Raw genomic sequence first — 144,179 nt, forward strand, 5'->3', positions numbered from 1 at the left:
CTCTCTGATATGTAACACATGCTGGAGTGCTTACAAGCTCGGGCTCTGGAATGTGAAACTGCTGTGAAGGCCCTCCCTCATCATGGACAATCTCAGGAGATGGCTGCGGCACCATGAAGAAGTCGCGAGAAATGAAATCCTCCCAAGCAATACCCTGTTGTGCCAACTGATGCATCACTATGATCTCGATCAGTGCATAATGATATATACTTTTGTGTTGCTGTGCGGGGTTCTTCCTTTGCACTACGGGCACCATCTTCTCTATATTTCGGCACATGAAAAATGGAATGTTCATCATTCGTACCCAGGTGAAATGCATCAACAAACGGATATGGTACGAATATAAACGTGAAAATCTGCCCTCACAAGTGAAATAGCGCATAATGAGCCTCATCAAGGTGGCATACTCATCCCTTAGGAATCTGAAAGGAAAAACAGAAGTTAGGTGTCTCATGCATCCAGGTTTGATGTATGGTTGATAATGAAATCTGTCTAGCTGCTTGCGCTTGGTCCACTCCTCCCCAACATTTGGTATCCCGGTGGCTTGAGCAACAATTTCAGGTGATAGAGTGAAATCCACTCCTGCAAGGTTCACATGACCATTGTGCAAATGCAGGACAAACAAGCAGACTATTTCTCTGTGATGTTGAATTTGTGAAATTCGCTCACAATATCCAAGGCATGATTGATACTGAAAACATGTCATTGCAAGTGGACAAGCTTGCAAATGAGCAAGAGAAGTGGGCTCCTCCCTGACATGCCGACCACCCTTACCACCCTTGTGATGCCTCCTTGGCACTTCTACCTCTGGTGTTGAATCACTGTCATAACTTTGTTGATAATCTGATTCGGTTTCTGACATGGTTTTGAAGGCAAGATAGCTGAAATGTAATGCTGACTTTGCACCCAATTAACTGTTGTTTGACTTTTTCAAATGCTGTCACCAAGGGGACATAAATACAAGGGGATTGTTAGGGAAAGGGGAACATGAGGGAATTAGGGACAATAAACAAAAATAAGGAATTTTAGGGAAAGCAACATGGGAAATTATAATATTGTGGGACTTTAAGGTGGAAATGGGGTTTGGGAATGTAGTAAGTTTAGGGATTTTAGAGTATGAAATTTTATGGGAAACTTTGAAGGAGAATGTTAATGGAAATAAGGGAAAAGAGGGATTACAAATGGGAAACCTTGGACAGCAAAAGAAATTTGAAACCCTAGCACCATAAAGACTTCAAATCTTCCACATCAAAGTAGGGTTTTGACTTTCTCAATTTCATGGCATTTAATCATATTAATTTGTCATTCATCTTGCAAAACCAAATTTAGCCATGGAGGAGAGGCCTACCTGCAACTTGCTTGAGAGAAAAGTCGATTTGAAAGCTTGCTGGCAGTTTGTTGAGCAGAAAACCCAACGCGTAGCGCGCCTCGCCCAACGCGTAGCGCGCCTCTGACGCGTAGCGCACGTGCAAAATAACACTGAGAAAGGCAGCCTGATGCGTAGCACGCCCCTGACGCGTAGCGCGCCCTCCCTGATACGTAGCGCGCCTCTGAAACTGCCCAATTTGCTCAAACACTCTTGAAATCGCCTTTGCAAGGATTCACTTAGCTTGTGAGAGGCAAATGAGTTGCTAATGAAGAGTGATGTGCTTTTATAGGCTTCCTTTAGATTTTCATTTGCCCAAAACCCACTTTATAATGTTTGAGTGTTGACACTTTCTTTGAATTAATTAGCTCTGACTTTTGGTTTCTTTTCTTTGAAAAATTGGTTGAAATGATGATTTCTTCTGAAAATTTTTGCAGGGATAGCTTCTAAGATGCTTTGGCAAAGGAGACCAAGGCTGCACTTCGACATTTGAAGAATTTGAAATTTTGAGAATTTTTTACAAAAACGAGATAGTGACCTTTGTTTTTCAAAAACAGAGTTTTGAAAACAAGGTGAAAATTTAGCTGTACAATAGTGAGAATTATTGAAATGATGTTTTATGAAGGACATCCCTCTAGCCTGCTGGTCCTTTATGACCTCTCAAGACAAAAATTGACTCAACCCTAGACCTAAGACCTCGAAACTTAAAGCAAGATGAATGACCCTTTGAAGATTTTATTAACTTAAACAAACTTGAACCAGCAGTGCCAAACAGGAGGGGAATAAAAGACACAAACTCCCTCCACCAGGATTATGGCATGCCTAACGGAATGCAACATGATCACACTGATGGGACACCTAATCATGAAATGCAAAGAGCTTTGATCTCTGGTGGAGGGCTACTAGACCGACTCTAACAGGTATAACACTTCAAAATATTTATCCTTAAGCCTTGGACAGGTATTATTAAATGTGTATGGGGAAATGTCAACGGTAGTAGAGCAGACAATGTAATCTCAATAGAAAAAAAATGAATCTAAATAGATCTAAGTGGAGATATATAATCTCTACAGAGTGTGCATCCATTTTCAGGATTTACCCTATCCTTGTGATAAATGTAGTGTTTACAGAATCTAGCTCTAAAGTTGTTCTTGACAATGGTATTATGCTCGTGGCAACTTGGTGCTTTGAGTCTTATCCTTTTACTACCACCTAGAACCAAATGTTGTTTACCTTGATATCGTAGCTATGTCCCTAACACCAGATCTTGTTCGTAGCAATCTTGAATCTAAGCTAGCTACCGCTAGGGTGAATCGAGAGTCTACTCAATTGGATGCTATGATTCAAGCTTTTGTATGAGGAGAGAAGGGAATACCAAGCAGCCTAACCTAGCTCAACACTATGTTATCGCTGTGAAAAACAAGCCATTGGTATGAGCAAAGCATCGAACACTAAAAAAAGGGAACCATTGAATAGAATACCATCCTAGACTGGCATTAACAGAATATTTTTTCCTTTATCACTTACTTTCACATCCGACCACAAACAACAGAGAAAGCAAATCTCATTCGTGTTTTCTCTACTCCCCCTTCATTGAAACAAATTTTATAGTTTGCCCAGTTCAATCCTTTTCCCTTTTGTCCAACTATCGTAAAAGCCCTAGACTTAGTGAGCCCAAAACCGAAAATAAAATAAAAATACATAATCACTATCGACCAAATGGAATACTAAGATACAAAACCTTAATATGCATTCAATAATCAAACCCCACAATAAACAAATACAACGAAGTATGTATTTTAACAGGATTGAGTTTCATAAATTACGATATATTGAAGGATTTCCCTCACAAAAATCCTTGTTAAAGGGCTCTTAATCGATCTCCAAATGATCCAACATCAGAATGGGCTAGGCCTTCTTCTGATCAAGAATAACACTGCAGGGCTTCGGCCGCCAGGGTTAACACTACATCCTTGTGGGACTTGAGAAATCTCTCCATGGGATCGTCTTTGTCATCCCCAAAATTTTCCATCTTGGCTTTTCTAAATTCAAAAGCGCATATGAATCTGGAACCACATTGCCCCTCGTATGGTTTCAATCGCGTGAAAAGAGGCCATCAAAACCTTTTTGTTTCCTTTGCCGCCATTTACAATCTCTCTTTCACATATTGAAATCTTACAAGAACAATTAAGTCAATTTATCGTACATTGGTTGTTTTTCATAGTCTTCATTTAAAATTATAATAATAGAAAAATGACTTGTTTTCATATTCTTGTTATACATTGGCCAACCTTAGGAAAGATTCAACATTTAAAAAATATCAAAACCACCTGTGTGAATTTTCCTGCTTAATCACCTATTTAAGTTGGATTTTTCATATTAGTGATCATATAGTATAATTATTATAATTGTGGGTTCATTGTTTTTTCTAATAAATGCTAGTGATTTTATAGTATAATCGTTGTGTTTCTCTATTACCATAAAGATAAATAGGTGTGCTTCTTTGTTACTATATAGATAAATAATTTGATGATGTTTAATTATTGAATTAATTTTAGGTGTGTATGGATTAATGGTGATGAATATGCATGTTGGTTATTAATTATATATGAGTTGTAGAATGAATATTGATGATAACAATCATATTGATTAAGCCTCATATGATCTCAAGTCTTGCAAAGTGCTTTGGGTGAGACTTTCCTCTTCTTAAGGGTTGAAGATGTTATTGCATGGACTAAAATAGACTATATTATACAAACATTGATTTGAAATTGAGATGCAAACTAATTGTGCTATTGGGACTCTTTTTGCCAAAATACATGACAACTTGATATTGCGATTAATAAGTTGATTGAGAGCTATGTTTAGAATTGGTGCTTCAAATACAAATCTATTTTGAAATGAGAATCATACTAATCAATAGTATTATTTATTGCATGATAGACATGACTCCTATGAGGTATTCCATGTAGGGTTCCTCATGGATTTATTTGAACAGTTGAGTTGATTAGGAGAGAAATCACAACTTACAAGGAACAAAATAAGAGAGATCTGGAATGCCTATGATTTGGTTTTGTTGTAGTAGCTAAATCACAAAGTCTCAAGAGCAATAGATTTTTGGGTTAATTACCATACAAAGTTAGAATATTGAGTTTGTAGTAGAGTTTAACTAGTTCTTTAAAATCAAGAGAAGATGAGTAGTTCAAGAAAGGAGCTCATGAAAGGTTGGTTAAGGAGATTGTGACATGGATAAAGAATTTTGTTTTGGAATAGGATTGCATGCCTTTTAGTTCTTTGGCCATGGAAGTGTAAGCACCAATTCTTGGGGGTGACCTAGAATGGATTGACTAATATTGAATAACTAAGGGAATAAGGTGTCATCGAGGAAGCACATGCTCTAAAGAGGGGAAATAGGATTTGAAACAAAATGCAATAATTAAGAAGTGGTGGATGAATAGAATGAAGGATATTCATCATAATACTATGGCAATGAAGAGGAGTATTAGTGAGGATGGAAGCATAGAGGCATGAGTAAAAGAATTCAAAAGGTTTCAAAGGTGTCGAGAGAATACCAAACATTTATTTAGAGTGAGGAATTTAATCATTATAAGGAGTCGGTAGAGAAGAATAGGTGGGGAGGATATGTCTACAAAGTTGGAAGAGAAAAGAGAAGTGATGGCACAAGGAGATGAGCATGTTCTATTAGATGGGTCATGATTGTCCAAAAGGAAGCCTTTGTTTGTAAGGTATTGATTAGCCTATGAAGAGATATATCATCACAAAGGTAGAAGAGGAAGAAACACTTGGTAATGTGTTCTAATTGTTTGAACTAGAGGAAGGTAAAGTAGTAGATATGCCACACCCTAAGAAAAGCATATCCAATCCAAACCAATCCCCCTGTGAATCTTAAAATCCTAGAGGTAATCCCAACTTTTTCTTCTACTTTTGACTTTAAAGCACCTTTTCTTAGTAGTTTGGGGTATAGTAGTAGTGAAAAACAAAATGAAGGTGGCAATACAAGTAGAAGAAGTGGTATATGTTATCTTTGAATTTTAGTTCAAGTGGGGGAGTAGGCCTGATTATTCAAACAAGTCCAGAAGGTTTTATCTTGGTGAACAATCCAACCAACGATATGGTTATGGTAGTTCCAAGATATTTATGAAGGGTGATGGTGATGAAAAACCACATTGGTTATTATGTGGATTCATCTTGCAAGTAAAAAGGATTGCAATGCTATAATCTATGTCGATAAAGTTCCTAACCACATTTTGGGGGAAGCTTCTCTAATGGTGCATTAATTTCATACAAGTTGATCCATGGGGTGTATCTAAGCATGAGAATGTAGCAATGGGAATAGTTAGAAAATAAATTTGTAGTTCAATTGAATGGTCGCATCTCCTAGCTCGTGTTCCTAAAAATTATTGTGTGATTGCATGTGAATTGAGTTTTACTAAATGATTATCTATATCTATTGAGTTATATTATGGATTGGCAAGATCCTTTTGATGTATTATATTTACTAGAGTTTTGTTGTCTAACTCTAGTTCTCAAACTCTTTTAGTGTCATAGTTAATAGTTGATGAATTGATAGTTAATAATTGATGTACAAATTGTTAATTTCATGGTGATTGGTGATTGATTGTGAGTAATTTGGTTTTAGATATGCCTTGAATGTTGAACAAGGTCAACATATATAGACAATGCATGGTGAAAACATGGGATTAGAATGCTTGGAGCTTGTAGCATTCTAAGAAAACGAAATCACATTAAGACTTAAGATGAATGGATATCACCAAAGCATTGTAGCATGTAACCATCCAAGAAAATATTTGTTGATACCCTATTATGTGTTTTGCCAACACTGGAATTAAGATTATGGTAGAACATGAAGAAAAGGTAGAGAATTGGGGATCATAGCCTTGCATTCACAATCTAATCTAAAATCAAATATTAGATAAAGGATGTGTCCAACCTGAGAACAGAGGATCGATTAGAGTGTTTGTTTATGAGGTTTTTGAATACGTTCATCATATTCAATATTCATTGACAGTAGTTGTCCAAAAGATGTAGTTTTTAAATTATTTTAATTGTTTTTGCACAAATATCAAAAGCATTGAAGAACCTTTCATATAGAAACACATCCATGTTTTCATGTTTCATTGCCCTCATTGTATAGGTTAATGCTTATGATTGAAATTTTTGGTGAAAATACATTATTTTTATTATTGGATAAAATATAATTTTTGTAAGGGGTGGAAGGAGCGGGAGGGGTGATACATTGCCCCAACAAACATGGAGAAACTAGATAAGCTTGGAATTTAGACACAACCACAAACAAAAAATTCAAATTCCTAGTGTCGTGGAAAGGATTAGACATCACCAAGAATAAAGGCATAAGAAAGCTCAATATTATCGGGGACTTTATGATACCCATTAGAATGATTGCAAAGTCTCAATCAAAAAATGACTCTTTCTTCCTCCCTGTTGTGAGAAGAATTATTTTTTCATTTGGAAAAGTTTAATGAAATCTCCCTTTACCATGTGATAAGGCATTTAAATGGGGAAGCATATGGTCTAGTTAATCGAGGAGTGGAGCTAGGCTTTGGAATCTTATAAATAAATGGAATTGTCCAAGGTTTTGTCCTCGTGCCATAAGCATGTGCAATCAATCCTGGAACAAATATCCATCAAGGATGGTGGCAGATGGGAATCCTAATCCTAGGTATTAACCCCTCGCATGCATGAGCAAGTGGGGGTGACGTTGTTTGAGAGTCCATCGGGAGTCTCAATACTTGTACATGGTCTTTCCATGCATGATTTGGCTAGGATGAGGGATAGATGGAAGGCACCAATCCTAGCACCGTGGACTTACAGTGAGATGAATCAATGACACAGGGTCACCAACATTCCTTCCCTCGCGTCTCCATTAATTCTCTAAAGGAAATGTTGGTTGGGTTTCTTGGGAAGGACAAGCCTGCTTTAAATATGGAGATCAACAAGGATCCCTATGTAATGGTGACAAAAGAGCGTAATGGTAGGCATCCGAATGGAGAGGCTCTTTATATGTTGGTCCCATAGGACATTTGGGCATCCCTATTTCATTTGTCTTGGTGTTATTCTCACAATATTTTGTTTCGATTAATGATGGTGTTGAATGGTGACCAATGTTTAGAGTCTAATATGGAGCAGTGGAAGAAGGCAGTTGAGTTTCTCTTCAAGTTGTTAATGGGAAAAATCGACCTCCTGACTCACGAGATAGATTTGTTGGAGAATGATAGGGAGGTGAAGGTTGCCCTATTAGATACAAAATTCAAAATTATGGAGGCGAGAGTGGAAAGGAAGATTATCAATTTTGAGGCATATTGGATGGCCAACAATGCAAAACTTGCTAATGATGGTCTATTCACAGAATTCCATGAATTCTTGAGTGAAAATTTTTAATCTTAGTCTCAAGGAGCAGCTTCCTGGTGATGGTGCAGTAGATGCAGGAGAGGGAAAAGACAAAGCAATCTTCATGGCAGACAAGGATAATCTCGGGCCCTCAAAGCCTGCTTAATTTCAATTAATATATGTATTGCAAAAACAATTTTTTGTTGGGCCAATTTTTTTGAGTATATGGTAGGAATCAATGTAGGATTATAAGTAAAAGGGTTTGTAGAGGAAAAAAGCCTATGCTCTGGATATATTGGAACATGAAGGAAACATATATCACTGAATCTAGTTCCACTTATTTGTCATCCATTATAATATTGTCTTCCCACTAAAACGACAGCCATGGGCACTACCCACCAATGCAAACTTAGACATTTGAATGAATTTGTTCATCTCAATCATGTCACCAAGAATGAAGGAGAGTTGGCCCCTTTTTTCTTTGACAAAGGGGTTTCTTTCATTTCATAGTAGCAAAATGGGGGTCAAGCTCGGGGGAATGAGAGGGCTCCTGTGAGGGGTGGGGGGATTGTGGTCAAGGGAGGAGGTGTTAATGAGATCATTGTGGGGGGGTTGTGGGAGAAGAAAAAGGAATGGAGGCAATACTATTGGGTGGAGGAGAAATTTCTAGAGAACTAGAAGGAAGAAATCCTTCAAAACTGATAGGTGGGATAGAGAAAGCGAGAGGTGAGGAGGAGGAAGACATCCCATGGGCAGAAAGGGTAGTTAGGTCTATCAATGGTGGTGAAAGATTGTTGCAAAGGTAGGGCCACATAATGAAAATCATTAATACATGAGGAGCAGTACATAGGGCAGATAACCCCAAGGAGAAAACCCTGGTTGGCGACCCATAAGCAAGTGGAACATCAAAAGTAGACAAGACGTGGGGAGAAAAGGTGTGTTATAGACATTTTTGTGCCTTACAGCATGGAGCATGAAATGTCAATAATCTGAGGGATCCAAAGTCCCTAAACATGTTGTTCCTACCCCTAGAGGAACAAGGTCAGCAAACCATAGCACTACAGATCAGTTCTCCACTGAAAAACACTCAAAAACAGGTTAATTTTGGATCAAAGCAGCTGCTCCACTAAGCATCTGCACTGAATGTCAAAAGCTCTATGGTGTACCTGCGCTGCATAGCAAGTGCAACAAAGGCTACCTGTGCTGGGCGTACTTTGACATGTGGAGGAATCTTTTCTCAATGTGCCAGTGCCCAGGAAGCTTCCAAAATGACACTTGGATCAGAAGATTCGCCTAATGATGAGTAAAGAGGTTCTAAAACTCCAAGTGGAAGGTAGAAACTCCGAGTGGACTCAAGGACTGAAGAACAACTGGAGTTGAAGAAGACAACAAGTCACACATCAAGTTGACTTATCTTCACTCCAAAACTCTATATAAGGATCTCATCCCATGGGATCTAGAGGCCGGAATTTTGTGCAAAGAATTGCTGTTGGTTTACAGTTGTGAGTATTGGGTGATTGCTTGAGGGAGGTGAAGAGGAGATTTCTTTCCGTCGGGAAGGTGATGCTGGATTGGACCTCTCACGGTTGTATCACCACCTGAACCTTACTTCCTTATATTAATAAAGCATTTGAGGTTCTTCTATTCGCATGTGTTTCAATGGTGTATTGTCTTACTTGCGTATTTGATTTATGCTAATCCTTGAATCAGTTATGAATGCATGCTTCTCGTAGTTTCCCTTTCTTGTCTTGCTCACAGGATCTCGTGTAGCTGGGCCCGTGAGAAGACTTGGAGCTGAGAGCGAGCGGCAAATAGAGGAGATTGGATCGACCATTTGCGCAAGACATCGGTAAGTGGATCTCTTCCTTTCATCTCTTGCATGTCATAAAGAAGTAACTTTAGATAGCTTTGCTTCAGCTGTTGCTAAGGAACTATCACCCTTAGAGTGGGATAGGGTCATTCCGTGTTGGATACTTTTCCCCACAACAGACTGGCGACTCCGCTAGGGATTGTGTCTTGTTGGTAGCTTGTGTTTCTTGCTATTCATTTCCTAAACAAAGGGAGTACCGAATCGAACTGCATTCGAATCCTTCGAATGCAAAGTAGAGGGCAGCTACTCTAGCTCAGTGCTGGGCATGTTTATGATTTGAAGAGCTGATCCACAAGGACTCTTTTTAGCTCTTTGTGATAGTGTTCATCTTCCTTAATCATCCTCTAGTGTATACTTGGCTGATAGCCTCTGATTTGGCCAAAAACCATTGATTTTTGAGCAAACTGTGACCCGGAATCTGAGAGAGACGAGAGTTGTCTCTTCAGTGTAGCTGCAACAAAGGCTACCTGCGCTGCAACGCAGGTCCCGAAGGGGCTACCTGCACTGCATGTCAAATTGACAGTGCAGTACCTGCGCTGATCCAGTTTTGCCTTGTGCAACTGGGGTTCCCTACTGTCTGTTGCCCAGTTTTCAATATTGTTTTTGCAGCCTGTTGTCAACCTGTATACCCAGCTGAAACTACCTTTCTTTGCCTTCATTCCGCCTCAGTTGTATGAAGAAACCGTGATTGTTCTTATTGTATTTCTTGCTTTCATTCACAGTTTCCCGTAGCGAAAGTGAACTAGTCTTGCTGTGACCTCTTGGATCTAGGCCTGTAAGAAAGTGTCGTTGTGATTCTAAGAGCTAGTTTATTACTGTTCATAGCTGCTTGAACATTTGCTTTCGTTATATGGTTCGAATTTCAGTATTTCTTGTGTTGAAACGAGTGAATCTTAAGGTGTTCTTTTGATTATTGGACAAAAACTTGTTTTCTTTCACTTGAAATTGAATTCAAAATTGTACAACAGCTTTCTTTTTGTAATACATCAACATTAAGGAAGAAGAAAAGAAATACTTGCATTGTGCATGTGCATTTTGACAGTTTGCATGTCGATTTAGGAAAAGTGCATGAGTGTGTGCTCTATGATCTGTTTGAAAAGATGATGTCTTTCTTTTCCCTCAGTAGTTAAGATTTTCATAAGTTGAAAGAATTGAAAAAGCTTGCTTATCATTCTTAGACTGCATTTAGGAGTTGTATCATACATCACGTGGTGATCCATAAAGGCAAACTGCTAAGCAAGATCAACCTAAAACAAACTGAATTTACATAACAACGCTTTGAAAAATAACGAAACACAGTAGAGGTCTAGGTAGAGATGTGTTCCGGCGTCGTTAAACATAGTGACTGTCGATCTCTACGAAGGTGGGTGATTCCTCCTGAGGGACGATAGCACTAATACGGATTTGTGCCCCCGCGTACCGTCGCGTATATTGGGGGACCCCTATAGGAACAAAGCCTTTATCCATAGGAAGCCGTGTCGGCCGCCCTACTGATCGCGATGCAGTGAACACAGCATTCACGAAGATCGACCACTCGTACCGTAAAACGTATTATGTGGTTTTGCGAAAGGTTTGGCACACCCTCTGCCTAGAACTCCAGAGTAGTTTCTTTTGGCCTTTTTCAAACTCTATAACTGAAAAAGTCCATCCGAGCATTTGTCACTTCGGGCTCGTTAATACATCGAAGGAGACTAGAGTCATCTTTAGCTTTTTCTCGACTCTTAAAAAGTGAAAAAGCAAGTTGTGTCTAAAGCGTCGTCATATAAAATTCATTTTAAACGGAACATAATTACCCCTTATTCCTGCGTTGATCTTGAGGTTGAGAACATGGAACACGCCAACCAAGGGATTCCACATGATGGGAACCCTAGCCCTTTCTCCTCTTGGGGAGAAGTTGGCGCGCCCCACATGGCCACGTTGTCGCTTCCAGGACTGACAATTGGCCTGCCAGTTTGGCTATTCTCAACCACTGTAGTTCAGAACGCCACGGTTCCTGAACAGTTGAGTCAACAGTTAGACCAGTCTAGAGTTACGCTCCAGCCTTCCACTTCTTATAAGCCTTCCTCTGATCCTTCTTCTTCGAAAGGTCAAGCCGCCGAAAGCGGAGCTCCCATAGAAAAGAAGAAGGAAAAGAAGAAGAAAGAAAAGAAGCAGAAGGAGCCAAAGGCGCCTGGGGGCAAGCAAAAGGCATCTAACAAAAATCCACACACAGCACGGACCGGGCCAAAATCGCCATGTGTCATATGTAGAGGAGACCACTTCCACCATGATTGTCCCAGTATTCCCCGAATACTAAGGGACTGGTCCCCTCGTTTGCACAGTTCGGAAGCATCAACCTCTGACAGCCAGGTTGAATGCTTACCATCGACCAGCGAAAGTGGAGGTTCTAGACGACGAAGGGGGATGAGATTCCCCTGCGAACTGTGTGAAGGCAATCACACCCTCCGCCGTTGTCCCTTTTTAGACGAAGCAAAGAGAGTTTTGGAAGATCAACCGGTTGCACCGTTGCTACTTCCTCCTGGATACCAAAAACTCGCGCCAAGTCCTTCGTTGGTCGAAAATACGGCTGCCCCGCTCATAGGGCCAGCTGAAGTGTCAGTCACTGAAAATGAACCTACTGAATCCGGACCGGATGAAAGTCCAAAGGTCGAAACGGCAGTTGACCCAGTTCTCCCGTCAGAAGCTTCATCTTCAAATACCACAGTCACTGAGGATTCATCTTCAGCTGACACCCCTACCGAAGAGAGTAAGGATGACACTGTCCAGATTCTTTTCATCAACACCGATTCTGATGAACATCAGGGCAATGTGCCCACTCCTTTATCGCAGGAAGGAGCATCGTCAGGATCATACCCGGCCGTGTATTTGGTCCCACCACCAAGCAACCTGGTTGTGTCCTTTGATTGGAACCAACTAGGTAGACCCTGGTTACCAGCCAGTATACCATTTAGAATTATAGTCCAAATATACAAAATGGTGATGGCTGGGACTATCATTGATGAAGGGGCATCTGTGAGTATCCTGTCCTCTATTGCTTGGAAAGCATTGGGTTGCCCAGCGCTTTTGCCTGAGATAAGGAATCTCTCGGGTTTTGACAAAGGAACCAGTCGACCATTAGGGATTCTACCTAATGTGCCTATTACATTGAAAGGGAAGGCTGTCAAGATGAATTTGATGGTCGTCCAAGGACCCTTGGATTATAACCTACTCCTTGGACGAGACTACATATATTGCATGGAAGCAATAGTCTCCTCACTCTTTCGAATAATGTGTTTTCCATACGAAAGAAGAATGGTCAAGCTCGTAGACCAACTTTCATTTCCGGGATCACGCATCGCAAATAGTCACATACCTATCCTGAATGGTCTCTTCGATCAAGAAAGGTCTCTACCTCCGGTTCTTCTTCCTGATGAGCGCGAGTGATTTGGGAAAGTAGGGCCGGAACCCAGGGGGCATGCATCCTGGTCTGCTGGGGTCAGAAAAAACCTTGGGTGTAAAGTAGAATTTCCGCGGGAGAATATGACTAGTCCGTACCCCGTCCCCTCCTTCATCTTCGTAAAACAGAAGAGCCGGCAAGAGCTCTCATGCAGAAGAAGGGGCAGTTAGGAATGGGGTTGTTCTGGAAAAGGATTCTTTTGTCAAGGTTACTTGTTTGACAAAGGTCATTCACCTTTGTCTAAAAAAGTAGGCTCTGCCAAAGAAGGGGATCCGTTTGCGGCAGCAAGTAGTAACCATCTTTGGATAAAAGGCAAGCCTCACCCATTAAAACAAATGATTTAAAGGATAAGTAGGGGCAGCCTCCAAAGAAATAGATTCTATTGCTGCAACAAATTGTAACCATCTTTGTGTAAGCTAATGATAGACATCGCCGAAGAAAGAGTTTCATTTGCGGCAGCAAACAAAACCATTCTTTGGGTAACCAGAAAGAGGTAAGCCTCACCCGTTGAAAACAAGGGTTTTTGACGGACAAGTAGGGGCGACCTTGAAATTAGACTTACACCTGGGGGCATGCAAACCTCTTGGAATGCAAGCACGGGCGGCTATTTTGTTTTTTTAGTTTTTTAGGTCCCCCCTTTAAAGCTGTAGGTCTAACCCGTTAAACTCGTAGGATTAGCCGATACCCAGCTTGCATAAAGAGAGGATATGGAGCAAAGCATAGCGAGATGAAGCTCCTTAAAAAATAGCGAGCAACCTACCAGGAGACCTTCCTACTTTATGACTGGTAAAAACGAGCAGTTTTAGCAAAGTTCATGCTCGTTAAAAAATAAACGCAAAACCGAGCAGTTTTAGCAAGAGTTCATGCTCACTAAAAAATAAATGCACATGTGAGCAAGCTTCCCCCCAGAGTTCAAGCTCATCAAGAAAAAATGAACCGGTAAATAACCATTTGAGACCGTAAATTCATCAGCCATAAAAGCCTTGGTCGTGTTTGGGCACCGTCACCTCCACTTTTCATTTGGCCGATCATTCACATCCACTTGATTGTTTACCTATTTTGAGGAACAGCTGCGAAGAGTGATTTCACCTAGCCATCCTTTTGACACTGCCGTGATTGGAAAATTCCAACCTGTACCTGGAATCTGCTGCTATCCCTGTTTATCACTCGTTCCTCAAAATACGAGTCTTCTTTGAGCTCTTTTCACTGACTCGTAAAATATGAAAAGTTTGCCGAGTTTTGGCCTTCCAGCTCGTTAAAAGGACTGGAAGAGCTATCCCTCCTCTATATTTTAATCTTTTTGGACCTGAGGGATTATTGCACAAAAAGATCGAGCGCTTGTCTAGTTCGGCTCGATAAAGATATCGAACATTCATCCCTTCTGTATTGTTTTATACTTTTTCGGACTTAAGGGATTAGATGACGAAAAAGGACCCCTGGAGTCCACTTTATGTACCCTTTTCAGACTCTCTAAAGATGAAAAGGACCGAGTTGTCTTTATCGCTGGGCTCGTTAAAAATATTGGATAGCGACAAACTTGTCTTTAGACGAGAACGAGTTTCCCTATCGTTAAGCTCGTTAAAACATAGCGATGGGCTTGCCCGAAGGGCAGGTTATAGAACAAGCATATGTTATCCTCCTCAAGCTTGACAAAAATAAAGAGGTACTGATCAAAAATGACTGGGGAAAAATTGGGAAGAACCTCAAAGCTTAATGGTAGCAGGTCGCTCTTGAACATGACACTTTTGCCTCCGTAAATATCGGGTTGGGTTATTATCATTCACCGGTCCCTTCACCATGGTCTCGCCATACCATCCATACATGGGGTAATGCTACCGATCCATCACATCAGTGTCGTTATATGTTCAAGAGATGTCATTCAGAAAGTGTCAACCGGGTCCCATCCACTACCATACATCATCTTTCATCCTTCCATGACCGCCACCCTGAATCATATTTCACAGATCGTTTTCACCATCATCACTAGCTCCGTTCTGTGTCACTGATGTGGGATTCATTAAGGCCCTCCTTTGACGGATCACTTCTTGTCGACATCAGCTCACTATCCAAGAAGTTGATCTAGGAACACCCCCTCAGTACTTTGAAGCTTGCATGCCTCAATGGCATGTTTCTCACTTCCGACGATAGGTATACATTAATGACCTTCGACCGGGAGACTTTGCGTGGTATTCGACGTCAGATCCTATATTCACGCCACGTGAATTGTGCTGCAGTACCTTGAGGGTCATCATCATTATCGGGATTCCTCTCGCGCTTGTTAACAGTTTACATTATTGACTGGTAATCAAGCGATTTCTTTCCATGTTCGACTTCGAGAAATTCTCACATGGATCGACTTGTACTAGAGTGAAGATCGGACAAGTTTGAAGACCCCGGATCTAGTTTCATCCATCCGGGCTGCGATATATATTCAGGAGATAAAAACATAGACATGTGCAGCAGATGATCATCCTACTAAAAGGATGATAATTAAAAGTAGAGAATTATCAGTCTATTATCTGTTTATGTACAACAAATGTATTTAAAAAGCTGAGCATGGGAAATGCCCGCATCAGCTAGATCATGAAAAGAAAGTATGAAAAGATAATGTATTGTATTGTATTTTGTTACAGGTCACCTCCCGACGATTGAATGAACTTCGGATCCTCCTAATAAAGCATTTCACCCGATAAACGACCTCATACTTTAGGGGGCAACTGTTATAGACATTTTTGTGCCTTACAGCATGGAGCATGAAATGTCAATAATCTGAGGGATCCAAAGTCCCTAAACATGTTGTTCCTACCCCTAGAGGAACAAGGTCAGCAAACCACAGCACTACAGATCAGTTCTCCACTAAAAAACACTCAAAAACAGGTCAATTTTGGATCAAAGCAGCTGCTCCACTAAGCATCTGCGCCGAATGTCAAAAGATCTATGGTGTACCTGCGCTGCATAGCAAGTGCAGCAAAGGCTACCTGTGCTGGGCGTACTTTGACATGTGGAGGAATATTTTCTCAATGTGCCAGTGCCCAGGAAGCTTCCAAAATGACACTTGGATCAGAAGATTCGCCTAATGATGAGTAAAGAGGTTCTAAAACTCCAAGTGGAAGGTAGAAACTCCGAGTGGACTCAAGGACTGAAGAACAACTGGAGTTGAAGAAGACAACAAGTCACACATCAAGCTGACTTATCTTCACTCCAAAACTCTATATAAGGATCTCATCCCATGGGATCTGGAGGCCGGAATTTTGTGCAAAGAATTGCTGTTGGTTTATAGTTGTGAGTATTGGGTGATTGCTTGAGGGAGGTGAAGAGGAGATTTCTTTCCGTCGGGAAGGTGATGCTGGATTGGACCTCTCACGGTTGTATCACCGCCTGAACCTTACTTCCTTATATTAATAAAGCATTTGAGGTTCTTCTATTCGCATGTGTTTCAATGGTGTATTGTCTTACTTGCGTATTTGATTTATGCTAATCCTTGAATCAGTTATGAATGCATGCTTCTCGTAGTTTCCCTTTCTTGTCTTGTTCACAGGATCTCGTGTAGCTGGGCCCATGAGAAGACTTGGAGCTGAGAGCGAGCGGCAAATAGAGGAGATTGGATCGACCATTTGCGCAAGACATCGGTAAGTGGATCTCTTCCTTTCATCTCTTGCATGTCATAAAGAAGTAACTTTAGATAGCTTTGCTTCAGCTGTTGCTAAGGAACTATCACCCTTAGAGTGGGATAGGGTCATTCCGTGTTGGATACTTTTCCCCACAACAAGGTGGAAACAAGAAACCCTCTGAGGAATGTAAATCGCAACTGGTGGAAGAGTCCAGAAAATTAGTGACACTAGTGTGAGGACCCAATTCTCCAGTTGTACCCATGTCGCTGCTTTGAATAGATAACCACTAATGAAAACCCTCAGTAAGCGAATCTCCAGAAAGAGACAAGACCCCGTCAACAAGCGGAGCAATAAAATCTTGTACCATTCATCTTTCAAGCCCTGGTCTTCCAAGTGGAGCCACAAAACCCTGTGCCATGCTTCCTTCAAGTTGTGATCTACCAACTGGCATCGCAAAAATGTTGCCTTCTAGCAGTAGGTCCTCCCAATAATCAGCCACCTAGATCTCTTCCATGATAGTGACCCAAACCCAAGGAAAACACAATTAAAAAACTAGAAACGAGTTGCAGCCAAAGGGAAAATACGACTGATGGAGGATTGTAAAAGAGGGAAAATGTTATGGGTTGCAACCAAAGGGGCGTCATTTGAACCACAAGCTTATAGAGCGCCTGGAGAGATGTGTGACCTCGATGTGGGATCCTTTTGGTGTGCACAGAGACAAAGGTACCAACCCAAACGTAAGGAAAATACAATTAAAATACAGGAAAAGATTGGCAACCAAAGGGAAAAAACTACTAATGACAAACTGTAAAAGGAGGAAAAATGCTAAAAGTTGCAGCCAAAGGAGGTTAATTCGAACCACGAGCTTATAGAGCGCCTAGAGGGATGTGCGACCTCCATGTGGGAGCCTTGTTGATGCACACAGAGACAAATATGCCCTAGTTGCGTAATTTGAAAGGTCGTAGCTTCCTATATTGAGTCATGACTCTCATGGCTTTCAATATTTAATAAAGTATAAAACTGTTTCATGACTTCCAATATGGTTCTCACAGCTTCCATTGAGGGATGTTAAAGATGTAAGGAAAGAAAAAGAGGTACTTGAAGGAAGAATTAAAGAGAAAGAAAATGTTTTATATTTATTTTCTAAACAAAAGAAGACCAAAGGAAACAATTTGAAGCCATCATTGTAGAGAAAGAAAGTACTTTCACTGCAACTGAAAAAACTATCAAAGAATACAAAAAAATAATTGTTTCCCTCGAGAAAAATCTCAAGGAGAAGGAATTATCCTTTAAGTTGTCTATCAAAGGTAAGGAAGACGAATTGCAACATAAGTATCTCTTGTAGGCAAAGGTGCAGAAGTTGAAGATGGTTGTCAAGAGCATGCAAATGTACACACAAACAATTGAAAAGAAAAATAAAATAGAGGTTGTTGAGTCTGTTAAAAGATGCATGGATGCATCATTGGAGTTGGAACACAAGGTGATGAAGAAAATGAAAGAGAATGTGTCAAGGTGCTGAATGAAATCCCAAAAAGGGTATACTCAAAATTGAAATCCCATTGATGTAACATGGAAGATGTGACATGGCCTTCAAAGTTTGACAATGTTCAAAACGCCCAATAAAACTAATGTAGGAGAAAATGCTACAACAACTAGACAAACAACATTCTACCACATCATCCATTACAAGGTGTTGAGTATTATGAGTATCAATTGAAGGCATAGGTTCATCTTCAGATTCCAGATCTCTTTTGCTAGTTGATCTAATGCATAAATATTGCGCTCATGCTACATATTTGTTTTGATTACAATTGAAATAGAGATTTCCCTTTCCATATTCTTCACACTTGTGACTCATGTATATGATGCTTTCGATTTGTAGTTTGATGAATACAATAGGAAACTACAGGGACTTATTGGAACATTAATCTAAGACCTTACAAAAGTCACCCACTTCTCCTTGATTATGGCATGTTGAGGTTTGTTTTAGATCTATTTTGACATAAAAATAAGGGTTTCTTTGTCATAAATTTGTGGCCATATCTTTTATAAGGGATTTAAAATAAATAAATAAATAAATCCATGCCATGATATATGTCTTTGCATGATATATGGATTTTTTTTTAAATAATGAAGATGATTAAAAATATTTGAAAAGGAAGTAAGAAAATGTAGTAGAAATTGCTAGGTATATTCTCATTGATAAGATGATGTATTTTTTCTCCAAACAGGGTATCATCTATTCATCTATGGCTCCCAACCCAAAAAATGTGATGATGACCAAAACAAATTGCAAACAATTTACTTGGAAAACAATGATGCTCGACATTTGTGTGCTCTTTGTTGGAGTTTTGGGCACATTCAACACTCAATTTTTAACACTTGGTTGCTTCTTTCTTGGCATGGCATTCATATGGGTGCTAAGTGTGCTTCTCCTTTGTTTCAGTTTCATCATTTGCAGGGTATCATGTGATTAACACAGTATGTTTTCATGTTGGCATTTTTCATTTGAACTTAATGTTTCTTCCGCTTGTTGGCACTCACCATACAAACCTTGTTGCATATCATGGAATTTCATATTAGCACTTGACTTGACAGTTGGTTACTCTCGTGGATACTAGTGTTTTTTCTAGATGACAGGTGGCAAATGCGCATGGCTTCAAGGGCAAGCTAGGAAAAGAGCTCTTTGTTGTGCACTTAGCTCCAATATTTTCCACGTACCCTTGCACACATCCCGATAAAACTCTCTCAGGCATATCATTCACCAAATATTGTTGACTCAGCAAGGGTCTAGATGTGCCTAAATTCTTTCCATTGATTTCCTTTGATGCATAAGATGTTGACACATCATACATTGTTGATGTTTATCTGATCACTTGGGCATTTACACTTTAGGCTTAATAAGATCTATTTCAAACTAGCTTTCAAGATCTAGTCCTCATGTTTATGGTGTCAAGGCCTTGTTTAATAGACAACAAAATTTAAAATTTTCCAATCTCAACAGTTTTCCTTTCAATGTTTTTGATCTACACATATCTCCTTACTTATTAACATCATGTATATCAATTTGGGTGCATCAAGAGGTTGTTTAATTTTCTTGTGCATTGGTAATAATACCACATGCACAAAAAATAATCCCAGGGCATCTCAATGCATACCATGCGTGCCAAGACTTGTCAACTTCCAACATGTGCCAACTTGTGCTAATGTGTGTTAGGGATTGCTAAGGCATGTTATGGACTAGCATAGGTTATGTTAAGGAGTGCCAAGGTATTGTCAGGGAGTGTCAAGGAAACACAAGGGAGAACCCAATCAAAATACCTGGAAATTATCAAATAAGAGGGTGTGTCAAGGAGTTCCAGTGAGTGCCAAGTGTGCCAAGGAGGGAGTGACAAGGAATATTTCTAGGCAATTCCAAGGCATGCTAGGAAGTGCCAAGGTGTGTTAGGGAGCGCCAAGGGGTGCTAATATATGCTAGATAGCACCAAGGAATGCTAATGCATGTCAAGATGTGTCAGGTGCTAAGGCATGCCAAGACATGATAGGTGTTAAGGCATGCCAAGATGTGTCAGGTGCAAGGGTGTGCCAATATGTTTCAGGGAGTGTCAAGAAAACAAAAGGGAGAACAAAGTTTATAAAATGCAAGGAAATGAACACATAAGAGGGTTAATAAGTTAGGAATTTACCTTTTTCAAGAGGGACATGGTTATGGAATGCTATAGAGTGGTAGGGTGTGTTGAGGAGTGCCAAGGTGTGTTAGAGAGTGCTAATGCATGCAAGGAGTGTTAGGGAGTGCCAAGGAAACATAAGGGAGCACCAAGTCAAAATGCATGGAAATGAATGAATAAGAGGGTGTGTCAGGGAGTGTCATTAATGAGTGTCATGCATGCCAAGGAGGGAGTGACAAGGCATGCTAGGAAGTGCTAGGGTGTGTTATGGAATGTTAAGGCATGCTAACATGTGCCATATAGTGTCAAGAAATTCCAAGTTGTGTCAGTTCCTAAGGGATACCAATATGCGCTAGGTGTCAAGGTGTACCAATGCATGTTAGGGAGTGTCAAGGAAACAAAAGGGAGCACCAACTTAAAATGAAAGGAAATGAACACATAAGAGGGTTAATAATCCAATATTTTACCTTTTTAAATAGGGGTGTGCTATGCGAACCAACACTAGGTGCCAATACGTGCCAAGTGCCAGTGCCTGTCAAGTGTCAATGTGTGTCAATGCATGCCAAGGAGTACCAAGGCATGCTAGCTGGGAGTATCAGGGTGTGCCAACACATGCTAGGGAGTGCTAGGGCATGCCAATATGTGTTTGGACACACTGGGCATGCTAAGATGTTCCAAGGCATATTGCTAGGTGCCAAGGCATGTTAGTGTGTGTCATTGCATGCCAAGTTAAAAGTCATGACAGGGAGTGTAGAGGAGTGTTAGCTCTCGCTTATTATCAAAATTAACCAAGACTGATTCATTCCAATAGGGACATGTTAGGCATACCCACACTAGGTGCCAATACGTGCCAAGTACCAAGTGTTAGTGCATTCTAAGAGTCAAATATTCCTTTGTTACTTCTCTCCTACTCTCCAATAATTGATATCAAATAAATTTAATCTTAAACCATGAAAAACCATGTGAACATATCCCAAAGCATACCAAGGCATCTCAATGCATGTCAGGCATGATAATACTTGCCAAGTGCCAACACGTGCCAAGTGTGAATGTGCATCAGGGAGTGTTGCACATGCAACGGAGTGGCAAGACATGTCAAAGAATGCTAAGGTGTGCCAGAGAGTGTCAATGCATGCCAAAAGTATTAGGGAGTACTAGGGAACACAAGGGAGCACTAGGTCAAAATGCATGGAAACGAATGAATATGAGGTTGTTCCATAGAGTTTCAACAAGTGCTAGGTGTGCCAACGAGGGAGTGACAAGGTATGCTAGGCAACGGTAAGGTATGTTAGGGAGTACCAGGGCATGTCAAGAAGTGTTAGAGTGAGCTAGGGAGTTCCATGGTGTGCTAACATGTGCCAAATAGTGTCAAGGCATGCCAACACATGTCAGGTTCTAGTGCATGCTAGGATGTGCAGGGTGTTAGGGTGTGCCAACAAGTGTCAAGGAGTGTCAAGGCAACAAAAGGGAGAAATCGGTTAAAATGCAAAGAAATGAACACATAAGAGGGTTAATAAGTGAGGACTTTACCTTTTTCAAAATGGGGCATGTTAGGCACACTAACAATAGGTTCTAATACATGCCAAGTGCCAATGCATGCAAAGTGCTAATGTATGTCAATATATGCGAAGGTGTTCCAAGGCATGCTAGGGACTATAGGGCATGACAACACATGTTAGGGGAGTGCTATGTTGTGCTAGAGCATGCCAACATGTGCTTGGGCGTCCTAGTCATGGAAAGATGTTATAGGTACAAATATGTTCCAAGATATGCAAGGTGCCAAGGAATATTAGTGTCTACCAAAGCATGTAAAGGTGTGCTAGTAGTATTGAGGAGTGTTAGGTCTCTCTCATTAATATAATTAACAGAGCTTGATAAATATATATTAAATAATATGGTTCCTATAAACACTAGTGGAACTTCATCTAAAGGGAATTTTCTAGATAATAAACCTAATAGAGATGAATCATGTGTTCACTCATAGGAAAACTATATTCTCATTACTTGAGGGAAATGATACACACTAATTACTTCTTAACAAATTGATTGACTCTAAGCACTATGTCCTTGGACATATAATGAAAAAGACTCCATAACAGTGGTATTAAACCATTATCTTTTGACAAAAATATAGCTACAGTCACATAACGCCATAAAAAACTCATTGCCATGATCAATGATGATGAAGATTTTCTTACCATCGCCAAAAGTAACCAAAAATAGCATTGCTGAGGGCCAATAAAAGATCGTCACTAGAAGTGTCACCAATGAGAGAATTAGTGATTGGCCTTTAACAACCCTCACCAAAAGTGTCATTAAAAATGGCTTTGGTGAAAAAACTTAAAGGACCGTCACTATATGCACTTACAACAACACTTTTTTAAGGACCGTCACCATATGCAACATTGGTGACGAACATTAAAGGTCTGGCATATGCATGACCCTCGCCAATGACCTTTTTTGTTGTAGTGCCTTAATCTAGTACACACTTGTGGAAGGAGAATAAAAGGGAGGCAAAGTGAATTAGAGGAGAAAGACGGAAGGTGGGGCCAACCAGTATAAGTATGAGGAGAGAACCTTCATTTGGGGATTTTTTATCATCTGACATGAGAACTCTCTTGTATGCTTGAGCTGTTGAGCCAAGTATAAACAATGTTGTTCATCACAAGATATTTCTGAGGGGATATCTCACCTCCATCTTTGGTGGACCATGAGTGCCACCCTAAGGGAGATATTATTACACTTGAGAGTTGATCCAGGAGAATTCTACAAGTGATTTCGAGTTTTTCTTGGAGAAAACTGAGCACAAAAGAGAATACACACTCTTGAGGAGAGGGAACTTCATAGTAGTGTTTTCTATGGGCCTTTAGGGGCACACTACATTTTCATTGTGCAAGAGTTTTGAGGGCTGATTTGGTGGCCATTCCTCAGGTTGAAATTCTTCCTCCAGGGCATGCAGAGAGGTGGCTTCACTAGATCTACGCAATTCCTTGTGGAGTGATCTTGTTGTGGGAAGACTTACCAGGATTTTGAGGCTGAGATTTTCCAGGAAGCATAAGGGGAAATTTTAGGGAAATTTCTCTCCATTTGGGGGCTCATTGGGTGCATAGACACATGTGGTGTGAATACCCAACCAAAGGAGGAGATCACACTATTTAGGGGAAATTTCGGGAGGTTGGAATGAGGCCTATTCCTTTCTAGGTATTTGTGGGTTTGGTGAGGAGATCCCACGGTTAATTTTATATAATTTTTTGAAAACTCTAGAGGGATAAAACACTAGTCTCTTCTTAGCCAAAAGAAACAGAATTCCAGGGCCAGCACAGGGGTTGAAGGAGAAGTACCTCCTAGCATCTGGCCATCATATTTTCTCACCTGAGAGTTTAATAGCTTTCTTTTGCAATCCCAGGTGCACCTAATACATGCTATTGTTGTACTCCTTGATTTATAATAAAATGGCTCATCTTGGCGCAGTTTTGGTGAATTTATGGGTGTCTAATTGCATGTGTAAATTTATGTGTTGCACGTGATGTTTTTGCTTATTTATCACTATTAATTTCCTCTTAGGAATATGACAGTTGTATCAGAGTAATAATCTTGGCTCAGCTTATGGGAAACCATTCATTCTATGACACCAAAGGATAGGAAAAATATCACATACAAGAGACAAAGGTACAAAAGCAAGGAAAGAGAACTACAAATTACCCCAGACCTAGAAACCCTTGAGCAGGAGGTTGAGAAATCAAACATGGGGGATAATTATAATGACAAAGAGAAGAGAGAGGAGGAATTTTCCCAAAGCCTCTTGAAGGTTATCAACATTTTTACAAGGGTATCGATGAGTTGAGTGTGAAAATTCCAAACTGGAACTCTATTGCAGCAGCTGGAAATTATTCTCCTAATTGTTAATTTAATTCAACAATTTATTTAATGTTTGCTACAGCAAATGTTGAATAAATCACACTGCAAACTACACAAATAAAACTGTGGAAGAATAAACGTTGGAAGAAATGGTAGCACACACACATAAAATAACACAGTTATTTTTGGACAAAAGTCCTCAGAAAACCCAACTTGGGAAAATTGGTGCAGTAGCTAAGGGTTTTAATATTAAGCAACAGTGAAATAATCTAAGTACAACTGGATGCTGAAACTGGCAATCCAACAGAGAAATACTAGAAAAAAAAATCTAGTGAGGAAATTTCCTCACTCCATAGGCAAATCCAGGCTCTGACCTCAGCCCCAGGTGAGCCGTCCAAACTAGCCATATGCAACTACTGCGTCACACTAGTGCATTCTCTTTTGCACTTAGTTCAAACCAGCTTCTCCTCAAGCCATCTGGTCTAATTCTGTCTAAGAAAATTTCTCTCCTTTCCTCCGGAAACTCATCTTTCCCCACCAAAATCGTATCTACCTCTAGAGGCTACTGTGCTACACCAGCATCAGGCTCTTTGTGGCTCTTCTACCTCTCTGCAAATGCACTCACCAGATTTGGAAAAATTCCTCCAACTTCACTGTATCTGCCCCTCTCTCACTGCTTCGATCTCACTAGATCTCTCTTTGGAAACTAACTACTGCTACTCTGGAAATCGATTTTCTCATGAAATCAAACCTCTCAAGGGTCTTCTCCAAGTTCCCATCGACTTCTTCTTGTAATCCTCTGTTGGGACTCAAACAACCAAGATTAAACCTTAGTCGACGGCTAGGATCATCTTTAAGTCGATCTGTGTGAGTTTCTAGATTATTCACACCTTGACTTAATTAAATTCTGATTAATTAACCATATTCCCTAAGTTTATACTTAGGAAATATTTAAAAACTGGTTAATAATATAATTAAGTCATTTCTAAGCGGAATTTCTAGAAACAATTTCTGGGTTTTGGAGATCTCATGTATTTTAGCTTCTCTACAAAATTCCAAGGCTAGAACACATCTGCTTCTACAAAAACTAACAATCCCTCTTAGCAAGGAATGTGTTCTAGTGCTACTGCACACCATGTAACAACACCCTGTCTCTGCATCATCTCCTGTCATGTTGTTGATGTTTGCCTGTTGCTACCCATCAACCACTATGAAAATATGATATATGATGCATTTGTGCTAATGTTGACCCTACTGAACTACTTCCAACACTGCATCTTCACTGTAACTCCCTCTCATATGTTGTTGTTGCAACTGCAACAACTCTAACTTAGAAGCATCCTAAATACTGAATCAAATGTGATCAGTATAATGTATCTCTCACCTAAGTCTCTAACTACTGCTAGTATCTATACTATCATTGAGGAATCTGCGTTGTTGTTGAATCTGCACTATGCTCCCCAGCATTTGACTGCTACTAGTCTTTGCATCTGTCACTCTGGCATTTGATTGCATCTACCATCATTGATCCATCCTACTACTGAATATTATGGGCCCTTATAGCAAGGTATTGATCGATGAGGTGGAATCCTCAAGGATCCTACCCATCTATAGCACTATGGGGCTACAAAACCAAGTCACTCCACCTCACTCCTAGAGGTATATCAACAAACATGGTGAAGTCTTCTTCTAGCCTGGAGGAAATCCTATCGATCTCTGTTGAGGTTGCCTATTGGTCCTACTTCTTCGCCTTTTCCTTCTTCCTAAGAGGACATTGGGTATTGCAATGACCAATCTCACCACATATGAAGCACTTGACCTTCGACAGGTCCTTCTTCCTCTTTTTATGCTCCTCTTGTCCTTCACTAGGACCCTTCGATGCGAGGGCCACATTCTTCTCCTCCTTCACTTGCTTCGATCCACTAATACTGCCACTGATGGAGCTCTTTAATAAAGATCGTCCCAACTCCTCTTTCTGCAAATCGTCCCACATATTGTCCCACCTTAGCAAGGTATCTCTTCCCAAAATAATTTGGATGAATACCTACCACTCCTCAAAGACATTGTTTAGTGCCAATCACACTAGCTCTATGATTTCAAGTGATGCCCCAATAGCTGACAAATGGTCTCAGACCTCCTGAATCCTAGTGAGGAAGGGATCTATGCCTTCCCCCTTATGCATCCTGATGCATCTCAACTTATCATCTAAGTACATATTTTGTTTCTCAGAAGTACCCTGGTATAACGTGGAGAGGGTATCACACGTCTCTTTGGAGGTATCTTTTCCAACAACCTCTTCGGCCATGCCATCTCCTTTCTGTACTCCTTAAGCTGATTTGTGTCCTAGGGAACTCCTACCACTGCATCAAAATACGTCTTTAGGCCAAATTCATCTAGAAGGAAGGACATCCTTGCCTTCCATATGACATAGTTGGAAGCTCCCTCCAACCTGTCCTAATCATGAAGCCCGGCAGTGGCCATCTCAACAAATGTCGAAAATCTCCTTTTTTCCTTCTACTCAGTTGTTGCTCAGCTATTCGCACTACCTTATGAAATGAGAAAATATGCTCAGAATGACTGTTGATCTGCAAGGAAAAATCAAACTTCTTGGGACTAGAAGTTCCATGAGGAAATTTTTCCCTTAGTGTGTTCTCTTCTTCCTTCCACTTGACGCTAGATCTGCTCTAGTAAACCGTTGTAAAAGAACTGCATCCAACTAGAGATATGCTCCATGGAAATATTGAGTTGCTATCTCTGCCTCTGGAATCACTTGATCTGGAGAGATCGAATTTTTGTTGCCCCACTCAGAAAAATCGAATCTCCTCAAGTAACTCAGCCTCTTGGAAAAGTGATTGTGCTACCCTGGGAATTTCGATTTGATGCCCACACTGAACAACGAAAATACTTCTCTCTTCACCTATGAGCTCTCCAACTGATCAACTGTGCTCTAATACCATGTGAAAATTCCAAACTTAAAACCTATTGCAGCAACTAGAAATGATTCTCCTAATTGTTAATTTAATTCAACAATTTATTTATTGTTTGCTACAACAAATACTGAATAAATGACATTGCAACCTACACAAATAAAATTGTGGAAGAATAAATGTTGGAAGAAATGCTAGCACACAAACATAAAATAACACAAATATTTTTAGACAAAAGTCCTCAGAAAAACCCAACTTGGGAAAACCAGTGCAGCAACTAAGGGTTTTAATATTAAGCAGCAATGAAATAATATGAGTACAACTAGATGCCGAAAATAGTAATCCTATAGAGAAATACTGGCAAAAAATCTAGGGAGGAAATTTCCTCACTCCACAGGAAAATCTGGGCTCTAACCTCAGCTCTAGGTGAGCTATCCAAGCTGGCTCTACACAGCTACTGTGCAGTCCCTTCTACACTTAGTTCGAACCAACTTCTCCTCGAGTCGTTTGGTCTACTGTTCTCTAGGAAAATGTATCTCCTAGCCTCTGAAACTTCAGTCCAGCTTCTGGCACTGAAACTCGTCTTTCCCCAGAAGAATCTAAACTGCCTCTAGAGGCTAATGCGTTGCCACAACGTCATCCTCTCTATGGCTCTTCTGCCTCTCTGCAAATGAACTCACTGGATTTGGAAACCTTCCTTCAGCTTCACTGTCTCTGACCCTCTCTCACTGCTTCGATCTCACTAGCTCTATCTCGAGAAACTGACTATTGTTACTCTGGAAATCGATCTGCTCATGAAATTGAACCTCTCAGTGTCTTCTACAAGTGCCCATCGACTTCTTCTTATAATCCTCTGTTGGGGCTCCAATGACCAAGATTAAACCTTAATCGATGGCCAGGATCATCTTGAATTCGATCGTGTGAGTTTCTAGATGATTCACTCCTTGCCTTAATTAATTCTGATTAATTAACCATATTCCCTAAGTTAAGACATAGGAAATATTTAAAAACTTGTCAATAATCCAATTAAGTCATTTATAGGCGGAATTTCTAGAAATGATTTCTAGGTTTTGGAGATCTCATGTATTCCATCCTCTCCACAAAATTTCAAGGCTATAAAACATTTGATGCTACAAAAACTAACATTGAAACAACAAAACATCGATAATAATAAGGGCAAGAGCAACCAGGGAGACATCCATTTGGGAGTGGGTTCAGGTATTTCACACCACCAAGCCACAAACCCAAACAACACGCCTCATATCTATAACGCACCACCAAAGTTGATGATCCCTACATTTCTAGCATATGTTGTTGGAGGGTAGCAGTGATAGGAGGATATTCCCATGGGAGGCTACTTTTTGGAGTACCAATCATATGGGGCTGATTTTAGAGATGCCATCACCTTCAAAGATTTTTTCCAACTCAAGAATAACAACAAGAACAAGGGGTTGAGTGGGGGATCTTATACGCATGGCACTGATTAACAGTGTACAGTGGGAAGGTTGTTCCTTCCATATTTTGATGGCTCTCCTAAAAGCTCAACCAGGGCGTGGGTTGAGAAGTTGGACATCTATTTTCAGCTTAAATAGATGACAGAGATGGAGGCAATCAAGATTGTCACTTTGTACTTGGAGGGAGAGGCTCATGATTGGTGGTTTCACGGACTTGTTACTTTGGGTCATGTAGGTATTACTACCTATGATGAGTTCAAGCAGAGGGTGTTGGAGCACTTTGAGAGGAGAGACCCTAAGGATCACTTCAGAGAGATGAAACAACTCAAGCATACTAGTTGTGTCGAGACATATATGTATGATTTTATGAGGTTATTAGTGATGGTGTAAGATTTATTATAGGACAAGATACTTTTTTGTTTATGGAGGGGTTAGCAGAGCCACTAAGCGGCATGGTTAGATCCAACAGGCCCACCACTTTGCATGATGTAGTAGGTAGAGCTCGATATTTGTAGGATGCGCTTCCCAGAACCAAAGTGCATGTACCCACCAGACCCACTAAGCCTCCACCACAATGAGATATTTAGGGGCGTGGGTAGTTAAATGATCAAACCCAAAGAGACCTCTATAGGATGAAGTTATGCTTAAATTGCTAAGAGCCATGGGCACCAGGGCACATGTGTACCAAGGGCAAGTCACACTTCATCGAGAAGATTTCTGATAGTAATATGGAGGATGACATAGAGCAGGAGATAGGTGTTACTGATGATGAGCCACAGGTGACAAGAGGAGGAGGAGGAGGCCCACTACCACTACCCCCACCAAGAAAAGTTCATTTCTTTCCTGCAACAGGAGTTATTGCTTCACTTTGGGGAGTGTCGAAGTACCTTACTATGAGGATCGGGGGCACAGTGTAGGGACAACGTGTTTCACTGCTAGTAGACAATGGAAAAACCCACAATTTTGTGGATGCCCATATGGTGGAGAGATAGGGGTATAGGTAGTCATCAAAACCCCATACAGACATCCCAGGGCCTATCAAGATGAGATTGAGTGAGCTATTCAGGAGTTGTTGGCATTGGGGTACATTAGTACCAGCTCTAGTTCCTTTGCTTCATCATTTGTTCTCGTGAAGAAGAAGAATGATACGTTACAGATGTGCATTGACTACAGAACTCTTAATAAGAAGAATCTGAAGGATGGATACCCCATTCCCCACATAGATGAGTTTATAGATGAGATTAACAAAGCCAAGTACTTCTCTAAGATAGACTTATATTCGGGATACCTTTAGATTCGGGTGAGAGATCAGGATATCCCTAAGATAGCTTTCAGGTGTCACTATGAACAATTTGAGTTTTTGGTTATTCCCTTTAGGTTAACCAACACACCTGCTACTTTCTAGTATTGCATGAACCACGTGTTCCACAAGTTTTTGCATGGGTTCATGTTGGTGTTCTTTGATGACATATTGATTTACAGCAAGACATGGGAGGAGAACCTACAACATATAGAGGAGGTGCTTCATATTTTAGAGGAGTAATAGTTTTAGGCAAAGTTGTCCAACTGTGAGTTTGGGTTGACTGAGATGCTCTACCTAGGGCACATTATTGGAGAGGATGGAGTGTTGGTTCATGAGGAGAAGATTAGAGTGATCTGAGACTGGACAGTTCCCATGAATGTGACTAAGCTTAGGGGATTTGTGGGAATTTGCACATATTACAAGAAGTACATAAAGGTATTCTCATAGCTAGCGACACCCCTCATATATTTTACTAAGAAGGGGGCATTGGCATGGATGGATAGGGCATAGGAAACATTTGAGCACCTCAAGAAGGTGATGAGAAATTGTCCAGTGTTGGCTTTGCCTCATTTTACACAGCCATTCAACTTGGAGTGTGATGCATCAGGTGAGGGAATCGGCGCAATGTTGTCACAGGGAGGCCACCTGATCAGTTTTGAGAGTCAGAATCTCTTTAGTCGTGACAAGTTGTTCTCTATTTATGACAAGGATATGTTGGCCAATATGCATGCACTGGCCAAATTCTGACAGTACTTGGTGGGAAACAGGTTCAGAGTGAAGACTAATCATAACAATCTTCACCACTTTTTGGAGCAGAAGGGCTTCAATGAGAGGCAACAGAAGTGGGTCAGCAGGATTTAGGCCTATGATATTGACATAGAGTTGTCAACCGCAAGCAAAACATAGTGGAAAATTCCCTATCTACGAGGTTCGTGACACTTTCACTCATGAGCATTTGCCATGACTGGAAGGCACAACTTTCGGTGGAGTACTCCAAGGATCGACAAGTGTGTGAGATATTGGATAGTACTGAAGGGGATGAACGCTACCAGGTGATGTATGATGTCATTTAGTATAAGGGGTGCATATATCTAGTACCTAGTTCACAGTTAAGGGGGAATATTCTCCATGCAACACATAATTCGCCACTATCGGGACATCAGGGGTTCCTGAAGACTTACAAGGAAGTTAGGGAGCGCTTCACTCAGAGGGGCCTCAAAGGAGATGTATTGAGGCATGTGCAGGAGTGTGAGGTCTACCAAAGCAGCAAAGAGTAGTTAACCCATCACGTTGGGTTATTGTAGTTTCTTCCCATTCCTGAGCGGAAGTGGGAGAGAATTTCGTTGGACTTCATCACAAGACTTCCTATGGTGCAGGGTTGTGACTATATATTTGTAGTGGTGGATTGGTTGACAAAGTATGCCCACTTATTTTCTATCCTCACTAGGTACACTTCTTTGAAAGTTGCAGAGCTATTCTTCAAATATATTTTCAGGTTGCATGGTCTCCCAAGACCATAGTCAATTACAGGGACAACTACTTCATGGGGGAATTTTGGTAGGAGCTCTTCAAGTTAGTGGGAACAGAGCTTACTCCGAGTACAAACTACCACCCTCAAACAGATGGGAGACTGAGATAGTTAATAAGTGGTTGGAGGGATACTCACAGAACTATGTGCATGGTAGCAACGAGCTTGGATGAGATCGTTTCACCTAGGGGAGTATTGCTACAATACTACCTACCATACGTCTATTGGTATGTCACATTTCCATGCTTTATATGGATATGATTCTTTATCTTTTTTTGGCCTTTTTTTTGGAGATATCAGGGCCGTAAGGGCTAAATACTAGATACAGGAGAGCCAAGACATCCTTGAGTCTCTCAAGCACAATCTAAATATCGCCTAAAATCAACAAAAGAATTATGAGAAAGGCATAGGGTTGAGAGATATTTTGAGGTGGGAGACTTGGTTTTCTTATGTCTCCAACCATACAAACAGTCTATGCTGAAGTAGAAGGGGGCCACGAAGCTACAACAACGTTTCTATGGGCCTTACAATGTGATCAAGAGGATCGGTGAGATGGCATATGAGTTGGGGCTTCCACCAAGAAGTAAGGTACATAATGTATTTCATGTTTCATGCCTCAAGAAGGTATTTGGACAACATGTGACAGTAGTTACTGAGCTACCCCCGTTGGATGATGAGGGGCATTTGGTTCTTGAGCATGACGCTATTTTGGAGACCAGGGAGAGGAGATTGAGCAGCAAGACTATTTGAGACTATTTGGTGTGATGGCAGAACTTTCCAGATGAGGATGCCACATAGGAGGGTGAGCATATTCTATAGCACCCTGCATTACAGTTGCTTGGGGATATGCAACATTTGGAAGGGGAGGATTATGACATCCCCTCTTCCTAAATTCACTTACCAGCTACACCAATTTTTCAATTTTGTCTAATTTATGTTAATTTTGGCTCAACTTAGGATAAGTAGGTGATAAAGGGAGAATCAATTCATTTTGTGGGAGAAGCATAGCTAAACATTAGAAAAAGGGAAATATTAAAGTGCTAGTGGGAAGTGGGGACCACCCAAAAGGGGAAATTTGTACCCCTTAAGGTAGTATGAACTTGTGGAAGGAAAATAAAAGGCAGGCAAAGAAAATTGGAGGAGAGAGAAGGAAGGTGGGGCCAACAAGTATAAGTATGAGAATAGAATCTTCATTTGGGGCTTTTTGATGATTTGACATTAGAACTCTCTTGTACGCTTGAGTTGTTGAGCCAAGTCTACATAGTGTTGTTCAAAACAAGAGATTTCCAAGGGGAGATCTCACCTCCAACTTTGGTGGACCATGAGTGCTACTCTAGGGGAGATATTGCTACACTTGGGAGTTGATCTGGGAGAATTTGACAGTTGATTTCAAGTTGTTCTTGGAGCAGACTCGGCGCAAAAAGGATTACACACTCTTAAGGAGAGGGAGATTCAGAGCAGTGTTGGCTCTAGGCCTTTGGGGGCACACTACATTGGCATTTTGCTACGATTTTGCAGGAGTTTGGAGGAATGACTTGGTTGCAATTACTAAGGCCGAAATTCTTCCTCTCGGGCATACGCAGAGATAGCTTCACTGGTTCTGTGTAGTTCCTTGTGGAGTGATCTTGTTGTGGGAGGAATGACTGAGAATTTGGGGTTGATATTTTCTAGGAGGCATAAGGGGAAATTTCTCAGCATTTGGGGGCTCATTTGGCAACATAGACATAGGTGGGTCAATACCCAGCTACGGGAGGAACCGCACTATTTGGGGGAAATTTCGGGAGCTTGGAATGAGGTCTATTCCTTTATGGGTCTTTGTGGCTTTTATGAGGAGAGCCCAAAATTAATTTTATAGAATTTTCTAAGCACTATAGAGGGGTAAAACACCAGTCTCTTCTCAGCCAACAACAAAATTACAGGGCCAACGCAAGGGTTGAAGGAGAAGTACTTGCTAGCATCTGGGCATCATCTTTTCTCACCTGGGACTTGTATAGCTTTCTTTTGTAAGCCCATGTGCACCTACTCCATGCTTATATTGTACTCTCCTTTATTTATAATAAAATGGCTCAACTTTGCGCATTTTTGTTGAATTTCTGGGTGTCTAATTGCATGTGTAAATTATTGTGTTGCTTTGATGTTTTTTCTTGTTTATCACTGTTAATTTCCTCTTAGGAATATTACACAGTGTGCTTTTACATGTTTCACCCTTCCATACTTTTCTATTTTTCTAGCTTTGAAACCTACCCTCATGGCTAGGAAGAGTGCACTACACACTTGTAAGGCCTACCAGTGACCCCCTTGTTAGCTAGAATTGTGCCCTACACCAGCCTAAGCCTTCCTTCTCTCTCCTATGAATTAAGAGATTCTAGTTAGCAAGGACCCTCTCTTATGAATCAAGCAATTCTAATTAGTAAGGACTCTCTCCTTGTTGCTTATCCTTCGTCCTTGCACTAATCCTGCCTCTGCCTCCCATTGTAGCACACTACACGCACACTACACACTTCTAGTGGATAGTGATGCTCCTCCTTGTGCCTTAGAACCATGACCTGTGCCATCCTTGTGGCCCTGACCTTCCTCCCTAGAACATGGAATAGTTTCAGGGAATAGTCTCGAAGCCTTGCCTCTTGCAACTGCGACCTACCCCCACCTTAGCTTCCTCCCCCTTTAGATATGTGCATGGCGTAGTCTGACTGAGTAATGATTCGCTTCTTTGCCTCTTGCAAGTGCATTCTGCACCCAAAAGGCCCCCTCTCTCTCTCCCTTGCGCATTGCTTACCCTCAATCAAAAAAATTGCATGAATCATGTTAGACTAGGAGAATTTTGGGCTAATGTTTTCTTTCCATGAGTGGTATATATCTGCAAGTGTTCAATAAAGCATGGAAAAGATTTGTGAGGGTATATGTGAAGAAAAGTTGTTCGAGGAATCATCCTGAAGGCAAAGGCACAAAAGGCACATGTTTCTACAATTGAAGGAATGTTGGATCCTGATGATAAAAGTGACCCATGAAGACTCCATTACATCTCTAGACCCTTTGGAGGGTAGAAAACAATCATAATGCAAGATTTGATACAAGTGTTGAAGACATAGTGGTAGTGTCATCACTTCTCAAAGAACTCTATGTTACAAGTCGCCATGGATCCAACTCATCAATTTTAATGACTTGTCATGTTGTCATCACATGATGATGTAGAAATAATGATGTAATTTTGAAAAATATTGTAAATGTAAATATGTGGAAGTCCAAGATTCATATATGGAAAAAAGATTCATTAGGAAAAGTCCAAAAGTCTTGTGGAAGTCAAAAGGTCACATTATAAGTCCAAAAGTCATGAGGGTAGTTCAAGAGTCATGGGGATATGAAAGGTCATTCCTCTTGTTATAAAAGAAGCCTCATTACTCAAGAAAATGACTTTTCACCTTGGATTCTCCAACTAGGCATTAGAGAGAAAGATTGTTCTTTTGGAGAGCAAGTAGTGGCTTAATGCTCCACTATTGGAGCTAGTGGTGTCTCATTGTATCAATGTATCTTGGAACTTTCGCTTAATATTTGAAGCTCATTGAGTCAACACACTTTCATGCATATATCATGAATGTTGTAAGAATATTCTTTATATGTTTGTGGTATGTGTTTTGTTATCATGTACTAAAGAAATTGAACTATTTCATTGGATTTGGTGCTCATCTTGTTGAATGTGTGTTGTAATTGTTTTAATGATCATTATGTCTATGTGAAATATTTCACTAGATGGTTAACGATTCTTTCATATGTATGTGTGGGTGTCTTAATTAGAGTAGTAATATTACTTTTCTTCTAAAGACTCACTTTATCTCCCCTTTTGGTCAAAGAACCTTGATACATATTACAATTGAAAATTTCGCAAGGAATACTTACTTGTTCATTCAAAACTGAATACATTTTTCTCTCTTATGCGAACTATTGCAGGCAAAGAAAATCTTTAAGAACATGGCAGTCGAGCCACATTTCCAGATAGGGATCCTATACTAAATGGTGTGAGGTCTAATTGGGACTTCATATCTAGGAGATCCCTTGTATGTTGGCGGGATCCAACACCGTAAAAATTCTAGTGCTAGAAGGAGGGAAACCTTTATATGGCTAACAGTTCACCACATCCTAAGAAAGAAACTTTCATGCAAGGTAGTAATAGCTTGAGTTAAACTCCAACTCATATTCTTGAGATAGGGTAGTCCTCTCATCTAAGTTTGGAACAAGATTTTAAAGTCACTTACGATCAACTCAAGAGAGTTCATCCAATTACTTGTTAGTTTTCAAGAGCTCTTGGCTTGCTTCTTGTCACTGGTATTCTTCATCATAAGCTAATAAAGAAAGAAACAACTCGTCACGACGTATTGGTTTCTTTGGTGGAATATTTGGTTATTGCAAGCCTTGAAGAGTTAGTTGATCCTACTGAAATAACACATCAACAAGGGGACCTTCCACTTATTGAGGAGGATTCGAACGGTGATAGGGAGGATTTTGCATTTTCTGATGAAGAACAACCCAGAGAAAAAGAACAACCTGATTATAACGAATATTTGAATGACAAAGGAGAAGAATTTTCAAAATCAGAGGGCGAAGAGGAGGAGAAAGAATACATGGATGATGAACAATTGTATTGGATGGCCCAAGGGTCGCTTTCGCTTTTGGGAAATCTTCATCACATGCCTAAGCACCTAAAAAATATACTGTCAAAGTTTGATCTTGATAATAATAATAAATTTGAATACCATATTGGTGACTTCTACATGCATTTGCAAATGCTAGAGGTACATTTTGATGATGTTGCTTGTAGACTTTTTCCGTACACAATAGTTTTAAAAATATGTAACTGCGATCAAATTCCACTTTGTACAACTCCCTTGATAAATATAATTATTTCATTGAATTCCTCTTTTTGAGAGAACCAAAATCCACATAAGATCACTCAAATAGGATAAGGGAAAACAATACTTATGAATAAAATCCCACATGTGCACATTTGATAAGGTCGGCGCTGAAGCAAAGTGGACCACCTTGAAAGGCTATCAATAAGAGTGACCTCTACCTAATTTGGAAACAATGATGAGACACTCTTCTATCTTGGTTTTTTGCTCGCAAAGCTCTCAGGTTCGTCCACGGAGGATCAGTTTTGCTTTGAGGTGAAATTGTAGGGTTTGTGGCTCACATCTTTGATTTGGGGTCTTCAGCCCTAGTCGCAAGCACAAAACAAGAGGATATCAACCACATTCACTCCCATAAAAGTTAATGTGTGTGAATGGAACCTTCTAGTCACACGAAAATCTCATTGTACCTGTGACCAAGATATTAGGGTTTCCGCAGTTCAATTATGACCTCGATCACTCACTTTCCAGGCTTAAGGGTGCGACTGGGAAGCCATAGTCGCACACATAGCTCCTCCTCCATGTGAGCTACATACAAAAGATGAAATATCAGTCTTATGAATATTTCTCTCAGTGACTGCAAGGTTTGGCAGTTGACTGCAGAAAGTGACAGTTCATTACAGTCTTCAGAATCAGAGTTTTTAGAATATACATTGTTGGGTTCATTTCATGGATGTTGTAGTTGTTTTGTTGGTTAGTTGCATAGATAAAGATATGGATCATTGTAATCTCTTTCACTGAATTATTTGATGAAAATCTAAGAAGAATAATTTGCAAGGGTTTTCCCCATAGTGGGTTTTCCCTAGTCTCTGACCAACCCTGGTGTCTCTATGTGTGAATGCTTTTTATTCTATTATTCCTTTATATTCCACTGGATTGATGACTATGATATTTTTCTTTCTACATCGTTGTGCATGATGATGAATAATGATGTAGATCTGAATAATTTTATGATGTTTTGGGGTGAACTTAATGTGTTAGTGAATAAATACAATTATCAAAGCAAAGAATAATATCGCCCTAAGAAAAATTAACATGGTATCGGAGGTGGGCTGAAGTAAAGTCATGGATATTACCCCCATGAAGACACATTTAATGGAAGCAAGATAATATGGAGGAGACCTAAAATAATTCTAGGGTTTAGAGATAACCTTGGGCAATTTGTGTATTAGGGTTTGATGGATATTATGAGGTTAGGGTTTGAGAGAAACCCTGGTTTATGAAAAGGATATGAGATATGAAACCTTTCATGGTCAATGTGAAGATGCTCAAGCACTTGTGACAAATTTGATGAAGCACTAGAGGGGATAGTCTCTAGTAGGCCTAATTGTTGATAAAGTTGATTGAAGGAAACATTGTTATATGGACAATGGACAATGATGGCTCTTGAAGGTTGGTTCAAGAGGGAGAGGATCACATATCATTGAAGATAAGTATTTCTTGACTTATGATGCTCCTTTACATCTTTACATTTGTTTAGACTTATAGATCTGATTATTTTTTTGACTATTACTCATGCTTCTTGCATATATATTTGAGTATTTGGATACTTCTAACTCCTTGATGAGATGTGTTAAGAGGATACTTCTTGAGGATAATTTGAGATGAAGGAAATAAAAGTTAGAGCTGGAAAAGGTAAGGAGGCACATGATGAAAATATGACTAAGTGGTACATGCTGCCTATGTCAAATAAAATGGGGCACATGATGAAAATATGACTAAGTGCTACATGTTGCGATGTCAAATAAAAGGAGGCATGGGTATTTGAATACTACAAGGTATGCATGGTATATTGTTTCAATGTTATGTCAAGGTAAGCCCTAAGGTATGATGAGAATGTCTCCTTTTCAAATGGTTAATGCATGCATATGAAAGTGATTTGAATTCATATGATGAAATGGTGCACTTGGTATTGAACAAGCATCTTACTTCTTGATCATAATGAACTTCTTGATTCTATAAGGCTATTTAATGTTGATATTTGATATATTGGTATACTTCATGTTTGTCTAACATCTATCTTTTGGATATCTTGATTCCATAAAAGGTTAGCACCTTGATTCTAGTAGATGGCAACTTGGTACTATTGATATTGTTTTTGAAATGCAAGGCAGCCATGATGATAGAAGTGTAACAACGAGATTGATATTCATGATCTTTTGATTGTGTTTTGATGTGATTAGTAATTATGGCATATGTTAAAATTGAATGCCCTGTCTTGATGGATTGAGTTATGTGACAAAGAAGTAATGTGGTGATAACGATTCTTGAAGTATGCTCCTATTAGTTGTTTGACATTAACCCTTGATGAAAGATTGATGTCATGATGTCATATATGATCATGATGAATATGTCGATATAGTATACTTTATGATCTAATAGATATGTTGATGTGTGATAGTATTATAGAGAGGTTGATGGCATGAATGAAGATGATGTTGAAAAGTGTAACTAGGTTAGGTCTTCATAATGACATGTAAATATGATTTTATGTAATGAGATGTAAATAAGAAAAATGAAATTATTATATTGACTTGCTTCATGGGTTTCATGAGCAAGGGATTTTGTTTTTGAGTCAAGACTCCCATTGAGTGTTTAGGATTTATTTGTCATCTATTCATAAAATGTAAGAGTCATTGTCATGTAACTGAAGTCATGTTACACTTTGTAAAAGGTCAATATTGTCTATTTAAAGTATCCTCTAAGAACTTGTCACATAACCTCTTCAACTCATCCTACAAATGATGAATAAGCTTCTAGATAAATTTGGCCTAACTCCAATTACCAAGTTAGCCTAAAGGTCAAGTAAAGAAGTGTATAAATAGCCCAACTTAGCCTCATTTGGAAACATACAATTCAGACAAGCAATTTGATTTAGTCTCAACTAGAAAAGTGTGAAGAGAAGGCAGAAGAAAGGTACGAACAGAGGGACGAAAAGGAGTAAAAAGAAGGAGCAGTAAAGAGAAGTGTAAATATTCTTCCAGAGACTTTCTTCTGGGTATAGCAAAATTTCTTCTGGACAGTGTGAAGTTAGGGCAGCAAAGTTTCTTTTGAGGCGACGAAGTTTCTTATGGACCAACAAAAAGTCTTTCTTTTGGAACAATACGAAGAAGGGTTTTCTAGGGCAACAAGAAAGGATTATTCTGGGAAGGTCAAAGTAAAAACATAGAGACCTAGAATCTCTAGGGGAAGTTAAGAAGGAGCAGTGAGAAGGATAGAGACTGAGTTTCTCTAGAAGGAGCCAAGGAGAGAAGTTCAAGATCGAAGGTATGGGAAGGAAGAGGTAGAGAATCAAGGTCGGTGACAAGATTATTGAGAGGATACTAGGGTCAAGGGTCTGTGTCAAGGTCTTGGTACTTATCAATTGAAGATCTAGAAGAAGAATTTTGATCGAGTTTTCCTCTCAAGAAGTGAGAGGTTTTTGCCCTTGATGGAGAAACCTACATATTGTGTCACTTGTATTTTATTATTCATTTTGGTAATTGTCTTGATGAAAGAAAAAATTAATAAACTAACGAAGAAAATACTATAAGATAAGAAGTAAAAGTGCATCACAAAAAATTATCAAGCAAAGAAATTGCTAGCTTTAAATGACCTAGATTTCTCAACAAGTGATTGAAGTGGATTCCCATTTAGAGGGAGAATACCTCCATAAGATCCCTTGTCCTATTATCATTTTCATTAAATGTATATTATTTACTATTGAAGTATGATTTATGGGCATGAATAGACAAATAAATGACATTGTTGATCTACAACAAAGTTCTGATCTAAGGAGAGATAGTTTTCCCTTGATCTAAGCCTCAATTGCACAGAAGCAGGATAATAGGTGCGACTATAGCCTATCAGCCGCATGGAGTAAGGTAAAGGGTGCGACTGGATTCACCCAACTGCTTGTAGAGAAGGCATATGGGTGTTACTATGCCTGCTAAAAACAAAAATTAAGTTTTGTGAATGAAATCAGATGTTCACCTGAACGATGTCAGTCCTACAGATGTGGAGCAGACATCATAAAGATCTATGAGATTTGGAGAAAACATCATAAAGATATATGAGCTGGAAATTTTGAATTTTTGCTACAATATGAATATATATATTGAACTTGTATTTGCAGGTGACCGGGACATGCACACGAATATGCCATCATGTTTAGAGTTTGTGATACAAAAGTTTGACATAATTTGGCTTACTCATATAGATGTGCAGTGTTTGGGGTCTTGACATGATGCTTGATAATGACTTAGAACTTTGACTTGATGTTGAGATATGCTTTGGAATATAGATCTCTCTATGATAGCAAATTTAGGATTTTGGCTTGATGACTAATATTGGAATTAGATAATGGTTTTGTATTGGCCTCCTCGTTCTCAACACATTAGTTGAAGTATTGATAGTTGTGATTTAGAATGAAGTTATCTCCATGAATAATTGGAACCCACATGACTTATCCTTGGTGTAGTCATTTTCATCTTATGACCTATATTATGATCATGAGGATGACTTGATGAAATTTGGATTGATATTTCTTATGACAACTTGTTGGCATGATAATAGATGAAGTCATGACTTGATGAGAGCTATACATGTCACTTGGTCTAAAAATTGAATGATGTGATATTGTGATGATTTTGATATTGGTTTCGATCTAACATGTAAAGTTTGATAATATGAATTAGTTGATACGATTATGCAATACTGAGCATATTGGCTTGGAAAATTATTCTGGTTGCAGAGATAGTTGTATGAAGCAAGCTCCCTGATCCAGACATGTCCGCATTGAAAATTATCTGGTGAAGATAAGAAGAAGATGTGTTGATTCAAACCTATACTTTAAAAGTGTTCCAAGATATGACTTTGGTTTTATATATTGATGGTCTACTCTTGAAAGGAAATGAGCCTCTGATGATCTAAGTAAGATGGATATGGCTTCTAAAGCTCAAAATATTGAATCATAGAATGATGAATCGATTTCTGAAGTTGGGAAAATAAAATATATATTATAAACTATTGAAGAAGTGTTGGAAAGTGGAAATGAAAATCCTTGGAAACTCTGACTGAATTTCAAGAAGTTGTGAAGAGATATTGTTAAACTTGAGTAGGCAATCGACAGTTGATTGAAGCATTAATGTTATGTTTCAAACATCCATTCGTATATATACATGATGTGCATAGAACCTAAATCGATTCATTATTGAGCCACTTCATTCACATCGAGTTGCTACCAAGCATCCTTAAAATTACTCGCATGAGATGATCCTCCTATGATATGTGACTACTTGGGTGTACTGACGATGATTAGGACCGTTATTGATGAGATGAGCACATTTGGATGCTGCCTTAGTATGAGATCTATCATGGTATCTTGGATGAGAGGTCCATAGCACGATCTAGGTTGAGTGCGATGTTGCATCATGGCTAGCTATGAGGCGGGATGAAGAAGCTCCTTAGAGAGTCCTCTGAGCATGATTTGGATATGACATGGATAGATTACGAGGACAAAGAGTGGGATATGATTGGAAGAGAATCACATATATAGTTGGGACTGAGATACTCTCATATATTGAGACAGTGCAGATGTATGAGACAAGCTTATGCTTGTGGTTCGCACCTCCTTGCGAGGGAGGATGAATATGGCATCCTCTTGTGATTTATATGATTATTTATGTTATAACATGATATTTGATTTGATGCCATCTATAAATAGTGACAACTGCTATTGAGACATGATGATTTCCATATAAGAATACAATGATATGTTTATGATTTATAGAGAGCATTGCTAATTGAGGACACTGAGCCAACTCTTCCTCCCCTAACTGGACTCCCAGGGTGCGGAATTGAGATAGAGGGCTCTTGGGATTGAGGGAACTATAGACAATAGGGTATCACCCCTATCTGTTACTAATAGGGTTGGATTAGTAGCTCACCCTATCTTGGTTTTTACAGAGTATACCCATTTGGCATCATACCCACAAGCAGGGCTTGTTGGGATTGTCCCTACCCGTCTGGCCAATGGGTTGAGGAGGCTTGGAGGCATGTGATCCTTACCTCTTGGTAATTTGGGTATCTCTTCCAAGCTCAGATTATGATGAAAGTGTTCTACCACATGACTATTGAGGTTCATTGTTGGGAAGATCAATAAGCAATAGGATGGGTTGAGTAGTAGCTCCACTATATCAAATATTGCTCGATATGGGGTCGTAGTAGTAACTGCCCAATTAGATTTTAGGTTGAGTAGTAGTTCCTCGATGTAGTTCCAAGTTGAGATGTGCTCCCTGATGATATTCTCTCTAAAGATTATGTGGGACATAGATCTGACTCCCCGCCGATATTTCGAGTAGTAACCCACTGACTAATATTCTGGGTAGTAACCTGCTGACAGAGATTCTGGGTAGTAGCCCGCTGACAAAGATTCTGGGTAGTAGCCTACTAGTAGAGTTTCCTTGTAGTAGCCCACTGACAAATATTATGGGCAATAGCCCGATGAATAGAGGATGGTAACTTCTTCTAGATTCGAAAATATTCAACATATGAGTAGGGACAATCAAGAAATAAGTAGGAATGAGAAAGAGATGAATTGAGATGATTCAAGATGATGAGATACTTTATATTGGATATGATTTGATGATAGGATACTCATGACATGATGTAGGTGGACTTCTCCCTAGTTGAGAGGGAGTGTAAATATATGCAATTGCGGTCAAATTCCACTTTGGAAATATTCCCTAATGAAGATAATGATTGAATTGAATTCTTGTTTTTGATAGGACCAAAATTGACCTAAATATCACCCAAATCAGATAAGGGAAAGTGTACTTATGAAGAAAATCCCACACGTGCACATTTGATAAGGTCAACCCTAAAGCAAAGTGGACCACCTTGAAAGGCTATAAATACAAGTGCCCTCTACCTCATTTGGAAGACACTCTTCTATATTGGTTTTTGGCTCACACAGGTCTACGGCTCGTCCGTGGAGGATCAGGTTTACTCTGAGGCAAAATTGCAGAGTTTGTGGCTCACATTACTGATTTATGGTTTTGGGCCCCAATTACAAGCACAAAACATGAGGATCTCAACCAAAATCGTTGCTAAAAAGGCTCATGCATTCGACTGCAACCTTCCGGTCATAGAAATATCTCACTGTGCATGCGACTGGGAGATTAGGGTTTTCGCAGTTCAGTTCTGACCTCAGTTGCTCACCTAGCAGGATTAAGGGTGCGACTGGGAAGCCATATTCACTCGCACAACTCCTCCTCCATGCTACCAGGACCCAAAGTATGAAATCTCAATCTTCCGAAGATTTCGCTCAGTAACCGCAGGGTTCAGCAGTTGACTGCAGACAGTGACAATTCATTACAGTCTTCAAAATCAAATGTTTGAGCATATACATTATTGAGTTCATTTCATGGATGTCATAGTTGTTTTGATGGTTAATTTCATAGATAAAGATATGGATCATTGTAATCTCTTTTGTTGAATTATTTGATGACAATCTAAGAAGAAAAATTTGCAAGGGTTTTCCCTTGGTCTTCGACCAACCCTGGCATCTCCATGTGTGAATTCTTTTTCTTCTATTATTCCTTTATGTTTTGCTGCATTAATGATGATGATATTGTTCTTTATACATAGTTTCATATGATGATGAATACTGATGTAAATTTGGATAATGTTATGATGTTTTGGGGTGAACTTAATGTGTTGATGAAGAAATGAAATTATCAGAGCAAAGAACAATATAGACCTAAGAAAAATTAACATGGTATCAAAGGTGGGTTGAAGAAAACTCATGGAGATCACCCCTATGCAAACACCTTTAATGGAAGCAAGAGAAGATGGAGGAGACCTAAAATAATTCTATGGTTTAGATAACCTTATGCAATTTGTGTATTAGGGTTTGATGGATATTATGAGGTTAGGGTTTGAGAGAAACCATGGTTTATGAAAAGGATATGAGATATGAAACCTTTCATGGTCAATGTGAAGATGCTCAAGCACTTGCGACAAATTTGATGAAGCCCTAGATGGGATAGTCTCTAGTACCTCGTTTTGCGTCATTATGCTGGGGGCATGCGAACTTATAACAAGCATAGTTTTTCGTTTCAAGCTCGCGTAAACATGAAACCGAATCTGAGCATAGTTCTTTTCCTGTGTCAAGCTCGTTAAAAAATGAAACAAATCCTCCTCTACTTGAGTCGAGAGTTTGACTAGACCTCATAGATGTTAGGTTGTATGTTTAGGTTAGTTATTTCAGTTTTTACAGTCAACTGACCTTCCTAGAAGTCTAAGACATTCTAATGACAAACAAAACAAACTGGAGCTATCCTTCTCTAAACATACATTATGATATGAGAAATCAAGTGTTTCGTTCTTACCTTTGTCCAAACGTTGTTGTAGAAGTCCAAGCTTTGTTGATCTGGATGAGCTCCTCCCTTTCTCCAAAACCTGCAATCACCAACAGTCAAACAATTAAATAGCACCTGATTATAACATAAAACAAAGCATATTCAACACATAGACCAAGGAGTACATGAAATAACCCATTAACAACAAGTTATTGAGAAGAATGGACCAATTTGCATTAAAGGTAATCAAAAGGAACCATTACAACCTGAGCCTTCGTGTTGTGCAAGCTCCTTCCAAGGTCCACAAGAGTCTTCCTCTACTTTGACAAAGCTCACCCACTTCCAAATAGAACAAGTAAAGATGACAATCTCTCCTCAAAAGCTTCTAAATGGGAGTCCTAATTCCTGCAGCATTTACCCTTAGAAATCTATAGCTTTCAACCTCCTTCCTTCTGGCCCAATGCCTCTTTTTATAGTGCTCAAGAGGAAGTTAATCAGGTCCACCATCAATGGGATAGTCCCCTCTTTGGATGGGATCACTCCCTTATTGATGGGATAAGTTCCTCTTTGATAGGAGTGCATGAACCATCTGGAGGCGCTCAATACACATCAAACAACCTTCTAGAATGCTCTAGAAATGACCACAAGTAAGTTTTTGAAGATAGAACTTGCGCATTTTAACCTTTTCAGAGGGACGCACCTGCCCCTTTAGATACAGAGCGTCCTTGGACGCAGACCTTATGAACAAAAGGTACGTACCCGCAGGCAAGGCTTGAGAGAACCTGCGTACCCAGAGATAAACATTTTTATAAGGACTTTCTCTCTTTCTTGGAGTTTGACATGAATAGTAGAGGCATAAGACTTGCTCAAGAGGGTAGTATGACTGTTGATAGAGCCATACCAACTGTAAATAGCCATGGTGAAATTTTTTAGTGTAACAGATTGCCCCCTAATGTGCGAAGCCTGGAATAGATTAGGGTTTTGTATTATCTAGGAAGGGTGAAGCGCTTTATCATTTCGAGGATTATCTCGTGGAGAACCTGGTCAGAACCTGCAATTTTCAACACAAAATACATGGATAAGATTATATCATCACTGAGGTAGGCATTCCCATACTCAGATAAAAACTTTAACTAACAGACTAACTACTCTGATACAGGAATGATTTTGCAGTACATCATAATCATAGACTTTTGTAGACACAGTATGGACGCAGCCATCTGTTTATGATTAGTCTACTTAGATAATGAATACAAAACTCCTCGCAGCCTGAATGGTAAAGATTTGATCCAGGGTCTTCATTCCTACTTCTCGAATTGGTACGATTCTAGCCATGCGAATAAATGAGTCGATGTCGAACATGGTAGAAACCACTTGATTACCAGTCAATGATGTGAACTGTTAACAAGCATGAGAGAAACCACCAGTAATGTCAATGGTTCTCAAAGTACCCAGTACAATCCATGAGATGTGAATGAATGAGTTGATGTCGAACATTTCACGGAATCCTTCGATCGAAAGTCAATGATGTAAACTGACGTCAAAGGCGAGAAACCTGCCATTGATGCATGCAGACTTCAAGGCACTGACGATTTCTAAGTCATCTCTCTAGATAATGTGCTGATGTCGATAGAAAGTGACCCGTTGCGGGCAAGCCCACAACACGAAATCATTGTTCAAGTTGAAGAAATATTGCTGTAAGGACTGACTCAGGGATGGTCAAATGGATGACAAGTATTTTGCAGATGAAAGTTTTGTTTGCAGACCTCTTGGACACATAACGACACGACAGATGGTTTGGTGCTGAATAACTCAAAGTTAATCCCCGGAACCCGGTTGAAGACTTTCAAAAGTGGTTTGATTGACTGTGAGGTAAAAGATTTCCCAACCCAGGTGAATGAAAAGTGTCGTGTCCAAGAGTGGTAATAAAGTTTCTTCTGAGACAAAAGGTAACAAATAGGCTCATTCTTCTCTCTTTTCCCCCACCATTTCTGGCAAGTACCTCTTTATTTTTTAACAAGCTTGAGGAGGATAACATATGCTTGATTATAAGCTCATCCTTCGGATGAGTCCAACCCAGTTTTGATTCGAACCCTAGGAAGGAGTGGTTCGTTCCTGTTTGTAATTGAACAGGTCCTTTACTGTGAAATGTTTAACGAGCCCAGTATAGGAGAAACTCGGCGTTTTTCAATTTTAGAGAGTCTGAAAAACTTAAGGAAACTCCAAGTTGAACTTTTTCGTAAATTTGTGTCCCTCAAGCCCGAAAAAGTATAAAATAATACCTAGGGGAACCGCTTGATCTTGCGACCAAGGAGTACTTTCATAATTAGTGCCACTGACCTGAAAAGTAAAAAGCGATCAAGGACACGTCATTTTATTTCCAGTATCGAGTTTGAAACGACAAAAACCCGGCAATCTTTTCCTGATTTTACGGTCAGAAAAGGGCTATAAGAGGACCGTCTTTTAATTCCGTTTTAACGAGTGTAAACGAAACGCTCGGCAATCTTTTCATGTTTTAAGAGTCAGAAAAGAGCTTAAAAGATGACTCTGAGGTTTCACTTTTTCGTAAGTTTTAACGAGTTCGAAAAACTGATAAAAATGTACTCATGGTTTTCACTTTTTCGTAAGTTTTAATGAGTTCGAAAAAATGATAAAAATGTACTCATATGGCCGACTTTCAATTTAATTTACGAGCAGGAAAAGACGGAAAGAACTCGGCATTTTCATTTGTTTTACGAGAATGAAAAATGGCAAAATAATCTCGAGATTTTCATGAGTTTAACGAGTCTTGAAAATAACTGAAATTGACTCGAGATAGGTTTTATTTTTACAAAAGCTTGAAACAGAGAAAAACTATGCTTCAGAGTAGTTTCATTTTTTACACAAGCTTGAAACAGAGATAAAACTGTGCTTGATGCCCCCTAAGCATAACTGCTAGAGCGCATGCCCCCCAGCTTCATTTCATTCAACCAGTTGGATGAAATGAGGTTTGAGTTACGAGATCATTTGAAAGACTCGACCTAAAACTGTAAAAACTGAAATAACTAACCTAAACATACAACCTAACATCTATGAGGTCTAGTCAAACTCTCGACTCAAGTAGAGGAGGATTTGTTTCATTTTTTAACGAGCTTGACACAGGAAAAGAACTATGCTCAGATTCGGTTTCATGTTTACGCAAGCTTGAAATGAAAAACTATGCTTGTTATAAGTTCGCATGCCCCCAGCATAATGACGCAAAACGAGGTACGTGCCCCCCAAGCTTCATTGCATTCAATGAGGTGGATGGAATGAAGCTTTACTTTCAAGATCTTGGAAAGACTTGTGGGAGTTGTTTCATTTTTTAGCGAGCTTGACACAAGATAAGGAACTATGCTCGTAACTACTCTCTACAATCTACCTAACAAAAAACTTTACTCTAAAAAAACCTTGATTCATTTTTTAACGAGCTTGACACAAGACAAGGAACTATGCTCTAAAATCCTTGATTCATTTTTTAATGAGCTTGACACAAGACAAGGAACTATGCTCATGACTACATTCTATTCTACCATCTACCTACTTAACCTACCCTTGTTTCATTTTTTAACGAGCTTGACACAAGACAAGGAACTATGCTCAAAAATTTCGCATGCCCCCAGCATAATGATGCAAAGCGAGGTACATGCCCCCCAGGCTTCATTGCATTCAAACGGCTGGATGAAATGAAGGTTTACTTTCAATATTTAACTTGAAAAGGGAGTTGTTTCATTTTTAAGGAGGTTGACACAAGAAAAGAACTATCCTCATACCTGATTCATTTTTAACGAGGTTGACTCAGTAACAGGAACTATCCTCATACCCCTGATTCATTTTTTAGCGAGGTTGACTCAGTAACAGGAACTGTCCTCAAAATCCTACTTTCTACAATCTATCTACATAACCTAAAATCTACCTGATTCATTTTTTAATGAGGTTGAATCAGTAAAAGAACTATCCTCAAACACACTGATTCATTTTTTAACGAGGTTGACACAGTAAAAGGAACTTTCCTCACGCATCCAGTTTCATTTTTTAACGAGGTTGAGACAGGAACAAACTATCCTCGTAACATTGATCATGGCTTCCAACTGGAAGAAAGACATGTCAATGGACACACCTTGATCATGGCTTCCAAAAGGTCTTCATCCGAAGGAAGAATAGTTTTTTGGAAGGAACACACGTCAAGGGACTCAAAAGGGATAAGAACATCGTGTTCAAATAATCAGAGTTTTCCATGTCAATTACCGGATCTAAATCAACAGTGAGAGGCTCACTTACATCGGTAACTGAAAACATGGGACCGGTTGCCACATAATTAACCCGTGGCAGGGTAGATACCACTTTAGAATCAGGAACATTTAGGCGTGTTATATTATTGGTAGTTGAAACAAGACTAGGGAACGAAAGCTGGTCTACAGTCACAATACTGCCATTGTGAGGGAAAGACATCACGCGAAAGAGTGTCGATACGACGGCTTTCATTGCATAAACATAGTCTCGCCCAAGGAGTAAATTGAAATCCAAGGGACCTCGAACTACCATAAGATCAATACAGACAGTTTTACCTTCCAAGGTAATAGAAAACTTAGGAAGGATCCCTAAAGGTTCACTAATGGTTCTGTTAAAAGCTTTCAGATTCTGCGTAATAGGCGCAAGCTGAGGGGAACCCAAAGCTTTCCAAACAGTTGAGGATAAAATACTAACAGAAGCCCCTTCATCTACCTGAGTACGATGTATGTCCCTACCACCAGCCTTGACAATGATTTGGAAAAGGATGGAGGAAGGAAGACGAGGTTCTGTCAGTCTATTCCAATCAAAGGAAAAGACCTCACTACTTGGAGGGGGTTCTGTAGAAACAGGTGAAATGCCCCCCGGCATAGAAGAATCTGATGTAACAAGAAGAACCTGAGCGGTATGAGGTTCACTCTCTAAATGGAAAGTGGGATCGACCGAATGTGAAATTGAATCGACCACTTGATCAACTAATTGAGCATCAACCTGAGTGACATGAGTTTTACTCTCCAATGGGAGAGTGTGATTGAGTATACTTGAATTTAAATCAATCACTCTGTCAGTTGACGGTAGGTTGGGAGAAAGTTTACGGTAACCAGTTGGAAATTCTTGCTGTGGAACAGTAAGTTTTTCCAACAATGTTGAGGCTTCATCCATGTGAGGGCAAATGTGAGTTTGATGACTCCCTTTGCATAACTTACAAGGAAACCTAACTTTACCCTTTTTCCCAGGAACCTGACTATCACTGGTTGATGGATCAACGGAAAGTTGATGAGATTTTTCTAACCATACTTCCAAGACCTTTGGAATACCAGGACAATTGACAAGGAAGTGGTCACCCCTACAAAGCCTGCAAGGGTATTTTGGTTTACGTTGCATGTTGAAGTTTTCCTCAACACCACTAACACTTACAATCGTGGTTGGTTGGTTGACTTCTTTCTTATCTTGCTTCTTCTTCTTCTTCTTCTTCTTCCCTTTCTTCTTCTTCTTAGCCTCCTGGTTACTAGCAACAAGGCTTTTACCAGGCGAAGAGGAAGAAATGGAGGAAGAAAAATTAGGCGAAGAAGGTAAAGGGTCAACAGAAGGTTGGTGATGTTGAGATGGTGAACTCTGTGAAGGAGAAGCATTCGGTTGAGGTTGAACAATTGGAGTATTTTGGGCCAACGAAGTTGAAAATAACCATATCGGTAATCCTATTGTAAATCCAGGTAATGACAAAGTAGCCATATAAGGAGGACCAACATTTCCAAAGTAAGGAAAAGTACTAGGATTCTCATTGGGAGGGGTTCCTAGGTTGATAAATTCCGGAACATTTGCCATTATATTCAACTTCAGTGAATTTTATTAACAATTTAAAACTAAAATTAACAATTCACAATGCACACCTAACAATTAAAATTCACAATTCACACCTATGGTCTCTAAAAGTAAAAACAAACAAATGAACACGCGCTATCAAATCTAGGAGTCAAACCACACACAAACAGTAAGCTCTCCGGACCGAAAACACTAGTTGGTGATGAAGCCCAACCTCGCAGAATCCAGTACAGAAATAGTGGGTGGAACAGTTACCCCGGCAACCTGCTTAATGAATAGACTGGACCAAGTTCCTCCACTTTAACCGTCTCGAGTGAAGTGAACCCCCCAGAAAATCCAAGTGAGTATAACCGACGTCTGCTCCAGGTACAGTGGGATCTTCCCTCCACCGTCACCTTGGGTAGAATCCTAAGATAATGGTCACTAAGGTTACCAACAGCAACAAATGCACCTGGGGGAACAGTCTACACTCCGACAGCACGCAAGGGCAGAGTATCAAGCTCAATCCCCTTGCCGGCTCCTTGATAATAATCCAAGGTTTACCGACAAGTGACCCCTGGCTCCTCGATAATGGTTAATCCGAGGTTTACCGTTTGTAATACGTGCGTGTCTGGCGTCGTTCCCAACGAGGGAGGATTGATCCCCTCACTGGTTCGGACACGAGCTCGTGCTTCTCCTTTAAGAGGAGCTTTCCCAGAGTACAAATGAAACAGTTGGATTTATCCTACCACAAGATGAGCTACTTGTTTGGTTTTGTTGTCTTGGAGAGTTAATTACTCTCCTACTCCAAGACACTAGCCTAAGCTATGTTGGTGTTTCAGAGCCCTAGAAATGTAAAAATTACTAGATGAATTTTAATTAAGCGCTGTGTTATTAAGGCTGTTATTACTCAAGAGGTAAATGGATATGAAACCAATGGTGTTATGACCCGACTCAACTGAATGCAATCGAATATGATAATGTGATCTTTTCAATTCAATGAATCCTAATTAAAGTAAGGAGAGAGTTTCTATTCACTTCCAACAATGCAAAAAATTGATCACTAAGAGAAAATATGACAAATTCTCTAATGCACTAATTTTATCAAGAAAAACTAATGCAAATCAATTCCAAACCATTTTTTTTATTTTTATTTTTGTGTAAATTCAAATCAAAGAAAGCTGATCTAAATCTACAATTGATTTTTCAGAATGTAAACTATGCAATTGTAATCTATGCACAATTCACTTGAAAAGTATGCAAATGTAATCTATGCACATTTTTCATTCATATTCTGAAAATGAGAATTCTAATTATGCAAATGTGATCTATGCAAGAGAATTCTCAGACACAAGACGATTCTAATGTGATCTAAGAACCAATCAAGTGCAAGTCGAGAAAATTGGGTGAGAGTTCCAAAGATCATAAAATAAAAACACTCAAAGGCGATTAACACTCATACACAAAAGACTGAGACAAACCTCCAAGTAATGACCAAAGGAAGTCAAATTAAGAATTTCTCAAAAAAGAGACTCAAAACACCCAATTGATGAAAGCTTAAAGTAGGAATGCCAATGGAACAAGCCTAGGTGAAGATTTATGGCAGGTAACCAGTGGATCTGGGCAGTAAAAACAAATTAAAAACAAAATCTAAGGAGCAAAAAAGCAAAAAATGGAATTTTCTTAAATTTTGGCAGGGGACGCAGGCAACCCGTTAGAACAGGTGCGGGCCCGCACTGTGCACACAGCAACAGTGCGTCCAGGGACGCACTGTGCGGCACTCAGAGGGTGCGTCCTACTGAAAAACTCAAGAAAAACCAAAATAAAACTAATCCTAAGCTAACCCACCCAGAGACAAGGTCACAGAGCCAAAACCAGAAAAATAAACCAATTTTCTCAAAGCAAAGTTCACACAAAAGAAAAGACTCTTCTCATCAATGGAATCTTCCCCAGTGGAGTCGCCAATTTGTCACACGGAATCAGTCAAGGGTGCGGACACAACTGACCTTCCTAGAAGTCTTAGACTTCTAGGAAGGTCAGTTGTGTCCGCACCCTTGACTGATTCCGTGTGACAGGCCTAATTGTTGATAAAGTTGATTAAAGGAAACATTGTTATATGGACAATGGACAATGATGGCTCTTGAAGGTTGGTTCAAGAGGGAGAGGACCATCTCTCATTAAAGATATGTATTTCTTGACTTATGATGCTCCTTTATGTCTTTACTTTTTTTATGCATATAGATCTGATTATTGTTTTGACTATTACTCATGATTCCTGCATATATATTTGAGCATTTGGATGCTTCTAACTACTTGATGAGATATCTTAAGAGGATCCTTCTTGAGAATCATTTGAGATGAAGGAAAGAAAAGCTAGAGCTGGAAAAGGTAAGGAGGCACCTGATGAAAAGATGACTAAGTGCTACATGCTGCCTGTGTCAAATAAAAGGATGCACATGTACTTGAATAGTACAAGGTTTGCATGGTATACTGTTTCAATGTTATGGCAAGGTAAGCCCTAAGGCTTGATGAGAATGTATCCTTTTAAAATGGTTCATGAATGCATATGAAAGTGATTTAAATTCATGTGATGAAATGGTGCACTTGGTATTGAACAAGTATATTACTTCTTGATCATGATGAACTTCTTGATTCTATAAGGTTACTTAATGTTGATCTGTGATATATTGGTATACATGATGTTTGGCTAATATCTATCTTTTGGATATCTTGATTCCATAAAAGGCTAGCACCTTGATTCTAGTAGATGCCAAATCAGTACTATTGATATTGTTTGTGAAATGCATGGTAGCCACGATGATAGAAGTGTAACAATGAGATTGATATTCATGATATTTTAATTATGTTTTGATGTGCTTAGTAATTATGGAATATGGTAAAACTGAATGCCCTACCTTGAAGGGTTGAGTTATGTGACAAAGAAGTAATGTGGTTATCATGATTCTTGAAGTATGCTCCTACTAGTTATTTGACACTAACCCTTGATGAAATATTGATGTCATGATGTCATATATGATCGTGATGAATATGTGGATATAGTCTAACTTTATGATCTAACAGATCTATTGATGTATGAAATTATTATAGAGATGTTGATGGCATGAATGAAGATAACCAAAGTGGATTCCCATTCAGAGAGGCAATCTCTCCATAAGATCCCTTATCCTATTATAATTTGCATTATATGTAGATCCTTTACTGTTGAAGTATGATTTATAGGCATGAATAGACAAATATTTGACATTGTTGATCTGCAACAAATTTCCGACCTAAGGAGAGAGAGTTTTCCCTTGAGTTAAGCCTCAGTCGCACGGAAGCAAGCTCACAGGTGCGATTGTAGCCTCTCATTCACATGGAAGTAAGGTCAAGGGTGCGATTGGACTCACCCAACTGCTCATAGACAAGGCCTATGGGTGCGACTATGCTTGCTAGACACAAAAATCAAGTTTTGTGTATGAAATAATATGTTCACTTGAAGGATGTCAGTCCTATAGATATGGAACAAACATCATAAATATCGGTGAGCTGGAAAGTTTGAATGTTTGCTATAATATGGATATATATATTGAACATGTGCTTACAGGTGACCGGGACATGCATACAGATATGTCATTATGTTTAAAGTTTGTGCTACAAGACTTTGACATGATTTGGCTGATTGATATAGATGTGCATTGTTTGGAGTCTTGACATGATGCTTGATAATGACGTAGAACTTTGACTTTATGCTGAGATATGTTCTGGACTATAGATCTCTCTATGATAGTGAATTTGGGATTTTGACCTGATGACTAATATTGACATTCAATAATGATTTTGTATTGGCCTCCTCATTCTTAGCACATTAGTTGAAGTATTGATAGTTGCGATTCAACATGAAGATTTCCTCCATGAATGGTTGGAACCTTCATGACATATCCTTGGTGTATGTATTTGAATCTAGTGACCTATATTATGATCACGAGGATGACTTCATGAAATTTGGATTGATATTTCTTATGACAAGTTGTTTGCATGATAATAGATGAAGCCATAACTTGATGATAGTTATACTTGTCACTTGGTCTAAAGAATTGATAATATGATATTGTGATGATTTTGACATTGGTTCCAATCTGACACTGTTATAGACATATTTGGGCATTGCAACCCCAATCTTATATGTCGATAAACCAAGGGCTCTTTAACCCCTAAAAGTCTTGTTTCATACCCTAAATGATCATGGTCAACTGATTACATCATTCCCCAAAAGTTCCACCTGAAAAACCACTCAGAACTGGCCAAAACTAGACCATACTGACTACTCCACAGTCAGGGTGCGATGCATACTGACTTCTACACTATCCAGGTGCGATGCATACTGACTTCTACACTATCCAGGTGCGATGCATACTGAAGAGGCCTTCTGTAGCGTGCGATGAGCGAGGATGGACAAATGTCCGAGACAGTTTGCTAAGTGGATGCTCATGGAATCTTCCAGAAACTTCTCCTATGACACTTGCCTCTCTGAATTCGCCCAGGGATCGGTAAGAGATCCAAAAAAGCTCCAAGTGGAACCAAGAACAACAAGTGGAATGACACTAATCTAAAACCCAGAGATGACTCACACCCTTGCAGACATCTATAAATGGATCCCTCATCTAAGAGATCTAGAGGCTGGAATTTGGTAATTTGTAAGAAAGTGCTGATAGTTTGTCTTTGATAAAAGGCATTGTATTGTTGGGTGATCTTGCTTTTCATGAGGTGAAGAGGGCTTTGATGTTGGGAGGATGATGCTGGATAAGACAGCTAGGTTGTAATTCTCCCTTCTATTATTAATAAAGTTCTTTGAGTTTTCCTCCATACAATCGTGTATTTGTGAATGCCATTGTATGTTCAATGTATTTCTAATTCTGCATTGCTTATGATATAATAGATCAAGATGCTTTGATGGTGTTTTGTTACCTTGTCTCTACAGGTATTCGTTGAACGGGATAAGTAGGAGAAGAGGCACAAGCTCTATCAAGGGAGAGAGAAATCAAGCAAGGAGTCAAGCAGAAGATCCAGGTTGTTCCCTTTGCTTCTCTCTTATCTATCATACATTAAAGGAAATCACAAATTGCTTTGATTGTTTGTTTCTAGGATAGCTACCAATCCTAGTGGGACTAGCAGACCGAAAGGACACTAGTTTTCCCGGAAACAAAATGGCGACTCCACTGGGGATTGAATAGTTTGTTTGTTTGTTTTTGATTTTTTGTTTTATAAACTATAGACGGAGCCTGAAGTTAGCTAGATAGCCTTCGAACTGATCTTGCTCTGCAATTGCAAAGTATATGAATGTTGCTTCAGTCAATCTCTGGTTTAGTTTATGATTTGAAAATCTGACTTACAAGAATTCTAGATGCCCTGTTGATAGCTCAATAACCTTCCAAGATCATACCCCTATACTTTTCTCTCTACTGTCCATAATAGCTCAGCTTAACTCACTGAATTCAACTACAAATTTGAGCAAAAAACCACCTCAGTTGCACTCCCTGGCCCATCGCACTGTCTGTCACTGGAAGCCAGTATGCATCGCACTTCCTGAGTGTAGCAAGTGAGATGCATCCCTGTTTCTATGAAGCACAGGTGTGATGACTGAGTAGTCCTATTTCTCTCCTTGAAATTTGTGTTTTTTGGTCCTTGTTTTCAGCTCTGTTTAATTGTTTTGCTGCTTATGAACAGTATCTCATTGCTAAAGCCTCCTTGCTTTACATAGTTCAACCTCCATTGATTAGGATTATCAAATTTTTTTATGTATTTTTCCATCATTTTCAATCCTTTGTCGAAAAGTTGCTTAAATTGAATTGTCGTTTTGGTGCAAAAAAGCATCGTAATTGTCGTTTTGTATCAAAAAAGAGAAGTGTCATTGAGTCTTCCTTCCTTGGATAGTCGATTGAAATTTTTGTCATGTATTTGATTCGATTTATTGATATTTTGAAGTGTCAAAATCATTCTCTATTCGAAATCAAAAAGTGTCGTTTAATCTTCCTTTCATTTTGAAAAGAAATTGTCGAAGTGTCGCTTTGAAGAAAATATTTCAGATCTTTACTTAGTTTTCCTTTTGGCGTTCTTTACATTAAGGGGAACGAAAAAAAAAAAATACATGCATTTGCATTTTCATTTAGACTATGTGCGAAAAATGATTTAGGAAAAGTGCATTGAGTGTGTGCTCTTTTCTCTTTGTTTGAAAGAATCGTAATCTTCTTTCCTTAGTAGCTAGGATTTTCATTGCTAAAAATAAACAACGATTGTTTATCATTTTAGATTGCTTATTTAGGAATTTTACATCTACATCACGCAGTGAACCTTGAAAGGCAAAATTCTAAACAAGATCAACTCTAAAATAAATTTCAATGAACTAAACAACGCTTTGGAACCTAACACAACACATCTAGAGGTCTAGGCTGGAGACTATTCTGGCGTCGTAAAATCCAGTAACTATCATTTTCATCGAAGGTTGGGTGATTCCTCCTCTTTGATACGACAAGTGCTAGCACAGACTTGTGCTCCCCGTACCGTCGAGTATATATTGGGAGACCAAAATAGGCTTATATCCTTTATCCATAGGAAGCCGTGTCTGCCACCCTATTGATCGCAATGCACTGAACATTCGGGAAGATTGACTGCCGTACATAAGTCCTTGGTAATTTCTCTTTAATTTATCACAAAGGTGTATTTTGCAGTTTTGCAATTGGTTTGGTAATCCCTCTGTCTATATCTCCAGAGTAGTCACTTTCGTTCCTTTTCAACTCCTTAAAAGACAAGGTCCATCTGAGCACTTGTCACTTCAAGCTCATTAAAAATTGAAGGGGACTAGAGTCATCTTTAGCTTTTTCTCAACTCTTAAAAATTGAAAAAGCAAAAGTGTCAAAGCATCATTAAAATTTATTAATTTCAGAATAACATTTTTCCCCTTGATTTTGAGTTGATCGAGTAATCTGCAATCGTGGAAGAAAGTCAATCAAAACCCTGTCGTTCGTGGAGACTAGCGAGTCAACTGTCTTTGACTCTGGAAATGAAACCATTACGGGCAAAACGGTCTCGTTTAACTGAGTCCAATTCACCTGATTTATTTGAAACTTTTGTTTCAACATCATCAGAGACTACAGTTACTCCGATCATTTATGGTACATCTGCCTTTAGAGAAGAAGTTCCACAGTTGCAAGAGGACATTAGAATTGATCCTAGTGTAATGGTAGACACTTCTATACCTAAAACAGCTCCAGATAGAGCTAATCCAGAGACTGAAGTTCGCATACTTGAACATCTAGAAGTTGAGTTTCAGAATTCAGAAGGTGTCACCCCTCCGATATCTGTCACTGCAGAAGCAATACCTTCTTCGGCTCCAGAAGTATTTTACGAACCTGACGGTCTACCTCTTCCACCTGGACTGATTGCAATAGAAGAGATAGTAGAGGATCTTCCATCCAGTACCCCATTACATTTTGGAACTGGGATTCACTTATATCCTTCTACTCCTGAAGTTAGTTCTTTTAATCATCCTTCATCGCAAGTTCCTGTCGAATCGCTAGAAAATCTTTTGGATAGACTAAATATGTCTGAACAACCATCAACATCTAGGACTATATCATCTTATATAGTTACGGCAGAGCCTCCTATTGCCATTCCTACAATGTTTGTTGGTATACCATCTATCCCGGCTAGTTACCAATCACTAGCTGGAGTCCATTCAAGGACTATTTCGATGACATGGTATGTTCCTATTTATTCATCTGGAATCCCATCTAGTATTTCTTATGTTGAAACTCAGCAAATTGATCATGCATGCCAATATCAATTTGGGCAGTCCAATCTTCAAAGACCAATATATCCTTTGAACACTAGACTGTCGCCATATGGAGGGCAGTATGCTTTGTTCCCTGCTGGAGAACAACCATATGAGAGTTTACAACAATATTTAGGTCAAACTAGAATTACATCCAGTGGTTGGGACCAATACTGCCTCAACAACCAAGGGTTGTATATTCAATGCAACCGACCCAACCTGTGTCGAATATTCCCACTACAGCTACTATTGTCACTGTGTCGCAAGTACAAGCACTACCTATTGTGTGTCAACCTCAAGTCTCTCAGGTTGCAATACAATAGACTTTTGTCTCTACTGCTCAATCACAACCTCAGGTTAGTGCTTCCTTACATGGAACAACTCGGGCTCAAACGGGTATGATTACTCCACATCTTGGTCAACCTTCCAGTATTGGGCAACAGCAAATGTTCCAACAACCATGGCTGGTACAATACCAACAACCGCAATTCCAGCAAACCTACCGAGGACCTGAGCAACAAGGCTTTGTAGGTAATGGACAACCGCATTTTCAAAGTTACCAACATCATATACATTATGCTGGTATGCAAAGACCTATTGCTCAGGCGATTCCATCTTATCTTGGGTATGCTTCACCTAACTTGAATCAGCAGTTTCCTTTTGTAGCAACTCTGGAATTACCAGATTTGAGTCGGCTGACGAAAGATCTAATTGCTTATGCCCCTTGGTGGCCAGGAATTCCTCATAAACTTCCTTCCGATATTCCTACATTCAATGGAAATCCAAGTGAAGATCAATCAAATCATGTAATGACCTTTCATTTTTGGTTCTCATCTAACACCCTAAATGATGATTCGATTAGGCTTCGCCTTTTTCAGAGAACGCTCACTGGTCCAGCAGCAAAATGGTATATTGAATTGCCTAGAGCTTCGTTCGATAACTTCAGTACCCTTGCCACTACCTTTTTAACCCATTTTCAGTTACCCATAAGGTACGAAACAGGAACGAAACTCCTTACCAATTTTAAACAGACCACGGCCACTCACATATCCGATCATATTCATGAGTGGCGACATCGTCGTCGAATGGTAAAGATGTATGTTCCTGATCAGCTTTTAGCTGAATGGTTTATTAAGTCCTTATTACCTTCTATAACAGAAGACGTGGAAAAAGGAGGAGTTGTCATTGAAGAGCAAGTCATTACTCGTGCCCAATATTTAGACTTGATCTATACTCAGTCTGGCACACTCTATGACAAAATTCCTAATGCTCCTAGACCAGAATTTTTTGTTCCTCCCCCTCCTAAATCAAACACGGACTCTCACGTCGGTGATGGTGTGATTGGTGTTAGTGTCGGTCTTGAGCCCTCCATCAGTGATCAATAGCTATTTGCATATGCATAGTTAGGTGTCTCATCAGTGTCAAATTTTGCATCCCACTAGGCATGCCATAACACTGAATGGAGGAGCTGGTCTTTGTTCCCTTCTCGGCTTCGCTGGATCAGGTCATACCACAATGTAATTGAGTCATACTTGTTTTTTTTTTTTTTTTTTTTTTTTGTCTTGAGGTTCCATGGTCTTAGGTCTAGGGTTTTGAGTCAAAATCACTGCAAGCTCATGAGTCAAGGTCAGTAAGTGCCCAGCAAGCCAGAAGGAGGTATGTACATATGTTTCATTATTATTTTTTATCATCTACAGTTCATTTTATGCCTTGGTTTTAAAAACCCTGTTTTTAAAATCCAAGGTCATGAGAAATTTGTAAAAATAAAGAAATTTTCAAAAGTTTGCAAAAGTGCCGGCAACAACCCTGGTTCCTTTCCCACAGTCCATCAGATGGTCAACCTGCAAAAAGAACGGAGTCAAAAGCATCAAAAAGTTAATTTCAGGACAAAAGACTCCAAAACAGTGTTAAAAGAGAATGCAAAATGAAAACATTATAAAGTGGGTTTCTAAAGTCAAATTTTTTTTTAAAATGATACTATAAAGGTAAATTCCCTCCTTGCAAAGTTTCATTGTGCATTTGGAGCAAAAATTTACGAGCTAGAGCGATTAGAGGGCGAATCTGGGCAAATTGCAGAAATTCCAGTCTCTTGGAGGGTGCGCGACCACTCCACAGGGGTGCGCGACCACCTGGGTGGTGCGCGACCACTCCAGCGCTCATTTCCTTTGCAAAAATACACGTGCGCGACCACTCCAAGGGTGCGCGACCACTCCATCGAGGGGCGCGACCACTCGTCCTGTGGTAACCAAAACTCACCCAAACTTCGCCAATTCTTCGAATTTGCTCGTGGATCTTTCAAGGTATGCCTCCCTCACATATTTATGATTGTGTCATGGATGAATAAGGAGGGTTATGGTCATAAATATCATGCAAGAAATTAATGAAAAATAGGTTAAGTGATTGATGTTTTTGCAAGCTTATGCTTTGATGGTTTGTTTGTTTTTCAAGGTAATTTTTCCTTATTTCCCTCCATTTATTTTCCCAATATAAAATCACATGTGTTAGAGTGTCATTTTCATTAATCTCATTTGCAAAGAAAATACTCAAACCCTACCCCAAATTCCATGAAACCCTAACCCCTCCTAAACCCTATTTCAAACCCTAGTTTTCTACCATGCATCATGCTCAAACCCTACACTATTACACACAGCAAAATATATATGTAAATTGCACAGCAAAAGAATGAAAACAAATATAGCAAAAAGAAAAGAAAATGATGACAAGGCATGCTTATAATCACACAAAAACAGAGTAAAAAATATAACTTGCATAGCCTTATAAAAACAAAAGAAAAATGTCATCTTGTTGTAAATATCAAAGGTTAGAAGCTGTGTGAAAATCATGACAAAGTTTATCAAATGTACCAGCTGCTAGCTATTAAAAAGGAGCAGTTCTGCTGTGCTAGGGTTTGTGCATTAACATGGTATCATCTCCCTTTCCCTAGACTCTGTTTTCCTACCTATTCCCCTCATGAAAAACCTAATTCAATTGCCTATCCCTTCTTCAAACTCCCTATGCAATTGAATCTCCTTCCCTATTGTCAAAACATGCAATGAAACCCTAATTCACTCATGACAAATGCAATTATGAAGCTGCCAGCACTATTGAAAGACTGTTGTTGTGAAAATTGGTTGGCAGACTTTGATTAATAGGTTTCATTACTCCCTAACCCTAATTCCCTATATCCCCTCATTCCCCTAATTCCCTTGATACAATCCCTCTCCCTTCCATTGCAAAATAATCACAGCAACCCCTCCCTTCCCCTTGTAATCAAATACCCAAGACCCCTGTTTTCCATTAGCATCAAATGGCCATTTTTACGTGTGAAAAAACAGAGTATGCTTATGAAAGGCATTAAAAGACAAAATAAGCAAAGGAGCAGCCTGTTACTTGTACATCATTGATGCTACCCTATTCCCCTATGCCCATGCCATTATTTCCTCCATGATGAAGATTTTTATTGTCCTTTCCCTTGGTGCTCAAAATACAAATTTTCCCTAATAAAGTATTAATTTGCAAATGATGAGAGATAGAATGACATGTTTAACATTGTGTGATTGTTTCCTTCAAAATTCCCTGTTGTTTATATATATTTTTTCCCTTTCCTTATGTAAATTCCCTCCCCTAACATGTCCCTCATGATTTTTCCCCTTGAAAACAGCATACTTCACAGCATTTTGCAGGCAGGGCAGCAGTCATCTTGACTTATTTATTCCACCTTGCTCAATCACACCATGTCAACCACTGAGACTAATGAGCAAGGTGATGACCGATCTTCATCCACTGAGATTGAGACACAGCGGAGGCCTCGCAAAGGAGGTAAGGGTGGTCATCACAAGAGGCAAGAGCCCACATCATTGGCAGAGTTGCAGGCTTGCCCATTGGCAGTGACTTGCTTTCAATACATGTCATGCTATCAGTTTTGCGAGAGGCTTGCACAGATTCAGCATCATAGAGAGCTGGCCCGGCTATTTGTCCTACACCTTCATGACGGGCAGGTCACCCTTGCAGGGGTGAATTTTGTGTTTTCTCCAGAGGCTATTTCACAGGCTACCGGGATACCAAATGTGGGTGAGGTGTGGCCAAAGCGCAAGTGGTTGGATTTTGTTTACTTTGAGCCATATGTGAGGCCAACATACATACACAACTTGTCAGGGAACTTTCCTATCAGGTTCCTCCGAGAGGAATATGCAGCTATCATGAGACTCATTATGCACTATTTCACATGTGAGGGGAGGTTCTCACGGGTATTTGCTTGTCACATCCGCATGCTGATGCACTTCACCAGGGTGAGAATGATGAACATCCCGGCTTATCTCTTTCATGACATTCAGAGGATGGTCTCTATCTTCCAGAAGCAGACCCCAGCTCAGCAGTTCAGGAGCTTGTGTCATCATGGTCTCATCCAGCTGGTTGTTTCCCATCAGTTGAGCCAGCAGGGCATTCCTTGGGCAGATTTTATCTCCCGTGAGTTCTTCACACAGCCACAGCCAGAGCCAGAGGCAGTTCACGAGGAGGGAGGGCCATCACATCAGCCCGAGGCTAGTATTCCGAGACATATGGCTTCTTCTCCTCGGGTCACTTATCAGAAAGGTCATAGGACCTTATTTGCAGCAGCTCGACGAGTACTTTCTCCACAGCAGGTGGAAGGGGTCTCGTCATCCTCTTCAGATCAGCGAGTGTTATCTCCACACCAGGTGGAAGGGGCCTCGCATCCTTCAGCAGCAGAGGCAGTACGAGAGGGCAAGCAGCCCATGGTTGAGGATGAGGCAGTTGGCGAGGCACATCCTGATTTCACTGATCTTGATGCTCATTCTCCTTCCTCTTCAGATTTCTATGAGCTCATTAGGCAGAGAGAGGAGGAGAACCTTGTGTTGCAGCGGAAGCTTGAGATGGCTCAGTGGACTATCACTTATTTAGAGCAGCGGAACAAACAGCTAGAGACGGAGAAAGAGCTGGATGAATTATGGAGAATCCGCGGTAACAGAGGCTTGAACCGCAGGAGGCCCGGGGACCCATTGCCCGCTGATAGGGAGTCATTGCTCATCCAAGCAAATCTTCGCTTGGAGAGATTGTTGGAGAAGGCAAACCATGACAAAGAGCTGCTCCGAAACATGAGGACACATTACTGGGCTAGATTACATGTTTGCAAAGCAAGAATGAAAATTCTCCAACGAAAGCTATCAGAGGCCCGGAAGAAGAAGAAAAGGACAAATCCACTCCGTATCTTGGCTGAGGCATCCCTCACTCACCATGGTACTCATTAGCCTTCATCCAGCATCAAAATCTGAAAATTTTGAGAATTTTGGAGCATTTTGGAAATTTTTTGTAAAATTACAGGTTTTTGCCTGTGGAGTGGTCTCACCCCCCGCGCGACCACTCGTGAGGATTGCTCGGAATTGCAAAAAGTTGACATTTTTGGAAAGGGTATGCAAAGACTAAAATTACCTATACTTGGGAGAAGCCTGATTTTGAGATTTGAGCCTTCAAAAGCTCAAAATACATCAAAAAAATGACTTTCTGCCCACTTTTTGAGTTGCAGAAAGTGACCTTGGGAGAATTGACTTTTGAGGGGTCAAATCAACTCCAAATCCAGAAATTCCACTTGGGATAGAAAGTAGACAGACCAAGCTTTCCAATGAGCCATTTTGCACCTGATTTGGACCAGTGAAACCCACTCAAAAGTTGCTGCAAAGGGGCGCGACCACTCGAGCAAGGGGCGCGACCACTCGAGCTGAATTTGGCAGTTTTGACTTTTCAGGCCAGAAAACACTGTTTTCACCTTGGTTGATGATTTTTACTTGTAGATGATGGATGAATGTATAATTTTCATGGCACATTGATAGATTTTATCTCTCTTTACCCTTCTAGAAGCTTCCTTGATGTAAAAATTGAATAATTAATGCATGGATGAGTTAGCTAAGTAATAGAGGCAAGTTGTTTGACTGCCTATTATCTAGTGCTTAGTTTAGAATTAGTTCAAACTGCTCCTAGGAAGCTGAGCTAGACCCCTAGAGGTGGGGAAAGAAGTTAGATGGTCTATATTATGCTCTCTCTTTCTCATTTTCATGGTTGGACTCTTGTGGAAGAAAGCTTTCATTGTATATTGTACATCTATCTCTGCAATTTAAGGAAAAGGAAGGCCAGGGTTTTGCAGACATCATTGTGGATTCTTGTGGATTCTTGTGTTGATGGTGTGTTCTCTACATGTTCTTGTAAGTTTGTTTATGTATTCCACATCTCTCTTTTGCTTCTAATTGGACAGATGAAGTGATAAAGTTTGAATTCATGCTTTGACATGCTCAGCTTTTTAGTTTGTTCAATATTTATGTTTTCTACTGTCTAGAGAGGATTCAAATTGGTTGTTTGCCCTCTTTAGCTCCTCCTCTATCATTCCTGATCATCCACCTCAGATTAAGGCATCAGCACTCACTCCTACCTTGCCCCTAAGATCCCCCTGCAAAAACTGTGCTCATTTCCCGCACCCTGAAATGCACTTCCACCAATTGCCACCAAAAACCCCAAAAATCATTAAATCAACCCCCCTATCAATTTACTAGCCTAAAATCTTTATTCATAATTGGTCAGCCTAATCATATTGAAAGATCTATCAAATCTGACCCGAGAGAGCCTTCTCATACCTCGTAGGGCTAGCTACGAGGTGAAATGGTTTGATGTAGCCTTGAGAGTTTGTCTATCTCAGCCTAGGTGAATTCCAAGCGCTAACAATTGGTACCACAAGCACGAAAACCGTGAAGGCTCCATCTAAAAAAGCCCTTGCATTTTCAAGTCAAAAAGCAAATGAAGAACCTCTTGCCTCGGAGATTAATGCTATGTCATCTGACAAGGGCAAGAATCCAAAGCAACCAGGGGGCAAGAAGAAAGGGAAAAATAATAAGAAGAAACAGGAAAATTCACCTCCTGAAAAATCTTCTCAAAACCCTACCGGGCAAAAGAAACCTCGTTATCCATGTCTCATATGTGACGACGAGCATTTCACGAAAGATTGTCCACATAAAGCTGAGGTTGCGAAATTTTTAAAGACTTCAAGTACCTCAACGGTGTTGACTGATCCGTTTCCAAGCCCAGAAACCAATTTGGTTGCTATCGATCATGCTTCCCCATCCCAAGTGCTTATGTTATCCATCTCAAAACAGAAAAATGATGCGTTGATATCAACAAGGAATAAAGATTATGGGAATCCACCATCGTCGAACAACAAGGCTACAGATCAACCCAGTAGTTCGACAACAACTTCGCCTGAAGTTGTTCCGCCCATCATTCCTGAATTAACAATAAAGCCACCAAAGGGAGTAGTACATAAATCGACATTTAATCCTCGTGCTCAAGCTGCACAGAATTATAATATAGTGGAGGATCTGGCACAATTGCCATCCGCTATGTCGACACTTGAAGTACTGTAAAATTGCCCCTCCCAAAAGCAGGCTTTGTTATCAGCAATAGGTGGGATTGACCCAGCGGATTCCAATCTTGTGGCCTTTAACCATAAAGGATATGAACCTCAGTTACCGGCCCAACTTGCTTTCCTTATACAGGTAAAAACCCTCAATAAAACTATTCATCAAACAATCATTGATGAGGGGGAATCTACCTGTATTATGTCAATGAGTTGCTGGAAAAATTTAGGCTCACCACCCTTGTCTCGATCATCAACGACATTAAAAGTGTTCGATGGAAGAACATACACGCCGTATGGGATATTAAGTAACTTGCAAGTTGAACTGGGGGCAAGACAGTAGAAATTGAAGTCGAGGTCATTGATGGAAACCTTGACTACAATATCTTGCTAGGAAGGCCCTGGATTTATGCTATGGCCGCCGTTGTGTCAACATATTTTAAAAAGATTGCATTTCCCTTCCAAGGTGGAATTACAATCGTTGAACAACTAAAATTTTTCCCCAACAGTTCACAAGCTACTGGAAGCATTCCAATGATCCATGGAAGTTCTCAAACACTTCAACATGTCAGAGTAGGTCTCCTAAAAGACCCTTCCTTAATGGGTACTTTTGCCCTCCCGCCTCCAAGTAATCTGGCGGAAGTGGCCACAGTGGAAACCTGTCATATGATATCTTCTACATCATCAAATATTAAGAAGAACTCCAACCATTTTGATAGTGTGGATCATCACGAGGTGTTCCCCCCAAGCCCCATAGAATCTTTGTAGCAATCAATTTTTTTGGGCCTGGGCAGCGAACCCAAATCAACACTCAGCGAGTGTTTGGATAGATAGGTCTCTAGAGTATGGTACCTCTTCTGATCCTTGGTCTCGTATACATTCTAAAGATGAAGGAATCATTCAGTCTATGATGATAGGAGAGACGTCGTGGGAAGATTACCACCACCGTTCCCACCTTCAAGATAACAATGAAGATTATTCAAGCAACCTTAATCATCCTTCAGTGTTTGATTTTCTTTCAAATACTATAAATAAAGTGCATTCCGAGTGAAATGTGTCCAATATTGAAGAAACTATAGCCATTAATATCTCGACCAAACCTAATGTTGTAGAGAATATTCATGTTGGCAAATCATGTTCTTCATCAGAACTGGAAATTTACTGCGCTCTCTTTCGTGAATTCAGAGATGTCTTTGCATGATCATATGAAGAAATGCCATGCATTGACTTGAGAATTGTTGAACATGAAATAAAGATGTATCCAGATGTCAAACCAGTACGACAACAGCTTCGACCTATTCATCCGAAGAAAGCCACTGCCATTAAGGCAGAAGTTGAAAAGCTTTTGCATGCTAGTTTCATTTACCCTGTTCCACTCACTGATTAGGTATCGAACATTGTTCCTGTAATGAGAAAACAAGGAACAATTAGAGTGTGTGTCGATTATAGGGATGTAAATCAAGCTTGTCCAAAGGACAACTATCCTACACCCTTCATCGACCAGATAATTGATGAATGTGCCGGATGCGAAATATTTTCATTTATGGATGGATTTTTCGGATACAATCAAATCAATATCCGCCCACAGGACCAATGAAAGACTACATTTATATGTCCATGGGGCACATTTGCATATCGCAAATTACCTTTCGGTTTGAAGAATGCAGGGGCAACTTTTCAGAGGGCAATGAACTATGCCTTCCATGACATCAAACACATCGTTCAACCATATCTCGACGATTTACCAGCTCATTCGCGAAAGCGGACTGATCATCCGCAGCATTTGAGAGCCATATTTCTACGTTGCCGACACTACAAGATACGACTCAATCCACACAAGTGTGTGTTTTGTGTTGGTTCCAGTCGATTACTTGGTTTTGTAGTTTCTAAGGATGGAATTCGACTTGACCCATGTAAGGTTCAGGCAATCCTTGACATGCCTCCACCTTCAAATTTGCTTCAGATTCAGAAACTCCAAGGGAAAGTAAAATTTCTGAGGAGGTTCATTCCACATTACACCGAACTTGCTAAAGGTTATACACGTCTTTTGAAAAAAGAAGTACCCTTCAACTGGGATCAGGTTGCGCAAGCTTCCTTTGATGCTTTAAAATATTCCTTAATAAAAGCATCATTAATGTATGCTCCTGACTATCAAAAAGACTTTAACCTGTATCTCGCCACCGCAGATACAACCATCGCTATGGTTTTAGTGCAAGAAAATGATGGAATAGAACATCCTATATATTATTTAAGTCAAAACTTAAATGATACAGAAAGAAAATACTCCTATGTTGAAAAGTTGGCTTTAGCAGTTGTTCAAGCAGTACAGAGATTTTGACACTATATACTCTTTCACAAAACTACCATTGTGTCAGATTGCAACCCTATGACCTACATTATGTCGCGTCAATTACTAGGGGGCAAATATTCCAAATGGATAGCCATTTTGCAAGAGTTTGATTTGGAATTCAGCAAATCCAAATCAAAGAAGTCTCTCGTCTTTGCGGAGTTACTTTGTTACCTTCCATCGTCATCCAACGATTTAACATCTAAAGCATCAATCATGGATGAGACTCTGTTTCTGATACCGTCAAGCGATCCATGGTATGGAGATATATTGATCTATCTCCAAACCCAAACTTTTATGCCAAACACCACTCGCTCAGAACAACTACGTATTTGATACCAAGCCAAAGACTACATGATTGTCGGTGATACACTTTACCGCCGTGTGTCGATACAGCTCTGCGAAGGTGCCTCACTCATGAGGAGGCCGAAAAAGTTCTGAATGAATGTCATTCAAGTGTTTGTGGGGATCATCTATCTGGTTACGCTACTGCACAAAAGATCTTACAAGCTGGTTACTTCTGGCCCACTATATTCAAATATTGCATAATTGCAATCAGAAATTGCCATGCTTGTCAGATTTTTTATCGCAAAACCATATTACCACCTACACCACTACATCCAGTAGTTTCTATTGGCCCATTCACTAAATGGGGCATTGATTTCATGACATGTAACCCCATGTCGGCCGAGGGGCATGGGTATATTATAGTCGTTGTCAACTATTTTACAAAATGGGCCGAGGCGATACCTACATTAAACAACAGCGGCGAAACGGCTGCTCTTTTCTTTTTCAATCATGTAGTCTCTAAATTCAGTGTTCCACAGGCTATAGTCACATATCATGGATCACATTTTCGCAATCACTTGATGGTTGAATTGACTGCCAAACTAGGACTGTCCCACGATAGTTCTACTCCATATTATCCGCAGGCTAACAAACAGGTTGAGGCGATCAACAAAGTCCTTAAGCACATGCTGTAGAGAATGATTGGAGTCCACAAACAGAATTCGCATTTAATCTTGTACTCATCTCTATGGCCATATAGGACTTCGGTGAGAAATGCGACCGGATTTACGCCTTTTCAATTGGTGTATGGTCCGGAAGTTGTCTTACCAATTCAGTGTGAAATTCCGTCTCTCAAGCTTGCAATTGATCTGCTTCCTGAAACTTCGGAGCAAGAGGCTCATTTCTTGGAACTAATCCACTTGGATGAAACCCATCGTGATGTTGCGCTAGCTAACGAAGCACACAAGAAAACATGTCAAGGCTCAATTTGACAAAAATGTCAAGCCTCGTGTCTTCTCAGAAGGTGACCTGGTCTTGCTTTACAATCAAGACTCTGACAAATTGGGAGCAGGCAAATTCGAACCATTATGGATGGGCCCCTACATTGTTAAATGAGTATTGACAAAAGGAGCCTACGAGCTGGTCGATTATGATGGGATTCCACTGTCGCAACCCCGAAACGGGTTGTATCTTAAGCGTTACTATGCTTGATTAAGTGTAGTACACTCTTTGTATATATACTTTTGTTACATTTTTGTTTTCTTTTAGAGTTGTCATTTTGGTTAGGTAATCCACTTTGCATTTGATTGTAGATGTCAGACTTTTTGGAACCATTTGTTGGGTATGCCGACGGAGCTAGTCGTAGTACACGGAATCTATCTTCTGCGGCCTGGGCCATTTTCACTCCAAGCGGTGAGTTAGTGAGTTTCAGGGGGATATGTATTGGTTAGTCGATGAACAACATCGCTGAATATAGCGCATTGATTGAACTTCTCTCTGATGCCATTTCATGTGGTGTGCGCCGACTCGTTGTCAGGCTAGATTCACAACTCATCATTTTACGGCTTACTGGCATTTATTATGTTCGGAACCCGGCTATTTATTGCATGTTCCTCAGAGTCAAGATTTTGGAAAGACAATTTGATTCCATTCAATATCAACATATTTCCATAAACTTAAACACGTTAACTGATTCATTATCAAACTATGTGTTAGATAGACATTTGCAGCATTTGTAAAGAAAGAAATTTACATTAACATTTGTGTCAGGATTGCATAACTTAACCAGAATAAAACTCCGAAAATCAAAAATATATAACTGTTTGTAGTTTTTACAAAATGTTTTGTGTCGAAGACAAAATTGGTCACATGACCAAGAAACTCAAAATGAATGCAAAAAAGCATCCTAGACTAATGATGCTAGTGATAACATGTCACCCCCTGTGCGATCATGCGTAAGAGTCGGGTCCATCGACTCGGCACACCAGTAGTGTGGCATTGTAACCTCAAGGGTAACTCGTTGGTCCTAACATCCTGAATACCGAGAGTAAGGCCCTCGACCTGATCTTGCAACACTGCCAAGGTCTCCAATATGTCCAAATCTCGAAGGACGGCCCTCCCTACAGCCTCTCCTGTTGGAGCGTCAACTGCCACCCATGGGCGTACCGCTGGTCGCATTGGCCCAATATCTGCACACACATGTGAGTTCAATTAGTCTTGATAACATTTTAAAACACAAAAGAATTATAAAACTGATAAACAAAGATGTGGTCGAATCATTTTACCTATCGCACTTCACTGCTCACCAGCTGGTAGAGCCAAATCCGGGTCGCCTCGGAAATCCATCCCGACATATGGATACTCCGCAAAGACCATCTCCTAACAGTCGAACCACCCAAAGAATGCATCAGAGAAAGAAATCTATGACTAACCCGCATGTCTGGCCATAAGATCAACCCATCTCTGCATCCGTGGTTCCCCCGGTGCTGGAAATCCTAATGAAATGTGCTGAGGCTGCATCAACGGAATCCTCTCCAAAGCAAAAGCAGTCAATATGGAATCGTAGCCAAAATTCTTGGATATTCCATTCTTTACTTTGGAAGGCTATTCTTTTATGATAGGAAGGACTACCTCACACCAGTTGAACACCTTTGGTTCTAGGCATTCCAGGGCGTACTGCATGTAAGATCTGTTTGCCAAATGAAGATCCGTGCTACCAGCCAATCTAGCAAAGGTAAATAAGATGGTCCTCAAGGGCTGATCAGCGACATCCTGGTTATTTATCTTTCCGTCTCTGCTGGGTTGAGATCTATCTCTATAGAACTGACGGATATAATCTCTCACAGATTCACCCCCACGGGCAGATCCTGATAGTGAAAGAGGGGCACCCCGTCTCGATAACCCCGTCAGAAAGTAAATATCCTCAACTGTCAATGGAATAGATTTGCCTCTAATCTGGAATACCTGGTCAATCGGATCCCAAGCATCGAGAAAATATTGCAACAAACTAATTTGTTGCCTCATGTTGGATATGCGAAAGAATTTGAACAAACCACAATTTCCTAATGCAGTAATTGTGCCCTAATCGTGTAAGGAAATCATGTCCTCTTCTTCATGTTCACGTTCACGCCATGTGATGACCATCTTAATCCAACAAATATCTGAAACACAGACAAAAGATAAGTTAGGATCCAAATTTGAGCAAAAACGGGCAAAATTTCATGAAAAATAATTGTGCAAAGTTTCCCTTTTGTGCCCATCACACCCTGCCTTTGAGCAAGGTGAGATGCATACTGACTGGCCAGTGTATAGCTCAGTATGCATCGCCCCTTTCAATGTAGAATAGGTGTGAAGATGGGACAACGAATTCTTCAAACCCTAGGGGCCCAGAAGAATGGGAAAACTGGCTCAAAATCAAGAAAGGATGGAATGAAAATGAAGAGCTCAGGGTTAGCTCCTACCTAGTCCTGACGGCACAGAGAATAGTCCACTGGATCTCCCAAAATCAACTGATGAAATTTGAGGGGGAAAACCACTCCAGAGCTCCAAAATCCCAAATTTGAAATGAAACAATGAAAATGAAAGGTAAAGCTACTTTTTATGTTTACTATTCACGTACTTCAAGTAAAATGTTAGTTTTCATTCATTTTTCATACATATATATGTATTTCTAATCAATTTGATGGAGTGATTGAGCAGGTTAAACGACCATCGAAAGAATCTCATGTGCTAAACAGTAAAAATCTTTGACCACTTCAATGAGCAATGTTTCCGCAAGGTTCAAGCTCGTTAAAAAATGAACCTGCCAACTGAGCATATGTTCCCCCAGAGTTCAAGCTCATTAAAAAATGAACCCACCTTCGGTAAATAACCCTTGTGATTGCCATTATATCAGCCTTTTGAACCTTGGTTGTGTTCCTTCCATCACCTCCATCCGTTTGGCCGATCTTACGCTTCCACTTGATTGTTTACCATTTTGAGGAACAACTGCGATGAGTGGTCTTGTTAGCCACCCTCTTCACATCACCATGTTTTGAGAAGTTCCAAGATTACCCAGAATAAGTCGCTACCCTAAAACGCCACTCGTTCCTCAAAAAATGAGTCTCATTTACACTCTTTTCAGACTCACTAAATATGAAAATATTGTCAAGATATTGGCCTTTCCAGCTCGCTAAAGTGATTGGAAGTGCCATCCCTCCTGTATATTTTAAAATTTTCAGACCTGAGGGATTATCTCATGAAAAAGTTCAAGCGCTTGTCTCTTTCGGCTTGCTAAAGTGATAGGAAAAATCATCTCTTTTGTATTATTTTAATCTTTTTCAGACTTAAGGGATTATGCTACGAAAAAGAACTACTGGAGTTTTTTTTTGTCCCTTTTCAAACTCTCTAAACATGAAAAGGACTGAGTTTTCTTTGTCGTTAAACTCGTTAAAACAATAGCGACAAACTTGTCCACCCAGGCAAGAATGAGTTTCACTGTCGTTAGACTCGCTAAAACATAGCGACAAGTTTGCCCGAAGGGAAAATTATAGAACAAGCATATGTTATCCTCCTCAAGCTTGACAAAAATAAAGAGGTACTGGTCAGCAATGACTGGGGAAAAAGGGAAGAAAACTTGAATAATTTTATGGTAGTAGGTCGCTCTTGAACATGACACTTTCACTCCATCACCATGATTGAGTCGGGTTGGGTTATTCCATTCACTGGTCATATCACCATTGGTCCTCCATACCAACCATCTTTTGGGGTTAACGATACCAATCCATCTCAGTTTCGTCGATATGTTCAAGAGAAGTCATTCAAAGAATTCAGCATCCAGTTAATGCCTCATCCACTGCAATACCTTCACCCTCCATTTTTCATGACCGCCATTCCTGAACCTTATATCATCAGATTGTTTTCACCTCCAGAAAATCATTTGCTTCATTTAGTTTCGTAGATGTGGGATACATTAAGGCCCCCCTACGACGGGTCACTTCTTGTCAACATCGGCTCATTATCCAAGAAGTTGACTTAGAAACAACCCTTTCAGTACTTTGAAGCTTGCATGCCTCAATGGCAAGTTTCTCACTTCCAGTGACAGGTTTACATCAATGGCCTTCAACCGAAAGATTTTGTGTAGTGTTCGACATCGGATCATATATTCACACCACGTGAATTGTATTGTAGTACCTTGAAGGTCATTATCATTGTCATTGATTCCTCTCGTGCCTATTAATAGCTTACATTATTGGCTGGTAATAGGCGATGTCTTTCCATGTTCGACTTCAGGACATCTTTTCACATGGATCGACTTGTACATCAAGCGAAGATTGAACGAGTTTGAAGACCTCGGATCTAGTTTCATCCATCCAGGCTGCAATATATTCAGGGATATAAAGACATCAAATGTACACAGAAGCTGCACAAATAGTCATCTAAGCCAGGGAAGATGACTCTTCATATGAAGAATCACCAGTCTGCAACTGCAGACAATTATCTGTCCTATGTACATGAAAATGAATTTATAAAGATGAGCATGGGAATGCCCGCCTCAACTAGATCATGAAAATAATATGATGATGATATATTGTATTGTATCTTATATAGGTCACCTTCTAGTTCGAATATCTCAGATCCTCATGATAAAGCATTTCACCCGACATCAAAAGATTTACGACTTCATGCTTTAGGGGGCAACTATTATAGACATATTTGGGCACTACAACCCCAATCTTATATGTCGAAAACCAAGGGCTCTTTAACCCATAAAATTCTTGTTTCATACCCTAAAGGATCATGGTCAACTGATTACATCATTCCCCAAAAGTTCCACTTGAAAAATCACTCAGAACTGGCCAAAACTAGACCTTACTGACTGCTCCACAGTCAAGGTGCGATGCATACTGACTTCTACACTAGCCAGGCGCGATGCATACTGAAGAGTCCTTCTGTAGGGTGCGATGAGAAAGGATGGACAAATGTCCTAGACAATTTGCTAAGTGGATGCTCATGGAATATTCCAGAAACTTCTCCTCTGACACTTGCCTCTCTGGATTCGCCTAGGGATGAGTAAGAGATCCAAAAAATCTCCAAGTGGAACCAAGAACAACAAGTGGAATGACACTAATCAAATACCCAGAGATGACTCACACCCTTGCAGACACCTATAAATGGATCCCTCATCTGAGAGATCTAGAGGCTGGAATTTGGTAATTTGTAAGGAAGTGCTGATAGTTTGTCTTTGATAAAAGGCATTGTATTGTTGGGTGATCTTGTTTTTCATGAGGTGAAGAGGGCTTTGATGTTGGGAGGATGATGCTGGATCAGATAGCTGGGTTGTAATTCTCCCTTCTATTATTAATAAAGTTCTTTGAGTTTTCCTCCATATAATCATGTATTTGTGAATATTGTTATTTGTGAATGCCATTGTATGTTCAATGTATTTCTGATTCTGCATTGCTTATGATATAATAGATCAAGATGCCTTGATGGTGTTTTGTTACTTTGTCTCTACAGGTATTCACTGAATGGGATAAGTAGGAGAAGAGGCACAACCTCTATCAAGGGAGAGAGAAATCAAGCAAGGAGTCAAGCTGAAGATCCAGGTTGGTCCCTTTGCTTCTCTCTTATCTATCATACATAAGGAAATCGCAAATTGCTTTGATTGTTTGTTTCTAGGATAGCTACCAATCCTAGTGGGACTAGCATATCGAAAAGACATTAGTTTTCCCGGAAACAGACACCTAAACTTTGATAAGATGACTTAGTTTATTTGATTATACAATATTGAGCATATTGGTTTGGAAAAAGTGTTATGGTTGTAGAGAGCATTGTATGAAGCAAGCTCCCCAATCCAAACATGTCTGTATTGACATTTATCTAGCGAAGCCAAGAAGAATATGTGTTGATTCAAACCTCTATTTCATAAGTGTTCCAAGGTATGACTTTGATTTTAAATTTGGTTTTATATACTGATGGTACACTCTTGATAGGAAACGAGCCTCTGAATCTAAGTAAGAGGGAGATGACTTCTGAAGCTCAAAATACTGAATCATGGCATGATGAATCGATTTATGAAGTTGAGAAAAGAAAATCTATATTGCGAAGCTATTGAAGAAGTATTGGAAAGTGGAAATGAAAATCCTTGGACACTCTGATTGAATTTCAAGAAGTTTTGAAGAGATATTGTTAAAATTTACTTGGAAACTGACAGTTTATTGAAGCATAGATGTTCCGTTTTGAACTTACATCCATATATATACATGATGTGCATAGAACTTGATTCAATTCATGATTTAGCCACTTCATTCACATTGAGTTGCTGCATAACATCCTTAAAATTACTTGCATGAAACGATCCTCCTGTGATATGTGACTAATTGGGTGTATTTATGATGATTGGGATCATTATTTATGACATGAGCACATTTGGATGATTCCTTAGTATGAGATCTATCATGAAATCTTGGATGAGAGGTCCATAGCACAACCGAGGTTGAGTACGATGTTGCTAGCATGGATATTTGTGACGTAGGATGAAGAAGCTCCTTAGAGAGTCATCTGAGCAGGACTTGGATATGACATGGATACATTATGAGGAAAAATAGTAGGATATGATTGGAAAAGAATCCCATATATATTTGGGACTGAGATACTCTCATATATTGAGATAGTGTAGTTGTAAGAGACAAGCTTAGACTCGTGGTTGACACCTCCTTGAGAGGGAGGATGAATATGGTATCCTTTTGTGATTTAAATGATTAGTTATGTTCTAACATGATATTTGATTTGATGCCGTGTATGATCAGTGAAAATTTCTATTGAGACATGATGATTTCCAAATATGAATGAGATGATATGTTGATGATTTATATAGAGCATCTCTAATTGAGGACACTAAGCCAACTCTTCCTCCCCTCACTGAGCTCCCAGGGTGTCGAATTGAGATAGAGGGCTCCTGCAGTTGAGGGAACTATGGAAAATAGGGTATCACCACTATCTGTTACCCATAGGTTGGATTAGTAGCTCACCCTATCTTGGTATTTGCAGAGTATACCCCAGTTGGCATCATACCCACAAGTAGGGCTTGTTGGGATTGTCCCTCCCCATCTGGCCAACGGGTTGAGGAGGCTTGGAGGCATGTGATCCTTACCTCTTGGTAAGTTGGGTATCTCATCCAAGCTCAAATTATGATGCAGGTGTTCTACCACATGACTATTAAGGGTCATTGTTGGGAAGATCAGTAGGAAATAGGATGGGTTGAGTAGTAGCTCCCCTATATCACCTATTGCTCAATATGGGGTCGTAGTAGTAGCTCCCCCATGAGATTCTGGGTTGAGTAGTAGCTCCCCGATGTGGTTCCAAGTTGAGATGTGCTAAGTGATGATATGTTTTCTGATAATGATGTGTGTCATAGATCTGACTCCCCACCGATATTTCAGATTGTAGGCCGCTGACCGATATTTTGGTTAGTAGCCCACTGGCAGATATTTTGGGTAGTAGCCTGCTGATATATATTCCAGGTAGTAGCCTGATGAATAGAGGGTGGTAGCTTAGGCTCCCCTCCGATGACAAATTCTTCTTCTAGATTCGAGAATATTCAACATATGAGCAGGGAAAATCAAGAGACAAGTAGGAATGACTAAGAGGTCAATTGAGATGATCAATGATGATATGAGATGATGAGATACCTGAGATTGGATACGATTTGATGATAGGATACTCACGACATGATGTAGGTGGAATTCTCTCTAGTTGATAGGGAGTGTTAAAAATATGAAACTGCGGTCCAATTCCACTTTGGACAACTCCCTTGATGAAAATAATGATTGCATTGATATCCTCTTTTTGAGAGGACCAAAATAGACCTAAATATCACTCTAATTGGAAAAGGGAAAGTGTACTTATGAAGAAAAGCCCACATGTGCACATTATATAAGGTTGTCCCTAAAGCAAGGTGGACCACCTTGAAATGATATAAATACAAGTGCCATATACCTCATTCAGACACAATGATGAGACACTCTTCTATCTTGGTTTTTGGCTCGCACAGGTCTAAGGCTTGTCTGCAGAGGATCAGGTTCGCTCTGAGGTGAAATTTCAGGGTTTGTGGCTCGCATCTCTGATTTATGGTTTGGGGCCCCAATCGGAAGCACAAAAGAGGAGGATCTCGACCACAATTTCTCCCACAAAGGCTCATGCGTGCGATTGGAGCCTTCCACTCACACAGACATCTTACTATGCATGCGACCTGGAGATTAGGTTTTCTGCAGTTCAGTTCTGACCCTAGTCGCTCGCTTGCCAGGCTTAAGGGTACGAATGGGATGCCATAGTCACTTGCACAAATCCTACTCCGTGCGACCAGGATCCAAAAGATGAAATCTCAGTCTTCGAAGATTGCACTCAATGACTGTAGGGTTTGGTAGGTGACTACAGACAATGGTAGTTCATTACCGTCTTCAGAATCAAAGCTTTTAGCATATATATTGTTGGGTTCATTTAATGGATGTCGTAGTTGTTTTGTTGGTTAGTTGATATGGATCACTGCACTCTCTTTTTCTAAATTATTTGATGACAATCTAAAAAGAATAATTTGTAAGGGTTTTCCCCATAATGGGTTTTTGCCTGGTCTCCGACCAATCTTGGTGTCTCTTTGTGTGCATGCTTTTTCTATTAATGATAATGATATTATTCTTCCTACATAAATGCATATGATGATGAATAATGATGTAAATCTGAATAATGTTATTATGTTTTGGGGTGAACTTAATCTGTTAATGATGAATTGTAATTATCAAAGAAAAGAACAATATAGCCCTAAGAGAAATTAACCTGGTATCAAAGGTGGGTTGAAGAAAAGTCAAGGAGATCACCCCCATTGAGACATCATTAATGGAAGCAAGAGAATATAGAGGAACTCTAGGGTTTGAAGATAACCTTAGGCAATTTGTTTATTAGGGTTTGATGGATATTATGAGGTTAGGTTTTGAGAAAACCCTGGTTTACGAAAAGGATATGAGATATGAAACCTTGCATGGTCAATGTGAAGATGCTCAAGCACTTTTGATAAATTTGATGAAGCCCTAGATGGGATAGTCTCTAGTAGGCCTGGTTGTTGATAAAGTTGATTGAAGGAAACATTGTTATATGTACAATGTACATTGATGGCTCTTGAAGGTTGGTTCAAGAGGGAGAGGAACAACTCTCATTGTCGATAAGTATTTCTTGACTCATTATGATCCTTTGTGTCTTTACTTTTGTTTAGACTTATAGATATGATTATTGTTTTGACTATTACTCATGATTCCTGCATATATATTTGAATATTTAGATACTTCTACCTCCTTAATGAGATGTGTTAAGAGGATCCTTCTTGAGGATCATTTGAGATGAAGGAAAGAAAAGCTAGAGCTGGAAAAGGTAAGGAGGCACCTGATAAAAAGATGACTAAGTGCTACATGTTTCCTATGTCAAATAAAAGGATGCACAGGTATTTGAATAATACAAGGTATGCATGGTATATTGTTTCAATGTTATGGCAAGGTAATCCCTAAGGTATGATGAGAATGTATCCTTTTAAAATGGTCCATGCATGCATATGAAAGTGATTTAAATTCATATGATGAAATGGTGCACTTGGTATTGAACAAGCATCTTACTCCTTGATCATGATGAACTTCTTGATTCTATAAGGCTACTTAATGTTGATCTTTGATATATTGGTATACTTGATGTTTGGATAACATCTATCTATTGGATATCTTGATTCCATAAAAGGCTAGCACCTTGATTCTAGTAAATGGAAACTTGGTACTATTAATATTGTTTGTGAAATGCGTGGTGGCCACAATGATAGAAGTGTAACAATGAGATTGATATTCATGATATTTTGATTATGTTTTGATGTGATTAGTAATTATGGCATATGGTAAAATTGAATGCCCTACCTTGATGGATTGAGTTATGTGATAAAGAAGTAATGTGGTGATCATGATTCTTGAATTATGCTCCTATTAGCTATTTGACACTAACCCTTGATGAAATATTGATTTCATGATGTCATATATGATCATGATGAATATGTGGATATAGTCTAACTTTATGATCTAACAGTTGCACTGATGTATGACATTATTATAGACAGGTTGATGGCATGAATGAAGATGATTGAAGTGGATTCCCATTCAGAGGGAGAATCTCTCCATAAGATCCCTTATCCTATTATAATTTGCATTATATGTAGATCCTTTACTATTGAAGTATGATTTATGGTCATGAATAGACAAATATCTGACATTTTTGATGTGCAACATGTTGGCATTATGAGTAATGTGTTTTCCTTAATGGAAATCTACTTGATGAGTTTTCCTTTGATGGAAACCAACTTTATACAGATGTCAAAAGGACGTGTCTACAGATTTGACATAGGGTTTGAATAGAGGCATAATAGTTCAAAGACAAATAAATGATAAAATGAAGTTTGAAGAAGTATAAGCAGGTTTGGGGAAGAAAAGTCAAGTATACACAGGTTCTGCGAAGCAAAGTCGAGTATACACAGGTTCTATAAAGAAAAGTAGTGTACACACTCAGGTTTGGTGAAGAAAAGTAGAGTATAAGAGAGTTCTGTGAAGCAAAGCCGTGTACACACGTGGGTATGAATAAGCAAAGGCGTGTACAGTTTCTGTACCATGGTATTCTAAATACCAAGGGTCCTTACCATGGTATTTACCTATGGTATTGAGCCAAACAACGGATGTTTTGATCCCGTCTAAGAAAACCATCAGCCATAGTATGGTTTCAACCTGTGGTATTGGATAAGGGCTAAGCTATATAAGGAGATGAAGATCAAAGTGGTAGTGTGTGCAAGTGATGAATATTTTATGAATAGTTAGATCTGAAGCAAATATGCATGTAATGGGTTGTTGATGTTTTGCTTGATATAAAACTAAGTATGCACTCGAGAATTTGATGATGGATTAGATCCAATAGATCTGAGATGAGAATTTTGATTATTTGGAAATTTTATATATGTTAATAGCGTCTTGACGCGTGATTATTTTGTGTATGTCGAGGTCTGGGTGTCTGAAGTTTAGTGATGTAGCAAAGTTTTGTGCTAGTAAATGCATATCTGTACACGAGTTTTATAACCTAAAAGGCGCATATATACTCGGGTTTGATTCTATTAAGTCACGTATATATTATGATCTATACGTGGGTGTGCTTCCTGAAAAGCGCGTATACACTCGGATATGCTTTGAGGAGAGTGCTTACAAAAACTAGGGTTTTTTATGAAAAGGATGTTTGATCAGTTTAATCAGCCTTGTTGTTTTTATGTTGTATGTCAATGAAGTCTTCTTGATGATTTTGGCTTAACAGTAATGTTTAAAAGATGAATTGACTCATTGAAGAATGTTGAAGATACTTGTAGTTTCTGATTGAAGTTCAGAGAAGGCTCTGTGATTGTTTCTAAATGATGCAGTGGATCTGTGTGTGATTCAATATTTATTTCAGAGTGACAGTGGTTCAGTTTTCAGAATTCAGTGGTTTAAGATTTATATGCGAGTATGCTTCATGGAAAGCATGTACACATGTGGGTTTTCTACTGTAAAGTAGCATATATATTTTGATATATGGTTTATCAGCGTTTACCATAACAAAATCTAGTTTATGTGATGTGCAGTATGTTGATTGGTATTTTGGTTATAGTGATTAGACTGTTCTGGTTGTTTAATTTAATTGATTTTCATTTCAGTTGATTGGGTGATTCAGTTAAGACAGAGATTGGTTGTTTCAGATGATGATTGAGTGGTTTGTTATAGTGATTAGTTTAAGTTTTGATGTTTGGTTTGATTTTAAATGTTGGTAGTGGGTCCAATCTAAAAATTTCATGAAACGTGGCCTACAAGTTGTGATGTGTTGTAGCAGGTGGATCGAGTATTAAAATTTATGAAACGTGGTCCACACAGGTTGTCAGGGTTTGAGCCTTCAATGTCGGAGTTGAAGCTTCTTTCCAGTGGTAGCTGGTAAATCATACCAAGGGGTTGGATCTCCCTTATGAAGGGTGCTGGTAAACGAGATCCGAGGGTTGGAGCTCCCTTCCAGTAAGAGCTAGAAAATGAGAAAAGGTTGTAGTTTTCTGCAGGTGGGTGGCTATGTGTTGGTATGAACATGCAATAACGCAATCTTGTAAGAAGTTTTTCATTATATTAAAATAAGATAGAGACAATAGAAATGATGATTTTTTCCCACATTTAGTTTCCACCTTAAATCCGGGTGTTCATGTGTGATGGTTTATTTTGTTCTTATTGCACATGGTTATTGGTTATTTAATGCTTAATGAAGAACTGATGCACTGACTCAAGATAAACAGAATATGAATTAACTGATAAATATGTTTTAATGGATATACGCTAGTTGTGAGAATAACAGTCGCATACACACAGGGGTTCCCTTCAGCAAAGTCACGTACAAAAAAATCAGGATATGAAATAGAAAATTTTAATGGTTTGAAAATGCTTATTCACTCCCCCCCCCAGTGTTTTCCCAACAATTGGTATCAGAGCCAGGTTCTTTGGCAGAAGGTTAATCGCTTCAAGGAGATATGTCAAGATGAGTAGTCATGAAGGAGTATTTTCTATCAGACCTCCTATATTTAATGGAACTAATTTTTTCTTTTGGAAAGTTAGGATGAGAGCATACTTGCAGGAACTAGGAGTTGATGTATGGGAAATTGTTGAAAGTGGATATCAATATCCAGCCTCTATTCCTTCAGATATTGCAGGAAAGAAATAGTATGAAACCAATGCAAAAGATATAAATGCCATCTTGGGAAGTCTAGTCGAGTCCGAGTTTTTTAAGGTAATGCAGTTGAACACAACAAAAGGAATGTGGGATAAGATTATCCAAAGTTATAAGGGCGACACCAAGGTAAAAAGTGCTAAACTCCAAACATTCAGAATACAGTATGAGACATGGAAAATGCATGATGTTGAAAACATTGCAGCATTTTTTCTTAGAGTAGATGAAATTGTTAACTCCATGACAAATCTTGGTGAAGAAATAAAATATGCTACTGTTATTGAAAATATTTTAAGATCTTTGACTTTGAAGTTTGACTCCAAAATATTTTCTATTGAAGAAATGCAAGATTTGAAAAGTATCACACTTGGTCAAATCAATGGAATATTGACAACATTTGAGATGAGGAAAGGTGGTCCTTCAGACAAGAGAGAAGCAACCTTCAAAGCTACTGGAAAAGGAAAATAAAAGGAAGAATCGGGGTATGTATCAAGAGAAGAAGAGGCAAACTTCGTAAAGAAACTTCAAGTAGGTACCCAAAGATTCAGAGGTAAGCTTCCCTTCAAAAACGATTCTTGTGGTAGTGATCAGGTGCTCATGTCCTAAGTGTCGGAAAATGCTCAAAATTTAAAGTGCTTAGAACTGGTTCAACGTTGAATGAATGGAAATTTCTTGTCTTCCCGATTCCGGTGCCGCAAACGGTTCGAAAAACGGTTGCCGTATGAGGAAGTTATGGCAAAAAGAAGAATTTGTCCATAACATTAGAAATTTTAATTTTTCAAAAAAAAATTAAAAAGGAATATTCCGCCTGGCACGAAATCCGAGGCAACCACCAAACATTAAATGTAACTGCAGTTAAGTTGGCGGAATTTTGGCAGGAGCGCCAAATTTGGCGGACCCGCCATAATTGGCGGAGCTAACTGGAGTTAACTAAAGTTAGCTGGAGTTTTTCTAGGGGAAAACTAGAGAAACTTTAAATGGCCATAACTTTGGCTAGGAAAGTCGGTTTTGGACGATTTTTTTTTTTTTTTTGGGTATTTTCGACCTTCTGAAGCCATTGGTGCAAGTCTTACAATCATCTGAGGTCAGTTGCAGAGGTTTTGGAGCCGTGAAAGTTCCAGGAGCCACCAGGGCCAAATCAGTTAGGGAGCTGCATTGGGAATTGTGCAGCCAGTGAATGTGGAACGAAGGTCATTCCTGAAGGTTTTCAGCATTCTGAATCCATTTCTACAGCTCATTTTTCCTTCTGAGGCATTCTTCTCACTTTTTAGCTTCAGGGAAGCTTTCAGGGCCACTAGGGGTATTTCAGGGATTGAGCTGTTTAGGGGCTCTGTTCATCCGTTTTTGGTGATTCAAAAGCCTATGCCTGCTATTTTCGACCTCTTGATTCTAATGGTAGAGGTTTCAGAACCAATTGAGGTCATCTTCACCTCTAAATTCTCCATGCAAGTTTAAAGGGCCACGAGGGCCAATTGGGGAAAGTACTGTATAAGGTACAAAATTCACTGTTTAGTGTTTGGGAAAGAGCATGTTTGGCTAATTCCTATCTTCTGATTCTGTATTTACAGTCAGATCTGTCCTTTGAGACACCCATATTCTTGTATTAGCCTTTGTAGCAATTTTAATACAAGAGGACAAGCCTAGTTGGAGAGGTTTGGTCCAGCAGATGTAGCCCAGGGGGGGGGTGAACTGCTTTATCATTTTGATGTCTTTATTTGCTGAAGATGATATGCTAAACAAAACTGATATAAAGTATTAAACAGCAAATAAATATAACTTGCATACACACATAATCACATGTTCAGCTGCAGAAAGTTACTTGTCTTATTCCGCAAGACCTTAAACTTCAAGTATGTGTATGTCAAAGACTTCTAAGTGTTTACTTTGTTATTTCTTTAGGCAGAGCCTATAGAGGGCCAGGTAGCCTCTGGAACTCATCCTTTTTTTAAAGGTGACATGTCCGGTGAATGCCCCTACAGTCTATCTCTGTATAAGAAATAAGAAGTTTATACATTTTTAGAGGTCATTTGGAGTGTCTAGCTCACAGTTGAAATTATTGGAAATGGATACCTTGCACCCTTAAACAAGTACATTCCATTTTTAGATCAGATGGTATCAGAGCACTAGGTTGCTTGACTGACATCACTAGCTTGATTGTGTAGCTTGAAAGGTGTCTTAAGCAGTGTTGAAGATTGACTGCTTTACTACTTTTTGTTTGAGTTTGCTGAAGCTCTTTTGTTCATTTTTATAATGACAACTTCCATAAGTGAGTTCTTAAAATCATCCTCCTTCACAAGATTCTTTGATGAAGGCTTGAAGCAAGAATTTTTCATCATGATGAATATGGTGAGAGAAATGTATGAGGATGAAAGAAAGAGCTCTAGACTTCAGGAGCAGTTGAATTCCATGAGGGAAGAGAATCAGTTGCTTTCTAACCAATTGCAGGAAATGGAAGGCCAACTTCATATTGCAAACATGAACCTGGAAAGGATGCATGAGTTGGAGACACAACTCCTTGTTGACAAAGAAGCCTTAGCCAAGTATCGGCTTGAAGAAGAGGTAAACAATTCTAGTTTGTCTTCAAATTCTGATAAGAATGTTTATGTTGGTTCTTTTGAGAAACATACCAAAGGCATAGGGTCCAAGTTGATGTCCAAAATGGGATATGAAGGAAAAGGATTGGGCAAACATGCACAGGGTATAGTTGAGCCAATAATGGTTGAGGTAAGGCCTAAGAATTTGGGTCTTGGCTATGGACAATCTTGTGGAGAAAGTTATAAAGCAGCCATGAAGGCAATTGAAACAGTTCCTAGAAGGAGTTTCATTTCAGGTTCTCTATCTCAAGGTTGTAAAGGTTGTATCCTTGATGAATGCAATAGTTTGAAACATACCTTGCAGGAAGAAGGTGTGCATAAGCATGCACTTGAACAAGAGAATTGTGAAAGCTCTAAAACCATTGAAGGGATTCATGGTGTTCCAAAAGGAGCTTCTTCTTCGTTTGATTCATCTCCTCATGAAGGTAATGAAGGTGAAAGGGAAAGGTATAAATTTGATTTCAATCACATTTCCTTTGATCATGTAAAACATGGAAAATTTCCACACAAGCATTGGAAAAGAATTGCATGTTCTTTTTGTGGTTTGTTTAACCATAGTGTTTCTAGATGTTGGAAAAGAATGGCAACATGCAGGAAACTTTTGAAGGAAAGGAGGCAAGAAGCCAAAGTTCCATTGAACAATGCAAATCATGCTGTCAAGAAGATGAACATGTCTTGCACTTATTTCCATAAGCATGGACATACTGTTGAAAGGTGTTGGACTCTGAATCCAACAATGCTTCCCCAAAAGTTGAAGAAACTGGAGAAAGATTATGGCAAGAATGGGAAGGAAGTTTCCATCATTGATATGTGTCAGGATGATACACATGTTGATATTGATGTGTAGTTAAAGGAAGCACCTTTGAAATGGATTGGTAAGAAATGGTTAGAATTATTATCCAATTAAAGTTGCATGTCTTTTGATTGAATGCATTTCTTGGTTAAGGGAATGCAAGTTGCAGGATGGAAAAGCTGAGTATGAGACTCACTCTATTGCAGCGAACGTTATATTCATTTCAGCTTTGAAAGTACATGTACATGTGATCGAGGATATTGTACTTATGATTGTACTTAAGAGAAAGTTGAAGGATAAACTGCATGCATGAGAATGATATGCATGAGCACAGGGATCATGATGATTTGCTTGTATTTTAAACATGTATGTGTGATTAACTTGAAGGGTTGATTACTTTGTTTTTAACCATGCATGTAATGTAATATTGACTTGGAAAAAGTTAATTTGATCTCCAAGATTGTAAAGAGGAGAAATGATGAGGTGTTTCATCTTTGTAAAAGCCTTCTCATTTGGGAGGCAGCTCTTCTTCTGGAGCGAAGGTGCCATGGATGGGCATCGTGACAGCTGGCAAGCGCACATGTTCAGGGGAATATTTCAGCTCATATATCAGAAAGTTTCATTGCTGGTTTCTGCAAACTTTCAGTTTGTCTGGCGAACAAGCTTGGTCGGGATTCGACGAGTACTTGGTTTATGCAGCAACATTCGCCATGACGACAGTTGATAAGGCAGGACATTTTGGCATCAGTATGCTCTTTTGGCTGAATGGAAGAGGATATTTATGTTCCTCAAGTGCTGTACAGTTCAGTTCAGAGATACAGTGAGCTTTTGGGGACCAAAAGCCTTCTCATTTGGGAGGTGTGATCAGGTGCTCATGTCCTAAGTGTCGGAAAATGCTCAAAATTTAAAGTGCTTATAATTGGTTCAAAGTTGAATTACTGGAAAGTGCTCGTCTTCCCGATTCCGGCGCCGCAAACGGTTCGAAAAATGGTCGCCGTATGAGGAAGTTATGGCAAAAAGAAGAATTTGTCCATAACATTAGAAATTTTAATTTTTCAAAAAAAAATAAAAAAGGAATATTCCGCCTGGCACGAAATCCGAGGCAAAGACCAAACATTAAATGTAACTGCAATTAAGTTGGCGGAATTTTGGCAGGAGCGCCAAATTTGGCGGACCCGCCATAATTGGCGGAGCTAACTGGAGTTAACTAAAGTTAGCTGGATTTTTTCTAGGGGAAAACTGGAGAAACTTTAAATGGCCATAACTTTGGCTAGGAAAGTCGGTTTTGGACAAAATATTTTTTGATTTTGGGTATTTTCGACATTTTCAAGCCATTGGTGCAGGTCTTACAGCCATCGAAGGTCATTTGTAGAGGTTTTGGAGCCGTGAATGTTCCAGGAGCCACCGGGGCCAAATCAGTTAGGGAGCTGCATTGGGAATTGTGCAGCCAGTGAATGTGGAACGAAGGTCATTCCTGAAGGTTTTCAGCATTCTGAATCCATTTATACAGCTAATTTTTCCTTCTGAGGCATTCTTCTCACTGTTTAGCTTCAGGGAAGCTTTCAGGGCCATTTCAGGGATTGAGTTGTTTGGGGGCTCTGTTCATCCGTTTTTTGTGATTCAAAAGCCTATGTCTACTATTTTTGACCTCCTGAGTCTAATGGAAGAGGTTTCAGAACCAATTGAGGTCATCTTAACCTCTAAATTCTCCATTCAAGTTTAAAGGGCCACTAGGGCCAATTGGGGAAAGTACTGTATAAGGTACAAAATTCACTGTTTAGTGTTTGGGAAAGAGCATGTTTGGCTAATTCCTATCTTCTGATTCTGTATTTACAGTCAGATCTGCCCTTTGAGACACCCATATTCTTGTATTAGCCTTTGTAGCAATTTTAATACAAGAGGACAAGCCTAGTTGGAGAGGTTTGGTCCAGCAGATGTAGCCCAGGGGGGGGGTGAACTGCTTTATCATTTTGATGTCTTTATTTGTTGAAGATGATATGCTAAAAAAAACTGATATAAAGTATTAAACAGCAAATAAATATAACTTGCATACACACATAATCACCTGTTCAGCTGCAGAAAGTTACTTGTCTTATTCCGCAAGACCTTAACTTCAAGTATGTGTATGTCAAAGACTTCTAAGTGTTTACTTTGTTATTTCTTTAGGCAGAGCCTGTAGAGGGCCAGGTAGCCTCTGGAACTCATCCTCTTTTTAAAGGTGACATGTCCGGTGAATGCCCCTACAGTCTATCTCTGTATAAGAAATAAGAAGTTTATACATTTTTAGAGGTCATTTGGAGTGTCTAGCTCACATTGAAATTATTGGAAATGGATACCTTGCACCCTTAAAAAAGTACATTCCATTTTCAGATCAAGTAGAGTTGGTCATTGTGCTGCAAGTCTCCCTATAGACAAAATTATGAGAAAGGAAAAGAAGTTGCAAAAATAAATAGGAAGAGGTTTGAAAACAAGACAATTTTTTATACACATGAATATAGTTATGGTCTTTCAAATGGTGAAGAAGGAGAGTATGATCAAGATTGCCACTTACTTATGGCATTTGAAGATAAAGGTGGTAATGAGTTTGATGGCCTAGAAGAAAAGGGTATATTTATTGAAACCTTTGACAGTAATATATCAGATGCAGTGACAGTTATAGATGTCAACAAATATTCAAGTTTGGGAGCAACACGATTTCTACTAATCAAGAATGAAGAAGACGAAGCATCATCAGGTATGGGTTTTTGTTCAAAATGTGATCCATTTCCTTGTATATGTAATAATGATAGTGATGATGAGATTGAAACCATTGAGCTTTCACTTATGGGTAAAAGTTAAGGAAGCACTCTAAAGGGAAAACATATTAAAAAATGATACCTCTAGAAGCAGCAGATCAAGGCAAGTCAGAATCATTGGACAATGCAGATGTGCCTATGCTAAGCAAAGATAATTATCAACAATGGAAAGATAAGATGAAGTATAATCTAACAAATCTTGATGTTTGGCATCTACTATGTCATGGTTACACAAAGTTTCCTCCATCAGACAAGGAAGTGAAAAAGAATAGTAAGGCTTTGAGTAACATTTTTTGTAGCATATCTTATTCAACATTGAATAAGGTTATACATTATACAATTGCAAAGCAACTATGAGATAAGCTACAAGCAATACATCAAGAAGTCCCAAAGGAAGATTCCTCATTCAGGGAACTACCAGGTAATCCTATCTCTAACAATGTTTCAAAAGAAGACATGTTAGAAGATTTTTTTTTATTATCTTAGAACAAAAATTGATCTTGCTTTGAAAAGGATTGTTAATATTAAATAAAAGTTGTAGGAATATGATAACAAGGATCATGTTGGTATGATATCTAACAAATATTATGAAGGTATTGAAGCTGAGGTAGTTTCTCTAAGAAGAGATCTTGAAAAAACAAATAGTGAAATGAAGAACTACTTCCAGCATTTGAAGAACAATAAAATGGGCTAAAAGAAGAGATTCTCAAATTAAAGAAGCAAATGGAGGAAGGAAGAAGGGTTGAAAAAGTTATGAAGAAGTAGTATCTAGAAAAAGAAAGCAATATCAGGTCAAGGTAAACATCCTAAAAGGTAAATTAGAAGAAAAAGATAAACATTTGTGATTTCAAGATAGGACTAAGATTTTGGATAATATTCTTAGTAGTCAAAGGTCTCTCGCCATCAAGTCTGGCCTTGGTTTTCATGAAACTGTTAAAGGAGAATATAGTTCACAAGCTAAGGCAAGGAATTCTAATGCAAAATATGAAATGCTCAACAAAGAGATAAGAACTCAACCTAATCAACAAAGGAAAGTGAATCTTCAAAGGAAATCATTTACTCCTAACTATAGAAATGTTAATCGATTCTCTCCTCTGGTCAATAATGTTGAATGTCCTATATGTTATAATTATGGACATGTTGCAACAAATTGCAGAAGTAGATTATCTCAAGCTAATAACCACCTCTCAGAAAGATCATCATCTTCCAGGTACTTTAAGGGATATTGTTTTTCTTACCATATATTTGGTCACAAAGCCATTGATTTCAATAGAAGGAATATGAAATATATAAGATGTTATGCTTGTAACAAGTTTGGGCATGTAGCAAAAGAATGCAGGAACAAGTCTATGGATCATCAAAGACAACATGGTAAGAAACCAGATAATAATATTGATGTCAGAAGACCTGAAAAATATGGATCCACCAACATTTCTCATAATAAGCAGGAAAAAGAAGAACATATAAGGTGTGGTCTTGCTCTCTACTCATTTGAAGATGAAGATGAATGGTACATAGATAGTGGATGTTCTCATCATATGACTGGAGATAAGAATAAGATGGAGTCTCTCAAGAAAAACCGACATGGTAATATTATTCTTGGAACTAATGTTACAGCAAAAGTACTCGAATAGGGTAAAGCTATAATTAATAAACATAGAGGAGCAGCATATGCTTTATTAGTTCAAGGTCTAAAGCAGAATACTCTAACTGTAGGTCAATGGAAGATAAAGGAAATATAATTGTGTTTACATCAACCAAGTGCACAGTTATGGATGAAGAAACTAGAAAAGTCATAGCAAGAGGATATAGAAACCCAAACAAATTATATGTGCTTGAAGAACAAAATTCTCGCAGATATGAGGATTCAGACTCAGAGTAAAAGAAGATGGTGCCCATTTCAGTCCATTATTCTTAAAATAATACTTCTAATAGTGACTGCAGAAGTAATGTGAGGTACTTGCCTCAGAAGAACATAAGTTTATTATCAGGTCCACATGATCAGTAATCTTAGGGGGAGCAATACATGTTTTGTCTTGATGATGATTCCTATGATTGTTTTGATATTCATGTTGCTTATACTACTGAAAATGCATCTGGTGTAGTAACAATGAACAAGTACATATAGTACAGGCTTAGGGGGAGATGAAGTTGTGAAGTTTCAGTATTTCACTTTCTATACATGGATCATATGAAGACAATTCGCGTATATACGTGAGTTCTGAACTGAACAGTTGCGTATATCTTAGTATGATGAAGAAATAGTGGGATAGACTCAAGAAAAGGATCTGATATGCTTCAGTCGATTATTGTTTGACTTTCCTGTTCTGATGGTTGATGATTACAGTCTATTGATGTTATTTAGAAGTGGCTTTGGATTTTTATAAGTTATTGATACCTTGATGGATGACTGATTGATGAAGATACTTTGATGTTCTTACTGATAAATGAGATGATATGATCAGATCTGACAGTGAACAGTTGGCACAGGTTCAGGGGGAGCATTTTCTATGCTTCTAATAATGCATTGTTGGCATTATGTCTGCTTTAGAATTCCTTCGTACATAATGATGCTTATCAATGGTGATGTTTCTTATGTTGTTGAAGTTCTTGAATGATGATGCATGAGTTGCTAATCATGCTTGATACTTATCATTTATGGAAAGAACATGTAGATCTTCTTGATAATGTTGTTATCATGGTTGAGTAGTTGATTATGATATCTACTTGAGTTTCATATTGGTGAAATCAATCCTTGATGTAGTGGTGTTGCTGTAATTCTTCTTGTATGAAGAATTTAGGCCAAGAGAATGATGTTGCTAAGACATGGTTATTGATATTTTTCTGCTATATCTACTAGATGATACTTGGAGACATGGCATATGCTTAGTTGATGCATGAAAAGATATGTTATGCTTTGATGAACATGGATTGAGGCTCTTCAAGAGGATGGGTTGATAGATGATCTCTATGGAAAAATCTTATGATGTTAATGTTGCATACTTTGTCACAGGTTGATGATATTGAAGCTACATTGTCCTATCTTGCATATTGAAGATGAGTTGTTGCTAACAGATGCTTATGGTGCAGATCCCACATAGTATATGATGGTTGTTGTAGACTATCTTAGTCTTGTTACTTCACTATAGAGGTCTTTGGTCTTTGTTATACATGTCATATCTGTCATTTGATGTAAAAGTCATGATGTAAGCATTGTCAAATTCAATCATGTAAGGACTATTGTAGACAAGTCTTTTTGGGCATATGATGTAATTTGTAACCCCATTCTAATTGGGTGGTTGATGTCATAATATGTAAACCCATTGTGATTGGGTTATTGATGTAAGTTTGAGTCCTTGGTGATAAGAAAAGTCATATTCAGTTGAGTCATAGAATCATGTACTTCATTGTACATCCATCAGAAATTTCAGCATGTGCTTAGGGGGGGCATGCTCAGTATTCAGTACTAAGCAGTTCAAATATACAACACTCAAGAGAGAAGCCTTCATTTAGCGTTGGTCAGCTCTTTTCCTTGACATAAAAGGGGGAGAGTAACTTGGTGTTTGAAAAGCTTTGTTCTTGGTTTGATGTGTTTTACAAGTATCTACAGGTTGTGGTGACCAAACACCAAAGTGGTTGCCATTAAGTCCAAAGGGGGAGATTGTTGGCATTATGACTAATGTGTTGTCCTTGATGGAAACCTACTTGATGAGTTGTCCTTTGATGGAAACCAACTTGATACGGATGTCAACAAGATGTGTCTATAGATGTGACAGAGAATTAGATCAAAGGCATAGTAGTTCAGAGACAGAGAAATGATAAAAATGAAGTTTGAAGAAGTATACTCAAGTTTGGTGAAGCAAAGTAGGCTATACACAGGTTTTATGAAGCAAAGTTGAGTATACATAGATTCTATGAAGAAAAGTAGTGTACACACCCAGGTTTGGTGAAGCAAAGTAGAGTATACGCAGGTTCTGTGAAGCAAAGCTGCATCCACACATGGGTATGAAGAAGCAAAGTCATTCATAGTTTCTACACCATAGTATTATAAATACCAAGGGTCCTCACCATGGTATTTCCCTGTGGTATTGAGCCCAACAATAGATGTTTTGATCTCGTTTAAGAAAACCACCAGCCGGAATATGGTTTTGACCTGTGGTATTGGATAAGGGCTAAGCTATATAAGGAGATGAAGATCAAAGTGGTAGTGTGTGCAAGTGATGAATATTTTATGAATAGTTAGATTTGAAGCAAATATGCATGTAATGGGTTGTTGATGTTTTACTTGATCTAAAAATAAGTATGCACCAGGGAATTTGATGATGGATTGGATCCAATAGATCTGAGATGACAATTTTTATTATGAGGTGATTTGATCTGTGTTGATAGTGTCTTGACGCATGATTTTTCTATGTATGTCGAGATCCAGGTATATCTGAAGTTCAGTGATGCAGTGAATTTTTGTGCCAGTAAATGCAGATCTATACATGGGTTTTATTACTTGAAAGGTGCATATACACACAGTTTTGATTCTAGTAAGTCACATATATATTATGATCTATACACGGGTCTGTTTCCTAAAAAGCGCGTATGCACGTGGATATGCTTTGAGGAAAGCGCATACAGAAAGTAAGGTTTTTTATGAAAAGGATGTTTGGTCAGTTTAATAAGTCTTGATGTGTTTCTGTTGTCTGTCAATGAAGTCTTCTTGATGATTTGGGCTTAACAGTAATGTTTAAAAGATGAATTGACTGATTGAATAATGTTGAAGATACTTGTTTTTTATTAAAGTAAAGAGAAGTTTCTATGATTGTTTCTGAATGATGCAGTGGATCTATGTGTGATTCAATATTTATTTCAGAGTGACAGTGGTTTAGTTTTCAAAATTTAGTGGTTTAAGATCTGTACGCAGGTATACTTCATGGAAAGCGCATACACACGCGGGTTTGCTACTATAAAGTAGCATATATATTTTGATATATGGTGTATCAAGGTTTCCAGTAACAAGATTTGGTTTCTATGATGTGCATCATGTTGATTGGTATTCTGATTACAATGATCTGACTATTCTGGTTGTTTAAGTTGATTGATTTGGGTTTCAATTGATTGGTTGATTCGGTTGATTCAGTTGGGCCAGAGATTGGTTGTTTCAGATGATGATTGAGTGGTTGGTTAGAATGATCAGTTTCATTTTTGATGTTTGGTTTTGGGCTTAAATGTTGGAGGGTCTAGTCTAAAATTTTGATGAAACGTCGCTTACAAGTTGTGATGTGTTGCAGCAGGTGGATCCAATATGAAAATTTATGAAACGTATCCAACGGAGGTGTTGAGGGTTAGAGCCTTCAATGAGGGAGTTGAATCTTCCTTCCAATAGTAGCTGGTAAATTGAGGTTGGAGCTCCCTTCGAAGGGTGCCAATAAAGAAGATCAGGGTTTGGAGCTCCCTTCCAGTAGGAGCTGGAAAATGAGTGAAAGTTGTAACCTTCTACAGGTGGGTTCTTGCGTGCTGGTATGAGTCTGCGCCAGTACAATATTGTAAGAAATTTTTCTTTATATTAAAAATAAGATAGAGATGACACCAATGGTGATTTTTTCCCACATTGGGTTTCCACCTTAAATCTTGGTGTTCATGTCTGATGATTATGTGTGATGGTTTATTTTGTTCTTACTGCACATGGTTATTGTTTATTTAAAGCTTAATGAAGTACTGATGCACTGACTAAAGATAAATAGATTATGAATTAACTGATAAATAAGTTTTACTGGATATACGCTAGTTGTATGAATAACAATTGCATACACACGCGGGTTCCCTTCAGTAAAGTTGCATACATAAATCAGTATATGAAATTGAAAATTTTAAAGGTTTGAAAAAACTAATTCACCCCCCCACCCCCCCTGCCCTCTTAGTATTTTTCCCAACACAACAAAGTTCTGATCTAAGGAGAAAGAGTTTTTACTTGCTCTAAGCCTCCGTCGCACTGAAGAAGGCTCATATGTGCGACTATAGCCTCTCAACCACATGGAAGTAAGGTCAAGGGTGCGACTAGACTCACCCAACTACTCGCAAAGAAGACCTATGTGTGTGACTATGCCTGCTAGACACAAACATCGGGTTTTGTGCATGAAATGAGATGTTCCCCTGAAGGATGTCAGACCTGTTAGTGTCGGTCTTGAAGCCCTCCATCAGCGATCAAAACTCTTTGCATCTGCATAAATAGGTGTCTCATCAGTGTCTTGCATTCCATTAGGCATGCCATAACCCTGATGGAGGAGCTGGTGTCTTTGTCCCCCTCTTGGCATTGCTGGATCAAAGTCATTTCAGTCCTTAATCTCTTTCAAAGCTTGTCTTGTCTTGTCTTGAGGTCAAATTCCTAGGTCTAGGGTTTTGGTCAAGTTTGTTTACAAGGTCATGTCTCTGAAGGTCAATAAGTGCCCAGCAAGCCAGAGGGATGATTTTCAAAGTGTTTCTTCGAAAGATTCTATCTTGTGCAGCTAATTTTCACCTTGGATTTAAAAACCCTGTTTTTGAAGCCAAGGTCATTTCTCAAAATTTTGTAAAAATTGTAAAAATTCAAGATGATTCAAAGGACAGCATATAACCCTGGCTCCCTTGTCAAGATCCCTCAGATGCTGTCCCTGCAAAAATTATCAAAGAGAAGCATCAAATCAACCAATTTCAGGATAAAAGGAAACCATGTGGGTTGTGACATGAAATTAATTCAAACAAGGCTATAAAAGCCCTAATCTCCCTCTATCAAGCCTCATTATGCATCCAAGTGATAGAGCAACTGATTGCAAGAGAGTTTGAGTGAAGTTTGTGAGTTGGGAAGGTGCGTGACCCGTCAAACCAGGCGCGCGACCCGTCAGAGGCGCGCGACCCGTCAGGCGCCCTCCGCCAGTGCAAAATTATAACGGGCGCGACCCGTCAGAGGCGCGCGACCCGTTGGGTGAGGCGCGCGACCCGTCAGCGCCCTCTTTGTAAAACTGCCTGCAAATTCACCAAGGAGCCACAAATCGCCAAACTTCGTAAGGTAGGCCCTCAATCTTAAACAATTCTTGCTTGCCATGGTTAAAGGAAATCATGATTGCATTCTCAAAGGCCTTCATTTGCAAATGAAAAGCTCCACTTTGCTTTGGTTTAAAGTTGTCCAAATGGCGGTCCATGTCATCATTCATTTGAGTCTATCATCATTCAGAGGGTTCTCATCATCATATTAGGTTCCATTGGGTCATGTTACACCTTGTTCATGCTTCAGTTACGCCCAGGCAAGGTCATTTCCCTCTCCTAGGGTTTTGAAAGCTAATTTCTCTTGGACGGTCAAATCATCGGCAAAACTTGTATCCTGATGTTCATACACCTTCCCCTATCCTTAAAGTACCTTACCAAATGCTTCCCATCACTGAGATCCCCCAAATTCCTCATTTTTGCATAAACCCTAGTTTCCAGCTACAACCTGGCAGTTTTCTAGGTTTGGCCTGTGTTTTGCCCTTTTGGACCCCTTCCCCTCGCTCAATCTCTGAGATTCCACTTTCCCCTGCTTCCTAACATCCCTCCCCACTCCCAAAAATTTCCCCAAGAATTTAGAAGCCCCCTATCCCCTTCATTTCGCTCCATTTCGACAAAATTCCTTGTTTCACACATCGGGACAAGTCGCACTCAAATGATGTTCCAGAGAAATAAAAGATGAATTTTGGAAAACTGAGAGATTTTTTTGTCCACAACATGCCAAGGAAGAAAAACCTCCTTCACTTTTTGCACAGGTGTCATGGTTTTAAAGAAATGTCAAAAATACCGGCGAGAACGAAGGTGCTCCAAGGACGGTTGGCCAAAGCACAAAAACGAAGGAAAACGCCCGATCCACTCCAAATTTTGGCCAAAGCCTCTTTGACTGAGCATGGTACTTGATTGGGGACTCCCAGCCCAAATTTCAAGAAATTTGGAGAAAATTTTGTCATTTGTGAATTTTTTATGCAATTTGCAGGTTTTTCCCATTAACGGGTCTCACCCCGCGCGCGACCCTTCATCATGGCAACTCCTTTTGGCGAAAACTCAGCATTTATAGATTTTTCATGCAAAGTTACATATGCCCATGGATGGACTTGAGATTTTGTGCAGTTTTGGTCCCCCAAAAGGTCAAAAAACTACCAAAAAATGACTTTCTGGCCCTTTTTTGAGTTGCAGAAACCAGTCTTGGGAGAATTAAGTTTTGACAGGGCAAATGACCTCCAAATTCAAAAATTCTAGTTGGTTTGGAAAGTAGACTCACAGACCTTTCCAACAAGCCCACTTTTTCTCAATTTGGACACCTTCAAGTGCCTCAAACATCGCTCCAAAGGCGCGCGACCCGTCAGGCAGTTTTTGCCAGATTGCATTGTACAGCCCAGAAAACGCAGTTTTCACCCAGTTTGACTTTTTGGGATGGAAGATGATTATCTTTGATGTAATTATTGTAACTCTAAGACACTTTTACTCTTGTTTAACACTTCTAGAAGATTCATTCATGTAAAGGGTAAATATTTAATGAATGGATTGGTTTCCTAGCTTATAGAGGCAAGTTGTTTTGACTGCCTAGATTGTAGTGCTTAGTTTAGAAGTGGTTGAAACAGCTCCTAGGATAGTGAGCTCGACCCCTAGAGGCAAGGGAAGAGGTTGGCTTGCCTATATTATGTATTTTCTTAATCATTTTCAGGGGTTGGAAGGTTGGACTCTTGAGGGAGAAGCTATCATTGTATTATTCACTGTATCTCTGCAATTTTTGGCTAAGGAAGACCAGGGTTTTGCAGTCCTCTTTGGGATTCTTGTGGACTCATGTGTTGATGGTGTGTTTCTCAATGTACCTGTAAGCTTGTTATGTGATTCATTTCCTTTCTTTTACTTCTGCACATTAAACAAATGAAGTGTTAAAGTAAGAATTCATGCCTGCCATGCTCTGCTTTTAAGTTTGTTTAATTTCAATGTTTTCTTCTGTCTAAAGAGAATTCAAAGTTATTGTTTGCTCTCTTTAGCTCTTCATCTTTCATTCCTGACCATCCACCTCAGTTAAAGGCATCAACGCTGTCTCCTACCTCGCCCCAAGGAACCCCCTGCAGAAACTGTGTCCAATCCCCGCACCCAAAATTGCCCTCTCCTCAATTTGCCACCAAAAACCGAAAAAACCCCAAATCAACCCTTTTGATCAGTTTACTAGCCTAAAATCAGTGTTACCCTATTGGTTATCTCGCCCATTGAAGATCTTTATCGAGATAGACCAGAGAGAGCCTTCTCCTGCCCCGTAGGGCTAGCTACGAGGCTAAATGGTTTGATGTTGCCTTGAGGTTTACCTTTCTCAGCCTGAGGTGAAATTTCAAGTGCTAACAAGACCTACAAATGTGGAGCATACATCGTAAAGATATGTGAGCTTGAAAGTTTGCATGCTTGCTATAATATGAATATAGAATGAACATGTGTTTGCAGCTGATCGGGACATGCATACATATTGTTATTTTGTTTAAATTTTGTGCTACAAGAGTTTGACATGATTTGGCTGATTGATATAGATGTATAGTGTTTGAAGTCTTGACATGATGCTTGATAATGACTTATAACTTTTACTTGATGTTGAGATATGTTCTAGACTATATATCTCTCTATGATAGAAAATTTTGGATTTTGACCTGATGACTAATATTGGCATTCGATAATGGTTTTGTATTGGCCTCCTTGTCCTTAGCACATTGGTTGAAGTATTGACAATTGTGATTCAACATGAAGCTATTTCCATGAATGGTTGGAACCTGCATGACATATCCTTGGTTTATGTATTTGCATCTAGTGACCTATATTATGATCATAAGGATGACTTGATGAAATTTGGATTGATATTTCTTATGACAACTTGTTAACATGATAATAAATGAAGTCATGAATTGATGAGAGTTATACTTGTCACTTCCTCTAAAGAAATGATACTGTGATAATGTGATGTTTTTTATAATGGTTTTGATCTAACATCTAAAATTTGATAAGATGAATTAGTTGATTTTATTATACGATATTGAGCATATTGGTTTGGAAACGTGTTATGGTTGTAGAGGGCATTGTATGAAGCAAGCTCTAAGATCCAGACATGTCCGCATTGACAGTTATCTGGTGAAGACAAGAAGAATATGTGTTGATTCAAACCTCTACTTTTGAAGTGTTCCAAGGTATGACTTTGATTTTGAATTTGGTTTTATATATTGATGGTCCACTCTTGATAGGAAATGAGCCTCTAATGATCTAACTAGGAGGGAGATGGCTTCTGAAGCTCGAAATACTAAATAATGGCATGATGAATTGATTAATGAAGTTGAGAAAATAAAATCTATATACTGAAGCTATTGAAGAAGTATTGGGAAGTTGAAATGAAAATCTTTGGACACTCTGATTGAATTTCAAGAAGTTGTGAAAATATATTGTGAAAATTGACTTTGCAACTGACAGTTGATTGAATCATTAATGTTCTGTTTTGGACATCCATTTGTATATATACATGATGGGCATAGAACTTGAGTCAATTCATGATTGAGACGCTTCATTCACGTTGAGTTGTTGCCTAACATCCTTAAAATTACTTGCATGAGACGATCCTCCTATGATATGTGACTACTTGGGTGTACTGATGATTAGGATCGTTATTGATGAGATGAGCACATTTGGATGCTTCCTTAGTATGATATATATCATGATATCTTGGATGAGAGGTACATAACACGACCAAGGTTGAGTACGATGTTGCTAGCATGGCTAGTTGTGAGGTAGGATGAAGAAGCTCCTTAGAGATCCGTCTGAGGAGGATCTCGATATGACATGGATACATTTTGAGGACAAAGAGTGGGATCTAATTGGAAGAGAATACCATATATAGTTAGGACTAAGATACTCTCATATATTGAGATAATGCATTTGTACAAGACAAGCTTAGGCTTGTGGTTGGCACCTCCTTGAGAGGGAGGATGAATATGGTATCCTCTTGTGATTTGTATGATTATTTATGTTCTAACATGATATTTGATTTGATGTCATGTATGAATAGTGGCAGCTGCTATTGACACATGATGATTTTAATTTACGAATACAATGATATGTTGATGATTTATAGAGAGCATAGTTGATCGAGGACACTGAGTCAACTCTTCCTCCCCTGACTGAACTCCCAGGGTGTGGAATTGAGATAGAGGGCTCCTGGGGTTGAGGGAATTATGAACAATAAGGTATCACCCCCATCTATTACCCATAATATAGGAGTAGTAGCTCACCCTATCTTGGTCTTTATAGAGTATATCCCAGTTGGCATCATAACCACAAGCAGGGCTTGTTGGGATTGTCCCTCACTGTCTGGCCAACGGGTTGAGGAGGCTTTGAGGCATGTGATCCTTAACTTGTGGTAAGTCAGGTATCTCTTCCAAGCTAGGATTATGATGCAGTGTTCTACCACATGACTATTCAGGGTCATTGTTGGGAAGATCGGTAGGTAATTGGATGGGTTGAGTAGTAGCTCCCCTATATCACCTATTGCTCGATATGGGGTCGTAGTAGTAGCTCCCCCATGAGATTCCAAGTTGACTAGTAGCTCCCCGATGTGGTTCCAAGTTGATATGTGCTCCCTGATGATATGCTCTCTAATGATGATGTGGGTCATAGATCTCAATCCCCACCGTTATTCTAGGTAGTAGCCCGCTGATCAATATTTTGGGTAGTACCCCGCTGGCAGAGATTCTGTGTAGTAGCATGCTGATAGATGTTCTGGGTAGTAGCCTGACGAATAGAGGGTGGTAGCTTAGGCCCCCCTTCGATGACAAATCATTTTTCTAGATTCGAGAATATTCAGCATATGAGCAGGGCAATCAAGAGATAAGAAGGAATTAGCAAGAGATGAATTGAGATGATCAATGATGATACAAGATGATGAGATACTTGAGATTGGATATGATTTGATGACAAGATACTCATGACATGATGCAGGTGGAATTCTCCCTATTTGAGAGGGAGTGTTAAAAATATGCAATTATGGTCAAATTCCACTTTGGAAAGCTCCCTTGATGAAAATAATGATTTCATTGAATTCCCCTTTTCGAGAGTACCAAAACCAACCTAAATATCACTCAAATTGGATAAGGGAAAGAGTTTTACGAAGAAAATCTCACATGTGCACATTTGATAAGGTCGACCCTAAAGAAAAGTGGACCACCTTGAAAGGCTATAAATACAAGTGCCCTATACCTCATTTGGACACAATGATGATACACTCTTCTATATTGGTTTTTGGCTCACATAGGACTAAGGCTCGTCCGTGGAGGATAAGGTTCGCTCTGAGGTGAAATTGTAAGGTTTGTGGCACGCATCTCTCATTTAGGATTTTGGACCCCAGTTGCAAGCACAGAATAGGAGGATATCTACCACAATCACTCCCACAAAGTCTCATGTGTATGACTGAAGGGTTTTAGTCACACATACATCTCACAATGCATGTGACTAGGAGATTAGGGTTTCTACAGTTTAGTTCTGACCCCAGTTTCTCGTTTGCAAGGTTTAAGGGTGTGAATGGGAATCCATGGTCACACACATAGCTCCTACTCCGTGCGACCAAAATCCAAAAGATGAAATCTCATTCTTTCAAAGATTTTTCTCAGTGACCGCAGGATTTGGCAGTTGACTGCAGATAGTGGCAGTTCATTATAGTCTTCAGAATCATAGTTTTAAGCATATACATTGTTGGGTTCATTTCATGGATATTGTAGTTATTTTGTTGGTTAGTTGCATAGATAAATATATGGATCATTGTAATCTCTTTTGCTTAATTATTTGATGAAATTCTAACAAGAAGAATTTGCAAGGGTTTTCCCCATAGTGGGTTTTGTCTTGATCTCCAACCAATCCTGGTGTCTCCATGTGTGAATGATTTTTCTTCTATTATTCCTTTATGTTCTGTTGCATTGATGGTGATGATATTTTTCTTTCTACATAGTTGCATATGATGATGAATAATGATGTAAATATTAATAATGTTATGATGTTTTGGTGTGAAATTGATGTGTTAATGAAGAAATGAAATTATCAAAGCAAAGAACAAGATAGCCCTAAGAAAAATTATCATCTAGAAGGTAGATATTTTATGTTAAAATTAGCATCTATATGATTGTTTATGTTCTAACATGATATTTGATTTGATGTCTTATATGAACAATCACAACTATTATTGAGACATGATGATTTCCAGATATGAATACGATGATATGTTGATGATTTATAGAGAGCATCGTTGATCAAGGACACTGAGCCAACTCTTCCTCCCTTGTCTGAGCTCCCAAGGTGAGGAATTGAGATAGATGGCTCCTGGGGTTGAGGGAACTCTGGACAATAGGGTATCACCCCTATCTGTTACCCATAGGGTTGGAGTAGTATCTCACCCTATCTTGGTCTTTGCAGAGTATACCCTAGTTGGCATCATACCCACAAGCAGGGCTTGTTGGGATTGTCCCTCCCCGTCTGGACAACGGGTTGAGGAGGCTTGGAGGTGTGTGATCCTTACCTCTTGGTAAGTCAGGTATCTTGTCCAATCTCAGATTATGATGTAGGTTTTCTACCACATGATTATTGAGGGTCATTACTGGGAAGATCAATAGGAAATAGGATGGGTTGAGTAGTAGCTCCCCTATATCAACTATTTCTCAATATGGGGTCGTAGTAGTAGCTCCTCCATGACATATTGGGTTGAGTAGTAGCTCCTCGATGTGGTTCCAAATTGAGATGTGTTCCCTGATGGTATTCTCTTTGATGATGATGCGGGTCATAGATATGACTCCCCACCGATATTCCAGGAAGTACCCCGGTGACCGACATTCCGGCTAGTAGCCCGCTAGCAGAGATTCCAGGTAGTAGCCCACTGAAAAATATTCCAGGTAGTAGCCCACTTACAAATATTAAGGGTAGTAGTCCGCTGACAAATATTCTGGGTAGTAGCCCGCTGACAAATATTCCGGGTAGTAGCCCGATGAATAGAGGGTGGTAGCTTAGGCTCCCCTCCAATGACAAATTCTTCTTCTAGATTCAATAATATTCAGCATATGAGCAGGGACAATCAAGAGATAAGCAGGAATGACCTAGTGATGAATTGAGATGGTAAATTATGATACGAGATGATGAGATACTTGAGATTGGATATGATTCGATGACGGGATACTCATGACATGATGCATGTGGAATTCTCCCTAGTTGAGAGGGAGTGTTAAAAATATGCAACTACGGTCAAATTCTACTTTGGGCAACTCCCCTAATGAATATAATGATTTCATTGAATTCCTCTTTTCAAGAGGACCAAAATCGACCTAAATATCACTAAAATCAAATAAGGGAAAGTGTACTTATGAAGAAAATCCCACGTGCACATTTGATAAGGTCGACCCTAAAGCAAAGTGGACCACCTTGAAAGGCTATAAATATAAGTGCCCTCTGCCTCATTTGGACACAATTATGAGACACTCATCTATCTTGATTTTTGGCTCACACAAGTTTAAGGCTTATCCGCAAAGGATCAAGTTCGCTCGAGGTGAAATTGCAGGGTCTATGGCTCGCGTCTCTAATTTAGGGCTTTGGGCCCTAGTTGCATGCACATAATAGGAGGATCTCAACCACAGACTCTCCCACAAATTCTCATGTGTGTGAATGGAGCCTTCCAATCACATGGACATCTCATTATGCATGAGACTGGGAGATTAAGGTTTCCGCAGTTCAGTTATGACCCCAGTCGCTCGCTTGTCAAGCTTAATGGTGCGAATGGGTAGCCATAGTCACTTGAACAACTCCTACATTGTGTGACCAAATTCAAAAATATGAAATCTCGGTCTTTCAAAGGTTTCTCTTAGCGACCATAGGGTTCAACAGTTGACTGCAGACAATGATAGTTCATTACAGTCTTTAGAATTAGAGATTTGAGCATATACATTGTTGGGTTCATTTCATGGATGTTGTATTTCTTTTGGTGCTTATTTGCATAGATAAAGATAAGGATCATTGTACTCTCTTTTGTTGAATTATTTGATGACAATCTAAGAAGAAGAAATTGCAAGCGTTTTCCCCATAGTGGGTTTTTCCCTAGTCTTTGACCAATCCTGGTGTCTCTATGTGTGAATGCTTTTTCTTCTATTATTCCTTTATGTTCTGGTGCATTGATGGTGATGATATTCTTCTTTCTACATAGTTGCATATGATGATGAATAATGTAAATATGAATAATGCAATGATGTTTTGGGGTGAACTTAATGTGTTAATGAAGAAATGCAACTATCAAAGCAAAGAACAATATAGCCCTAAGAAAAATTAACATCTAGAAGGTAGAGCATCAGTTTGGTACGATAGTCTTCCACCTAATTCAATCCATAATTGGAGGGAGTGAGAAAATTTGTTGATGATAAAACTCTTTCCATGTTGCTCAGAGAACTTGAGAATCTTAAGATGGGGGACAACGAAAAAGTAAAGTATTTAAATCACTGGTTTACATGTATATTGAATAAGTCCCCATTGATGCTCAACTGCATGACCCTATTACCAAACATTACTATAATGTTGTCTTGCCTACAGATATTTATGTATTTATTAAAAGAGCTACAAAGGACACATTGGCTTTGAAACTTGCAAAAGAGATTGTTGTTGAGAAATACCTACGTTCTATTGGAGCCATTGATGATGATGAAGATTCTAAAGACTCTAAAGACACCGGTAAGAAAATTCAAGCCTCTTCAAATAAAGCCAAAGAGAAAGATTATTCTAATATGAAAAGTTTTGATAAGTCTTTAAAGTTTCCCACTAATGAAGTATTTGAACTAAAGAGAAATTCAAGTGAGGCATCTACTAGCAGTAAGTCTTTCAATCTGCCATTCTTTAAGAAGAATAAAAATAATCAACCAGCTAAATCTGCACAGAGCTCCAATGTTGTGTTTAATACTGAAATTCTCGGCATGGACAACTATTTTACCTTCCATTAGGAGAGGCAATCAAAGAAGACATGTCCACACTAGAATCACAATATGAATGCTATGATGACAAACTTTGTAGACACTTTATTGGCAGAGGAGTAGTCTGAGCAGACTAAAGAAGCAAGTGAATCTATCGTGAAAGAGGAAATTTCATTATTTGGTCATTTAGTAAATGCATTTGATGTTATATTTAACATTTATCAACAAAGTGTTGATGATTCCCCGGTGAGTGAAGATCCTCCGCAACAAGTAGCTAAATAGTATAGTTTGAGGAGTAAAGGATCGATTTATGGGAAAGAACTGAAAAGGTAACTTTTGAGAAAGATTTTACCACCTACCAATCCTACTCATAATTCACAAAATAAGTCTTGAATTTCTCCTCCTCCTAAGAACACTTCCACAAACAACAAGAATAAGTCCATCACTCCTGAGGCTTCTAACAAAGCTACACCACCTAATGCCTCAACACAACCTGCTAAGGAAGAAGAGATTGACTATAATATCAATGAGGATATGAAGAGGGCCCGTTCTAATATCTCAATCTTTGAGCTTGCAAAAATAACAGGTTAGCATGAACTAATCATCCAAGCATTTACCTCACAGCCTCTGTCAGGTAGTGTAGTTTCTTCTTCTCAAGATGTGTCTGGTAAGTCTCGTGACATCTTTGAGTCTGTAGTTAATGTTGTTAATTTAAATACTAACACTCTCTGCCCCACTTTTCTTTTAACGTTTGAAATTTTTAATTATAATGTCCATAATTGTCTCGTTGGTTTCGGTGCATCTGCAAATGTCATGCCTTTATCTATTTCTAAGAAAATCAATGCTAAATGGGAAAAAAATCTATGCCCGAATCATATAGATAGACAGATCATTGGTTTAGGAAATTGGTGAACTTAATAATGTGATCATTCGTTTATCATCAAACCATAGAGTTCACCAATACATCAATATTGTTATTGTGGACATTCTTGAAGTGTATGGTTTACTTCTAAGTAGAGACTAGTCTAAAACTACAAGGATATTTTTCTACAGAATGGTCACATTTATGGCTTCTTACAAGGGAAAAGATAATAAAATTCGAGTAGAAAGTGAGCCTCACATGAAATACCATGACAATGTTTGAGGGACACAATGAGCCAGTCAACTTTGCAAATATCATTTATGGAAATTGTTTCTAGACATTAATCACGGGTGTTATGAAGCACAACCTTCACCTTTACCATCTAATGCACAGTTGGAGCTCCTTCCTTGTAGTCCAACTGGTGCTAATGAAATCTGTAATATAGATGCACATACTACTAGTGTAGGAACTAGCTCAGTAACTACTGATATGTTCACTTTATATTTTGATGGTTCTAAAAGTATATGAGTTTAGAGTTGGTTGTATTCTTATCGACCCTCGGAACATAAGTTATATTTTATCATGTCACTTGGAGTTTGAGGGCACGAACAACACTGTTGAATATGAAGCACTCGTTCTAGGGTTTAAGAAAGCCATAGACCTCAAGGTGGAAGCATTTAAGGTAATTGGTGATTCAAAAATTGTTACCTGTCAAGTACAAAATACCATTCACTATGTTTCACCTAACTTGAAGAACTACCAACAAGAGGTATGGTGACTCATTTCTTTGTTTATAGCATTTAAGGTCAGTTTTGTTCCTATAATTCATAATAATGCCACAAATATATTACCCAATGTGACTGCTAGAATGTCACAATTAAAAATTGGATTTTCTATATATATTATTTATAATCCATCTGTGCCTAACAACGTAACCAAATTTCACGTGTTTAATGACGACCAACAGATATTGCACTTCATGGATAATGCAGATATTTTCAAAGATGCGACTATTGAAGAAGATGAGCATGAGAGGGCTTTGCAGGAAATAACCCCAGCAGCTAAACGGAATCCAATGTTGAATGGTGTGGTATCAAGTAAGAAATTAGAGGACCTACAAAACCGTTTTCCTGAAAGAAAGATTTGGTTTAGCCCAATCTATGGTTAGGTGGTTCATGGAAGAAAGAAAGATTTGGTTCAACCCAATCTATGGTTGGGTGGTTTGTGGAATTACCAGACCTGGTTGGCTTATGCATTCATTAATAAGAGCTCCTTCTCATTGGTATTTCATGTGTAAATGTATTGGTTCATATGTGATTATTTATGGCTATTGAATCTTTGTTATTCATGTTGGTTATTTGTTGGTTATGAGTATGTTTTATGCCAGACTTGATGTATGGATCTCATCATGTTTTCATTAGAAAATGATTGTACAATGAATATATGACCTAATAGATGATAATTCAACTATTGTGATAAGGCAACAATGCTTCTTTACGAATATCAGATAAGTGTGAGACCCCTATGCTCAAATATGTTGTTATGACCTATAGATTACATATTTATGACATGTTTGACGAAATTCATGTCATGGCTAGTAGAGGTCTGATCAAGTACTTGTATCAATGATTGCATTAGTAGCCTTATTCCATTTTTATTTATCATTTTTGAAGGTTTCATGGAGTTTTAGGCAATGGCTTGAGACTTATCCCTGAAAAAGTGGCTCAGAATCCAGGGTCATTGGCTTAGAACTGGTTGAGAAAGTCCACAATCGTTGGCATTATTTGTTGTGGGAGTGACTCGAAGGCCTCAATCCCATGCATGGCTTGTCATGGGAGAGATTGAGGGTCCAGGTAAGTGAAATGTCAAGTTGTCTCAGGGGTTAAGCACCTGGAAGGGTTGGTTGCCTCCTAAAGTGTATGTAGCTCCTAAGGTAGGTCAGATTGGTTTAGTTTTCTCTGTTCCACTTCCTTAACTATACATGGGGAGTTGAATCATATCATAGTATCCTCTCGTCATATGTTTACCCCAGCAAAACAGTTAAATTGGGTAAATGTGGGAGGAGGGTGTTACAACTACATTTCAAAGGGCCATGAAAATCACATTTCGTGGATTGCTCTTCTAGAGTGGGGTTGTCTATTTGGATGATGTAACAATGTTTTCAAAGAAAATATCTAATCATATAAAGTATATTTTTGAGCGATGTCGCAAGTATGGAATATCATTAAATCTGATAAGAACATCTTTGATGTGTTCGAAGGTAATCACTTAGGACACATTATTGCTAAGAGTGGAGTTAAGGTTGACCTGGAAAGGGTCAAGGCTATTTCTCAAATCCATTTTCCCATGAACAAGAAAGTGATGCAATCCTTCTTGGGAAAGATCAATTTCCTATGAAAGTTCATCTCTGACTACACAGATTGTCAAACCAATATAGGAGATGATACAAAAGGATGTTATATACAAATGGGATAAGAGGGAGAAAGATGTCTTTGCCTGAATAATGCAAGCCATTGTTGATGATCTAGCCTTATAATCCAAATTTTGGCAAGAATTGCCTCTTATATATTTTCGCTTTCAACACATCTATTGTGGTCATATTAACACAAAGAGACAAACAAGGAAATGAATGGCCTATATCTTTCATGAGTTTTGGATTACAAGGATCAGAACTGAATTATCTCATCATTGATAATAAAACATACATAGTGTATAAGGCGGTAAATAATTTTAGACCTTACCTCCTGAAATCTCACATGATTATCTATGTGCCTCATTCAACAGTTATAACATTGTTTGTACAACAAGAGTTGGGTGAAAGGAGGGTGAACTGGATGACATGCTTACAAGAATATGATTTTGAATTCAAGTCAGTTCATATAATCAAAGGCCATGGTCTATGTGGACTCATAGCTGAAGTAGTGGATTCACCGAAAGAAGATACTTCTAGGTGGGAATAATAAATAGAGAGGTATAATGTTGAGCAAATTCCTCCTACAAGTACAACCACGCCTTGGTATATAGACATATGAAAATACTTAGAGCATAACGCCTTGCCTTTGCATTTATTGACCAAACAAAATAGGGAAATATGCCTTAAAATATTATCTTACCAACTTGTGCATGGTGTGCTTTTCTGGAAGCACCACAATGGTGTCTTGCTTAGATGTTTAGAGCCACTAGATTCAGAAAGAGTATTGAGAGATCTTCATGATGGACCAGTAGATGAATATTTTCCGAGTGATACCACAACTCATAAGGTGATGAGGATCAGCTATTATTGGCCCACATTATTTAAGGATGCCCATGCCTATGCTCGAAAGTGCCCATTATGTCAAAGATGTGTTGGTCATGATCAAAAGTTAGCCACCCCATTGTTGACCATAACAGTCGTAGAACCATTCCAACAATGGGGATTGAATGTTATTGGCGAAATATTTCCTCATTCATCAAAGAAACACCGATACGCCTGTTGTTTCATTCGATTCAGCACCAATGTGGTGTTATCCTTTAAAAGTTGGGGACCATGTTGTTGATGCTTGATGTGATATTTCACTCCTTGAATCTTTTTCTTCTTGATATGTCCTTCTATCTTGAGAGTTTGAGGAGTGGTAATTTCTTACAATGCATTACAAGATATGGTCGGATTCATTTCTTGATGCTCGATGTGATCTTTCACTTCTTGAACATTTTTCTTCTTCATATGTCCTTCTATATTGATAGTTTGAGGAGTGGTAATTCCGGCCAATGCATTACAAGATATGGTCGGATTCATTTCTTCTTTCTCGATGTGACCTTTCACTTCTTGAACCTTCTTCTTCTTGATATGTCCTTCTATCTTGAGAGTTTGAGGAGTGATAATTCTTTCCAATGCTTTACAAGATATGATCAGATTCATTTCTTCTTTCTCTGGGGTGGGTTCCTATTGTATATCCTCTTCTTTTGGTGTTTCTTGATCCTTTTCTTCCTCCTCTTCATAATCTATGTAAAATAATTTCTTCTCAACACACTTATGACCTTTAGTGTATTTGCTATCACAATTATAACAAAGCCCTTTTTCTCTTTTTCCTTCCAATTGTTGTGGTGTAAACCTTGTAGGTTGTGGAAGGCTAGGAGAAAAAACACTTCCATAATTATAGTCATGAGTGGTGGGATTCCTTGTTTCCATTATTTCGCTTTCAATTTTTCTTGCCAACCTCAATGCCTTCTCCAATGAATCAGGTTCCCAAAGACGGACCTCGTGTTGAATATTATCCTTTAAAGTCCCTATGAAAACATCCATTTTCTTCTCTAGAATATCATTTACCCTTATATTCAATTTTTGGAAGTCGTCAATGTGCTCTGCCATTGAACCCTTTTGTTTGAGATTTATCAATTGGCTAAAGAAGGTGTTTCTCTTTGTACCATCATAATGTGCTATCATTTCCTCCATGAAAATTGACCACATGACAAGTGGTTTACGAGAACAAAGCCCTTTATACCATAAAAATTGATTCGGTTCTAAATAATTAGATGCAATACGTACCTTTTGTAACAGTGGTACACCATGTATATCAAAATATTTCTCCATCTATAGTATCCAATTTACCGGATCCTTGCCATCAAACATCCTCATATCGCATTTTCTTGATTTTAGGAGCTCGATCTTGAAACAACTGTAACTCTGTAATTTCAGATCTTCTAGTTCCGAAAGCACGACCTGCAGTAGCCCTCTGCGTCCTCTTTCTAACCCCGCAATTCTAATCAAGATTTGATTCTCCAAGAAAGAGTTATGCCAAATCTCTGACAGTGACCTGATTATAGACTAGTTCAGTAGAGTCAACTTGTAAGAAGTGCCAAATGTCCCTGTTTCAATATTACGTTCTGAAAAATGATATCAAAAAAACTACAGTCCGTCCTCTTTCTGTTACTTCTTACGGAACTTCAATTTGATGCTCAGAGCAAAAGTTATGACGATTTTCCCAAGGTCACATGTTTGGAATGTAATTCGGGGGTCTGCAAAAACCTTAACTTCCTCAGATTATATCTCCGAAAATATAGCGAGTCAAGATCTGAAATTCAGTCCCGAGGTTTAGCGAGAAATTGTCTCAAATGGGTTTTGTTTTTTAGCTTCTAAGCCTTCATAGTGAAATAGTTATAGTGAAAATTCTACGATGACCTTTTTTAGATGAAATTTTGGAGCTTGCAAAAACCCTAACTGCTTCAGATCATATATCCGAAAATATAGCGAGATAAAGTATGAAATTCGGAATGAAGGTTCAGCGTGATTTCGTCTCAAGTAGGTTTTTTTTTAGCTTATGAAACGTCACAGAGAGAATATATATATATATATATATATATATAGTTATAGTTATAGCAAAAATTCCACGATTACCTATTTGGAGCAGTGAAACCCTAGAATCCAAAGCTCTGATACCAAATGTTATGAAACAAGCTCAGCAAAAGATAGAAAAGATAGATAAATGCCTTAGAAACAAGCCTCTTCGAGGGGGCAACCTCCTTTACATTACACAAATGAAAAATTCTTGGATGATACAAATGACAAGATCTCCTTTCTATATATAGGAGTATAAGGGGTCATAATATAATCAGAGCCGACATAACAATGATAATGTAAGGGCACAATAATAACAATAGTGGGCTTCTATGCGGCACAATAATAACAATATGGGGACTACGTGGGCACAACAATATAATAAGTGGGTTGTACTAATAACAATAATGGGTTACACTAGTAGTATAGGGACCTAACATCCTACATCACTTGTCTTTGATAATGCAACTTCTTTTCCTTGTTAAATCTTTATGAGTTTGAATTAAAAAATGGTATTGTTATAAAGCATGCATAAAGGTAATAACCATAGGGAAACGATTCCGCTGAGTCTACAAACAAAAATCTCATTTGTATCATCAAGAAAATTGTCTTCTCTTAATAAAAGAAATGGCATAACACTTTGGTAAATGAATTATGTGTTGACTCTTTCACTCCCAAACCCTCTCAGAAGACCTTTCCCTACTTCCTTGTATATGGAAAAGAAGTTACCCTTCCTCCGAACATATACCTTTCGGCTTTGCAACTTTCTCAGGAATCTGAAGGGAATCCTTGTCTTCTTGCTCAACGTCAAATAGATACTCTTCTTAAGCTTGAGGAAGAAAGGTTAAAAGAAAAAGAGAAGTTTTCCATATACCAAAACTGAATCAAGCGTTGGTTTAGGAACACAAATTTCAGTGTGGTTGACCTAGTATTGAAGTGGGATAAGGCCTAGAAAGAGAAAGGCAAGCACACCAAATTTCAATAAAGTATGTGGATTGGACCTTATACCATCATCGAAAAGCTTGGGCACCATTCTTCTAGCTTAAAATATTTGGATGGTAGAATGATTCTCTTCCCATCAATGGCCAAGATCTTAAGCATTACTTTCAGTAGCAACCCTGGGTTGTGTTCCTACCTTTGTACAACTTTCTTTCTTTGCCTTCTATTGTTTTCCCCGTCATGTCGTGTGTTGTTTTCTTCCCTTTGTTTTGGTCAGTGTACATAAATAATACCTTGTATGAGATTGTATGTATGGCCTAGAATGACAATGTGGTGGAAATCAAAGGGGATTGTGACAACTACAATACTTTGTTATCTATTAAGTCTCCTTATTTGTTTGATTCAAAGTGTTTAGCCAGGTGATGTCTGGAAGGAAAATATGAGTCATGCAGAATCGAAAAATCTCAGTGGACCTATGATGCCTAAGCCTTTGAATCTTCATTTTTGACTTGGAAATCTAGCCAATGGTGTGTTCATGTGTCGATCCAACCGAGTAGAGAAAGGAAAGAGAAAACCCCAAAACGAGCATATCAATTTCAAACACTATATGAATCCCTTAACCAAGGAACAACCTCTCTTGCATATAAAATAAGAGAGGATACTCCTTCCACATCCAAATAAATAAGTTCCTTTGCACACTCCATTGGTAACTAGATAAATAAGTGAAGAAGAGAAAAGCTTCCTGCGCAGAGAGGTGAAGAAAGCAACTTCGTTGAGGTACTGAACAAGCCTACTGACAATGAAGCAATGCTTGTGATTCCTTGAGGTGACTTCGTTGGGGTACTAAATAGGCTTGATGGTAGTGGAGGAACACCAGGCAATGTGCTTAACATCTGATTATCATAAGCATGGTACATTATTATCCTTTCCCAATCGAAACAATTGAGTTTTGACATATCTTTGAATGTGTTCAAGGCAACAAATAAGAGGATACACGCGGTAAAACAAGATAAAATGTGAAGTTGGGGTGATCCTTATGATAAATTAATACTTCCTAAAGGGATAAAATATATGTTGAAATTTATACTGAGACATAGAATTTAAAGTTCGTTCCATATCTCGCCATGTGTTATAGTTGTTACAACACCCTCCACAATTTTGTTATATTCGAATTTTGGAGCCTACCTTCTATCATGTGAAGTGTCATTTCATGTTTCTACACATGTTTCAAGTGTCCATTTTCCTTCCTAAGTTTCATTGGATCACTAAGAGAAACTATAGCACACTTTTGAGTCATAGTGTCCTTTCTAGTCACAAAACAACACTTATGTGTCATAATTGCACACACTTTCTTTGTTGCACTTCGATATTGTTTGTGAACTTGTGTTTTGATGTATGTTTCTTAGTCTTAGGTATTGTATAAGTTTACTCGTGAGTTCAGATGTGTAATGCTCGATTTTACCCCTAACTCAATATGTTTTTACATGTTTCACCCTTCCATACTTAGCGATTTTTATGGCTTTGAAACCCACACTTATGGATAGGAAGAGCACACTGCACACTTATAAGGCCTAGTAGTGACCCCCTTTCAATTAGAACTACGCCTTGCAACATCCTAAGCCTTACCTCTCTCTCTCGTGCACTAAGCAATTCTAGTCAGCAAGTACCCTCTCCTTCCTCTCTGTGTTAGTCCTTCCTCTACCTCCCAGTGTAGCACACTGCATACTTCCAGTGAGTAGTGATGCTCCTCCTTATGCCTTAGAACTATGACATGCACCCTCCTTGTGGCCCTGAACTTCCTCTCTAGTGTATGGTGCAGTTCCAGTGAAAATTCCTTGAGGCCTTACCTCTTGCAATTGTGATATGCACCCACCTTAGCTTCCTCGTGCTTCAGAGCTACGCATGGCATAGTCTTAGTGAGCAGTGATGCCCTTCTCTATCTCCTACAAGTGCGCTCTACGCCCAGAAGGCCTGTCTCTCTCTCCCTTGTGCACTGTTGACCCACAATCATAAAATTTTCATGAATCATGTTAGAATAGGAGATATCTGGGCTAACGTTTGCTTTCCATGAGTGATATATATTTGTAGGTGTTCAATAAAGCATGGAAAATATTTGTGAGGAGATCTATCAAGAAAGGTTGTTTGAGGAAGCATCTTGAAGGCAAAGGCACGTGTTGCGACAGTTGAAGAAATGTTGGATCCAAATGATCAAAGTGACCCATGAATATTCCATTACATCTCCAGACCTTTTGGAGGGTATAAAAAAATCATAATGCAAGATCTGATAGAGGTATTGAATATATAGTGTTAGTTTCGTCACTTCCCAAAGAAATATATGGTACAAGCCACAATGGGTCCAAGTCACCAATGTCAATGAGTTGTCGTGTTTTTGTGACATGATGATGTAGAAATAATGATGTAATTTTGGAAAGTATTGTAAATGTAAATATGTGGAAGTCCAAGAGTCATATATTGACAAAAGAGTCATTAGGAAATTCTAAAAGTCTTATGGAAGTTAAAAGTTTACATTAGAAGTCCAAGAGTCATGAGGGTAGCTCAAGAGTCATGGGGATATGAAAGGTCATTCCTCTTGTTATAAAATAAGCCTTATTACTCAAGCAAACGAAATTCCACCTTCTCTTCTCCATCTAGGAATTAGAGAGAAAGATTGTTCATTTGGAGAGAAAGTAGTGGCTTAATGCTCCACTATTAGAGCTAGTGGTGTCTCATTATATCAATGTATCTTTGAACTTTTGCTTAATATTGAAGCTCATTGAGCCAACACACTTTCATGAATATACCATGGATGTTGTAATACTATTATTTATATGTTTGTCGTATGTGTTTTGTTATCATGTACTAAAGAAAATGATCTATTTCATTGGCTTTGGTTCCCATCTTGTTGAATGTGTATTGTGATTTTTTTTAATGATTATTATGTCTATGTAAACTATTTCACTAGACCATTAATGATTCTTTCATATGTATGTGAGTGTGTCTTTATTAGAGTAGTACTATTACTTTTCCTCTAAAGACTCACTTTATCTCCCCTTTCAGTGAAAGGACCTTGATACATATTTAAATTGAACATTTCATAATGCATACTTAATTGCTTATTCAAAAGTGTGTGTGTGTGTGTGTTTATCTCTTATGCTAACTATTGCAGCCAAGGAAAATCTTTAAGAACATGACAGTCGGTCCACATTTATGGATGGGGCTCCTATACCAAACGGTGTGAGGTCTAATTGGGACTTAATATTGGGGAGACCCCTGTATGTTGGTGGGATCCAACACCATAAACACAAGGTTAACTCCTCAAAAAATGGATGAAAGAAGAGCAAAGGGACAATGTTTCAACTGCAACAACAAGTACAATAAGGGACATAAATGTAGTGAGAACAAATTATCTACATAGATTTTGTGAAGTTGAAAAATATCAATAAGTGGAACCATCATGATATCCAAATATAGAAGAGACTACCACAACAATATCTTGCCATGCATTGGTCGGAATCAACACTCCATAAACCCTTAAGATGGAAGGATATACAAAAAAAAGGGAAACAATAATGACTGATTCAAATAGCACCCATAACTTCATCAATTATAAATTGGAAAAACTTCTTAATTGCTTTGTATATCCAACACTAAAATTTCAAGTAATGATTGCAGATGGGGGTACCATAGATTGTTTAGGGAAGTGCTATAGCTTTAAGCTGAATATGGGGGAGTACTTTTTGGATAGTCCCATAATTGCAATCCAAATGGGTGGTGTTGATGTTATATTAGGGATCTAATAGTTACAATCGTTGGGAGCAATGGCTCTTAATTTTCAATATACTTTCATAATATTTTCCTCATAAGGAAAGAGAATTGAGCTTAGAGGTATCCAAGGGGAACCTGAGTAAAGTAATAAGCTTTAATAACATGACAAAGTTGATAAAGAAAAAGGGACACCAAGGTGTAATTGCATAAGTGTGTTCATTAGATGTTCAAATATTTGTATCCTCTATTCCAATGGATCTCCAAAAAGTTATCAACAATCATTCCAAGGTATTTGGAGAGATACCTAAGGGTATTCCTCTTGTGTGAGATCATGATCATGTTATTCATTTGCAACCTAGAATTGTGCCACCTAGTATGAGGCCTTAAAAGTATTCATATACACTCAAAAGTGAGATTGAGTGTGTGGTTCAAGATATATTAGAGGTTGGCATCATTAAAACTAACCAAAGTGTTTTCTCTTCACCAGTGGTGATGGTTATAAAAAAGGATGGTTCATGACATATGTGTCCATCTTACAAATCACTCAACAAAATCACAACAAATATAAGTTTTATATTCCTCTCATTGATAAATTGTTAAACAAAATGCATGGAGCAATTTTCTTTACTAATTCGGATCTCCATTTTGGATATCATCAAAATGGAATGATGCAAGAAGACATTCCCAAAACAACATTTAGAACACATGAAAGTCATTATTTGTTTTTGGTTATGCCATTTGGACTTACAATTGCACCTTCAATGTTTCAAAGCTTGATTAATTATATTTTGAAACCCTTCCTTAGAAAAATTGTGTCAATATTTTTTGATGACATACTAACCTACAACAAATGTTGGAAAATGCATATACATCGTGTTGATAGGGTCTTAAGACTATTGGAAGGGAAATAACTATATGGAAATCCTTCCAAATGTTTTGTTGGGGTTCAAGAAGTGGAATATTTGGATCATATTGTATCCCATGAAGGTGTCAAAGTGGATCTTAACAAAATCAAAGCTATAAGGGAATGGAAAATCCACAAGTTTGCTAAGAATTACGGTCAAATAGAAACACCTCTAACAAAATTATTGAAGAAGGAAGCATTTTCTTGTACTAAAGAAGCAACCAAAGCCTTTCAAGAACTTAAAAATGTTATATGTACAACTCTTATATTGGAGCCATCTGATTTCACAAAGCCCTTCATTGTGGAGTGTGATGCCTCGGGCCATGACATTGGTGCAGTTTTAATGCATGAAGGAAGACAACTTGACTCTGAAAGTAGTAAACTTAAAGGAAACAACTTACTTAGACCCATCTATGAAAAATAAATGTTGGGAAAACTACATGTACGTAAGAAATGGTGTCCATACCAAATAGGAAGACACTTCAAAGTAAAAACAGATCATGATAGTTTGAAGTATTTCTTAGAACATTGACTATATTTAGAAGAGCAACAAAAATAGATTGCAAAGGTGTTGGATTATGGCTTTGAAATTATCTACAAAAAGGGAAAACAAAATATCGTGGAAGATTTGTTAAATTCTTTTATATCAAGTTTGATTTACTTTATTTCAATAATTTATTAAAAACCTATAAAATATTTATCTCAAATATTTCTTAAATTGTTGATAAAATAAACACATTGGTATATTAACTCAAAAAATAAAATGTAGTGGAAATAAAATGGATATATCAATCACACTATAATAGAAAATTTGTACCCAACACAATCTTCCTTCATATTATTGAACTATGGAAAATTATGGGTTAGAGCCACATAAAATACATAGAAAAATGCAATTGTTTGGCACCATGAAACTCAGCCCCACTAGGAAAATTGGCCTCAAGGAAATTGATTGTAACAACCCCTTGCTGATTTTCCATGTAAATAAAATAAAACTAACGACATAGGGCACATATTCTAAGTTCAATGGTGGGAAAAAATTATAGTGGGCATCACTTGTGGTTTAGTAAAGGCTATGGAAATTGGCAAAGGAAAAGAGGCAATAATTCGCATTTAATTATGAGAAATAAAGGACAATAGGAGAAAATGGAGATGAAGAGACACAAATATGCATGTAAGGTAAATTAGAGAGAAAATGAAGGAAAATGACACCTTGTATGACACATGCGCTATTGAAGAATCAACCTCTCTCGATATTTCAGCCTCCTCCACAATTTGGCCCTCCTCTTCAACAAATTAATCTCCATATTTCCTAAACTCAACCTCCTTAAATTTCTCTTAAAATTCCCTATTGCACTTGTCCTCGCTTCTCTTAAGTCTAGTCAAGCTTCTTGCTCTAAATAAAATCACTTCCTCCACAATTGTATGTCTTCACCTCTCCCTTAGGCTTACTTTATAATTTCATTAAGACAAAATCCCTAACCCAAATCTCTTAGGTGATCAATGGATAAGATTAAATCCAAATCCTCACTTGAGATCAATGGTTAAGATTATATCTAAGTCACTTAAATAATTTTATTACGTATTCTTATAACTTGGGCCTAATAATCCATAATAACTAAGTAGATTAATTATTGTATTTTTCCTAGGTTAACCTTTGGAAAGAAATCGTAATATCACTTACTCCACCAAGCAAGCACCTAAAGAATCAATCAAATATATTCTACATGCTATGACACCAAGCCAATGTACAATACCTTTTGAGGCTACAAAATCAACACACCCTCCAAGCAAGGAAGAGATTCTCCACCACCCCTAACTTGCCTTTATAAAACATAAAATTCCACTTCAGTAGAGGCTTGGTCAGCATATATGCTACCCATTCCTCTGTGGAGATGTACTGCAATCTCAAAACACCTCTTTAGATCATATCTTTAATGACGTGGTATCTGATCTCTATATGCTTGGACCTATCATTAAACATTAGATTCTCATAAAGCTTCATGCAACTCTTATTGTCATAGTGAATCATAGTTGGCCCCATCTCAAGAACAAATAATCTTGTGAACATCTTATGAAGCCATATGGCCTCAAAAATTTCTAGGCTTGTCGCCATGTACTCATCTGTAGATCTAAGTGGTACCGAGTACTACTTCCCAGTATACCACAGGATCACAACTGATCCCAAGATGAAACAACGAGATGGAGTACTCTTTTTATCCATTGCATCCTTGCCTAGGTTGAATTTATGTAGCCTTGCAACTCCACTCCACCAAATCTCACATATCTTACTCCACACTCCACTATAGATACCTAAGCACACATTTCACTACCACCCAATGAACCCTCCTTGGCTCCACCATGAATTGGCTTAGTGTGTTCATAAAACACAAATATTCATCCTAGTGTTGACGAGATACATCAACGACCTAATCAATCATCAGTACAAGGTGGGATCAACCAACTCATCCTTAAAATATATTGGCTTCATCAAGTTGGTGTTCATAGATGTACACATCGACTTATAATCGTCCATCTTGAATCTCCTCAAAATTTCAATTACATACTTTCCTTGCCCTAGGAAAATATCTCCTAGTCACTGCCACGTCTGCAATCACAAGAAGTAATGCATCAATCCAATATCCATCATCTTGAACGTTGAAGTAAATCCCTCCTTCCACATACCAATGAGCCTCTTCAATCCCGTCAAGAAGAGATCATCAAGATAGAGAACCAATATGAGAGACTCACCCTCAATAAGTACATAGTACAAGTTTGAGTTTGCCTCACTCTTGGTAAAGCCCAATCCAAGTACCATGCACAAGGTGCTTGCTTAAGTCTATATAATGCATTCTTCAATATGCATACATGTCACTTCCTCCCATGCACCTCAAAGCCCCATGGTTGCTTAATATGCACCTCTTCCTCAATCACCCCATGAAGGAAGGTAATATTCACATCCATCTGATGTATCTCACACTCCGTATATGAATCAATAGAAATTACTACCTTAATAGATGCATATATGATGACAAGAGAAATTTTTTCCTCATAGTATACTCCCTTCTTCTGGGAGAACCCTCTCGCCATGAACCTCACTTTGTACATCATGACACTGCCATTTGCTGCATGTTTTATCTTAAATATCATCGAGAATTGACCACTGGCTTCCCTTTAGGCCTTTGTACTATCTCCCACACATCATTCTTCGAATTATTGTATTTCATCTTGGAATCCCTCCAAACCTATTGTTCTATTGTATCCTCAAAGTTAGAAGGCTTAGACTCGATGATGTTGCTCGTTAAGAGAAAATAACTAGAAAAGTGGTATACTTTCCCTAAAAGTATTGCTAGAATCCTCTACATGCTCCTGAACATCACTCAATGCCTTATCAACCCATCTTGGCCTCCTCCTAACAGAGCTTGAAGGAACATTTCACTCCTCTAGCTATGAAGGATGTGCCCTTGCATCTGCTCCTTGCTCAAATTTCGAAGCCTCTCACTCTTGATCCTCTGCTATTGTTGGATATGTCCCATGTGACATCCTAAAGTTCCTTCCCTCCTCAATCCTGACATCCCTCCTAACCACTATCTTCCTTTGTCGTGGAATGTAGACCATATAAGCCTTTAAAGTCTCATTGTATTTTAAAAAATGCCCCTCTCTAATGAAGGCTCTAGTTTAGTCCTCTTTTTTGAAGGAATGTGGACATACACTAAAAAACCAAATAGGCAAAGGTGGATCAAATTCAGTCTCACTCATGTAAAAGCCTCCTCAGGAGTAATGTCCTCCACTTCCCTATGAAAAATCCTATTATGCAAGTATAGAATTGTATTATATGCCTCTGCCCATAAGAAAATAGACATATCTTGATCATGCATCATGCCCCCAAATGCTCTAACTATACTCCTATTCTTCCTCTCTTCCATTCCATTTCGTTGCAGATTATAGGGCACTATCAGTTATTTCTTGATCCCTGCTTCCCTACAAAAACCCTTAAACTCTTTGGATGTATACTCACCCCCATTGTTTGATTTTAAGACCTTAATATTCTCCCCAGTCTAGTTCTCCACAAGAGATTTGAACTCGTGTAAACAACTGAAGAACTCATCCTTTCCCTTCAAGAAGTAAATCTAGGTCCTCCCGGAGTAGTCATCTATGAATGTCACAAAATAACTACACCCTGAGATAGACTCCACTAAAATAGGACCACAAATGTCAGAATGCACCAAATCAAACACACCCTTTGATTTGGTCTCACCAATTGGAAATGTTTCCTCTTCCTCCTTTCCCATCACACATCCTTACACACATGATCGTGCTCTATACTAAACTCCAAAATCTAGTGGACATCTCTCGTAACAGTGGTAGAGCCTTGTAGTGTAAATGTCCCATTCTCTTGTGTCAAATCTCATTGTGGATGTCACTACTCTGTGTTAGGGCTTTCATTGGTTATCCTCTCAGCATATACAAATTATTCTCCCTATTTCTTATAACTCGCCTCACGTTAGGATCAACCACTTTTGGCCTAATAGCTACCTTATCTCCCATGAAACTGACCTCAAGTTCTTTGTCCTCCATGGTTGAAACTTGGAGTAAATTATTCTCCAACCCAGGTACATATATCACCTTCATCACCTCCACAAGACTCCCTGAGTCTAACTGGAACTGTGTTGCCAATGTCCTCTACTACATACATGGTTTTGTCACCAAGATCCACATGTAGATATTTGTTCTCTTTGGCCATATTGGCGAAGATATCATGAGATTGCATCATGTGATGAGATGCTCCACTATCCACAAACCACATCCCTATTGTAATGGTTTCTAAAATACAAGATACTAGAGCAAATTCATTTTCTAAATTTTCAGCCAACTTCATATATGAAGATGCAACTATTGTTGTTTTCCCCTTGCCTTTCTTTTTGTTTGGACATTGTCTGGCATAATGACCAAACTTATGACATGTAAAACACTTGGATTTTCTCATGTCTTTCTTCCCTTGTGAAGATGCTCCTATACTCTGGTTGTGCTTGGCTTTACCTTTTCCCTTCTTTACTTTCACAACAAGAGCAAGGTTCTTCTCATCTCCACCTTTGCGATGTCCAATTAGGAAGCTTATCTCTGGATAGGATATCTGTCACAAATCTAGCCCACTCTTTGGCACACCCTTTCAGTGCTACGTTGATAAGATCCATCTCATCTACCTCTTCCCCAACAACTAAAAATTCATCACAAAATTGTTGAATTTTTGTGAAGTATGAGGTCACAGTCTCATATATGTTCATCTTGATGTTATTTAGCTTCTCCCTTAGCACCATGTTTCTATTTTATTTGTCACTTTGGTACAACTTTGTCAAGGTCCTCCACATTTGATAGGTTGGATATATCTTCGTTATGTGAAGAATTATGTGAACCTTCACACCGTCCAAAATGATGCCCCTGACTCTTATATATTTTATCTTATGTTCAGTTGCTTGGGTAGCATCTTGAGGAACTCAAATCTCTTGGCTTGCAATTTCCCACAAACCATTCGCCATTAAAACAAGGGTGATTCACTCCTTCCATGGATTGAAGTTTACAACCCCCTCCAACCTATCTTCATACCTCAAACTTGATGATGCCATATTACTAGATCGACTTTAGCCATAAACCCTCACTACAAAATAAAAAATTTGTTTCCATAAAATAATTTGTTGCCGCAAAACCCTTGTGATATATGATCTCCCCCACATAGTTTCAAAGCTTTGATACCATGTTAAATTATTTTATAGTAGACCTAATTTCCTTTACTTCAACAATTTATTAGAAACCCTTAAAGTATTTATCTCAAATATTTCTAAAATTATTGATAAAATAAGCACATTGTTATATTAACTCAAAAAAATAAAATATAATGGAAATAAAATGGATAGATCAATCACACTACAACAACAAATTTATAACCAACACAATATTCCTTCATATTATTAAACTCTGGAAACTTTGCAGTTAGACACATAGAGAATACATAGAAAAATATAATTGTTGGGTACCTGGAAACTCGACCTATCAGCCTCAACGAAATCGACCCTCCTAAAGCAACTTGACCCTAGATTAATAGAAATGTCTTACCAGTGAATCATCTTCCTTTCTTCTAACCTTGTATGACCCTTGTGCACTTGAAGAATCAACCTCTTTAGATATTTTGGCCTCCTCCACAATCCGACCCTTCTCTTAAGCAACTCAGCCTCCCTAAATTTCTCCTAAACTCAACCTCCCTAAATTTCTCCTAAACTCAGCCTCCCTAAGTTCAGCAACTCACCCTCCCTAAATTTCTCCTGAAATTCCATGTTGCACTCCTCTTCAGTCTAGTCAAGCCTCTTGCTCTAGAGAAATTTGCTTCCTTCACAATTGTATGTCTTCGCCTCTCCCTTAGGCTTATTTTTTAATTTCATTAAGAAAAAATACCTAACCCTAACCTCTTATGTTATCAATGGCTAGGATTAAATCCTAAGCCTCACTTAAGATCAATGGTTGAGATTATATTTAAGTCACTTAAATAAATTTATTATTTATCCTTAGAAATTTGGCCTAATAGTATACAATAATAATTAGATTAATTATTGTACTTTCCTAGGTTAACGTTAGGAAAGAAATCATAATATCACTTACTTCAACAAGCAAGCACCTAAAGAGGCAATCAAATATCTTCTACATGCTAAGACACCAAGCTAGTGTGGAAGAACTTTAGAGGCTACAAAATCAACAACATGCACTCTCAAGGAAAGAGCAAGACATAAAGGGTTTACTATGTGATATTTCTATTCCACAATCTGCTCGGTGGAAGAAGCAAGGATAGAATGGAAGCAAGATGAGAAGGTATGCAAGATAATTCAAAAACTACAAGAGGACCCCAATGCAGTAAAAAAAAATCACGTGGAAGAATGATTACTTGTGGTATAAAGATAACGTATGTAAAAATTCTAAACTCAAATAGAAGATCCTTTTACAATTACACACTTCTTTAGTAGGATGACATTCAGGGTTCTTGAAGGTGTACCATAGGATTAAGAAATATTTTTTTGGGGGAAGGTATTAAATTAGATGTGCAAAAGTCTATGGTTGAATGTGTGGTATTCCAATAAGATAAAGGGGAGACAATCAAGACCCCAAGGATCCTTCAACCATTATCCATATCAAGACAATGTTGGGAAGAAGTTTCAATGGATTTTATTACATGTTTACCCAAATCTTAAGGAAAGAGTGCCATTATGGTATTGGTAGATTGAATGACAAAGTATGCCCATCTTTTCTCTCTTTCTCGTCCTTTTAAATCAAGTACAATGGTAGAAGAATTCATGGAAACAATCCAAAAGCTACATGGAACACTGAAGATAATTATAATTGACAAAGATTCAATTTTCATTGGAAAATTTTGGACTAGATAATTTTCTTACCTAGGTACTCAATTGGCTCACAACTCATCTTCCTATTCTCAATATAACGGGAAAACTAAGATTGTGGATAAATTTTTAAAAGGATGTCTACATTTCTTTACATCTGATAAATAAACATAATGGGTAAAATTGTGACCTTTGGAAAAATGGTCATACAACACACTCTTTATAATAAAATCCATGCTCCAGATAGATGAGACTTGAATTTGACAAGGTTTCCAGCCCATCGCAAGCCCCTTCAATTGGCCAAAGCCATCCATGGCCAAGAAATTCTGACAGTTCAAAAAGGTTTCAAGGCACAAGGTTATCTGAAAAATGTAGCCAAGAATTTCCTAAAGAAATATGATGTTTGGTTCATTTGCTTCAACAAGTCTCTTCAAAACTTGTTTTTTAAGGGGATAAGCGATACTCAGGTGGTTGAAGGACATAATTTTTTTTTAGGTGACACCATAGAGGTTGGGCTTACTCTAAGGGCACATTTGATTAAAAAATGCTTGCTAGCAACAAGATTTGCATGGCCTTTCTCCCTAGCATTGGAAAGAAAAGACCTCCTACCTTAGCTTCGACCTTCGACAGGGGACAAAGAAAACTATCCCAAGCCACAAACAATACCACTCTTCCTAGGGACCATAATCCAAGAATTAATATTGTATAATATAACATCAGATCCATCAGACTAAGATGAGGTCAAAATAGAAGAGGGCAATGGTAAGGACAAGTCTACTAGTGCATTTGGGCAAGGGCATATAGCTTAAACATGAAAAGAAGAGGAAATCCGAGAAGGGTTGCAAGAACAAGCTATACAAGAGACATCAGATACCAAAGGAAAACATGTTTGAGATTGAGAAAAGGAAAAACAATAATTATTAATAATATGAATTGAGGAAGAATATGTGGGGGGGGGGGGGGTGGCATAACCAAGGTACCTTTGCATTCTGGAGCTGAATGAACTAAAGGTTGACTCGGAACCCACATTCATCCCATCGATTTTCTTGTTTATCTTCGTCGAGACCTTATGATTTCAAACTAGATGAAGAGACCAACGACAACTAAGATTAGACCCCCTACTCATTACCTCAAACTCAAGTTGAATCTTTAGATCTATTCACCTTCTTATGCAGGGGAAGTACAATATTTTGTGAAGTGCCCATGTTTATGGAACCTCTTGCATCTGAAAGGAACTCCTTCGTAGTCCAACTCTAGGGGAGCAGCCTCATGACCCATATTAATTGCACCAAGAAACCCACCACAAACACGCACATTAATTAAAATTTGAGCCATGAACATATCACCAGTGGTGAGATAAGAGGATTCGTGCTCCAAGTAAACCCCTAGAAGATTACCAATATCTCAAAAAATAAGCTCATACCACAAATTGGTAGGGAGGCCCATAATTCCAACGCAAAGTGGAATTATGTTCGTCCACTCGTGTCTTGCTTCAAAATGGGGGACCAAGGTTTGATGACAATAAGCACAGAGTCAATTTTCAACATCCTACTTGCGACTTGCTTTATATCCTATTCATCCTATAAGATAAGATGATCCCATCCTTTAGCTAGAACCCTAATAGTCATAATGTTTTTTAACAAAGGGTGCACTGCAAACTCTCCCCATTCTTTAAGAAAAGGCATGTCAAATTTCTGACCTCGAATCCTACCAACTAGATACATCCAACTTAAGGCTTCCACCTATTGGATTGCCACATCTGCTCCTAGGGATAAAGACATCATCATGCCTTTGGTATGTTTAATAAAATGATCCTTCTTCCTTTTACCCTGTCCTATGCATTTTTCCTTGCTAGACAAGCCTCCTTCCTGCATATATATCGCATCCCTACCTATAGGGAGTGCTTCAGGACCATTATTGAAAGACCACTCATCCTTCGCCAAAGACACTAGATCCCTCAAGAAGCAGCTCGTGAGGGTAGGTCCATACGAAAAAGGGGAAGAGAACATGGTGAGGAAATAATGGGGAAGAGTAAATCCACACTAAACCTTGGCCCTCTAAAACATTGGTATTGTAGTTGAGTTATAACTTGAGTATAAAATCTCAAACACCAAGGGGTCGGTTGAAACCCTTGGAAACTAACGGTTTTGAAGGAGGCTCCCCACCACCCAAAATACAAACAGGAGAAAGAGTGGCATTAGCGAATGACACCTTGCTGCTAGATGTAGGAAGCCTTGGATTTCATGGTGCAGAGGAGCATGAAGGTACAAATCTGGTCTCCTCGACCGAGAAAAGAGCATATCCACCATGAACCTTGTGATCTAATTGGGGCAACTAGGACCATATGACCTAGTTGTCCGACATGTCTTACTCATAGTCAAGAAGATCCTCACCTCCCATGGTCAGGGGACAAATCCATACTAGGTCAGATAAACAATACCCAACAAAGAGCCACCTGTATACAAACCTTTACCAAACTGGAGTAGTCAATTAAAACCTCCAAACTATCACAAAATTAGAGGAGCCGAGGGGATGCAAAAGAAAAATAATAAAGGGGAATTGGTTCCGAGAAGAGTCACGTGAACACCTTCAAGTAAACCACATACATAATATCTGGAATTGCGGGGAACTCTTCCCAAACCATCAAACCATCATTGTCGACCTTCGCAGAGCTCCACCCAAAACCTAGCCCCTTTGTTTCTCTTCTTCCCACAATCAAATATGAGATAATGATAATCATTAATATAATGTATTAAATTTATAAGAAGTCTAATGTCACATGACTTAAAAATATTTATTTGAAAAAGAAGTCCCATGTAAACAATTCTGCCTCTTGAGATATAAGCCTACTTCTATTTATTATCATATACTATATATTTAATATTGTAATAAAACACACTCATAAGTGATGCTATTAATTTTCATTGGACTTTTTTTTTATTCAAATTATATATATATATTAATTTGACAGTTTAGAAAATTTAATATTATTTTTGAATTTACCAATGTTCAAATTATTAGTTAAAACATTGTGATAAGACATAATTAACTTTGGCGGAGAATAAATTGTTTTAGTAATTGTTAGTGATATAAATTAATTAAAAAAAATAAAACACTAATTTATTACTCTCTACTTTGAAGGTGCACATGGCACATAACACGTGCATGAATGTAGTTGAGGCATAAAATTTAATTCTGTGACAATTGAATTTAATTATCTCATAGTTGAGGCATTGAAGTCAAGCGGTTGCAATTGAGACAAGCACATATCATATGAGCTACCACACCCTCCACTTCTATATCATAGTGTACCCTTCACTTCCAGATGGTAGTGTGCATGCAAGCTCCCATAAGCCATTCAAACTCTTTACTATCTCTATTCGGAAACATTGTGATGACACCCTTTAACTAGGATCTTTGGCTGAAACATTATAGTCCCCATCCTTTAAGGGTTTTGGATTATTAATTGAAACATGCAAGATTTACATTGTCCCTATAATATTGGAGTTCTGGATTATTTCTTGAATCATGCAAGATTTATACTATCCCTGCAATATTGGTATGACTAGAATATTTTAGTGATGTCTTTTTCCTTTATTGTCATGCTTGTTATACCTGTCGTAGTGATCGGGTGCTCAATATTTAGCTCAAAAATAAAATTTCTCAGAATGGCTCGAAACCTAAACGACCGCGTCCATCTCGGCGAAACGATCCCAATGCAACTCATTTCACTGAAAACCGAGTTCGTATGAGGAAGATATTGAGTTTTGTCCGCTTTTCCAAACAAAAGAAATTAAAAAAAAAAATGCACAATCACTGCACAGTCAGCAGTCTGTACTGCTGACGTGGCAGGTGACTACGCAAGTTCAATAGTGGTCAATGCTTAATCATGGTTCGCCAAGTGGCACGTTTGTATTGGTTCACAAGTGCGGTGATGTGGCAGGTTTTGTTTGGTTAATGGAGAACTAGTGAGGAGGGGACAAGTGGCAAGCCCAAAGGCCGCCACGTGTCCCTCCCCAAAGGTCGGCTCAGCGCGCAGTTGACCAAAATTTTATGGTAGGTCGGGGGGTTGAACCCGGGGCCTTCACTACACAAACCACAAGACTTACTGCTATACCATGCTTTATTTCTTAACCTATATAGTCTACCACATATATTTAAATTTCAATGGGTTAGCGTTTGGGGGTTAGGAGGGCCAACCCTCCCATGTGAACGCTTTGGCGGTCACGGTTAATACAACTGCACAACTATCCATTTGGTGGCTACACAAATGATAACCGCGAGCTCATTTCCATATATGTGAACATAACATAGCCGCCTGCTAACGGTTTCGGAAACCGCGCAGATAATCCGCATGATCACCAATTAATGCCACACGTGACCACTCACGGAAAACCGCAAACGGAAACGGTTAACCATTAAACCACATGGTTAGCGCTAGTTAATACGGATTAACTCTGAGTTAAACACACTTACTTTAATTAAACTCCAGATTAAGTTGGTGGCATGTTTAGAGGATCTAGTAAATTTGGATATTCCACCAATTTTAAAGGAGCTAACTGGAGTTCCTCCAGTTTTGGAGGAGGCTTTCTAGGAGAAAACAATTTTGGTCATAACTGGAACAAAATTTGACCAAATGGAGCTCAAGAAAAGTTGTTCCTAGCTGATTTCGACATTTTGAACACATTGAAGTAGGTTTCAAGAGTATTAGAGCTTTGTAAACAACATTTTTTTCCATATTGAGATAATACATAGGCCCAAGCCATGGAAGTTGGACCAAGGAGATGTAGCCCAGGAGGGGTGGACTCCTTCATCAAAACATTTTATTAAGTGTTCATGTTGATGTTCTACTGTATTTTTCATTGTTGTTGTTCAACACTTGTTTTTCATGCTATTTTTCTCATGAATGTCACATTAAACTTGATCAAATTTACCTTTACATTCACAAACAACCTAAGGAAACCTATGCACAAGAAGCAATGGACAAGAATTTGCTTATAAATCTGTAATTGAAATTAGCACAACAAAACTAACATTTAATAACAGATCAAGTTGGTATCAGAGCCAAGGTTTATTTGCTTGACTGCTTGAGTTTTGTGCAAGTAGGGTTTTAATGGTTGTAAAATTGTGATGCTTACAAGGTTAAAGTTGCATAGAGGAGAAAGGAAACTGTTGGTTGCAAATCCTCAGGTAATGCCCAAAAGAAGGAGAGCCACAAGGCCACAATTTCCACCCAAAGTTCCAATTCCAGCTACACTTGAAACACCTCAAGTTTTGCCTTCAATTGCAATTGAAGAGGTATAAGCAGTACCAAAAACTGAGCTTGAATCCACAGCCATTATGTCAGGAGCAAGAGAGACTGAAGGTCTTTAAGAAGAGGAAGCATTCAAGAAAGATTTCTATGACTTGACTAACATGGTTAGAGTCCTATATGAAGAGAGGAACACTAGAATGGCTGGAGATAGTTCTATGCCTCCACATGGAGAAGGAAGCTCAGGAGATAAAAAAAGATGATAAGAAGGATTCAAAGGGTAATGGAGGAAAGCCTCCTCCATCTCCACCATATTCATCATCTTCATCATCCTCAATATCTCAAACAACATCTTCCACTTCCACCACAAAAGCTGTCCATACTCATTCCCAAACCCCAAAAGGAAAAACTCCCTTACTCAAATTAGATATTAAGTTTGAACTTCCCATGTACAATGGTGAGGTTAACGTAGAAAAGTTAGACAATTGGATTCGATAATTGGAGGTTTACTGCAAAATTCAAAACCTTCAAGAATATGACATAAAGATCCAGTTGGCTTCATTGAGGCTAGAAGGAGCAGCCCTAGCCCGGTGGGAAGCAAAGACTCAAGAGGAATTATGAATTCATGGTAAGCTATCCATTACTTGGGTTGAATTTGTTTCTGAAATTAAAAGACTATTTTACCCTTTAGCCTATATGCAAAAATCCATTATGAGTTGGCAAAATTTTAGGCAGCTTAAAGGCCAAACAGTCCAAGACTATACCCAGGAGTTTAGAAAGAGGGCTTTGTTGTTAGGAGTAAATTTGAATTCCCAAGATACACTATTGAAATATATTGGGGGTTTACATTCCTATTTAAAACATATTATCATTATGTTCAATCCAAGCAATTTGGATGAGGTATGTGTGCAAGCCACACACCTTGAAGCAAGGGGGAAGAAGATTCAGGAAGACGGTAATAAGAAGAAGCCATTTAAGGGTAAGGAGAAAGAGAAGGGAGGAAAGTGGAAGGGAAAGAAGAATGCAATTGTGAAGAAAGAAGGGGAGAAAACCATATTCTAACATTGTTCCAAAGCTGGGCATGATGAATCCCATTGTTGGAAATTACATCGCAAACTAAGGCCTAAGAAACCAAACAATAAGGGAAAACAAAAGACGACCACTACCACACAACAAGATCTTGGATCGGATTCTGGTGATGAGACTAATATTTCAGCCACGGTCACAAAAGGAAAAGAAGCTATTGCAAGAACTAGTTCCTCACATAGTCATAACAACACTTCAAATGAAGAATCAAGAATAGAATTGTTCCATGTAAGGGTAATTTAAAATCATACAAATATTGATGCATTATTTGATAGTGGGTCACAATCAAACTTAATTTCAGAAGACTTGGTCAAAAAGCTTAACCTTGAAATTGTACCTCATCATAAGCCATATCCATTGGGTTTGATAGTCAATAATGCAAATTTATAGGTTACAAGGAAGTGCTTATTCAACTTCGCCATTACTGAAAAGTTCATTAATGAAGTTGAGTTAGATGTAGTTCCACTTGACATCTCAGGAATCATTTTGGGTAGTCCATATTTGTATGATAAGAAAGCAGTGTTTTATCATCATGAGAACAAATACTTATTGCTCAAGAATGGGGTGGAGTACATTGTGAGAGCCCATCGCAAAAAGTTGAACATTTCTTTGGTTAATGCAGGGAAGATGAAGAGACTAGTAAATGCAAGTAAAGATTTTGTGCTTCTCATGATAAAGAAAAAGAATGATACTGATTATGAATCTTTTCAAGGTTGTGATGACAAATTAAAATTTTATTTGTTTGATGTGGTAGGTAAGCATGGCGAGATGTTTCAGAAACCAAAGGGGTTACCTCCCAAGAGGGCAATTCAACATGAGACACAGCTGCAGTAGGATGTTCCACTTCCAAACATTGGCATGTATCACATGTCGATTATGGAGAGCATGGAAATCAAGAAGCAAATTCAAGAATTGCAGAACAAAGGTATCATACACCCAGCTACTTCGCCATGTGGTTCGCCCATTGTCTTGGTGCCAAAGAAGGACAAGACTTGGCGCATGTGTGTGGATTTCCATGCACTGAACAAAATCATGGTAAAGAATCGTTATCCACTCCCAAGAATTGATGATTTGCTTGATCAATTGAGGTATGCAAAGTATTTCACTAAGTTAGACTTATGAAGTGGTTATCATCAAGTTAGAATAGTTGAAGAGGACATTTGGAAAACCGCATTTAAAACTAAACAAGCATTATTTGAGAGGCTTGTTATGCCTTTCGGTCTTACAAATGCTCCAACTACTTTCATGGGAGTTATGAATGATGTATTGAGACCATTTATAGATGACTTTTCCATTGTGTACTTAGATTATATTCTCATATTCAACAAATCCAAAGATGAACATGTCATGCATGTAAACAAAGTATTTGATTTCTTCATAAAAGAACAATTGTTTTCAAAGATGTCGTAGTGTGAATTTGGCAAGACTTCTTTATTGTATTTGGGACACATTGTTGGAGGAGGTTAGCTAAAGATAGACCCCTCTATGAGGTCATTCTAAATTGGCCCAAGCCCAATACAGTTACAGAGGTAAGAAGCTTTTTAGGGGTAACACAATATTGGAGAAAATTTATTGCTAATTTTTCTTCCATTGCAGCACCATTACATGCATTGACTAGTGTCAAGAAAGTCTTCCATTGGGGAGATGTACAACAGAAAGCATTTGATGCTTTAAAGAAAAAGATCAGTTCAGCACCGGTATTGGCTCTTCTGGATCTTAAAAGGCCATTTGAGCGGATGCTAGTGATTACGCCATGGGAGCAGTTCTTATGCAGCATGGTAAGCCCATGGGAGCTGCAACTAACTATCCCACTTATGACAAAGAAATTTACGCATTGGTACAAAGTGTCAAAAAATGGAAACACTACTTGATGGGGAAGGAGACCATTATCCATACCGACCATCAACCATTGCAGTACTTACAGTCACAGTCAAAGTTGCAGCAGTCACGACACTTCAGATGGATGGGTTTTCTACAACAATTTCATTTGGTTATCAAGTACAAAAATGGAATCTACAATAAGGTAGTTGATATGCTTTCAAGGCCTATTGTAAATTCATCTATTATACTCAAGCATAATTATGTTTTGCATGAAAGTTACATTGAGCAATATGCATATGATAATGACTTTCGAGATGTGTATGCAAGCTTGAGTCAAGGAAACCAAATTGAAGAGTTGGATTACCATGTACATAATAGTTTGTTGTATCACTTGGGCAAGTTGTGTATTCCACAGGGAGAAAGAAACAATATCATAAGGGAGGCGCACACTTCATTGATTGCTAGACACTTTGGTGTAAGCAAGACAGTAGCGAATCTCCAAAGGTATTGTTATTGGCCACGCATGTTTGATAATGTATCTTGTTTCATTAGAGGATGTTCTTTGTGTGAAACAAGTAAGCCTAGCAATAGGAAAATAGGATTGTACACTCCACTTCTGGTACCTTCACGTCCATTGGAGAGTATCTCAATGGATTTTGTAGGAGGTCTTCCATTGTCAAGGAAAGGTCATGATTACTTTTATGTAGTTGTAGTCAGGTTCAGCAAAATGTGTATACTAACACCATGTAAAAAGCAAATTACAGCAAAACAAATAGCTCATCTTTTCTTCCAAAACATTTGGGTTCATTTGGTCTTCCTACTTCCATTGTAAGTGATCGAGATTCTCATTTTTTTGGAATTTTGGGTAAAATTTGTGGGACATGATGGACACAAACTTGAAGAAGAGTATAACCTTTCATCCACAAACAGATGGACAAACCGAGGTGGTCAACAAAGCAATTGTTAATTTTAGGTATGTTCTATGCTAGAGCAATTTATTTAAATTTCACAGTTAGCAATCGCATCAACGTTAAGATAAACTGCAACTAGAACATAAATATAAATTGCAAAATACAAGCCAAGACAAGAGGACACAAGATGTGGCGCTAGCCAAGGACAAACCCCACAATGTGGGGAAACCCTTGATCAATTCTTCTTTTATGTTCTTCAAAGTTCAGCAGAGAAAGTGAGAGAGATAGTACATTTACAACAGAATTCAACACTTTGACTTGTCTAGATCTGAGCATAGATCATCTCCTATAACGATGATACATGAGATCAGTTGAAGACATTCTGCTTCAATTGATTCTCCAAGGTGACTGCTTCACCTATCCATTTCATCCATTTACTGCACCTCACCGTGTAGTACCATACTGCCCCATCACAGTGCTGGATCTAGATGACTAAGTTGTTCTCATCTTCATGCTGCCCATGCATCATACTGCCCATGATCTCATCTATCATGCTGCCCATGATCATTATGCTTCATGCTGCCCATGATCTTATCCATCATCATGTTGCCCTTGTCCATGATCTCATTCATCATGATGCTGCCCATTACTAACATGCCCATCATGGAGCTGTTATAACTTCTTGTTGTTTCATCATACAACCATATGCACATCAGCCTTAGCTACTTGCTATGGCTTGCAGCCTAGCAAAGCAGCTAGGCTATAGTTCCAAAATCTACACAATCATTCTTTGGTCATTCTATCAACTACAACAATCTGAATTCATACATTGTCTAGTGTATCTCCTCAATGTTGTCTTGAGACAATGAGATCTGCTTCCTAGAATGGACTGCTTAGAAAACCTGAAGATGATACTGATTTGCTCTTCAAGGTCTTCTTCTTCCTTGTTGTGCTGGGAGCTATCCAATGACTGAGTTCTTTAGGCCTAGAACCAGTCCTATTCCAGATCAGCACCTTTATACGTGAGAAGGGTTTAGGACTCTTCTAGCCCTCCTAAACCCTCGATACAATGGATAACCTTCTTCGTCACTGCAGCTTCCATGCATTGACACACCTCAGGACTACGACTCTTCTTCGTGACTGCAGCTCCATGCGTTGACTGCGGCTGCACCTCAAGATGTTAATATGAACCTGCATGCTTCATGTTATTACTGTGGCTTCCATGAACCTGCGTGCTATTATATTACTGCTCCTTCATGTTATTACTGTGGCTTCCATTCGTTAATATTGTGTATACTATAACAGCGTACATGTTAGTGCTATGACTGCGTTATGTATACATACGTATACTATATCAGTCTCTGCGTATACATAACAACGTGTTAATGCTATGACTGCATACGTATACTATATCAGACTTTGTGTTCCTCATCATGTACATCATGGACAGCGTGTGAACTGTGTATAATGAACAACGTATATGGCATCACGTTGACTGTGTGTAGAAGTCTCCATTGCAGCATATTAGCTTAGGTTTATGAACAACATATATGGCATCACGTTGACTATGTGTAGAATTCTCCTTTTGCAACGTATTAGCTTAGGTTTATGAACAGTGTATATGGCATCACGTTGACTGTGTGTAGAAGTCTCCTTTTGCAGCGTATTAGCTTAGGTTTATGAACAACATATATGGCATCACGTTGTAGGTGTCTCCATTGTTGTGCGTTAGAACTAGAGCATCATAGGCCAGCGTATATTCTCATGGTGTCTCTCTCCTACCCCAAAAACTCAAGACGTGGAGAGGAGGAGATCACCTCAAGAATGCATGCCCTGAAATGACTTCAAGTCCTCACTAATTTATACTAAAACGAGGATGATGAATAGACACGTCTATTGGGCTTCGGAGCCTACTCAAGCTGTTGGCCAACTTGACATTATAACATAAATAAATTCATAACTTCATAAATACTTATCGGAACAGGATGATATTTAGATCAATCCTACACCTCTCGACAAGAGGGATCCAATAAAAATATCATCTGCCACAAATAAGCTAACCCACATGGAGTTTGGCCCTAGTTACCAATTTTAACACTCCCTCTCAACTAGGGAGAACTCCATCCGCTGATCCATATGACTGCCTCTACTATCTCTGCCATCAGTGCCCTGCACTGCTCTGCCCAACTCTACTCAGCTCTGTTGGCTCTGCTCTGCTCTGCTCAACTCGGCTGGCTCTTGTTCGGCTCTACTGGCTCTGCTCTGCTCAGCTCAGCTCTGTTGGCTCTGCTATGCTCAGCTCTGTTGGCTTTGCTGGCTCTTCTCTACTTTGCTTAGCTCTGCTCGCTCTGCTCTACTCTGCATAGCTCTGCTCAACTTAGCTCTGCTGAATTATGAAAAAGAAGAATTGATCGAGAATGTATTATACCATTCTCCACTGACCCAAAGTTAGTCTCAGAGTGCGTACCACTAGTCCCAGCCTAGTCTCAACTGACCCAAAGTCAACGTCATAGTGGGTACCACTCCTACCACTGGTCCCAGACCAGTCCTGCGCTGACCCAAGGTCAGTCTCAGAGTATGTACCACTGGTCCCAGACTAGTGTCAACCGACCCGAAGTTAGCGTCATAGTAGGTACAACTCCTACAACTGGTCCCAGACTAGTATATGGCATCACGTTGACTGTGTGTAGAATTCTCCTTTTGCAGCGTATTAGCTTAGGTTTATGAACATCGTATATGGCACCAGGTTGACTGTGTGTAGAAGTCTCCTTTTGCAGCGTATTAACTTAAGCTTATGAACAGCATATATGGCATCACGTTGTAGGTGTCTCCATTGTTATGCATTAGAACTAGAGCATCATAGGCCAACGTATATTCTCATGGTGTCTCTCTCCTACTCCAAAAACCCAAGACATGGAGAGGAGGAGATCACCTCAAGAATGCATGCCCTGAAATGACTTCAAGTCCTCACCAATTTATACTAAAACGAGGATGATGAATAGACACGTCTATTGGGCTTCGAAGCCTACTCAAGTTGTTGGCCGATTTGACAATTTGATTTATAACATAAATAAATTCATAACTTCATAAATACTTATTGGAATAAGATGATCTTTAGATCAATCCTACACCTCTCGACGAGAGGGATCCACTAAAAATATCAGCTGCCACAAATAAGCTGACCCACGTGGAGTTTGGCCCTAGTTTCCAATTTTAACAACAATCATTCATCTTCTTAGAGGATATTGCAAGAAACATCCCAAGTTGTGGGATTAACAGTTGCATTACATACAACATACATACAACAGGGCAATTCATTCTTCCACAAGCACATCGTCATTTGAAGCATGTTTTGGGTACTTGCCAAGATCGCCATTGGGCTTCATCTTTGAGAAATATGTCGCCATCGATGGTCACGTGACATCGATAAGGCAAGGAAGTTCGTAGAGAAAATTCAGTTGATACATCACACAATGCAGAAAAAACTTGGGAAAAATCAAAGCAGCTACAAGGCAAGGCATGAAAAACACCAGGTCGATAAAAAATTTCCAGTTGGAGATGAAGTTTGGTTATATATTAGCAAAGATAGACTTCAAGGGGAAGGTAAAAATCTTAAGCCAATCCATTATGGTTCTTTTAAGATTTTGGAAAAGATTGGTAACAATGCATTTAAGCTATATTTGCCTCCTTATATACAAATATACTCTGTTGTTAAAGTTGAGAATTTGAGATTGTTTGAGCCTCCTTTGATTGATGATCAAGGAGAGCATATTCAACTGGCATCAATAGATGATTTCTCCCCAGAATATCTTGATGAGCTTCAGCAAGATATCATACTTGACAGAAGAACCATAACTTCAAACAGAGGGAATGTCAAATACCTTAGAGTGGGACTCAAGTGTCAAAAGACTTCTAAAGACAAATGGTTGTAGATCGAGAAGGTGAGGGATTTGTACCCTCACCTGTTGAACAATTGATCATATCTTTTGGGGTCCAAAAGGCTTCTACTGGGGAGGAATGATCAGGTGCTCAGTGTTTAGCTCAAAAATCAAAGTTATCAGAATGGATCGAAACTTAAACAATCGTGTCCGTCTCGGCGAAACAATCCCAATGCAACTAGTTTCACTGAAAACCGAGTTCGTATGAGGAAGATATTGAGTTTTGTCCGCTTTGCCAAGCATAATAAATTTAAAAAAAAAAATGCACAGTCAGTGGTCCATACTGTTGATGTGGCAGGCGACTGTGCAAGGTCAACGGTGGTCAATGCTCAATCATGGTTCACCAAGTGGCACATTTGTATTGGTTCACAAGTGCCATGATGTGGAAGGTTTTGGTTGGTTAATGGAAAACCATTGAGGAGGGGATAAGTGGAAAGCCTGGAGGCCGCCACGTGTCACTCCCCAAAGGTCGGCTCGACGTGCAGTTGACCAAAATTTTATGGTAGGCCGAGGGGTCGAACCCAAGACCTGCACTACACAAACCACAAGACTTACTGCTATACCATGCTTTAGTTCTTAACCTATACAATGTACCACATATATTTAAAGTTCAATGGGTTAGCATTTGGGGGTTAGAAGGGCTAGCCCGCGGGCCAACCCTCCCATGTGAACGCTCTGACGATCATGGTCAATACAATTGTGCGGCTATCTATCCGACAACTACACAAATGATAACCATGATCTCATTGCAATATATGTGAACATAACATAACCTCCAGCTAACGTTTCGGAAACCGTGCGGATAATCCGCTTGACCACCAGTTAATGCCACATGCGACCACTCACGGAAAACCACAAATGGAAACGATTAGCCATTAGACCGCGTGATTAGCACTATCTAATCCAAATTAACTCTAAGTTAAGCATGCTTATTTTAATTAAACTCTAGATTAAGTTTGCGGCATGTTTAGCAGATCCGATAAATTTGGAGATTCCACCAATTTTAGTGGAGCTAGCTGGAGTTCCTCTAGTTTTGGAGGAGGTTTTTTAAGAGGAAAAAAGTTTTGGTCACAACTAGAGCAAAATTCAACCAAATGGAACTCAGGAAAAGGTGTTCCTAGCTGATTTTGACATTTTGAACACATTGAAGCGGGTTTTATGAGCAATACAACTTTGTAAACAACATTTTTTTTTTCCATATTGAGCTAATACAGAGGCCCAAGCCATGGAAGTTGGACCAAGGAGATGTAGCTCAACAGGATTGAACTCCTTCATCAAAACACTGTGTTAGGTGTTCATGTTGATGTTCTGTTGTACTTTTCATTGTTGTTGTTCGGCACTTGTTTTTCATGCTATTTTGCTCATGAATTTCACATTAAACTTGATCAAATATACATGTTTACATTCACAAACAATCTAAGGAAGCTTATGCACAAGAAGCAATGGACAAGCATTTGTGTATAAATATGTAATTGAAATTAGCACAGTAAAACTAACATTCAATAACAAATCACGTAGGCAGTGGATAATGCATTCAATTTTCTTTTGACTAACTTTTAATTGTATTTGACCAAAAAAAATTACAATTCTTGTATAGTTTAACATTACCAAATAAATTTTATTATTTTTTTCACAATATTTAAATTTATTTGTTTAAAATCACCAAATAAATTTTATTATTTATTTCACAATATTTAAATTTATTTATTTAAAATCACATTGGTTAAATTCTTCCCACTCTTATTTTATAGTTATGATTTGTGTATAGACGTACAAGATATGTACAATAAAAAAGTTATTCATAGATCTAACAGATTTGACTGTCATCTAACCTCGGTTTTATGATTTTGTTCTCACATCCGCTCCGTTCACGTGACAGTCAATACATATACTAACAACAAAGAATAGGAAGGGCCATCGCTGCACAAACGCCCTTGCCAAATTAACTTATGTTTGCCAAATTAACTTATGTAATAAATGTTGATAAGACAAAGTACAATCGGATTATTTGGAAGTGTTGCAAATAGCACATATTGGGTTGTTTTTTGGTTTTTTCATTGTTTTAAAAAAAAATGTTTTATTTTCATTTAAGTATTATTTTAAAATTTTATAAAACATATTTAAATTTGTTATTATAATTTATGAAATAAACAAAATTTCAATTATAACTAGATTTTTCTGATTAAGCTATTAAATAGTTATGTATTATTTAGATTTTAGAAATATTTATATTTTTTAATAATTTTTAATTGTTTTGGTTTATTAATAATTAATTTTCCTTAAATTTAATTAAAAAACTTAACCACTTAAAACTCAAACAAAAACTAATATGATTTTCATTTATTGAATTAACATTTTATTTGGTGTGTTTTTATGGAGAATTTAAAATTAATTATTATTCAGAATATTATCAATTTGTTGTCATAATGAAGACAAATTTTACTTTACATTTAAACTAAACGACAGGTATTTGCTACTATGTAGCACTTATTTTTAAATAGTTTCCAAAGTTGTATAATAAATGTTTTATGTTGCATTTTAATTGCAACGAGGAAATATGCCATATCTTCATCACATTCTAACAGTATTAATAATCTCATTAAGCAATTAAGGTTATATTTTGTATATTAATAAATAAAATTACTTACAACAAATAGTCTTGTAGGTACTAAAGTCCATTTCATAGTTATATGTATGGTTAGCAAGGTAATCATATGCATATCCATAGCATTTCGAGCACTAGTTATTTGTGTCTTTTGCTTTGGCTAGTACAGAAATTGCATTCATCATGATCCTCAAGAAAACAATAAGAAAAACACCATTCATTAACTTATTTATAGTCATGACCAATAAATTAAGCAATTGTAAGGTTTATGATCCTTAGCTCGCTTCATTGTACTGAATTTAAAATTGGCAACTAAAGCCAAATTCCATTTTTGGTAAGTCTTTTGAAGAAGATAATTATGGCACTGAATTTCCCTTTTTCGAGAGGACCAAAATTGACCTAAAGATCGTCAAATTTGGATAAGGAGAAATGGGTTTTTGAATTTATGCCCACTCATATGTAAATTATCAAGGTCAACTTCACCTCTATGTAGGCTGATAAAGCCCAATGGTCATGTCACTTGATCCCTCAACAATTTGTATATATAGAGGTGCATACCACCCTATTTCACACATCAAAGAGCTCAAAAAGTATGTATGAGGTAGCCGAGTTCAGAAGGAGGTCAAAGGGGTTTTTGTTTTGGGCTTTCTCTTTTGTCACAGGGCCGAGATTCTTATGAGAGACAATTGCAAGACTGAAGGGAAATTTTGTGCACTTTGTATGGGCCTATTTGTCATTGAAGGACCAAATCCAAGAGCTGAAAATGAGGTCGCATTTGTGTAATAATTTATGGGCTAATTTTCAATCATCTTAAGGAAGAGTACCTTTTCTTGTAAGACCTCGCTCCTAATCTGTTGTCTTAGGTAGGGCCGCAGAGTCTAGACTAGAAGGCCGAGAGTAGCTTATCTTAGATCCAGATCAGCCCTTACAGCCAATGAAGGGAAGCTCCTTGTATGTTAGGGTTTGTCGCAATGGGATGTAGGTGTGTTGGGTTGATTGAGTGAGACAACAACATACAATATGCAACCCTAACCAGACCATGAGTAACTTCTGTTGACATTGTGCTGGAGTTGCAACTATTGAGCCACTTTCTTGTCTAAGGTTGGACTTTCAAATTAGCAAGTCATTTTGACTTTGATCTATTGTACTCTCTCTCTCTGCTGAACATTTGATATTAATAATAAGAAGATTTGATCAAGGGTTTTCCCCATCTTGGGGTTTTTCCCTGGCTTGTGCCATATTATTGTGTCCTCTTGTCTTGGCTTGTCTTCATCATTTATTGCATATGTTCTTTCTTCAATAACTCTCAATATGATAATGATTCATGTGATTTCTAATGGATTAATAAATGGGCTAATATGGAATATTGAAGCTACTGTCCTAAGCAAAGAACATGCCTTAAAATTAACATGGTATTGGAGCTAGGAGAGGCCATGCTCAAGCAAGAGTAAAAGAAAAAGAAATCACAAGAGAAGTTTATTGACAATTCTCCTCCCTCTGCCAGTCTGAAAATAAGACAACATGAAATGGACTATGAAGTGCACATTTGTTGTGTCTACATTGCTAGAAGAAAAGGGCCTCGAAAACTTCAAAATAAGAAGAATGGAAGCAGAGGGAGATACCCTTTTGGTAAGCCCGAACTAATAAAGCTCAAAGTACCCATGATCTATGTGCTAGAAGTCGAAGAGGATAGGCAAATTTCCATTTAAGGCTGAGCATCTTATCAATGGAAGGATCTAAGGTCATCTCTTTGAAAAAGATATGAATGTTTGTTTGTGAGATCGTTTGACTACAAGATCATGCCTATTTCTTTTGTGCTTACATTACAATGGCCCATGGATCTTATGGTTCACTTTACTCTTGTGACTCGCATATCTCTATGGTTCTCCATGACTCACATTATTTCTAATATGTTTTGAGTGACATCGCTCCTGTGCCTTATTGTTATATGTGGCATGTAATGCGATCATATTTTGAATCTCTGTGGTTCACAATTCAATTAGTTGTTATACGATCTGATATCACATCACATTGGTTTGTCACTAAAGGAAGTACATTTATATCTAAGGCATCACTCCATGCAACAGTAACATGGTTCATATCACAGTGACATTAACTACAATAGCAATGAGGGTATTAATACAATATGGGCATCGCTTCAGTGAGGGGACGCTTCAAATAAGCATCACTCAGTATGGGCATTATTACACATAGTTAGTCACCACTTTACTGTGACTCGTATTGACATTTCATTATTATATTATGATTTGCGCTACATTATCTTATCCTCTAATTCAAGCCTAATCTGAGGAAGTCCTTCACTGATATATTAAGGCATTCATTAAAGTATAATTGGATGATTTGGAGTGGAAACTGAGGCAAATTTTGCTCACTTTTGAGGTTTGACTGCATGGGACTATTTATCAAATATATTGAAACAAAATCTCTATGCTTGTGACCTTATATGTCAGTGTAAAGACTTCATTTGAGACTCAACCTTGAGTGCCCCATTTCTGAGCATGGAAGTTTGATTTCATAGTATGGATAAAAGAAGCATGAGGTGAAGTTATGGCAACCTAAGCCCTATTTTTTGACACCAAGTTTGCAACAGGATCTAGGATCCATCTATTGTGCCAAATCTGAAAAGTTTTGTCATCCTTTGGACTTGTATTGAAGGGGTATTTAACAGTACTATCTAAAGCAGTCATAAGAAGTCTTTGACAAGTTACTCGCTCACTGACATGGCACAATCATATTATAACATTGTTGCAACAGTTCAATGGATGGCTCAGTCATATTTTTGCTACAAGGGTCTCAGTACATCAACTATGTTTCACCTTTCACTCGATGTACCTATGACTTATGACAAGAACAATATTGGCATAGGCATATTTGATATGGCAATATTTAGTATTGAGAGGGGGGCTTCCTATGTTGAATGTCGCAATTAAGTAAAGAAGAGGAGTTGCACGCTTAATGGAAATTATGATGATGAGACTTGTTCACAATCAAAGTTGTGAACAAGTCATGGCCATGGGTAGTATGATTGTCATTTGTATATCTCTGTCAATCTACTGAGGGGGTTATTCAATAGCCCATAAAAAGCCGAGTCAGTTATCAAAGAAATCAAGTCCCAGATATGGGTGTGGAGGATTCATTCTGAAATCAAAAGGTGCAACAGAAAATTCAATCACAGTTGAGCATTTGAATATTTAGATCATACTTAAGCATAAATGGATTTGTATTTGGTCTTGACAAACATTAATAGGGCAACACTATTCATGCATAATACCTCTGCCCATATATGGTCCAGTAATTTGAAATGGAAGAATGACAAAGATGTGCTATGGTCTCTTCTTCTAAAGAATACTTTGATTGTTGATCTGTGTTGGGCACACTAATCCATTATATACCATGACAAGGTCAAACATTCCTTTGAGCCGTTAAGTCATTTACATTGAAGGAATGAAATCTGCGAATTTCATTAAATCTCTTCACTTGAAGTTTGATCTACCAACAATGGCATGTTTATTGCTTTGATATTCTACCGTGAATGACAGGTTATAACTATCGTCATGTGTTACTTTCTCCCGACCTATTTAAGTTGAAGAAGTGAAAGGGTATCAAAATTAAGATTTTATCATTTTCACAGCAGTCGTGTTGTCAACTAGTCTCATTGTATACAATAGCTTTATTGTCATATAGCAATAAGCCTCAGGGCTTCATCACCATTGCCCCTCAGCAGTTGCTCAAGTCTACCATTGTGGCACTTCTATACATCTTGTGACAATTTGTATGTCTTCATGATAATTTCTCCGGTGAACCTAACTGATGTATACCTGCGGTGAGGAAGCTTTGGAGATCATTCACCACAACATTAGCTAGCATGATATTATTGTCATTATCACTATCTTGAATGAGTGGTTTGCATACCAGAGGCTCCATTAAGGGTGACAATGACAATAATCAATAAGACATTAAATCTGACTTTAATGACTAAGAGAAATTGATGAGTTGAGCAACCAACATAATGATTTTAGGCAAAGAAGTGCAGGAGGAGTGGAGGAGCTACAACCTTGGACATTTGAAGCAATGGTGGTGACTTCTGTAGCGGTGAATTTTAGCAGTAATTGCAGGAACAATAATGATGTGTGGAAGCAACCATTTATATCCTTATCTAACATATGGAATAATGGAAGTTTATGCAACACCTTATGATTGGCACCCTTGGATACCTTTGGAAGTTTGTGTATGACACTTTGGAGTAGTTCCTTGTAACAACTCTTATAAACATGAAAACAAAGGTGCCTTATGAAAAATATTTTAAATAAGAAACTCATCTCATGGAGTAAGGCTTCAGAGGGAGCCATAGAATCCCTGACAATATGACCCAATGACTCTTCTTGTCCGATGTTTGTTGATAAAGGCAAGTCTTGGCAGTTGATTATGATTGATGAAAAGGACAGGTTGCAGGTGGCTCAATGATAATGTTTTTGGCATGGTCACTTTCCTTATATTCAGAGGGAGTCTAGTCTTGATACACTAGTCCCTTGACCTGTGAGATAGTGAAGTTGTTGATCTGCATATGCATATCCTATGGGATCTCTAGTGCTCTGTTGACGGTGCTGGACCCGCCAACATGTCAAGGGGATATCCCCAGTAAGAATTCCCAATTAGACCTCAGACTGTTTGGTGTAGGAGTCCCAGCAGTGGGTCGTAAGGTAATGCCTTGACCACGATGTCGTACAGAGGCAAGTAGAATAACTCTGTCAGCAGCAAGGGTGTGACTGATGCAGTGAGTCAAGGAAGGTGTATGAGAGGTTCCAACACTTTGAAAGGGGGAAGGAGGTGAAGGTGAGTTCCAGGTTGAAAGGGATCAGTTCCAACTCGGCTAGGAACACACAACACAAAGGACATGCACAGCTTCCGGCGGAGCAGTCCACTCGGATGCGGCAGTCACATCATACAAGGTAAGATAACACGTACAGCACTCATGGATCAGTCTGAGACGAGTGCGACAGTTGTTATGGCAAGGTTCAAGTGAAAGGTCTATTTGATGTCCGGCAAAGCAGTCGACATGGACGATGAAAACATTAACAACAT

This window comes from Pinus tabuliformis, chromosome 7, assembly GCF_031772625.1.
Source record: "Pinus tabuliformis cultivar Carrire ecotype Pingquan chromosome 7, CPIR1, whole genome shotgun sequence".
NCBI lineage: Eukaryota > Viridiplantae > Streptophyta > Pinopsida > Pinales > Pinaceae > Pinus > Pinus tabuliformis.